A 144,179-nucleotide genomic window follows, 5' to 3' on the forward strand; every position below is an offset into this window, starting at 1 on the left:
TGTTATTTCCAGTTTCTGGCTAATATAAATAAGACTGCTTGGGCTGGAGAGATGGCTCAGGCTCACAACCAAATATATAAGTAAGGCTGCTAAGAACATAGTGGAGCATGTATCTTTGCTATATGTTGGGGCACCTTTTGGGTATATGCCCAAGAGAGGTATAGCTGGGTCCTCAGATAGTGCAATGTCCAATTTTCTGAGGAACCTCCAGATTGATTTGCAGAATGGTTGTACTAGTCTGCAATCCCACCAACAATGGAGGAGTGTTCCTCTTTCTCCACATCCTTGCCAGCATCTACTGTCACCTGAGTTTTTGATCTTAGCCATTCTCACTGGTGTGAGGTAGAATCACAGGATTGTTTTGATTTCTATTTCCCTTATGACTAAAGACGATGAACATTTCTTTACTTGCTTCTCAGCCATTCGGCATTCCTCAGCTGTGAATTTTTTGTTTAGCTCTGAACCCCATCTTTAACAGGGTTATTTGTCTCCCTGCAGTCTAACTTCGTGAGTGCTTTGTATATTTTGGATATAAGCCCTCTATCCAAATAGGATTGGTAAAGATCTTTTCCCAATTTGTTGGTTGCCGTTTTGTCCTAACAACAGTGTTCTTTGCCTTACAAAAGCTTTGTAGTTTTATGAGATCCCGTTTTTTAATTCTTGATCTTAGAGCATAAGCCATTGGTGTTTTGTTCAGGAAATTTTCTCCAATGCCCATGTGTTCGAGATGCTTCCCCACCTTTTCTTCTATTAGTTTGAGTGTATCTGGTTTGATGTGGAGGTCCTTGATCCACTTGTACTGAAGCTTTGTACCAGGTGATAAGAATGGATCAATTTGCATTTTTCAACATGCTGACCTCCAGTTGAACCAGCACCATTTACTGAAAGTGCTATCTTTTCCCCATTGAATGGTTTTGGCTCCTTTGTCAAAAATCAAGTGGACCATAGGTGTGTGGGTTCATTTCTGGGTCTTCTATTCCACTGAGATCTCTGCCTGTCTCTGTACCAATACCATACAGTTTTTAATCACTATTGTTCTGTAATACTGTTTGAGTTCAGGGATAGTGATTCCCCCAGAAGTCCTTTTATTGTTGAGGATAGTTTTAGCTATCCTGGGTTTTTTGTTATTCCAGATGAATTTGCAAATTGTTCTGTCTAACTCTACTAAGAATTGGTTTGGAATTTTGATGGGGATTGCATTGAATCTGTAGACAGCTTTTGGTAAAATGGCCATTTTTATTCTATTAATCCTGCCAATCCATGAGCATGGAAGATCTTTCCATCTTCTGAGATCTTCAATTTCTTTCTTCAGAGGCTTGAAGTTTTTATCATACAGGTCTTTCACTTTCTTGGCTACAATCACACCAAGATATTTTATATGATTTGGGACTATTATGAAGGGTGTCTTTTCCCTAATTTCTTTCTCGGCTTCTCTTTTGTGGAGAGGAAGACTACTGATTTATTTGAGTTAATGTTATACCTAGCCACTTTGCTGAAGGTGTTTATCAGGATTAGAAGTTCTCTAGTGGATCCTTTAGTATCACTTAAATATACTATCATATCATATGCAAATCGTGACATTTAGACTTCTTCCTTTCCAATCTGTATCCCTTTGATCTCCTTTTGTTGTCTGATTGCTCTGGCTAGGACTTCAAGAACTATATTGAATAAGTAGGCAGAGTGTAGGCAGGCTTGTCTAGTCCCTGATTTTAGTGGGATTGCTTCAAGTTTCTCTCCATTTAATTTAATGTTAGCTACTGGTATGCTGTATATGGCTTTTACTATGTTTAGGTATGGGCCTTGAATTCCTATTCTTTCCAGGACTTTTATCTTGAAGGGGTGTTGAATTTTGTCAAATGCTTCCTCAACATCTAATGACATGATCATGTGGTTTTTATCTTTCAGTTTGTTTACATAGTGGATTACGTTGATGGTTTTCCATATATTAAACCATTCCTGCATCCCTGGGATGAAGCCTACTTTATCATGATGGATGGTTGTTTTGATGTGCTCTTGGATTCAGTTTATTGAGTATTTTTGCATCAATATTCTTAAGGGAAATTGGTCTGAAGTTCTCTGTCTTTTTTGGGTTTTTGTGTGGTTTAGGTATAAGAGTAATTGTGGCTTCATAGAAGGAATTCAGTAGCGTTCTATCTCTTTCAATTGTGTGTAATAGTTTGGATAGTACTGGTATGAGGTCTTCTATGAAAGTCTGATAGAATTCTGCACTGAACCCATCTGGACCTGGGCTCTTTTTGGTTGGGAGATTTTAATGACTGCTTCTATTTTTTTAGGAGTTATGGTGTTGTTTAAATCATTTATCTGTTCCTGATTTAACTTTGGTACCTTGTATTTATCTAGGAAATTGTCCATGTCCTGCAGATTTTCAAGTTTTGCTGAATACAGGCTTTTGTAGGAGGGTCTGATGATTTTTTGAATTTCCTCTGATTCTGTTGTTATGTCTCCCTTTTCCTTTCTGATTTTCTTAATTTGGACACACTCTCTGTGTCCTCCATGTAGTCTGGCTAAGCGTTTATCTATCTTGTTGATTTTCTCAAAGAACCAGCTTTTGTTTCTGTTGATTCTTTGTATAGTCCTTTTGTTTCTACTTGGTTGATGTCAGCTCTGAGTTTGACTATTTCCTGCCTTTTACTCCTCCTGTGTATATTTGCTTCTTTTTTTTCTAGAGTTTTAGCTGTGCTGTGAAGCTGCTGATATATGCTCTCTCCTGTTTCTTTCTGCAGGCACTCAGAGTTATGAATTACCCTCTTAGCACAGCTTTCATTGTGTCCCATAAGTTTGGGTATGTTGTACCTTCATTTTCATTAAATTATAAGAAGTCTTTAATTTCTTTCTTTTTTTCTTCCTTGACCAGGTTATCATTGAGTAGAGCATTGTTCAACTTCCACGTATATGAGGGCGTTCTTCCCTTATTTTAATTGAAGACCAGCTTTAGTCTGTGGTGGTCTGATAGGTCGTATGGGACTATTTCTATCTTTCTGCATCTGTTGAGGACTGTTTTATGACCAATTATATGGTCAGTTTTGGAGAAAGTACCATGAGGTGATGAGAAGAAGGTATATTCTTTTGTTTTAGGATAGAATATTCTATAAATATCTGTTAAGTCCATTTGGATCATGACTTTTCTTAGTTTGTCTATGTCTCTGTTTAATTTCTGTTTCCATGATCTGTCCATTGATAAGAGTGGTATGTTGAAATCTCCTACTATTATTGCGTGAGGTTTGATGTGTGCTTTGAGCTTCAATAAGGTTTCCTTTACATATGTAGGTGCCCTGGTATTTGGAGCATAGATGTTTAAGATTGAGATTTCATCTTGGTGGATTTTTGATGTATATAAAGTGTCCTTCCTTATCTTTTTTGATGACTTTTGGTTGAAAATCGATTTTATTCGATATTAGAATGTCTACTCCAGCTTGCTTCTTCAGACCATTTGTTTGGAAAGTTGTTTTCCAGCCTTTTACTCTGTGGTAGTGTCTGTCTGTCTTTGAGGTGTGTTTACTGTAGGCAGCAAAATGCTGTGTCCTCATTGCGTCTCCAGTTTGTTAATCTGTGTCTTTTTATGGGGGAATTGAGTCCACTGATGTTGAGAGATATTAATGAATAGTGATTGTTGCTTCCAGTTATCCTCATATTTGGAGGTGAGATTATGTTTTTGTGCTTTTCTTCTCTTTGTTTTGTTGCAAAACGATTAGTTTCTTGGTTTTTCTAGGGTGTAGTTTGCCTCCTTGGTTGGCCTTTATAATTTACTATTCTTTGTAGCACTGGATTTGTAGAAAGATATTGTGTAAATTTGGTTTTGTCATGGAATGTTTTGGTTTCTCCATCTATGTTAATTGAGAGTTTTGCTGGATATAGTAACCTGGGCTGGCATTTGTGTTCTCTTATGGTCCATATGACATCTGTCTCAGATCTTCTGGCTTTCATAGTTTCTGGTGAGAAGTCTGGTGTAATTCTGATATGTCTGCCTTTATATGTTATTTGACCTTTTTCCCTTACTGCTTTTAATACTCTTTCTTTGTTTTGTGCATTTGGTGTTTATGGGCATCTCTTTCTTTAGGTTAGGGAAGTTTTCTTCTATGATTTTGTTGAGGTTATTTACTGGTCCTTTGAGCTGGGAGTCTTTACTCTCTTCAATTCCTATTATCCTTAGGTTTGATCTTCTCATTGAGTCCTGGATTTCCTGTATGTTTTGGGTCAGTAGATTTTTCCGTTTTACATTATCTTTGACAGTTGTACTAATGATTTCTATGGAATCTTCTGCTCCTGAAATTCTCTATTCTCTCTCTTGTATTCTGTTGGTGATGCTTGTATCTACAGCTCCTTGTCTCTTCCATTGGTTTTCTATATCCAGGGTTGTCTCCCTTTGTACTTTCTTTATTGCTTCCATTTCCATTTTTAATTCTTTCACCTGTTTGATTGTGTTTTCTTGGAAACCTTTCTGGGATTTTTGTGATTCCTCTCTATAGGCTTCTACTTGGTTATTTATGTTTTCCTGCGTTTCTCTAAGGGAGTTCTTTATGTCTTTCTCAAAGTCCTCCATCATCATGATCAAATGTGATTTTAAATCTATATCTTGCTTTTCTGGTGTCTTTGGATATTCAGTGTTTGCTTTGGTGGTAGAATTGGGCTCTGATGATGCCATATAGTCTTGGTTTCTGTTGCTTTGGTTCCTGCCCTTGCCTCTTGCCATCAGGTTGTCTCTGGTGTCACCTTGTTCTGCTATTTCTGACAGTGGCTAGACCGTCCTATAGGCCTGTGTGTCAGGAGTGCTGTAGACCTGTTTTCCTGTTTTCTTTCAGCCAGTTAAGGTAGCAGAGTGTTCTGCTTTCAGGTATGTAGTCTTTCCTGTCTACTGGTTTTCAGCTGTTCCTGTGGGCGTGTGTCCTGAGTCCATGGGGCAGGTCACTGGGAGCAGAAAAGTTGGTCTTACCTGTAGTCCCCCAGCTCAAGTTGCTCGTGGGGGGGATGCTTTTGAGCTCTCCGTGAGGGCAGTAACCAGGAGGGCCTGCGCTGCCTTCTCAGGGTTGCCTGTGCACAGGGGACCCAGATGGCACTTGGCGTTTTCTTCTAGAGTCAGAAATGTGGACAGAGAGTAATCTCCTCTGGTTTCCAAGGCATTTCTGCCCCTCTGAAGGTCTAGCTCTCCGTCCCATGGGATTTGGGTGAAGCGAGCTGTTTGACTGGGTCTCTTCAGATCTGGGCACAGTCTAGACTGCAGGACTCCTGCAACTTGACTGCCCCTATCTTCCTGTTCCCAGAGGCAGTATACAGTTTCCTCTTCGGCCAGGGATGTGGGCAAAGGTGGGCAGTACTGGCGATCTCTCCTGCCCTACAGTCTCAGGAGTGCCCACATGTCTGGACAATGAGCTCTCTCTCCCATGGGGTTTGGGAGCAGGAAGCTGTAGGCTGGGATCAGTGAGGTTCTGGCCTCAGCTAGAAACTGGAAGTGTCCAGTTCCAGAGGAATTTTGCCTCTGCGTGTCCTGAGTCCACCATGCAGGTCACTTGGAGCAAAAAAGTTGGTCTTACCTATGGTCTCTGGCCTGAAATCGCTCCTCAGGGCTCGGTTTCAGCTTTCCATGAGAGCAGCAACCAGAAGGCCCTGCTCCACCTTTTACCTGGTCCTGTGCACAAGATGGCGCTAGGCATTTTCCTCTAGAGTAAAAAATGTGGGCAGAAATGGCTTATGCTCTAACATCAAGAATCGACAAATGGGATCTCATAAAACTGCAAAGCTTCTGTAAGGCAAAGGACATGGTGGTTAGGACAAAACGGCAACCAACAGATTGGGAAAAGATCTTTACCAATCCTACAACAGGTAGAGATCTTATATCCAAAATATACAAAGAACTCAAGAAGTTAGATCGCAGGGAGACAATTAACCCTATTAAAAAATGGGGTTCAGAGCTAAACAAAGAATTCACAGCTGAGGAATGCCGAATGGCTGAGAAACACCTAAAGAAATGTTCAACATCTTTAGTCATAAGGGAAATGCAAATCAAAACAACCCTGAGATTTCACCTCACACCAGTGAGAATGGCTAAGATCAAAAACTCAGGTGACAGCAAATGCTGGCAAGGATGCGGAGAAAGAGGAACACTCCTCCATTGTTGGTGGGATTGCAGACTGGTACAACCACTCTGGAAATCAGTCTGGAGGTTCCTCAGAAAATTGGACATTGAACTGCCTGAGGATCCAGCTATACCTCTCTTGGGCATATACCCAAAAGATGCCCCAACATATAAAAAAGACACGTGCTCCACTATGTTCATCGCAGCCTTATTTATAATAGCCAGAAGCTGGAAAGAACCCAGATGCCCTTCAACAGAGGAATGGATATAGAAAATGTGGTACATCTACACAATGGAATATTACTTAGCTATCAAAAAAATGACTTTATGAAATTCGTAGGCAAATGGTTGGAACTGAAAAATATCATCCTGAGTGAGGTAACCCAATCACAGAAAAACACACATGGTATGCACTCATTGATAAGTGGCTATTAGCCCAAATGCTTGAATTACCCTAGATGCCTAGAACAAATGAAACTCAAGACGGATGATCAAAATGTGAATGCTTCACTCCTTCTTTAAAAGGGGAACAAGAATACCTTTGGCAGGGAATAGAGAGGCAAAGATTAAAACAGACACAGAAGGAACACCCATTCAGAGCCTGCCCCACATGTGGCCCATACATATACAGCCACCCAATTAGACAAGATGGATGAAGCAAAGAAGTGCAGGCCGACAGGAGCTGGATGTAGATCGCTCCTGAGAGACACAGCCAGAATACAGCAAATACAGAGGCGAATGCCAGCAGCAAACCACTGAACTGAGAACGGGACCCCCGTTGAATGAATCAGAGAAAGAACTGGAAGAGCTTGAAGGGGCTCGAGACCCCTTATGAACAACAATGCCAATCAACCAGACCTTCCAGGGACTAAGCCACTACCTAAGGACTATACATGGACTGACCCTGGACTCTGACCTCATAGGTAGCAATGAATATTCTAGTAAGATCACCAGTGGAAGGGGAAGCCCTTGGTCCTGCTAAGACTGAACCCCCAGTGAACGTGGTTGTTGGGGGGAGGGCGGCAATGGGGGGAGGATGAGGAGGGGAACACCCATAAAGAAGGGGAGGGGGAGGGATTTGGGGGATGTTTGACCGGAAACCGGGAAAGGGAATAACACTCGAAATGTAAATAAGAAGCACTCAAGTTAATAAAAAAATAAAAAAATGTGGGCAGAGTGTATTCTCCTTTGGCTTCCCAGGCGTGTCCACCCCTCCAAAGGTCTAGCTTTCCCACCTCCGGGATTTGGGTACAGAGAGCTCTTTGACCAGGTCCTTTCAGATCTGGGAGCAGTCTAGACCACCCAATCCCTCTTCTTAATCACTCACCCCCACCCACCCACACACACATACTCGTCCGTTTTTCTAAAGAGTAAGGCAGGTCTCCCATGGATATCAACCAGCTGAGGCATATCAAGTTTCAGTAAGACTACCTCTCCTATTAATGCTAGATGAAGCTACTCAATAGGAGGAAAAGGTCCCAAATGTAGGCCACACAGAGACTTTTAGAAGCACCCACTTTTAGAATCACATAATAAGTTACACAAGTGTAGCATATATATGAATATAGCAGAATATCCTGCAGATTCATTTCATTGACTTTTTTTCTTTTTCTTTTACCATTAGTGTCTGGCTCTATCCTAAGTCTGTGGGCTATAAAGCCTGTGGTTCCTGGCCCTCCAAGCAATGTGAGGGATGGTGTCTCTATCATGACATAGGTCTCAAGTTGGACAAGTTAATAGTTGGCCACTCCCATAATTTATGTGACATCTTTACCCCAACATATCCTGTAGGCAGGACAAATTGTAGGTCAAAGGTTTTGTGGCTGATTTTTGTACCTTGCCGTCCACAGGAAGTCTTGCCTGGTTACAGGAAATGGCTAGTTCAGGGTTCCATATTCCTCATTGTTAAGAGTCTTAGCTTGGGTCACCCTCATAGATTCCTAGGAGTTTCCATTGCACTGTGTTTCTTGCCTCATTATCCCAGGATTCCAGTTATCTCTCTCAGTACACTCTCATTTCATCTTCTCTGCATGAGATCCCTCTTGTTCCATCTATCCCACCCCCAGCCTCCAATCACTGGGCATGTCTATTCCATTTTTCCTTTGCAGTGAGATACATATGTCTCTCTATGTGTCTGTGGATTGTAGCATGGTTATCTTGTACTTTATGGCTAATATCCACTTGTAAGTGTCTTTCTGGCTCTGAATTTTCTCAGGATGATTCCTTTGCTAGCAAATTTCTTGATGTCTTTTCTTTTAACAACTGAGTTGTACTTCCTTGTGTAAAGGTACCACCTTTTCTTTATCCATTCTTCAGTTTAGGAATATCTAGGTTGTTTCTAGTTTATGTTATTACAAATAAAGCTGCTCTGAAAATAGTTGAGCAAGTGTCCTTATGGAATGGTGCAGTGTCCTTTAACCCCTCACATTTCTTGACATTAAAATTCTTTAGAAATTGTACACATTGATATAAAACACAGGCCCTGCTTCAAAGAGAATAAAGATAGTTTATTCTAAGCCACATACAAGTTGTCATGGACATAGAACAATTTGGGTTATTTTAATGACATCCTATAGATGTGATTATAAACTTAGAATTACGTAGCATACAGCAGTCATAAGTCAATGTGTCTACCAGACACTTGGGTGAAGGCTACCCAAACATGGGTGGTTACAACAGTGTAGGAAAAATCTCTATTGTAGTTCTCAGATTCTTCTGATAACTTTTAGCTTTCAGGATTGTGGAAACTAGTGGTCAGCTAACATATTAATGCAGCCAAAAAGCTTGCAAATAAAAGGGGTGTTAGGTTAGAAGCAGAGTCTGATGATAAGTGGCTATTAAGTGTGCTAAAGAAAACATAAAATAAAACATTGCCACTTTCCACAATCAGGAACTTCTGGTCAGTTTGTGGAATTTTCTAGGTAGCTGCTACATTTTTTTCAGGAGACTTCAGGTCAGACTTACTCTTTATAGAATTGTACTAAATAATTTTCCTTACAGTAAAAAATAATAAACCTATGTTTAATTTAGAAGTAAATTAGCTTTAATATGCTTTCTGACTATTAAACATTTTAGACCTTGTTGCCATTCTTCAAACATGAATATATTTAAATGTCATTGAAAAGGAAATTTACTGGTTTGTTATAAAAGAAATTTCTCAGTATCTAAAAACTATTAGGCTTTTGTAATAAAATAAAGAAACTCTTTTTGACATTTTTATTTTAGAAATCTACTTATGAGTTAATCAGAATTAATTGGATTAAAAGGTCTGTATTTGCTGTAAAGAAAACAAAAGAGACAAGACAATGTTAGCTTACATGTATGCGATTTGAATGACACAGAGCTGAACAAACACAATTCCTTACATTACCACGAGTTTGACCTTCTTCACTTTGTCTAAAAACAAACCAAGTATTTTAAATAACTTGGTTTTAAATCTGTGTAATTGCTGTTGAGCATTTTTTTTGTGTGTGAAAAAATTCAGCAATGGGGAACTTGTACATAAAGACCCCATAAATACATAAAGTTGATATTATAAGGGATAATATAGCTCAATAAATATAGAATTAAGGGCTATAGGAAGGAAAGATCGCATCTCATTTGTCCATCAAAAGGGCATCAGGAAAGAGAGCAGTTGGAATTTCAGCATGTTAAAGATTAGCCTCTGTGGAAGGTCACCTCAGGCAGTTGGCACAAGGGTCTGTGGTTCAGGCACAAAAGGGTTATGTGGAAAAGCAAGTCAGTCAACAAGTCATTCTCCTTAGCTGGATAATCACAAGATACCTGAAGGAAAACACAGGGAGATAAGTAGGAACACCAGAATAACAAAAATCAGAGTATTTCTCATTGCTATCAGATGTCATACTTAAGATACAGAAGGTCTCATAGCCAAATGGGCTCTGTTTCCATAATGTCCTTGAACTGGTTAAGCTGTTTTGCTGAGGCAGGAAATTGCTTGTCCTGACCACAGTCCAAGGCATTCTTCACATGGGAATAAACGAAGTTCTATGGGAACAGACTTCGCAGAGCACAATTGTGTGTGTTATATGTAGCTTATACCTTATTTTGACCCTGACCAGAAGAGCCTGAGCTCAATATTTTACAAAGTTTAGGTTCTACGTACTGAGTCTTAGTTGCCTCTTCAGCTAGATGGCCGTAATGGTAGGATTTTTACAGGTCTGTTGTGAGAATAAAATGCAAATATCAATGGAAGGTGTTTCACATAGACTTTGATAGTTGAGTGTCCTGATTAAATTTTATTATCTTCTTTATTTTTTGCCTATCTTGACACACGCTAAATTTATTTTCACTTTGAATAATAATAATTATTATCATGTGAAATTTTCCTTATGTTGAAATTTAGAAGTTTCAGAATATATGGCGAGCAGAAGATAAAAAATTCAATATTCAGCATTTTCTACTTGTTTGCTGACTTGAAATGAAACTGATGAATCCTGGAAAACAAGGAGTCCACTCCTGTTGGAGTTGGTGAGGTTCTTATCCATTTGTGTTGGACTGGGGACCCAGGACTCCTCATCCCTCTCAGTGTCTTAACTGCTTTTGTTACTTCTTCTGAGCCCCAAAATGAGGGATAGGTGTTTACACTGCAAAGATCTTCCAAATTCCCAAATCAGAAAGAAATAAGAATATTTAATCTGACTCCAGAAAAGTTGTGGGCTATAGGTATTTTTTTCTTAAAAATGTCAGAGGCATACAAGGATTGTCCTTAAAATTTGGTGTTTTATTAAATTTTTATCCTAAGTGGAGTGCTTGTAATTTGTTTATTAAATTGTTACCCTTTAAAACACTTGTTAAAAGAGTAGCAATGTGAAAAAGAAACAGGATAGAATTTAAATCATCTAGTGGGGAATAGTTTTCAAACAGGCTTGAGAGGGCAACAAAATATATAAGATGAGATATGTTATATAAAGGTCATTTAAGAATCCTTTTCTGAAGAGTAGATTAGACAAAAATTTAAAATAACCAAATACAGACAAATTAACAGTATTATTAAAATAGACTTTGTGTACCTCTCAAGCAGTACCTGGAATGGGCATAACACTTATTTTTTTTTTTCATTCTTTTTTTTTTTTGATTTTTTTTTTATTAACTTGAGTATTTCTTATATACATTTCTAGTGTTATTCCCTTTCCCGGTTTCCGGGCAAACATCCCCCTCCCCCCTCCCCTTCCTTATGGGTGTTCCCCTCCCAACCCTCCCCCCATTGCCGCCCTCCCCCCATAGACTAGTTCACTGGGGGTTCAGTCTTAGCAGGACCCAGGGCTTCCCCTTCCACTGGTGCTCTTACTAGGATATTCATTGCTACCTATGGGGTCAGAGTCCAGGGTCAGTCCATGTATAGTCTTTAGGTAGTGGCTTAGTCCCTGGAAGCTCTGGTTGCTTGGCATTGTTGTACTTTTGGGGTCTCGAGCCCCTTCAAGCTCTTCCAGTTCTTTCTCTGATTCCTTCAATAGGGGACCTATTCTCAGTTCAGTGGTTTGCTGCTGGCATTCGCCTCTATATTTGCTGTATTCTGGCTGTGTATCTCAGGAGCGATCTACATCCGGCTCCTGTCGGTCTGCACTTCTTTGCTTCATCCATCTTGTCTAATTGGGTGGCTGTATATGTATGGGCCACATGTGGGGCAGGCTCTGAATGGGTGTTCCTTCAGTCTCTGTTTTAATCTTTGCCTCTCCCTTCCCTGCCAAGGGTATTCTTTTTCCTCATTTAAAGAAGGAGTGAAGCATTCACATTTTGATCATCCGTCTTGAGTTTCGTTTGTTCTAGGGATCTAGGGTAATTCAAGCATTTGGGCTAATAGCCACTTATCAATGAGTGCATACCATGTATGTCTTTCTGTGATTGGGTTAGCTCACTCAGGATGATATTTTCCAGTTCCAACCATTTGCCTACGAATTTCATAAACTCGTTGTTTTTGATAGCTGAGTAATATTCCATTGTGTAGATGTACCACATTTTCTGTATCCATTCCTCTGTTGAAGGGCATCTGGGTTCTTTCCATTTTCTGGCTATTATAAATAAGGCTGCGATGAACATAGTGGAGCACGTGTCTCTTTTATATGTTGAGGCATCTTTTGGGTATATGCCCAAGAGAGGTATAGCTGGATCCTCAGGCAGTTCAATGTCCAATTTTCTGAGGAACCTCCACACTGATTTCCAGAATGGTTTTACCAGTCTGCAATCCCACCAACAATGGAGGAGTGTTCCTCTTTCTCCACATCCTCGCCAGCATCTGCTGTCACCTGAGTTTTTGATCTTAGCCATTCTCACTGGTGTGAGGTGAAATCTCAGGGTTTTTTTGATTTGCATTTCCCTTATGACTAAAGATGTTGAACATTTCTTTAGGTGTTTCTCCGCCATTCGGCATTCCTCAGCTGTGAATTCTTTGTTTAGCTCTGAACCCCATTTTTTAATAGGGTTATTTGTTTCCCTGCGGTCTAACTTCTTGAGTTCTTTGTATATTTTGGAAATAAGGCCTCTATCTGTTGTAGGATTGGTAAAGATCTTTTCCCAATCTGTTGGTTGCCGTTTTGTCCTAACCACAGTGTCCTTTGCCTTACAGAAGCTTTGCAGTTTTATGAGATCCCATTTGTCGATTCTTGATCTTAGAGCATAAGCCATTGGTGTTTTGTTCAGGAAATTTTTTCCAGTGCCCATGTGTTCCAGATGCTTCCCTAGTTTTTCTTCTATTAGTTTGAGTGTGTCTGGTTTGATGTGGAGGTCCTTGATCCACTTGGACTTAAGCTTTGTACAGGGTGATAAGGATGGATCGATCTGCATTCTTCTACATGTGGGCATAACACTTATTAATAGAGCCACTGCTAGTATCAGTCCAAACTATTCTCAACTAGTGTTTCATAGAAGTAGCAGCAATAGGAAGAACTTTAAAGGACTTGAATTTAACCAGAGAAGAAATAAATGATGGAGAGCATCTTAGTTAAGGTTTTATTGCTGTGAACAGACACCATGACCAAGGCAACTCTTATTAGGACAACATTTAATAGGGCTGTTTTACAGGTTCAGAGGTTCAGTCCATTATCATTAAGGCAGGAACATGGCAGCATCCAGGCAGGCATGGTGCAGAAACTAAATTTTACATCTTCATCTGAATGCTGCTAGCAGAATACTGACTTCTAGCCAGCTAGGATGATGGTCTTAAAGCCCACAGCAACAATGAAACACCTACTCCAACAAGACTATACCTACTCCAACAGGGCCACAACTTCTAATAGTGCTACTCCCTGAACCGAGCATATACAAACCATCACAGAGCAGAACAGAAAGGAAATACATTAACATCTTTGAGAAACAGAACATTTTAATATAAGAACTTTTTATTAAAGAGATATTAGAAAAATGCCGAGATGATCTTGATGACATCAAGGAAACATCAAAATTTAAAAATGAAAATGAATAAAAGTGCCAAATCATGAAAACCCAAGTCTCGAATCTTCAGCATATTTAGTATTCTTAATAGAAATAGCATCCAGGAAGAAGGCTAGGCTAGTAAAAGTGCCAGCCTCACAACCTTACCAACTTGGGCCAGAGCACTAGAAACCCTGTAAAAACAAAACAAAACAAACAAACAAAAAACAGAACAAGATGTGAGGCAAAGACAGGAAAATCACATGCAGCCTACCCTGGAGTACTCAGTAAATAACTGAAATAAGAGAGATCCAACCTCAATAAGTTGAGGGCAAGAATCAATGCCCCAGTCTGACCTCCACATGAGCTTTCTGGTGTGCATGCACCAGTACTCAGAAACACATCATGTACTCTCACCATACACACACACACACCCAGAGTATTTAGGAGAAACTGCATCATAGTAATGAGTCTAACTCATTACCAATATTATTCTAACCCCATTGTTTTTCCATTTCTTTCCTGCAGTGACCTTAAAATTCAGGGAATACAGTATATGATGTTGCTGGAGGAGTAGGTTTGTAGGACTAGAAAACAACATCTCTCAGAGTCAGAGTGATGACAGAAAATAAATGACAGAAGCCTGTTCACTGACATCTGTTAAAATGGTGTGAGTCTAATGCTACAGGAGACAGCAGGCTCTGTCCTAGGAATGGCAGAGAATGGAAGAAGTTGGTTTTTCCTAGAAGTTTCAGAGACCAATGTAAGGGTATTTGGATTGAAATATATCTATTACTTGACACCAACTGACTTAGCTAATAAAAGGACACCTGAGAAGGAAACACAGAAGCCTTAAAATAGATGAAGCAAAGAAAAAAATGATATCAGGACACAGAATGGAGCTTAGAGCTAATAAAGATCAAGGAAACCCCTGAAACATCTACATGTCTGCCCTATGGCCCTGTTAACAACAGAGATCAGATATGTTACATTAACAACCACAAAACCTGCCCTCTAAATTTTTCCACCATTTCAGACTAAATGCAAAAGGCAACACTGCAAAACAAATCAGTAGTCTCATGACAACAACTCCATGTCTACTTTCCACATTAACAGGTTTGTATTGCTCCCAAATGGTAACATGGGCATGTTGACTGCATATTAATAAATACTTGTCAGCTCTTAATGGCCCTTTAATTTTCACACCATTATGTTATCCCAGTTAGCTTGTTTGGTGCCATTTTAAAAGAATACATTTTGCTATCGATGGCAGAAATGGAGAAAGCGGAAAGCTGATCAAAGTAGGAAAACTGTTAAGTCTATGTATTGGAGTAGGTTATCGACTCAAGGTTAGTTTAATTACTTGGTATTGCAAACCTGAATAATGCAAATGCTTTAGAAATGATACAGCATTTAGAAAGTGCATTTTTAAAATGGTAAACACTGGATCTAGGACCTGAGCTGGTAGTTATTACTTATTTAAAATGAACATGCAAATTCCATTGAGATATGGTCTCATTTTCAGGAATGGTCTATTAGCAGGCAGCAGTGAGCACAACAATTAACCATATCAGCACATTAAAGCCTAATGTGTAAACTCAACATAGCAGCAAACACACATCCTACCATGGCCGATTAAGTAATCAGAAATGATTGCAGATAATTAGCTTGTGAACAGCTGCATGAACTCAACGATTCCATTTGTTATCAGACATGGAGACTTCAAGTGGGAAGGAGAGTTATTAGCCATGGCTTGAACTTGGTGGGAGTGTCACTCCAAAACAATATTATGGACAGAGCCTAAGGTTTGATTTCACATTTCTGTTTAAGACTTCCATGAGATGATATATAACTATAGATTTTCGACTGAAATTATTGAAACAAACCTATTATCCATGACTAAAAAAATCATAAAATTGGAAATTAAAAACAGAAGGTTGAGCAGGCACGAAGAAGTAATGTTTTTTTCCTATGCTATGTGTGTCTCAGTCATACTTTTTATTTTAAATTCATACTTGGCTTGTACATTCTCTGGCAATCTCCTTTAATGTGCTTATTAATGCACCAATGGGGTGTGTGTGTGTGTGTGTGTGTGTGTGTGTGTGTGTGTGTGTGACAATATTTTTTACTTAAAACGTTTTCTCTTTTTCTACCTTATTTTTACTTATTCAAATGTTCTAAAAATTCATTGCAACTATATTAGAACAGTTGAAATACATATATAAAACAAGAAAGTATTGCATTTATTCAGAAAAACAGAACTGAAAGACACAAATTGGTTTTTTTTCTATTATTGTAGATTGAACTTAGATAAGGCCTCAAGCATGCTTAGCAAGTACTGTAACACTTAACTACCCTCCCTGTACCTTTCACTTTGAGACAACATATCATTTAGTTGTCCATGTGGGCCTTCAACTTGTGATCCTATTGCTTGGTCTTCTTAAGCTTGGGGAGCTGGGATGGTGCCACCAGGCCCAACTAAAAGTGAAATGCGTACACTGTCTTATCATCAACGGTTCCATATTAACCTTATGGATATGGTGGATATGGGTAGAAGGAACCTTGGTTTCTATCAAAGTTTCTTCCCATTTTATGATTCTATGAAATAAAACTCTCCTAAAGGAATGTAGATAAGATGGGGATAGATGACTATTTTATATATACATATAATAGATGATAGATATGATAGGATAATAAATCTATATCATAGTATGTAGATCATGTAGAAAAAATTGAGTCTTCAATTCTACTAATAGATATTAGTTCTATTAAAAGTACTTTGTGCTTGTTTTCTCTTCAGGTATCTTCATCTTATCTATGTATCATTTATCTGTCTGTCTTTCTGTCTGTCTATCTACCTACCTATCATCTATCTATCTATCCATCCACCCTCCTATCTATCTATCTATCTATCTATCTATCATCTATATATATATATATATATATATATATATATATATATATATATATATCAATCTATCTACTTTGTTTTTTTGAGACAGGTTTCTCTATGTAGTCCTTGCTGTCCTGGAACTCATTCTGCAGACCAGGGTGGCCTCAAACTCAGAGATCTATCTACTTCTGCCTAACAAATGATGTCATCAAAGGCATGTGCCACCATGACATAGGCCAGTTATCTTAATTTATGAAATCCAAAGAATACATTTTAATGTAACCGGAGCCATGTTAGGTCCTATGGCAGCTTAAGTATAGTGCCATAAGGATTCTAATGTTTTTTAAGTAAATGAGCATACGAAGCAGTGTTATAAGTCAGAATGGCAATTTGTACTTGCTGCATTCAATTGATCTCTCCCAATGTACCAGCTTATGATAACTCTTATTGGTTTTCTAGGGTCATGCTCATAAGAGTATTAATATAACAGCGTGAAACAACAGCATCAGCATTTAGAACATGCTAGACTCTCTATCGTTAGGGATGAAGGATATTTACTTCAATGAGCTCATCCTTGCAGAAGCTCAGGACTCTGTGCAAGCTGAGCACAACTCTTCTACAGAAAAATACTTGTGTTTACTTTGGAGAGCATTTTATTTTATTTTCCACATGGAGAGGTTTAATGAGAGAAGAAGAAGAGAGGAGAGGAAAGACTGGCCATGGGTACATGGAGGCAAGGGGAGGATCCGGAGAGAAAGTACAGGAGGAGGGGGCAAGAGCAGAGAAGCAAAGAACAAAGAGCAAGAAAGAATGAGGAGAATGCCCCTGGAGGGCATTTTAGGACATCACAGTACCTATGCAACACTTTCAGAAATAGTTAAATAATTAGATGAATTATTGCCCTAATACTTAGGCGGACATAGGAATTTGAGATTGACTAGAAACAGTGAGTGATTCCAATGAGGTCACCCAATGTTTGACTCCAGGTATTAGTAAGACTGGTAATAATTGCAAAACTAACTCTGTCAAACACTGAATTTCTCCAACTCAAGTCTTTAGCCCTGAACGAAGAAATTGGATTAGAAAACTTCTAATACTTCTTCCCAGATTGGTATATTGTATTCTCAGCAGATTTTTTTTAAATAATTACTTGCAGGAACCGGAAGATAGGGGCACTCAAGCGGCAGGTCCCCTGCAGTCCAGACACCACCCTGATCTGAAGGGACCCGATCAAAGGCTCCCTGCACCCAAATCCCATGGGAGGGAGAGCTAAACCTTCAGAGGGGCAGACACACCTGGGAAGCCAGAAGAGACTACACTCTGCCCACATTTCTGACTCCAGAGGAAAACACCTAACGCCATCTGGGACCCTGGTGCACTGGGGGGTGGGGGGAGGCGGCTCAGGCCCTCCTGGTTGCTGCCCTCACAGGGAACTCAAAAGCAGCACACAGGAGCCACATCAGCCACAGGACCAGAGGTAAGACCAACTTTTCTGCTCCAAGCGACCTGCTTGGTGGACTCAGGACACACAGAGGTAAAATTCCTCTGGGACTGGAAACTTCTGGTTTTTAGCAGTGCACAGGGACCACTGAGAAGGAGGGGCAGACCCTTCTGGTTACTGCCCTCACTGAGAGCGGGAACCCAGCCCTGAGGAGTGGCTTCACCCCAAGATCATAGGTAAGACCAACTTTTCTGCTCCTGGTGACCTGCCCCATGGACTCAGGACACACGCCCACAGGAACAGCTGAAAATCAGTAGACAGGAAAGACTACATGCTTGAAAGCAGAACACTCTGCTACCTTAAGTGGCTGAAAGAAAACAGGAAAACAGGTCTACAGCACTCCTGACACACAGGCCTATAGGACGGTCTAGCCACTGTCAGAAATAGCAGAACAAGGTGACACCAGAGACAACCTGATGGAAAGAGGCAAGCGCAGGAACCCAAGCAACAGAAACCAAGACTATATGGCATCATCAGAGCCCAATTCTACCACCAAAGCAAACACTGAATATCCAAAGACACCAGAAAAGCAAGATATAGATTTAAAATCACATTTGATCATGATGATGGAGGACTTTGAGAAAGACATAAAGAACTCCCTTAGAGAAACGCAGGAAAACATAAATAACCAAGTAGAAGCCTATAGAGAGGAATCACAAAAATCCCAGAAAGGTTTCAAAGAAAACACAATCAAACAGGTGAAAGAATTAAAAATGGAAATAGAAGCAATAAAGAAAGTGCAAAGGGAGACAACCCTGGATATAGAAAACCAATGGAAGAGACAAGGAGCCATAGATACAAGCATCAACAGAATACAAGAGAGAGAATAGAGAATCTCAGGAGCAGAAGATTCCATAGAAATCATTGGTACAACTGTCAAAGATAATGTAAAACGGAAAAATCTACTGACCCAAAACATACAGGAAATCCAGGACTCAATGAGAAGATCAAACCTAAGGATAATAGGAATTGAAGAGAGTAAAGACTCCCAGCTCAAAGGACCAGTAAATAACCTCAACAAAATCATAGAAGAAAACTTCCCTAACCTAAATAAAGAGATGCCCATAAACACCAAATGCACAAAACAAAGAAAGAATATTAAAAACAGTAAGGGAAAAAGGTCGAGTAACATAGAAAGGCAGACCTATCAGAATCACACCAGACTTCTCACCAGAGACTATGAAAGCCTGAAGATCCTGGACAGTTATCATACAGTCCCTAAGAGAACACAAAAGCCAGCCCAGGTTACTATATCCAGGAAAACTCTCAATTAACATAGATAGAGAAACCAAGATATTCCATGACAAAACCAAATTTACACAATATTTTTCTACAAATCCAGCACTACATAGGATAATAAATGGCAAAGCACAACATAAGGAGGCAAGCAAACCCTTGAAAAAGCAAGAAACTAATCGTCTTGGCAACAAAACAAAGAGAAGAAAAGCACACAAACATAATCTCACATCCAAATATGAATATAACAGGAAGCAACAATTATTATTCCTTAATATCTCTTAACGTCAATGGACTCAACACCCCAAGAAAAAGACATTGATTAACACACTGTATATGCAATGAGGACCCTGCATTCTGCTGCCTACAGAAAACACACCTCAGAGACAAAGACAGATACTACCTCAGAGTAAAAGGCTGGAAAACAAATTTCCAAGCAAATGGCCTGAAGAAACAAGCTGGAGTCGCCATTAAATATCAAATAAAATCCATTTCCAACTAAAAGTCATCAAAAAAGATAAGGAAGGACACTTCATATTCATCAAAGAAAAAAATTCACCAAGATGAACTCTCAATCCTAAATATCTATGCTCCAAATACAAGGGCACCTACATACATAACAGAAACCTTACTGAAGCTCAAAGCACACATTGCACCTCACATAATAGTAGTAGGAGATTTCAAAACCCCACTCTCATCAATGGACAGATCATGGAAACAGAAATTAAACACACACATAGACAGACTAAGAGAAGTCATGAACCAAATGGATTTAACAGATATTTATAGAACATTGTATCCTAAAACAAAAGGATATACCTTCTCACCACCTCATGGTACTTTCTGCAAAATTGACCATGTAATGGGTCATAAAACAGGCCTCAACAGATACAGAAAGATAGAAATAATCCCATGCGTCCTATCAGACCACCACAGGCTAAAGCTGGTCTTCAACAACGATAAGAAAATAATGCCCACATATACATGGAAGTTGAACAATGCTCTACTCAATGATAACCTGGTCAAGAAAGAAAAAAAGAAAGAGATTAAAGGCTTCTTATAATTTAATGAAAATGAAGGTACAACATACCCAAACTTATGGGACACAATGAAAGCTTTGCTAAGAGGAAAACTCATAGTTCTGAGTGCCTGCAGAAAGACAGGAGAGAGCATATATCAGCAGCTTGTCAGCACACCTAAATGCTGTAGAACAAATATTCATCAAAGAAAAAAATTCACCAAGATGAACTCTCAATCCTAAATATCTATGCTCCAAATACAAGGGCACCTACATACATAACAGAAACCTTACTAAAGCTCAAAGCACACATTGCACCTCACATAATAGTAGTAGGAGATTTCAAAACCCCACTCTCATCAATGGACAATTTGGGTATGTTGTACCTTCATTTTCATTAAATTATAAGAAGCCTTTAATCTCTTTCTTTTTTTCTTTCTTGACCAGGTTATCATTGAGTAGAGCATTGTTCAATTTCCATGTATATGTGGGCATTATTTTCTTATCGTTGTTGAAGACCAGCTTTAGCCTGTGGTGGTCTGATAGGACGCATGGGATTATTTCTATCTTTCTGTATATGTTGAGGCCTGTTTTATGACCCATTACATGGTCAATTTTGCAGAAAGTACCATGAGGTGGTGAGAAGGTATATCCTTTTGTTTTAGGATACAATGTTCTATAAATATCTGTTAAATCCATTTGGTTCATCAATTCTCCTTCTACCCAGGAGGAGTAGAAGGCAGAAAATAATCAAACTCAGAGCTGAAATCAACCAAGTAGAAACAAAAAAGGACCATAAAATGAATCAACAGAACCAAAAGTTGGCTCTTTGAGAAAATTAACAAGATAAATAAACCCTTATCCAGACTAATGAGAGGATACAGAGAGGGTGTCCAAATTAACAATATCAGAAAGGAAAAGGGAGACATAACTACAATATCAGAGCAAATTCAAAAAACCCTGAGATCCTACTACAAAAGCCTATATTAAACAAAACTTGAAAATCTGCAGGAAATGGACAATTTCCTAGACAGATACCAGGTACCAAAGTTAAATCAGAAAGAGATAAACCATTTAAACAACCTGATAACTCTTAAAGAAATAGAAGCAGTCATTAAAGGTCTCCCAACAAAAAAGATCCCAGGTCCACGTGAGTTCAGTGCAGAATTCTATCAGACCTTCATAGAAGACCTCATACCAATACTATCCAAACTATTACACACAATTGAAAGAGATGGAGTGCTACCGAATTCCTTTTATGAAGCCACAATTACTCTTATACCTAAACCACACAAAAACCCAACAAAGAAAGAGAACATCAGACCAGTTTCCCTTATGTATATTGACGCAAAAATACTCAATAAAATTCTGGCAAACCGAATCCAAGAGCACATCAAAACAATCATCCACCATGATCAAGTAGGCGTCATCCCAGGCATGCAGGGATTGTTTAATATATGGAAAACCATCAACGTAGTCCATTATGTAAACAAACTGAAAGATAAAAACCACATGATCATTTCATTAGATGTTGAGAAAGCATTTGACAAAATTCAACACCCCTTCATGATAAAAGTCCTGGAAGAATAGGAATTCAAGGCCCATACCTAAACATAGTAAACGCCATATACAGCAAACCAGTAGCTAACATTAAACTAAATGGAGAGAAACTTGAAGCAATCCCACTAAAATCAGGGACTAGACAAGTCTGCCTACTCTCCCTACTTATTCAACATAATTCTCAAAGTTCTAACCAGAGCTATCAGACAACAAAAGGAGATCAAAGGGATACAGATTTGAAAAAAAGAAGTCAAAATATCACTATTTGCAGACAATATAGTAGTATATTTAAGCGATCCCAAAAGTTCCACCAGAGAACTACTAAACCTGATAAACACCTTCAGCAAAGTGCCTGGGTATAAAATTAACTCAAATAAATCAGTAGCCTTCCTCTACACAAAAGAGAAACAAGCTGAGAAAGAAATTAGGGAAATGACAACCTTCATAATAGTCTTAAATAATATAAAATATTTCGGTGTGACTTTAACCAAGAAAGTGAAAGACCTGTATAATAAGAACTTCAAGACTCTGAAGAAAGAAACGGAAGAAGATCTCAGAAGATGGAAAGATCTCCCATGCTCATGGATTGGCAGGATTAATATAGTAAAAATGGCCATTTTACCAAAAGCGATCTACAGATTCAATGCAATCTCCATCAAAATACCAATCCAATTCTTCAGAGAGTTAGACAGATCAATTTCCAAATTCATCTGGAATAACAAAAAACCCAGGATAGCTAAAACTATATTGAATAATAAAAGACTTCCAAGGGAATCACTATCCCTGAACTCAAGCAATATAACAGAGCAATAGTCATAAAAACTGCATGGTATTTGTTCAGAGACAGACAGATAGACCAATGGAATAGAATTGAAGACCCTGAAATGAACCCACACACCTATGGTCACTTGATTTTTGAGAAAGGAGCCAAAACCTTCTGTTGGAAAAAAGATAGCATTTTCATTAAATGTTGCTGGTTAAACTGGAGGTCAGCATGTAGAAGAATGCAGATTGATCCATGCTTGTCACCCTGTACAAAGCTTAAGTCCAAGTGGATCAAGGACCTCCACATCAAACCAGATACACTCAAACTAATAGAAGAAAAAGTGAGGAAGCATCTCGAACACATGGGCACTGGAGAAAATTCCCTGAAAAAAACACCAATGGCTTATGCTCTAAGGTCAAGAATAGACAAATGGGATCTCATTAAACTGTAAAGCTTCTGTAAGGCAAATGACAGTGTTGTTAGGACAAAACGACAACCAACAGATTGGGAAAAGATCTTTACCAATCCTATAACTGATAGAGGGCTTATATCCAAAATATACAAAGAACTCAAGAAGTTAGACTGCAGGGAGACAAATAACCGTATTAAAAATGGGGCTCAGAGCTAAACAAAGAATTCACAGCTGAGGAATGCAGAATGGCTGAGAAACATCTAAAGAAATGTTCATTGTCTTTAGTCAAAGGGGAATGCAAATCAAAACAACCCTGAGATTTCACCTCACACCAATGAGAATGGCTAAGATCAAAAACTTAGGTGACAGCAAATGCTGTTGAGGATGTAGAGAAAGAGGAACATTCCTCCATTGTTGGTGGGATGGCAGACTGGTACAACCATTCTGGAAATCAGTCTGGAGGTTCCTAAGAAAATTGGACATTGCACTACCTGAGGAGCCAGCTATACCTCTCTTGGGCATATACTCAAAGATGCCCCAACATATAACAAAGACACATGCTCCACTATGTTCATAGAAGCTTTATTTATAATAGCTAGAAGCTGGAAAGAACCCATATACCCTTTAACAGAGGAATGGATACAGAAAATGTGGTACATCTACACAATGGAATATTACTCAGCTATCAAAAACAATGACTTTTTGATATTCATAGGCAAATGGATGGAACTGGAAAATATCAAAACATCATCCTGTGTGAGGTAACCAAATCACAGAAAAGCACACATGGTATGCACTCTTTGATAAGTGGATATTAGCCTAAGTGCTAGAATTACTATAGATGCACCGAACACATGAAACTCAAGACGGATGATCAAAATGTGAATGCTTCATTCCTTTAAAAGGGTAACAAGAATACCCTTGGGAGGGAATAGGGAGGCAAAGTTTAGAACAGAGGCAGAAAGAACACCCAGTCAGAGCCTGCCCCACATGTGGCCCATACATATACAGCCACCCAATTAGACAAGATGGATGAAGCAAAGAAGTGCGGGCAGACAGGAGCCGCATGTAGATCTCTCCTGAGAGATACAGCCAGAATACAGCAAATACATAGGCAAATGCCATCATTAAACCAGTGAACTGAGATCGGGACCCCCGTTGAATGAGTCAGAGAAAGGACTGAAAGAGCTTGAAAGTGCTTGAGTCACCATATGAACAACAATGCCAACCAACCAGAGCTTCCAGGGACTAAGCCACTACCTAAAGACTATACATGGACTGACCCTGGGCTCCAACTGCATAGGTAGCAATGAATAGCCTAGTAAGAACACCAGTGGAAGGGGAAGCCCTTGGTCCTGCTAAGACTGAATCCCCAGTGAACATGATTGTTATGGGGAGGGCAGTAATGGTTGGAGGATGGGGTGGGGAATACCCATAGAGAAGGGGAGGGGAAGGAGTTAGGGGGATGTTGGCCTGGAAACGGGGAAGTGGAATAACAATCGAAATGTAAATAAGAAATACTCAAGTTAATAGATATGAAAAAGAATTACTTGCAGAATTAAGAAATTTGTGGTTGGTAGTCTCAATCTGGATTACCTTTGACAGTCAGCCTTTTTTTATCTAACTCTTCAGAATGGTTTGTTCTACATATTGTGTTTCTTATCCATTGAAGTGAAAACAAATTTTCTTTCTTGTATCCCACTCTGGGATCAAATGTTCATAAGCACAGTTGCTTAGAATGAGATATTCTTTCTCTATGAATAGTAACTCCCATGAAGACCTCATGATTAAATCCTCCCCAGATATTTTCCCAAGAAAACAGAATTGGAATGACACTCATCTCAGCGTATGAAGCACCCTGTCTTGAATGCTGATTGAACAATTCACGGAGCTCAAGAAGTAATAAAAAGGGAAATGTTTCACTGAAGTGAGGCTGGGGAGGGAAGATTAGAGACACTGCTGATATAGAAAAAAATCTTTCTATTTGTACACAGGGCATTAAAGTTTTCTTTTCCTCTCTTCTCCTTTTCTTTTTTTACCATTTACTTTTGCAGTTTCTGTTGAATTGATGTCTTGCCTGACCTTGCATGTATAAAGTACAAACAAGACACAAATTATTCACCCCAATACATTTACCATAGTACACCAAACAGTTTCTCAATAAAAGCCTAAGAAATATATGTAGAGAAAAAAAGCATGGTATTGTATGAATCTCAGATATTGTCAATTAGTGGAAGCTCATTGCCAACACTGGAGCTATTTTTTGTACTTTTGCCAGGAGGTATGCTTTTGCAATGGACCTCTTGGCTGCTCCATTGGATCCTGCTCTTTGCTGTTAGGATCTGTGACTAGGGAGCTAACATATGCCTGCACTTTCCTTGTATCCTACACTGTTTGGTATTTTAGCACTCTATATTTTATGTCCTGGCATGCCAACTTCTAACATTCTTGGGCAATGCAGTTTCTGCCTGAGTGCCCTTGAGACCCACTTAGAGCATGTGCCTGGTTGCTCTAAAACTTTTCAATAACACTTCTCTCTGCCTTGGATAGGAAATTATAGGAGAATGCTCTATTTCAGCATCACTTTGTAGTCTTTGTCCCTTTATGCCTTACTATCTTGCATGCTCAAATTGGTGTTATGTGCTGTAGCTGATTGGCTAGTGCATTACAATGGAGTTTGGAACTGTAATGTATTTCCAGCATCCTCATTTTGAGAAGCACCCATAGATAATTTTGGTTCATGGTCAACTTCAAAGGTGTAAAATCTTCAAAGCTGTTATCCTAAAAGTATCAGAAGCAGTTCTTCTCTAAATAGCATATGTAAGAGATGTGGACCAACACATAAGTCTCTTTGTGCTATTCTTAAAGGAACATTAGCAACTGCATTTCTAAATAGTCTCTATGCAAATTATTGTGTTTGTCACAGATCATTTTGAGGAACTTATTATCACTTACTTAATTCACTGTATTAACCTAATTTTAGTTCCACTTAAATCTATTCCTGTTCTCAGTCTCTTTGTTTTAAATAAGGTGTAAGTAGGTCAACTAAAAGGATCTTTCCATAAGTCTGAGATCAGTTTAGGATCCCTGTGATTTTTTTTCAGTTCCCATATATTGTTCCTAGAAATAATCAGGGTAATAAAATAAAGTAATAGAGAGAACATTCCTCGAGAACTTATATAGATTTCATTTTCAATAGTGAGTCTCCAGCTCCTAGGCCAGTGGCTAAAGTATTACTGAAGCCATTGCATGAATGGTTGTTGGATGAATATGTCTATAATTCACTCACTACTTTTACTAACTACACTTTGGCTGTTTTGGTAATTCTGGGAATGCATTCTTTGGTGCTTGATGCTGCTAAGGACCTGCTGCTTTGTTGATAAGCTTTGAAACCCCAATCACTATGGAAACAGTCTTTGGTTCCACCTGTCTGTTTAAACAGTGTGGTGGCTGTACATCATACACTGGAGGGAGCTGGAGTCATAGACAAAGCCTGGATTCTTGGTGTCCCCACTTCCTTCCTGTAGTCATCCCCTTCGGATAAAATATGCTTCCTTCTGTTGAGTTACCCTGCAGTTGATTGCGATTAGAGCACTTAATCCATTCTCTATAAGTGATTAAGTTACTGCTTGATTGTGTTACTGCTTCATCCATTCACTGTAATTAGATTGTTGTTAGAAATATATGGATACAATCAAGCTTCTTCTATTGTCAGATTCCTCAGGGTCTTCCTAAATTTCTCCACATAATCCTTTTGGCTATTCTTCAGGGAAACGCATTTCTATAGATAACTGATCTCATCCATTACATTTGGATTTTTCTGACTTTGTTTTGGGAGGATGACTTTATCTCAACCTTCTGGGGTGACATTTCTTCCCTCCCCTATACTAATGAGGCCTGGCAAGTAACTAGTGAGTCTCCTAGGAAGAGCAAATTATATCCTCTCTTTTCCTTTCCTACTGTCTGTTCCTCATCTCAAGCGTAGTGGTAGAAAGTGATTCATGTGTAACTCCTAACAAAGGCAAGGAAGTTTGTCGTAAATTTTTCATCAGAGGAATGTAAGCTTATGTCAGTGTCTACAACGTATCAGAAAAGCAGAGTAGGCAGAAGCAGAGTCAAAAATAATGAAAAAAAATTGGCTGCTCAATATCACACATTAAAAGCAAACACAACTTGGTTTCTGAGCAGCTTTTTCCCAAGTGAATTGGAGTCAGTTGGTAGCATTACATCCCACTCCTTCTACCCTTCCTGAACCTAGCTCCAAAGCTGCAGAGAGAGAGAGCGAGAAACACTGAAGACTGCGATCGTTTGGACTCATTCCGTTTATTGTTTCCGGTCAGCAGAAAAGTGAGAAAGGCTGAGGGCACGTGTTTGTGTCAATTCACAGAGGCTCTGGATAAACAGTGAAAAGTTTCTTCTTGGTATTCATTGTAACTAACTATCAGAATTTTGTCTATCTTCTCCAGCTTACTACAACTAGCATCATTTAAAAGACTTATTTGGTTTTGTTTTCTCCAGAGACTCAATTGTGTACAGAAGATTCCACCTAATTGAAACACTCTGGAAATAATCAGCATGCCAGCATTACACCCCTGTACACTCTGAAATTATGCAAAGGCAGGAGAGTCCTCATTGTCCAGGATTTTCATCTTTCCCACTTCCAAAGGCCGGTTCATCCCTTGTTCTGTCTTTAGAATACATCTAATTGCTTTCAAGATGAAAAATACAAGATACGTGCCACTTTGCAAAGGTAAATATATACTAAACACATCTCCATTTTAATTATTCATCTCTAGGAAATATAACCTCTTGACATACAAAGTCAAACTTTCTACAATGAATAGAAAATGGTATCGTTTTTCTTTATCTCAAAGTTATTTTTTCTAAAAACTAACCATTCTTAAAAGGCTTCAAATCTTATCCACCGAAATGAATGGTCATGGTGCTTGTACCTCAGAGGTTGAATGAAATTTTCTTTTACCTTAAGATACTTTAGTAATAGATTCAATAACATCTGTGCTTTGACACTGTGGATACAACAGTGTGATATAAACAGAAGACCGTAACACAAACATACTATCATGAGATCATATACAGGTCTTATGTATTTCTATGGCTTATTTGCAGAGTGCCTATGACCCTAAAGACAAAGATCTGATTCAAAGCTGAGTTTTTGTAGCCTGTTTCAAAGACACTGGTGTTCTTGAACTTACCAGACTTCAGAAGTTAGAAAGTAGGAGGGGAGGCTGGGAAGATGGCTCAGCTGGTGAAGTGTTCGTTTTATAAGGATGGGGATTTGAGTTTATATCCATAGAACCGAAGTAAAAGCTCTTAGGTGTGGGGCACACATCTGTAATTCTAGGGATAGGGGAAGGGACAGGAGTGTTTTTGAGCTTGTTAGCCAGACAGCCTAGATGAATAAAATGTCTTAAAAAACAAAGGTAGACAGTGATAAAGACGCCCAGACTCAACCTCTGGCCTGCACACCCAAGCAAACATATACACACATAGCATGCCCTTGCACACAAAGAAAAAACAAAGAAGCAGAAAGTTTGCTCACTAGTACCCATAGTGATAGAAAAAAATTAAAAAAACAAAACAGGCATACAGTACATAAAATTAGTGAGATCAAGAGTCAAAATATATGTTTTTTTTAATCTCACACAGTTTCAAATGCATTCCTTTCTTATATCTCATAGTAGTTAAATTTAATAAACCAACAAACATAAGGGTAGGAACTTCAGTGCAGCCTAAAACTTTACGTTTAGCCTTAAACACACTTCTCTACATGTTCTGCAAGATCAGTTGGAATTCAGTTGGTATCTATTAGATGATATTTGTGATGATAATTTCACAAGAACACATTGGAAATTAAGTACTTCACTGTGATTTTCAAGATGAGATGATTTCAAGGTGTGGGAGTGAGGAGGCTTAAAGAGCACAAAAAGTAAACGAAGAGAGTGGTTACTGAGGAATTGAAAGGTATTATGGGGTGGTGGTAGTGATACAGCCATCAATCACCACAGAAAAGGCCAGGAATATAACCAAGCTTTGAAAACTAGACATATAACAGTAAGGTGTCACAATTCATGGTTTAGTGAAACTCCAAGTTTAAAGATTTAACTGCTGAGCCATCTCTCTAGCACCTTAAGTTAAAGATTTAAGAAGGCTCCAAACGAGAGGAAGGTCGGAAATGATAGTGAAATGGTTAAGATAGAAATAAGAATCTCTGTGTGGGTATGATTTAGGTAAGAGCATCTGTTAGAAAGGGTTGAGAGGGGGTTGCAGAGGAAAAGGATGAGAAGGAAATGGCAAACTCAAGTCAAGGATAATTGTTCGGGGCCTTGGGAATAACAGAAACGATTTTAAAAAGTGAAGGAGAAAAACTAAGCAGGCCACATTATTATATAGTATAATTGGAAAGTAGACAACTTCCTTCAGAGGATGCACAAAAGATGGAGAACAAATTTAAATAAAAAGATGGAAAAGGGCTACTTAGAATAGGTCCCATATCATTACAATTTTTAAATGTGCCAAGCCCACTTATACACCTTCTGTTTCAGGAATATTCTCAGGAATGTCAAGCCCATTTATACAGCCTCTGTGGGAAACCTAGCCAGTTATCTGTTCTTATCAGTACACCCATAATTTACAGGTTAGGATTGCAGGAACCGAAAGAACAATGGGAGGGTGGTGACGGTGAGGAATTGGGCCCTGTGTGGCCTTCCTTCTTGCTTGTCTTTATAAGCCACTGCCCTGAAATAAAGTTTGAGAGCTTGATCAGACTAGGACTTGCTCTCCTTCTTTGCGCCTCCTGTCCCCGATTCTTTCACCCCTTCCTCAGGTCTCCGCTGAACGCCCCCAGCCCCGCCCCCTGCAGGTTGGGGCATAAATGATAACCAGAATTATATTTGCATATTCAAAATCAGGGTAGGCTTCACTCATGAAAGAACCGAAGGATTGAATCTATGAAATATTTTAGAAATTATATAAGAAAAATGCATTCAGAGGGGCTGGAGAGATGACTCAGTGGTTAAGAGCACTGACTGCTTCCCAGAAGCCCTGAGTTCAATTCCCAGCATGGTGGTTCACAACCATTTGTAAGGGGATCTGATGCCCTCTTCTGGTGGGTCCAAAGACAGTGACAGCGTACTCATATACATAAAATAAATAAATCTTTTGAAACAATGCTTGCAGAAGTAAGCTTGTGCTTGGCAAAGTGGATATACAGTACGGCCTGAGAATCACTTTATTACTGCTGGCTCACCCAACCTTTTAAATGTCTATGACTTAGCCTTTAATCAGTATACTGTATCTGACTGTTCTAATTAAAGTATGTTCATAGGGACAGGAATTATATTTAAGAACTGAGATAAGGACTGGAGAGATGGCTCAATTGTTAAGAGCACTGACTGGTCTTCCAGAGGTCCTGAGTTCAAATCCCAACAACCACCTGGTGGCTCACAACCATCTGTAATGGGAACTGATGCTCTCTTCTGTTGTGTCTGAAGAGAGCAACAGTGTACTTATACATACTAGATAAATCTTAAAAAAAAGACCAAGATAAAAATTTAAGAATGTGTTGCCCACCCTTACTATACCAGCTAGAAATATTTTTCCAGATCTTTTCATTAATTATAAAACTGGAAATTATTGTACTTGCTGTCTTACGATAAATATTCAAGCAACTTGAGAATACTGACTTAGCAGTTTAAGTGATTGTATGATATTATGAAAATGAATTTCATGGAAACACAATGGAAATTAAGTACCTCTTTATTTGTTAAAACAACAAAGTGTTGCAGATATTCCTGAAAATGGGAAATATTTAATGGGAAATATTTAAGGAAAAATGGGTATCTATAGATTAAATAAAACCAGAGTACTTGAAATTGAAAAAGGCAAATTCTTATGTAAACACCCCTCCATATAAACAGTGAGTCAGGTTTAGAGAACCCATAATAACTTGTTTATGAATTGTTATGAAGCAGGGGTTGACTTTACATTGAAAAAGGCCACCACATACTTTCTGTCAGGCAGTCATGGTCTACAGTGACAGTGGATTATGTGGCTTCAGGCAGCAGGTGACTGTTGTGTTCCTCTTTCCCCAACACACAGAATTCCTTTTACTTATAAGAAAAACATTAGCGAGATCTCAGCTGAAGGACATTCATCATAAGCCCTGAGCAAGTGAATCTAAGAAATACTATGGTTATAAAAATTCTTAAGAAATGAGAGAATCTGTTGTCACATCCCAGAGGCACCTCGGGAGTTGTGACAACTCTGTGTTGGTGAACAGAAGGCATGCTGGACCACTTCCGATATCTGAGTTAAAACACCTGAGAAACCTTGACAAAATCTGCGTGTAACACGAGTGTTGATATTGGTTCATGGATGGTAACAAATATGCCACACAAACCCGGCAGATATTACTAGTTGGGGACATTGGGTACAGGGCATATGACAAGTCTTTATACTGTTTGTTCCCAGGTGTTATTTTTATGTATTTTCTTTGTTTAAAATTCAATTATCTATTGCAGTTGCAAGGATGGCTCAGTAGTTAAGAGTACCAGCTATTGTACCACAGAAACCCAGTTGAATTCCCAGCATCCCCATGACTGCTGACAAGCGTTTGTAACTCCAGTTATAGAGAATCTGACACCCTCTTCTGACCTCTATGGACCCAAGACACCCATGTACTACACAGACTTGCACACAGGCAAAATGCTTATACACTGAAAATTAAAAACAAATCTTCTGTAAAAGCTTGTTTATTTATTTCTTGCTTGCTTAAGAGAGGGAGAGAGAGAGAGAGAGAGAGAGAGAGAGAGAGAGAGAGAGAGAGAGAGAGAGAGACTGAGACTTTTGCAGGTCAGAGGACAGTTTGTAGGAATCAATTTTCTCCTTCCACAACATAGGTTCAGATCCCGCTGCCTTCCTCAAGCTTGGCAACAAGTGTTCTTACCCACTGAGCTATCTCACCACCACATGGCTTGTATTTGCTTAGACTATTCCAGTTTTGGCAACTAGGGACATTATTTACATATTAAGTTTTGGACAGGTCTCACTATGTAGTCCTGAAACTGGCCTGAAACTGGCCTGAAACTTGCTATGTAAGTCAGGTTGGCCTCAAACTCACAGAGATCTGTCTGCTCCTACTTCCTAATCCTAAGATTAGAGGTATGTGTCACTGTGCCCAGGAACTAGGGGCATTTTCAGTTGGTCACTTATCCTCCCTTTTGCAAATTGTCAGCTTGCATGTGTTCCCCCTCATGTGTGTGTGTGTGTGTTTGTGTGTGTGTGTGTATTTGATAGTGTTTTACTTTGCACTATAAGATGCTCTGAGTTTGTGCTTTATGCTTCCTGCTCAGTCCTAGAATTTTTATTTCTCCCAAGAACTCTGGCTCTGTCTACTGGACTGTGGTCTTAAAAATTAAGATGTTGAGTCTCAGCATTGATGGGTTATGACTGAACCTTATCTTTCTCAACAGATAGAGGATGAAAATATACATGCAAACACTAATGCACTCACACACCTATTTATAAATGTATGTTTATCTATCAATATTAAAGTAAACATGAATTCACACTGATGTCTAAATCTAGAATCTGTTAGTACATGAATACTTCTAGGCTTTTGAATAAATTTTTTTGTTAACTTTCAGAAATATGGTTATCGGCCTTTAGTGGAACTGATTGTTGAATTGAGTGTATATGTGTAGAAATATCAAAATCAGTATAAACTTTTACCCTCATAGAGGACAATTTAATAAACTTGAATTATACCACTGAGTTAAAGTTTATTTTGTTTTTAGACTTTCATGCTCCATGTATTGTCTAGGTGAATAATTTTCAAGATTGCATTCTGCAGCATGAATTTTTGTTGCATTCTAAGTGAGGTCCTTACTTACATTTTCATTGGGTTAATATGCAAATAAAATATGAACTTATAACTGCATGTATACCTGAATGAGAGTCTTTGGGGGACTGCAATAAACCACTTACAAGAGAAAGAAAAGATTTTAGCAGAACCTATCTAGTCTGCATACACTGCTCAGTGTAATTAAGCTAATAACTTATGAATATCTAGGATTCATCTGGCTGCAGAAGGATATTGTTCTTACAGTCCTTGAAATTATGTGAAATTATGTAGAAGCTGGGAGACTCCTGGCCCAAATGCTCTTCTTCACTGTGTTGTGTTGACTTCCACGGGCTATTTATACTCGCATCCATTTGAGTCAGATGCTATGGGGGCTGGGGATGCACCTCTGTAGCACAAAGTCTCCTTAAAAGCACGAGGCCTTGGACAAAATTCCAGGTGCCCAGGAAGGAGGGAGGGAAGGAAGGCTTTTTTATTGTTAGGGAACAAAAACTAACAGTTGAGTTCTGACTTGAATATAAGCTGATGTAAAGTATCGCTCTGGGAGATCTAGACAATATGTAAAGAGGATAAGAGGATGTTGTGATGGTTAGCTAGCCCTGAAGGGATCTGGAAAGTTTTGTGCGGGAATGGGAGGAAGTGTTAACCAATGTGGAAAACCTTCCCCAGAGCGGGCAGCATTTTCTGTTGGAAGCCTAGATATAAAAGTCCAAGGAAAAGCAGTGGGGCTTGCCTGGCCACTGCTGCTTCTTCCTAAGAAGTCAGTCTACTCAGTTGCTGTCCTGTACTGATGGAGAGCCTCGCCTTCTTTTCTTTATCATGTGGATGGAGGCCAGCAGCTTTCCGGGAATCTTCCTGGCCTGGAGCACCAGTCTTGGACTGTTGAGACTTCCGGCTTCGTTTGCCAAGGAGCTTCTTCCGGGTTTGCAGTCTCTCCAGCATGCTCAAAATAGTTTTTGAACTACCCAGACTGTGTTCTGTAAACCAACATAATAAGTATGCTTTCTAATGCATATTCTGCCGATTAGTTCACTTCTTCTTAAAAATAGTCACTAGTACAAACAGGTTATATGTTGAGAAAAAGACAATAAAGATACATCCTATATCTACAGTTCAGTTTGCAAATATTATTCCTAAGTACTTGTGAATAAAACTATGAACCAAAAATTAAAGAAACGTGGTTACAAGACATGGAAACACCAACTTTTTACAAAGAGAATCTCCAAAGTATAAATGTGTCAGTTTCTTTTCAATAAACATAGTGCAAAATTCTTATTCATACAAAAATCATAAAAACAATTCTGGAGATTGAAAACGTTAAATAACCTATCTAAATGAATGTAATATCATCATACAAGACATCTTTGAATTGAAAAGAGGAAACTTGAGAAATTATTTATTTATATAAAAGAAGTACAGCACCCATTCTTCACCCCCCTCATACTAAGATAACTTTCAGATGGATTTAAGTTTTGAAATATTAGAAAATAAATATATTAAATAGATGTGTCGAATCACTTTATACATTTAGAATAAAAAATCTTTCTTGTCACAATGAATATTCAATGAAAGGAAGGGATTGGTTGACACAGTGTATATCAATTCTTCTACTCCCTATGATTTGAATATGAAATGTCTTTTGCAGGTTCAGATACTCAACCTTTGGTCTTTTGTTGGTCATGCTATTTTAAGAGAGGTAAAAACTTCAGATGGGGTGGGAGAAGGGAAGAGGGGAGGGGGACTAACTAGATAAATAGGTCATTGGGCCATAAACTTGAGCTTGTTTCTGGTCCATACTCAGCTCCTCTTTCTTTGCTCCCTGTCCATCATGAGATAGCAGAATCTACCACACACACCAGGCTTCACAATATTCTGCCTGTGAACAGGCCAAAGGCTAATAGAATAGGGGTTGACGACTGAAACCAACATCCCCCCCTCTCCAAGCTGTATGTGGCAGGTACTTTACTGACTTTCCCACATTCATTTTCACAGTATATCTTAAGAAAGGCTAAGGTCCAATGGCATGGTGAGAAAAATTTGATTTTCTCATCTATCTAGATTTCTCTGATTCCTCAACCCTGACAAGATTTCTAATCGACTGAGGCCTAAACTAATCTAGTTTACTAATTTTTCCTCTCCTGCTAATCTACTCATTATTAGCTTCCCATGCTGATCTTTCTTATTCGTCATTCTTTCTTAACCACATCACAAAACGGTTAAAATCAATCTGCCGAGAATCTAAATTGATCAGATCAAAACCCCGAGTCTAACAGTAGGTATCAATCTGAACTTTGATAATTGGCAATCAAGTAGGTTCCTAAATGTCATGTAATAATGACAAACTCTTTCTCTAGCCTGAAATAAAAAATATTTTTATTTCAAAAGATATTTTTATTTTATAAGTGTGGCTGTTTTGTCTGAACGCATGCCCGTGAATCACATGCATGCAGTACCTGAACACGCCAGAAGAGGGCGAAAGGGCTGGAATTGGAGTTACAGATGTGAGCTGCCATTGGGTGATGAAACTGCTCACACAGGGACTTCCTGAAGAGTGGCAAGTGCTCAATAACTGCTGACTCTTCCCTTCAGGCTCCCCTTTACATTTTAATTTTCAAGAAATACAAAGTAGCAGGTTTCCTTCTGGCATCTCCCTCTAGCCTTTGTTTTAGTGAATTCTCCTTGCTCCTGCTCCTTCTGTTTACCTTTCCCACCTCCCCTCTCACCCTTCTTCTTCATGGATCTTTTTCTTTTCATGTTCATGTCAAATATATTCTAATAAACTATAAAATCTATATTTTATTTACGTTTTTCTATTAAAACTTATTCAACTTAAAACAAATATTTACTTTATTTTACACGCATGGTTGTTTTGCCTACCTATATGTGTGACGGTGACAGATACCCTAGAATTGGAGTTACAGACTGCAATCTCTTACAGTTACAGCTGTAATCTGCTATGGGAACGGATTATTATATTGACTTTGGGTGTGAGGTCCAGCAAAAGTTTCAGTCTCTCAGAATATGAGATATTTTTCAGAATATTGAATCACCACATTATATTGATATATTTATATTGTATTAAAATATTAATAAGGTAAAGATCATGTCATATTCAGAGTTAAGGTTTTAGGGGCTTCTAGGCTTATACTGGACTTTAGCAATACCTTTCTTAGAAAAGTATGTAATGACTACAGGACTTAATTGATCCTGATTTATTTCCAACATAACATTAGGGCTGCAGATATTTAAAGGATGCTTTAAAACCTTTTTCTTAGAAGGGGGAACAAAATAAACACGGGAGGAAATACAGGGACAAATTGTGGAAGCAGACACTGAAGGAAAACCCATCCAAAGACTGCTCCACCTGGGGATCCATCCCATAAGCAGCCACCAAACTTGGTCACTATTGCTGATGCTAAGAAGTGCTTGCTGACAGGAGCCTGATATGGGTGTCTCCTGAGAGGCTCTGCCAGAACCTTATTGATACAGATGAGGATGCTTGCAGCTAACCACTGGACTGAGCTCAGGGACCCCAATGGAGGAGTTAGAGAAAGGACTGAAGGAGCTGAAGGGGTTTGCAACCCCATAGGAAGAACAACAATACCAACCAACCAGACTCCCAAGAACTCCCAGGGACTAAAACACCAACCAATGAGTACACATGGAGGGACACATGGCTCCAGCCGCATATGAAGCAGAGGATGGCATTGTCCGGCATCAATAGGAGGAGAAACCCTTGGTCCTGTGAAGGCTCATTTCCCCAATGTAGGGGAATGCCAGGGTGTTAAAGTGGGAGTGGGTAGGAGTAGGAGCATCTTCATAGAAGTAAAAGGAGAGAGGGTGGGAGAGGGGCAGAAAGGAGATAACATTTGAAATGTAAATACATAAAATATCTAATAAAAAGGAAAGAAATTAAAATGTTTTTCTCTCAAGCATTGCTTTGAATTAATCTTATATTAAAAACCCAGAATCAAAGTAAATTTCTTAAAAAACTGACTTTTTACATTTACCCACTCATGAATATATTCCTTTTCCCTAGATCTGTAAGTGAAAAATCTGTGTATATTCAATGACCTGTGACTGTACATATGATGGAGAAATGGGATGGACAAAAGATTTGAAGTAAAGTTAAAGTGTGTAGTTAGGGAGTTAGGGGAATGCTGAGGGAGAGGCTAACACTCAACTTTGCAACAGTGCCTGACAATAGAAAACACTGTCATTGAATGAAGACGTGTTTAGTTACCGAAAGACACTTTTTTGTTTTCTCTTTTTTCATACTCTGCTTGGTCTAAAAGGGCTCTTTATTTTTCAAGTGTAGTATGTGATAACTTACTTTGGCATTCTCTCCACGAGAGCAAAGATTCAGGGGCAATATCAAGCTGGTAGCTTATTGCTCTTCTGTGAATAGCGTACCCTGACCAATCTATTTCAAAGGACAATACTCCAGGCATAAGATGTGATGTAAATGCAATGTGGCAATTTGATTTTCAAGTAGCACTTCATAGGAAGCGTGGCTAAGCAAGAGCAGCATGCCACAGTCAGCTCTTGTAAATGTATTTTATCAAACCTACTTAAGTATCGCAGACTAAAATAACAGTCCCAACTCTGAGAAAAAGATTGTATCCCAAAAGATTGAAAATTTCTTCTCCAGGCTGGCAAGATGGTTCAGTGGGTTGGACTTACTACCAAGCCTGGAGATCAGAGTTTGATCTCCACATGGGAGAAGAGAGCTGATTCTCTCAGGTTCTCTGATGTCCATGTGCATTTCCATGACTAGCGTGTCCACACACATGCATAGACACATACAGAAAAAGGTGCAACTAAAACCAAAATCTCTTTTCAATACTATTTAGCCTTTATCTTCAAATCTCCCATCTTTCTTGAGCTTGTTTTGATAGCCTTATAACACGGTGAGTAGAAATGCCCTATTCCAAGGTCTTAAGCTCCACTTTAGAGACTCATGGTCAACAGCTATTCTAGTTTCCTTTCCATTTCTGTGGCAAAAACAAAACAAAACAAAAACTTAGAAAAAAATCAACTTACTGAAAGACTGGATGTATTTCTGTTAGCAGGTTACATACAATACATCTTTGAAGGATGTTGGAGCAGGACCACAGAGAACATTTGACGGAGAATTCTACGTGCTGATTTAGGCTCTGGCTAGCTCTGTAGCTCATACTTAGTGAGCTCTTTTGTGTGCCAGGACCACCTGCTTTAGGAATGTTACAGTCCACGATCAGTATGACCCTCCTAAATCAGCTAACAATGCTGATGGTCTCTCACATGCTCACAGATCAACCTCATCTAAGCAGTTCTCCAACATAGGGTTTTCTCCTCAGATGAATCAAGGCCTTGTCCAATGGAGAATTAAGGCTAGTTAAGGACAGTATCTCAGGATATTTCTGCTGTTCTGACAAAACATGTCAGATGTCTTAAAGTAATTTATGAAAATTGGAAATACATACACTGATTGCAGGTCTGCATGTTGCAAAGACAGAGGGTGAGCAGAGTTTTAGATTTCGTATCTGGTAAGAGCCTGAACTAAGCATCCAAGGCAGCATGTGTTATCCATCTTAAAGCAGAAGAGTGGCATTGAGTCCTCTTCAGCTTCCTTTAAACTCCAGTGTTCATAGAGGGACCACTAAGATGTAATCGCTTCTGGATTCTTCTGGATTCTGACAATACATTGGAAACTTGTCAAGCCTGTCCTGCTGTTTTAGTTGTCAGTTATGGAAATCTATATTTTGGGATATATCCAAGGCCATAAGGATAAACAGAAGTCAAGCAGTTTATCAGAGACCCTCAGTCACTCTCTTAATTACTTCATTTACAATAATCAGCTAAACTACCAAGAGGAATTAGGGGGAAGGTAAACACTACATAGAACAAAGCAAGGTTCAATTTCCCCATCTCTGCTTACCATTTAGCATCCTCCAAAACTCTTTTAAACACTGTTTTATATGCATCAGAGGTAATCAGTCAAGGACAAAAATCTCAGAGCAAATTCTGACTCACCTTCAAAATCAGAATAATTTACAACAGCCAACATAGTTGCATCTTCTTTTCTTTTTTTTTTTTAATTAAAAATTGTATTTACTTAGAAACATTCATAATGTCAACAAAACAGCCACATTTGACAATTATAGAGTGGTATTCAGTTAACAGAACAACAATTATCTTTGTATAAGCTGAATCAGAGACAACTGAAGATGAAAAAAATAAAAAATAAAACCAAAATAAAAAAAAACCAACCAAACTACTGTCCCCATATATAACTAATTTGTGCTGTGCACCAATAAGAACCTGCTTTAAATTTCCATGCTAATTTAAAACCCCAGATTGTACCAGGCAAGATTAGTGGCTATTGAAAATACCAGCAGACCATCAGTGGGAAAAAGATAAAGTTCAAGTCAAAGTGGATCAAGGACCACCACATAAAACCAGATACACTCAAACTAATAGAAGAAAAGGTGGGGAAGAGCCTCAAACACAGGGGCATGGGAAAATTTCCTGAACAGGACACCAATGGCTTATGTGCTAAGATTAAGAATTGACAAATGGAACCTGATAAAATTGCAAAGCTTCTATAAGGTTAGGACAAAAGGGCAACCAACAGATTGGGAAAAGATCTTTACTAATCCTACATCCTATCGAGGGCTAATATCCAATATATACAATGAACTCAAGAAGATAAACTCCAGAGATTCAAATAACCCTATTAAAAATGGGGTACAAACATAAACAAAGAATTCTCAGCTGAAGAATATCCAATAAGAAGCACCTAAAGCATTGTTCAACATCCTTAGCCATCAGGGAAATGCAAATCAAAACAACCCTGAGATTCCACCTCATACTAGTCAGAAGGGCTAAGATCAAAATTCAGGCAATAACAGATGTTGGCAAGGATGTGGAGAAAGAGGAATACTCCTCCATTGTTGGTCTGAATGTAAGTGATCCAACCACTCTGGAAATCAGTCTGAAGGTTCCTCAGAAAATTGTACATAGTACTACCTGAGGACCCAGCTATACCACTCCTGGGCGTATACCCAAATGATGCTGCAACACATAACAAGGACACATGATCCACTATGTTCATAGCAGCTTTATTTATAATAGCCAGAAGCTTGAAAGAACCCAGATGTCCCTCAACAGAGGAATGGATACAGAAAATGGAGTACATCTACACAATGGAGTACTACTCAGCTATTAAAAACAATGACTTCATGAAATTCATAGGCAAATGGATGGAACTAGAAAATATCATCCTGAGTGAGGTAACCCAATCATAAAACACACACACATGATATGTACTCACTGATAAGTGGATATTAGCCCAAAAGCTAGGATTACGAAGATACAGTCAACAAACTGTAGATGCTTCAGTCCTTCTTAGAAGGGGGAACAAAAAAATATTCATAGGAGGAAATACAGAGACAACGTTTGGAGCAGAGACTGAAGGAAAGACCATCCAGAGACTGCCCCACTTGGGGATCCAGCCTATATACATACAGCCACCAAACGTAGACAATATTGCTGATGCCAAGAAGTACATGCTGACAGGAGCCTGATAGAGCAGTCTCCTGAGTGGCTCTGCCAGAGCATGACAAATACAGAGAGGGATGCTCATAGCCAACCACTGAACTGAGAATGGGGTCCCCATTGGAGGAGTTAGAGAAAGGACTGAAGGAGTTGAAGGGGTTTGCAGCCCTCTAAGAACAACAATGCCAACAAACCAGTTCCCAGGGACTAAACCACTACTCAAAGAGTACATATGGATAGACCCATAGCTCCAGTTGCATATGTAGCAGAGAATGGCCTTGTTGGGAATCAATGGGAGAAGCCCTTGGTTCTGTCAAGGTTGGACCACTCAGTGTAGGGGAATGTTAGGCGGGTATTTGGGAAAGGGGGGTGCTTGTGGAGGGGGATCACTTTTAAAGAAGAAGGGGAGAGGGATGGGATAGGGAGCTTATGGATGGGAAACTAGGAAAGGGAATAGCATTTGAAATGTAAATAAAAAATATAATAAAATAAGAGACTACACAGGGATGGACCTATGTCTCCAGCTGCATATATAGCAGGGGATGGCCTTGTTGGGCATTAATGGGAGTAGAAGCCCTTTGTCCTGTAAAGGCTTGATGCCCTACGGTAGGGGAATGTCAGGTCAGGGATGTGGGAGGACCCTCATAGAAGTAGGGGGAGATAGTGGGTTTCTGGAGGGGAACCCAAGAAAGGTGATGACATTTGAAATGTAAAATAAAAAAATAGCCAATAAAAGGGAAAAAAAGTAAAAAAAAAAATACCACCAGGACAGGGCTATTTAAAGACACATTTGGTAGTGTGTTAACTATACAGAAAAGAGACTGTATAGTTTAAAACGAATCTTAAATGGCCTTACATTTCAATTTTTTTCTTTAAAAGGAGTGAGTTGTGTACAGGGCTGTTAAATGATTTATAGACAAGAAAAAAAAAACTTCACTAGAACCAACTTATTCATCATCATCATCTGTGTCTTCCTCCTCTTCCTCCTCTTGTTCATCCTCATCATCGCCTTCTTTTTCCTTCTTTTTCTTGCTCTTTTCAGCTTTGACCACCCCCCTTTTCACTGCATCAGGTTCTCCTTTAGCTCTGTGGGCATCAATATCCTTCTCCTACTTCTTCAGCTTGGCATCCTTCTTCTCATACGACTGCTTGTCATCCATGGCAAGTGTTGTTCCACATCTCTCCTAGTTTCTTTGTGACATCACCAGTGGATAAGCCAGTATGCTCACCTTTGATTTTGGGGCAGTACTCAGAACATAAAAGAAGAAGGCAGAAGGAGGCTTCTTGGGTACATAGGGATCCTTGAACTTCCTTTTGGTCCCCACTTTGGCGGGGGTGGGTGGACGGTGTGTGTAGATTTTCATTTCCCTTTCAGAGGGAGCCTTGCCAGCCTTTGCCATATCTTCCAGTTTCCCCTTTCTTTAGCAGACAACGTCTTCCACTTCTCTGAGCACTTCTTGGAGAACTCTGAGAAGTTGATAGAAGCATCCAGGTACTTCTTGTGCTCCTCCAGGCAGGTTTGAACAAAGAATGCATATGAGAATATTTTGCCTCTCAGCTTCTTAGAATCTCCTTTGCCCATGTTAATTGATTTTCCTCTGGGAGGCACAGAGTCGCCCAGTGCCCTTTCGGCTCTCAATTGCCCTGGTGCTGTCTCTATGGAGCTCAATGTATTGCAAGGTCTGTGAGAGCAGGAGCCAGACGCTTGTATCTTCTTTTCAACAGAGGAGTCTCAAACCTCTGGTTAGACCACTGTAGTTTCAGGCCTGGGCCATTACCGTTCTCTCTACTATGCAGACAGTTTTTATTCTCAGTTCTTTTTGACTTTGCCCTGTAACCACAAGGATCTAAGTTCAATTCCCACTCACACACAAAGTGGTGGTACATGTCTGTAACCCCAGAGCTGAAAAGTCAGAGGTAGGAGAACATCTGGAGCTCACTGGCTAGTAATTCTAACATAATTGATAAGTTTTAGGCCAATGAGGGGCCTAGTCTTAAATGGGTGAAAAAGTATTCTCAAGAGTAATATCTGAGATTGTTCTGTAGGTTACACCCACCCACACACACACCCACCCACACACACACACACACACACACACACACACACACACACACACACACACAGAGAGAGAGAGAGAGAGAGAGAGAGAGAGAGAGAGAGAATGCCCACACACACAAGCAACACATATAAAGAAAAAGTGACAATTATTTGGTACCATTATAAAATCATACTTATTATAAATAATGATCTCATAACGAAAGCCTTTGACTAACAGGAAACTGGTAAATCTCACAGTTATAGATGTCAAGTTTTCAAAAAATTTAATTATCACATGAAAATTCAGATCATACTATTTAGAACACAGCTGACATCTTCCTTGAAGTATCAGGTTTACTTTCAATAATTTTCAATAAAAAATATCTGCCAAACACACAAATCTACAAAACTGCAGTTTATACTGTTTCAAATTAGATTGCTACTTTGTGAAAACACAGGCTAATTTTAGCTTGCAACTGCCACAAATGTTTTTCCTCAAGACATTATACTTTGGTAGACAGCAGATGTACTTCTTGTATAATTCCAGTTTTTTTCATTGAATATTAAGAAGATAGATAGTCAAGAGTTGATATTTAACAAAGTTAATCATGCTTATCGCTTTCCACATTGACTTTTCTAAAGAAGCATACTTTCTTTTTGTTTTAACCTCAAGCTACGTTACTATGAAATGTATGTGATAGAGATTCCCGTTTGGTGCCAACATCTTGATTTCTGTTAAGGCATGGTTTGTCCGTTTTTTGTTTTTCTACCATTATTGCCAATATCAACACAGGGAAGAATCAAACGTGAACCTCACTTTCACTGTTGACTGAATTTTGAATTCATGAACAATATGACAGTGTTTCCAGATTCCCCCAACCCCACCCAGGGTCCAGTAAATCACACTTGACATGCTGGCCTGGTACTGGGGATTCCTAACTGTGTTAAAATTAAACAGTATCAAGAACATTTGTAAATGATAACTATGTTCAAGTTTAAAGCCAAGTCAATGAAATCAGACACATTAAAAGTAAGACACATTAATTTTAATGATGGCAGTTACTGTTTAAGACACTGTTTTCCTGTATGGGGCACACTGGCCTCCAACTTCCTATCCTCCATCCTGAGAGGTAGGATTACAGATGTGGCCCACCACAGCCCACCCTAGGCATCAGTGTTTTGTAAAAAGCTCTCTTGGCATTTCTAGCATCATTAGAAAAGTTGACATGTATTGCTCTGCTTTCTATATATTAAGTCTGTTAGGCTTGTGTCCTCTTCCTTTTTGTTTTATCCTAACTTTTCTGAGGTTCTTGGTTATGGGAAGAGCACTTACTTACTGGTGATTCTTTCAGAAGTTACAATATTTTTCTCCTTTAAATGAAGAGGGAGTGGAAATAAAAGGTCAATGAACTTTAGCTAGATTGTGCAATTTAATTGGGGAGTGCAAAAATGGAATTTCATTGTTTTCTATGAAAAAGCCAATACAAAAATACAAATCTTTCCAACCAAAATTAGTCATGATGACACATGACTGTGTTTCTTGTACTCAAAGCATTTGCAAGGTGAATCTGGAAGACCAGAAAATTAAAGGTGTTCTATACATAAGGAGTTCAAGGACAACCTGGGCTCCCTAATACTCTGTTTTCATGTGCCTCACCAAAAGAAAGAAGGAAGGAAGGAAAGGAGGGAGGAAAGGAAGGAAGGAAGGATGGAAGGAAGGAAGGAAGGGAAAAGGGTATGAGAAAAGAAAAACAATCAATACTACTTTACATAGTTTTCTCGTACTAACAATGGATGCATTTAAAAATGTTTCTTATCAGCACTTTTCCTTAAATCCATATGGTTTATTGAGGATTTATTCTATTTGGTCTTTAAAATTATGATTGATTAGTACAAAAATGTGCTACACAGGAAGGAAAACACTTGTTTGCTAATGAGCATGAAGAAAAGATGAAAGATCGTAATTTATTAAATTTCATCTAAATGCATGGCACATTGCTAAGCTCGGGATTTATGAAGTGGGATACCCTAGCATCATCTGAACAAAGTTACACTTGCTAATTCATGGTACATAACTGTTCTCTGTAAATAACAAGTTGCCTGTAAAAAATGGGTCATAAACAAAGGTTAACACTATTATAAAAATAAAGCCTCTGTTTATGATTTCTTAGACTGTGAAAAATCATTAAACACCTTTAAGGATAACCTACTTTTTATGGTAACATTTTCACATGTGAGCATTTGTTTTTCTCCAAAATAAAATAAAGCTAAGAATATCAGAGGAGTGATAGCATTAGGAGAGTGGATGTGAAAAAGCCATGTATCCAATTATGGGTCACAAGGCATTAGTCCCTAGCTTGTTTGATAAAACTAGTTTCAGTGATAAAACTATACAGAAAACATCAGTTGAAAGGTGGAACTCAAGATGGGAGTCAGGGGTATTACTCTTCTTTCATATACATTGTCTTTCCAAGCTACTGTCAAGTCTGATATAACATCAAAGAGTGGCTGCTGCTTCAGGTCTGAAAGAGGAGAGAATTCCTCCAGGTGAGAAGAGGATAATGATTTTCTAAGAGTATATCAAGAGATTGATGACATGAGGAGGAGTTTCAGGCAGGCAAAAGAAATGCCTGGAAATAAATGTCTCAAGCTTTACTGGTCTGCCATCCATTGCTGTCTTTCAAGTTGCCATAGGGAACATCTTTGTGGCCTTATTGACCATGAAGCATTGAGAGTTTCCCTTTTAAGGTGAGCTAAATTAACTCTCATGATGCTTTTGGACACAGAATGAAAGGTCAGGCCTGCTATGTAGTTGACTTGACAATATCTGGGGTTTTTTGTTTTTGTTTTTGTTTTTTTTTGTTGTTGTTGTTGTTTAAATATCACTATGTACTTGTTTTTCATTGTTGCTGTTAGTTATTAGTAAGTCAAACACTTCTTTTTCAGTTATCAGTATGTGATATTTTTTATCCCTATGGTGTGAAGGACCACATGGGGTTTTATATATACTTGAATTTTATATATCTTTGAAATATATACATCTTTGAAATATATATATATATATCTTTGAAATATATATTCTAGATAATTCAGTATGTTTCTCTCTCAGAGAGAGGAGAAAGAGAGAGAGAGAGAGAGAGAGAGAGAGAGAGAGAGAGAGAGAGAGACTAAATTATCTAGAGTATTAATTTGCAAATAGAAAGACTATGGTCAACACCAGGCTCAGAGCTCTGTTGAGCTTTGTCTCAGTTTATGATCCTTATATATTTTTTTGTTAGGTTTGGTTGCTTTTTGATCATTTGTTCTTAAACCCATGCACAGCCTCTATAACTCATTTACACTTCTCTTAAAGAGCCTTGACTACAACCATCACTTGTACAAAAAGAATATTTAAGATAAAATGGTTTTGACCTTTTCTTGAGTTGTCACTTTGTATCACACCATGTGCTTTAATATTAGTGATTGTCTGTGCCCTCTTTTTCTTAAATTTTCTACTATCAGTTTTTCCAGATGCAAATCCTCAAATCTCCAGGACTTATCATGAACATTTATTTTGCCCTAATATTTCTATTACTTCCCTTCTCCAGCTTCTCTTCCCTTGCAGTTCTTGTTTATTTCAAAGTAATAGGGATGTCTCATTTGTAACATTTTTTCAAGTACCATGGTTCAAAACAGTTGTATACAAAAATCTTTCTCAGTTTCACATCCCAGATACGCGTTATCATGTCTCCCATTTCAGAGACACAAACTTTGGACTTAGAAATAATATGTGCATTGGGCAAGCTAATAAGTGGTAGATTCATAGAATCAAGTGACATCTTTCCACTTGGAGTGATATTCCTAATAAGTCTATGATTCATTTTCTATAAACCTTTCTCTGAGTCTACTTTCACAAAAGGAGGAATGACTGTGCTCAACATATTACTCTCAAAAGAATTATGGTGTGTTTGTAATACTAGAGAACTATCCCACATAGTATTATACAAGAATATTATCTACGAGTACATCCATGTCCAGCTTGAAGTAATTTAGTTTTTACACTTACCAGTTCACAGAGTGGGGTTTTCTAGTTTTATATCCACCCCATTAAACTGCTGCTCTTTTTAGACCTTTAAAAATTTCCCATGAATCACCCTTTCAAGCTCATACTATTTTCCTCACTTGTTTCTTTTCCTTCCTTCATTACTGGCTCTGCTCTGTCTCCTCTTAGCTTATTGTTTTCCAGAGTCCTATTTCCAGTATTAGACAGACTCTTAATACTCCTTCCTCTTGATTCTTCTACTTGTCCTCCCTTTGAAACCCTTCCCATCTGACACACGGTATGGGAACAATGGGCAATGGAGATCTCACAATTGTTTTAGATTAGAAAGCTCTGCTAGGGAAAATTATCTCAGACATTCTGAAAGGATGATTTCAAAACGAAAGACGGAATTGGAAGCAGCAGAAGTCTGGTAAAATGTGGATGAAAGGCAGTGAGAGTTGCTCGTCAGAAAAGTAGGCTAGGAAGAAAGAAATGCAGACAAATGTGGGCTAGGACCCAATTATTAGCTCTTGCTAGCTCTAAGAGATTTAGAGATTTAAGATTTTTTCCCCATGGTGAAAGTTATTCTTAAGTGAAATGGACACTTCTCTCTATCTCTTCTATAGTGCCCTGATACACTTGTACCAAGTGTGGAAGTCATAACATTCTGATTTCTGTTATTATAGGTCCAAACATTTGTTAAGTCTGCCATTCATCCCATTATATATAGCTGCATTTCACAACTCTTTTGTTATTAATGTGGATTTGCTAGCTGCAAGTTCAGGTATATTAAAAATATCTATCTTCCTCCTTATCAGGAGCCTTTATTATCTTCTACCTGAAACCTAGGGTTAATATTTTATTCTTTCAGTCAAATATTCTAAAAAAGCAGGTCATGTCATTATGAGATAAATGTACAAAATTCTAGAATCAGAAATTGGTCATATGTTTCTTAGTTTGAGATCATTGACCATAACATATATAAAAGTTACCTTTAAAACAATGGACTATAGTAACCTCTGTCACAGTAAAGGTGCCTTCAATGAACACTCATGGCTGTTGAAAATGAGGACGAGAGAGGGGAAGTTGTAGTTGAAGATGTCTAGGACACCAGACCTATATCTACAAAGTGTTGCCTGCAGACATGGGGTGAAGCACAAAGAGGCAGAAGCAGTTTTAGTTTATTTCCCCTCTGCTCTCAGGCCACTACTGTGATCTGTTTGGATAACTTGATGGACAGCATCTAGAGTGGTTTCAAATGTGTATTGAAATGCATTACCTATCTGGACTAAACAACTTTTTCACTTTGTCTAAATACAACATTGGAGGGGTTATGAAATTTTTTCAATATAGACTCTTTTAATGAAATTTCACTAAAGCAAGGAAAGTTATCAAATACATATTACCAGATATATTATAGAGATTCATAAAAAGAAGGCATTGGGATGTGCTAGAGTCATCTGAATAATTTTCATACAATACTTAGGATATTAGTCAGACCTTAAGGTACTGTAAGTTATGGAGTAGCAATGACCTTGCTTTAGTAAGAATAGCACAGAAACCAATGAAAAGAGAAGGGGTTTCCCTGGGCATATATGCAGAAGACTGGAAATAAGTCTGCTGAGTAGATGGAAGTTATAAGTTAAGGTCAGCAAGACACCCAGTAGTACAATGAAAGCTTAATGGATAATGGATCATGACTATGAAACCAAGGGCTGGAGTTCTAATCACAGGTTATAAGATCCAAGAAACATAGAAATACTTCAGGAACCCTGTTATAAGAAAACTGTGGAGGAACACAAACATAGAACAAGACAATCTAAACATAAGGGGCCATGAATCAGAAGAAGAGAAGGTGCAAGGTCTTTTAATTGTTTGCTAATTGTAGTACTTCTGTTTGTTCACTACCAGTCCATCTGTCTGTACATTCATTACTTTTCTTACTGCAGTAATAAAATACTTAGTAAAAGCAACTTAAGAAAAGAACAACTTAGTTTGACTCATAGTTCAAAAATACAGTCTATCATGTTGAGGACAACAGGAATACAGAAGCTTAAGGAAGCAGGTCACATTGCTTCCAAACTTCCAAAGCAGAAAGATAAGTATGCTGGTGTTTAGAAGGCTTTTTCCATTTTAGTCCAGTCTATTTATCCAGCATGTGTGAATGGTGCTGCTAACACTTGGGATGGAGTTCCTACCTCAGTTAACCCAACTTTGAAAATCCCTTGTAGTTGTTCCTGTAGATTTATTTCCTAACTGATTCTAGATCCTTTCAAGTTGACTGTAGGATGATGTCACAGGTGAGGCAGGTACAGGATAGAAGGAGGCCTGTCATTGAAGGAGAAGGAAGGATGGGCGAGAGAGAAGTTTGAAGGAAGAGGAGGAGACTAGAACAGAAAGGAGGAGACAGAAGAGAGGAGAGGGTGAGAAGCCATGGCAGGTGATGTTAAGATTCTGCTCTGTGTATTTACAGGTTATTATTAATGTTCCTAAGGGATGGACGGTACCGGGCTTTGTATGTTTAAGTGGGCAATTATATCTTATCAATTGGGTCAAAGGTTATTGTGTTATATGTTCTTTTATGTGACGATTAGAGTGTAGGAAAGTGCGGCTGGGATGTGTTTCCGCCAAGATATCTAGCAGATATCTTGGGGCACTGAGGTGCCAGACCTAGCAGGGTAAAAGACACCGTTACTCTTTATTATTGTTATATTTTTACGACAAGAGTTGACAGTTGGTATTGACTATACAATACCCTCTCTATCTTTCTTTCTGTCTGTGACCCACTTATTTTTTTTTCCTGAAATACTTTCAACAATGATGGAAGCCATTAATTCAATTAGAATATTTATCCACCCAAGTGAATGCAGGTATATTGCTTCACAGATAATTTCCATCCAAAATATTTAATGTAGAGTATTTAATATTCTGTTTATGTGGGTTTCATACTTTGAGTTTTGGTAGAGCTGAGACATGAAGCACATTTTTACCGTATAACTTGTTGATACAGATTTTAATTCTTTTTGTTCCTTTTTGGCGGTTTCAAATCTTGGCCAACCAAATAGTGAGGCCTTTGCAACTCCTTATGTAGGTGAGAAAGCAGGCAAAGTTAGTTGTCAACCAATCCTTCTGGATGTTGCTTTCAAGTCCTGGGCACTTTGAAAGATCAATGCCACAGCAGAAGGAAGAGACAAGTGTCTGCCCAGTGTCTGAGAACATGATGCCCTAGAAGGATAGGTTGCACAGGGACTGACAGAGACAGGACTCTACTGATGGAGTTGTCTGTACTGTTAGAAGCTTTGAGAGGCACAGAAGAAACAGCATTAAATACCAGGAAATAAAGCAAATCTGGGACCAAAATACCTTTGGGGAATATAGGTGGACTGGTGATGGTGGTGGCTGTTCCCTCATGTTCAGCTCTGGAAGGTTTTTTTCAAGCACATGGAATTTTGAGGACTATGAAATGTTAGACCCTCAATAGATGAAGAAGAAATTTCCCACTGAAGAGTTAGAGTGGATCTTGGAATATAGCAAAATTTATTTTTAAGTAAAGAGGATTCCTTAGTACATCAGAGTTGTGGGCTCTGACTTAACACAAGAGCAATATAAAATGTATTTTCTCATCACCTGCTTGTAAATGATTACGTAGTGACAGCCACCACAAAGTAAAGTAAAACCGGAAAGTAATCCTCTAAGGGGTAGCATAAATTAGTCTAACATCATTGGCCCCATGGCAAATATATCTTCATATTATTCAAAACTACACTTTAAGATAATTCAAGTTTATTTTAAAACTGAAAGTATGTTATGTTGACATTATGAAAACAACAAAATCTCTCCTGAGGGCTATGTCTGTCACATCCATTTCTTTATGTGTTATCTTTCACTTGTGGACTTTTCACACAATCATAACCATACTTGAGGATGAACTGATTTCTTTCTCAGAACCTCAGTGTAGCAAATGGCATGAAGAGAAAGAGAACTGAGAAGAGACATCTATTCATTAAGCAGATTGACAGAAAGCAAGGGAAAGAGTAAAGGAAGCTCTGACTGTGTTGTGTTATATTGTAAGTGCTACTGAGACAGTAAGAGCATACTGTGGTCAGTTTATGTGCCCCCTCAATCCAGGTGCTTTCTTGTTCAAGAACACCTTTGATTATTCGAATTAACTGGATTTTAAGAGATCAGACCTATTCCAGCCAAATAATCGAACCTAATGCTTGTTTGTATTGTTTTATTGGTCTTTCCTTGGTTTGAACATGAGATGACCATTGTATGATTAAGGCCTGATTGTAGTCTCCCTTTTGCCTACTTTGTAGTGATGACATTCAGCCTTTTCAACCATCATTGCATTACCATAAAATACAAGTTACAAATGCTGAGTATGTACACCTCACAGAGTTGATGTGAGGATCAAAAGAAGCTAACTTAGGAAACACTCCAAAAATGTTTATTCAGAATACAAATGCAAACTATCATATAGAACCAAATTGTAGACCTTAAATTTAATTGCATTTATTCTTCCTTGCTCATTGTGTCTTAGTAGCCCAAATGAATTTAAGAGAAAATTGAGGGACCAGAGAGATTATGCACTGGCTAAGGGCATGTATTGCCTTCCAGAAGACCTAAATTTGGTTACCTGCACTTATGTCAGGCAGCCCACAACAACCTGTAACTCTAGCTCCAAGAGATCCAATGACCTCTTGTCTCTGTGGGCCCCTGAACTCTAGTACATATAGCCACACAGAGACAGACAGAAAGACAGTCAGACAGAAAGATACACACACACACACACACACACACACACACACACACACACACACACAATTAAGGAAATAGAATAATGAGATGGTTGATACATAAAATACCATACCATATATGCATGCCACTTGGCTTGCAGAACATAGGACATGTAGGACAACTAATACTGTAATTCACTCTGTAATACTTTTTCGGAGAGGAAACGTTTTAAATTCTGTTGCATCATGCTTTCGCTACTCACTTTGAGAGTTATTGAGATGCCAGAAAGACAAAGTTGATAGGTTTCTCACATAATTATCCTATTATTTTTGTGATTTACACAGGAAGCATATTCCCCTTACAGAAAGTATCAGGGTGATTCTCTTCAGCAAACAAAGGGATCATATCTTCACCTCTGTTTAGAATCATGCTTTTCCTCTGTTGTTGTGTCTTGTGAACAAGGCTGATACTAGGATGCCATTTCTTTAACGAAAATTGTTTTATTTGAAAAGAGAAGAAAATTAATTGTACTTCTTATCTCCAGATTACCTGATGGAGTCACGAAATATTTATTGCCTCTAGCGGAATCAAATGGTTTAGTGTTCTTTTGACTTTCATTACAAAAACTCAACTTGGGTTCAATATCAATACATGGTATTTTAGGTTGAAATGAAACAAAAAAGGACAAGTGTCCTTGGTGTGCAGTGTGCTTAAAAATGAAGAGGTACACTTATTTGACAATTGCAACATCACAATGAGCTTGGGGGTGATTTATCTGAATATAAAGAGAAACAATTTCTACAAACTAGACTATACCAGTGTGTGCCATCCTGAGACACTCTCTTTGAGGCAAGCTAGATTTTATTTAAATAGCTAAAAAATCCACAAAATGTAACATTTTACATTTACAAGTTTTAGAAGCTATATTTTTGTGCTTCCTAAATATTCAGGTAATATTTAATTAATTCTTGAATCTCTGATGGGGATGAAGACTAGTTATAGTCACATAATCAAACTTAAGCTGTTTAGTATTAAGAAAGATGATCTAGATGTGAAAGAATTTTTTCAGATGTTAATACAAGTTAAAATCAAAATAGAATTCAGTTATAGAATTATAAACTCTTTAAGTTAGGATAGATGTTAGAGTAATATACATAAATTGACAAAATTGATGGGCTGGATTTTATTAGTGTATATCATACCTTATAGTTCACATAACTGTTATAACTATGTTCATTGTATATCGGATAAAAAAAGGCCCTTTGAATGGATAAAGAGGGGGATGTTGTAGATTTGGTCTAATGCTTGTATTATGTTAATTGTGTCCCCAAAAGTGCACAAAAATCCATAGTAAGGTGCTGAGGGTCCCTGGCTCCAGTTGGTTTTGATTCGTAAATAAAGCCATTACCAGTGGCCAATGGCAGAGCAGGAAGGCAGAAGTGGGAGTTTAAGATTCCGGGGCAAGGAATTGAGGGAGGAGCAAGAAGATAGAGCCGGGAAAGGAATGAAATCTGGACTAGGCCTGAGAGGTGCAGAAGAGAAAGCAGAACAGTCATGTAAGAGTCGGGGACCATGGACTATAGGTTTTAGTAAATGATGAGTTGGGTTTATCACTGCCTGGAGGTTTGGAAGTGACTAGACCATTGAGCTGTTCAAGCCATGTTAAAATATAAGGCTGTGTGTGTGTGTGTATGTGTGTGTGTGTGTGTGTGTGTGTGTATCTGTCTGTCTCTCTCTCTCTGTCTCTCTGTCTCTGTCTCTCTCTCTCTTTCCCTCTCTCTCTCTCTCTCTCTCTCTCTCTCTCTCTCTCTGTGTGTGTGTGTGTGTGTCTTTAATTTAGGAACCCAAAACACTGGGACAGGTAACAAGGAAAGTGTACCGCAGTCTCCAGGTAGATTTGTGTAGAGATTAATTGTCTACAACAATAAGGGAGCTACAGAGTGGAGCTTAGCTGAGCTCTGAGACACCAGCCCAGCTGACCCTTCAAACCAGCACAAGCTCTTTCAATATCTGGATCCAATGGCATAACAGACCTCAGGGAGACCTAGCCATGGCCACCCAATACTCTTGATTGAGGAAGTCATAAAGCAAATAAGGCTGAGATCTTTTTTTTTTTTGGAGCTGGGGACCGAACCCAGGGCCTTGCGCTTGTTAGGCAAGCGCTCTACCACTGAGCTAAATCCCCAACCCCAAGGTTGAGATCTTTTAAGTTTAGGGTTCATTTTCATACAGTACTTTTAATGAGAACAGTGACCCAAATTTTCTTTAGATGAATACTGATAAGGCTAACGTATGATTCCCAAATAATCAAAGTTCTGTGACTTTAATCATTCATAACATTTGAGCTAACTAGAGCACAATTCTAACATCATGAATTCTCTTCCCAAGTATAAATATTTATTACCTGAAATTGTTATAAAGTTAAAAGGAGAATATACATAAGGAGTTCATTTCAAATCAGCCCAGGTGGAGATTGTCATTGTTCCAGATCTAAATAACTATTTTAGCACTAATATCTAATGACTATAGCATAATAACAAAGGTCATACATTGCTTTATTTTTAAAAAAAATCAAGTTTTCAAGTAAATGCTTCAGGTATTTTTCATTTTCCATAATAATATTTATTGTTACATTGATGGATCGATTAGAAAGAAAATAAAAATTCTTGTCAAAGTACATAAAAGCATGTGCCTATTTAGAGGTTCAGTTTTTTTCTCATTCTTATTGTGATATTACTCCACATGATGTATTGTGAGTTTTACAGGTGATATGTATTCATAATAAAAATTTCCTTCAATAGTATTAGAGGCAATTGTGGATGCTCAGCACTGTGTACAAGACATTCATCACTCTGGATTTATGATGAGACTACTAGGAGCAGCTTCCACACAGTCAATCATATTTATATGTTTGGAGAGGAACACAGTGAAAGGAGATCAGGAATTGACCCTGGTGCTTTCATGTTGGGCTACTGTGGTAAATATCACTAATGCCAGAACATTTTAACATCAATCCTATCAAGTTTCAACTGCTAAGGTATCTTAAAAGCTACCCTCGTACATTTTATTTCAGACAGTTTTCTTCAGGTTGTAAATGAGCTGTTGCTAGAAAGTATGGTCCTTGATGTGGCATTGAAGTGTGCTTTTAAATCATTGATATTTACTAAGGCTTCTTTTTGAGACATAAAAGTACATGCTTCAGAATGGATTTCTGAGGAACTATATGCACATTTACCTGGATTGCTTTTTCTGAGTGAGGAGGAAGATTGAGAGCCCCTTGAATATGATTCAGTCATCTGAAAAGCTACTCAAGAAAGGAAGTTGTCCCTCTCTGATCAGAAAGCTATTTACCCTTTTCTGGAGCCACAGATTGCATAGGACCAAGATCAGATACCCTGAAATCTCATGGTCCTCACGTTACCTCTAGCTCATATTCCCATTGTAATAAACAGTTCCTCATGCACAGCAAACTGACCTATCTCCCAATCCCTACTTTCCATTTTTTTTAGTAGATTGCATAGTATATGAGTGCAGAACTTGTATATTTGTGCCAAATGTACTTTATATAATTTGTATTTTGATAAAGCCCAGAAACAAGGCAACAAGAAATCTTAAAAACTATTTTCAAATTCAAGACCAGCATGTTCTACAGAGTGAGGACAGCCCCAGCTACACAGAGAAACCCTGTCTCAAAAAAGAAACCAATAAAAACAAGAATAAAAAAACTAATGGATATATTGGTCTGGTACACATCATCTATATATATCATCTTTTGTATTAATAAATATACAAGAAATAATGAAGAATATTTCACTTTTTAAAATTTTTGTTTTTCAATGTATATGTTTAAGTGTTTTGCCTGTATGTTATATTATGTGTGCTTAGTGCCATAGAGGCCACAAAAGGATATTGGATGTGGAACTGGAGTTACAGATAGTTCTGAATCACCATTTGATACTGGAATTAGAAACTAGAACCTCCATAAGTGACGTATGTCTCTCCAAACCACCGAGCCATCTTTCCAGCTCTATGAGTCTCACTTTTACTAAGAAAATATAAACTTTACAAGGACAATTTCAGAAAGTCAACAACTTCTATTTGATGATTGCATTGGGTTCTTCTATTTGATGATTGCATTGGGTTCTTCTATTTGATGATTGCATTGGGTTCTATAAAAGTTGAGTCACATGGAGTGTTAAATTACTTAGATCAAATATTGTTTGAGATTTATTTGCCTATTTCGATATCTTTTTTCTATTTAAAAACATGTGTTCATGTGTTTGTGTGAGCACATATGCACATTTGTGTGGATGTACCTGTTGAGGCCAGAGACAGCATCAGATTCTTTGGAGCAGGAGTTCTAGGTGCTTGTGTGCCTCATGATATAGGTGCTGGTACCCAAACCTTTCCCCAGGATTGTATTGCAAGTACTATTAACTGCTGAGTCACGTCTGCAGCCTATAGTCTGTCCTTGTGAACCACCACACAATTCGCATCAAAATTTCTGTGGAGATTCAATGCATGGGTCACTGTATCTGCTGCTCCACAATATGCATTTTAAAAAAATATTTCCAAAGAGACTGTACTTCCATTTGCCTTCCTCCCTTGTCTATTTCTAATCTGGCTCAGGTCACACTTGGATTTTTGGCAAGAAAACTGAGGAAATGCCAAGTACTATCAGTACAGGACTTGACTCTGGGAAGGAACCCTGCATTTAAAAGTTTGAGGTGTCATTCATCTCCCAGGAGATAACTTTTTGTATCTCTGCTTCTCTAATGTTCTCTTTTTTTAAAATTTATTTTATTTTATTTTTTTACTTGAGTATTTCTTCTTTACATTTCGAGTGTTATTCCCTTTCCCGGTTTACAGGCCAACATCCCCCTAATCCCTCCCCCTCCCCTTGTGTATGGGTGTTCCCCTCCCCATCCTCCCCCGATTGCCGCCCTACCCCCAACAATCATGTTCAGTCTTAGCAGGACCCAGGGCTTCCCCTTACACTGGTGCTCTTACTAGGATATTCATTGCTACCTATGGGGTCAGAGTCCAGGGTCAGTCCATGTTTAGTCTTTAGGTAGTGGCTTAGTCCCTGGAAGCTCTGGTTGCTTGGCATTGTTGTTCATATGGGGTCTCAAGCCCCTTCAAGCTCTTCCAGTTCTTTCTCTGATTCCTTCAACTGGGGTCCTGTTCTCAGTTCAGTGGTTTGCTGCTGGCATTCGCCTCTGTATTTGTTGTATTCTTGCTGTGTCTCTCAGGAGAGATCTACATGTGGTTCCTGTCTGCCTGCACTTCTTTGCTTCATCCGTCTTGTCTAATTGGATGGCTGTATATGCATGGGCCACATGTGGGGCAGGCTCTGAATGGGTGTTCCTTCAGTCTCTGTTTTAATCTTTGCCTCTCTCTTCCCTGCCAAGGGTATTCTTGTTCCCCTTTTAAAGAAGGAGTGAAGCATTCACATTTTGATCATCCGTTTTGAGTTTCATTTGTTCTAGGCATCTAGGGTAATTCAAGCATTTGGGCTAATAGCCACTTATCAATGAGGGCATATCATGTGTGTTTCTCTGTGATTGGGTTACCTCACTCAGGATGATATTTTCCAGTTCCAACAATTTGCCTACGAATTTCATAAAGTCATTGTTTTTGATAGCTGAGTAATATTCCATTGTGTAGATGTACCACATTTTCTGAATCCATTCCTCTGTTGAAGGGCATCTGGGTTCTTTCCAGCTTCTGGCTATTATAAATAAGCCTGCGATGAACATAGTGGAGCACGTGTCTTTTTTATATGTTGGGGCATCTTGTGGGTATATGCCCAAGAGAGGTATAGCTGGATCCTCAGGCAGTTCAATGTCCAATTTTCTGAGGAACCTACAGACTGATTTCCAGAATGGTTGTACCAGTCTGCAATCCCACCAACAATGGAGGAGTGTTCCTCTTTCTCCACATCCTCGCCAGCATTTGCTGTCCCCTGATTTTTTTGATCTTAGTCATTCACTGGTGTGAGGTGAAATCTCATGGTTGTTTTGATTTGCATTTCCCTTATGACTAAAGATGTTGAACATCTAATGTTCTCTTAATTGATCTTGCAAATCAAACTTGGTTATTTAAGTATGCCAAGGTGTGAAGGACATAGAAGTGTGTATTTCTCGGCAATGCCTATGACACCCATAGAAACCCTTTTTGTTGCAACTCTTAATTTTTCTGCAAGTGTTCTTTCTTTTTTCTTTTAATCCATATTATGTCCTCTCATTTCTTTTTCTAAAATTAAAGGAAGTCTGGCTGTCTTTTTCTCTTTTCCTGTTTCCAATCATTTGACATGGTCTCCTTTTTTCTCTTTTCACTAAGCCTAGAGCAATAAAATTACTATGTAGCCTCAGTATGGCCACTAAATGTTTTGTTGATTGCTCATTAGGCTGAGGAGATTGGGTGGCGAATGGGAAGACATCTTGAGAATGATTAGAGTTGCTTTCTTATTCTGGCAATGCTCAATTACTAAGTTGGAGGAAATTGAGAACCAAAGGAGCTGATTCATCTCTATTTAATTGTTATAGACCAAATAAATACCAAGAGGAAGGCAAGGCAGGAACTCTTACTGAGAATGTGGCATTTACACTGAAATGATGGTCATCAGCACAAGGATACTTAGCATCAAGCATTATTTAAATTTACAAGACTTCTTCTGCCAAGTAAAGGGATAAAAAATAACTAGCATACTGCTTAAAATTTTTATTTTTGACTGCATTTGTTAACAAGTAGTCTTCCGTCTTCCTGGTATAGTTGTGATCCCTGTGAGACTTCTGAGATAATGACTTTTGTTTCCCTTGTGGCAAAATTAAGAGGGCACAACCTCCAGCAACAGAACTTTTGAAGTAGTTTTATTTTCCCATTATACTGCAACACCCTACAAAGACATGGTGATGTAATTTTCAAGACAGAGAACTCAACCCTAACTTCTAGCTGCCACTTTCTATCTGTTTATATAGAATCTTCAAATCTTTCTAATTCCACCTGTTTAAGTAGTTCCTTGGCCAATTCTCAAAGTTCGAGGGATGTGCCATTCCTCAAAAACAAGGATAACTATCATTACCTAATGCATTTATGAAAATTTCAAACAGTACCTTAAAGAAGAATATCATTTTAAGTATCTTAACTTGCTTAATATGTTAATAAAACCTATATAGAAGATTCAGAGTTGGACACACAAAAATCGTGAATGATTATTAAACAAAAATAAAATTTAAGAAAACAAAACTTAACTTTGTAAGTTAGCCAGGAATCTCAGGTAGTTGTGTTTAATTAAAAGGCAGTAGCTGGGTACACTAAAGACATTTGAATACCTGGAATACAAGATCCAATATTTACCAGACATTATCTTAGCATTGCTTTACTACCCTTTCTCCTACAGCTATGAAGACCTTAGATTCACAAGACAAGAGTTACTGTCTGAAAAACTGAAACCAGAAATACACAAAAAAGACTTACCAAGCTACGCAGAACACCTTCCAGAAAAACTCTCAAACACAGAACGAAGTCCAGTCAAACACCCTTCTTCATCAATTGACATCTTTTCTAAAAACAAAAGTTGGCATTTGCATGGTAATCTTTCAGTAAATTTGGCAGGAAAAAAATAAGACCTATCCAGTTAAAATATTTCAAAAGAATTCTACTTGTCTTTTTAGAAAAGTTCTTGGAGAATTACCAGTGACAAGAAATACCTTTCACACCTTCCCTCAAACACTGTCACATTTGCCAGATGACATTTTCTTCTTCTTCACATAACTTACCTGACACAGGAGCATATCAGCAATAGACTACAGGAAAGATAATTGGAATCAGGAAAGTTAATCCACCTTTCTGCTTCAACTGTCAGAGGGGAGAAAAATGAAGTCACAGCAAATACTTTTAAAAGCACAACAGTAGAATGTCAATTTCCTGAGTCAGCAACCCAAACAAGAACGTGGCGAATCTATTCACAAAGCTGTAAGAACCTGCCATATCTGTTATTCAGCAGCGTAAAGTTCTCTCAGAGCTAACTGGAATGGAAGTTCTCAGATTTCCATTAAAATATCAGAAGCTGATTGTCCTCAAAATATAAGCAAAGAGAATACAGAAGAGATAAAGTAAAAAAAAAACTAGCATTTTTCAAGCAGTTTTAGGAAAGTCATTCTTGGTGCGAGTAAAGACAGATTTCCATGTAACAATTGGAAAAGAGAGGATTACTTACTCACAAAGCTAATCAGAAAGCAAATGGACCCAGGTAACTCAACCCAATCATAATGATGTTAATAATAACCTCATTTTACTTGTACTTTAAATCAGTGACTCTATCATATTAGGAAAACAGCTATGCTGACTCTGGGCAGATTATCCTGGTTCACAATGATGTTAATAATAACCTCATTTTACTTGTACTTTAAGTCAGTGACTCTATCATATTAGGAAAACAGCCATGCTGACTATGGGCCGATTATCCTAGTTGGAAGAGGAAAAAAAGGAAATCTAATGTGATAAGTGCCTTGGTTCTGCCTATGAAATATCAGTAAGTAGTCTTTGGAAAACATCTTAACTTACAAAGGATAATTCCCACAGAGGCAAGCCTCCCTTGCCCTCCCTTTCTCCTTCTCATCTCCCTTACATTCTCCCTTCCCTTTTCTTGTTGACTTTATCTCCCCTGACCCTTCATCTCTTTGTCCATCGCTGTCTTATTAGGTTGTATCTGTCTAAGGAATACTGAAGCATGGACTGAAGTGCTCTGAGAAAGCCACGTCTTACTGAATGACTAGAACTTCTTTATTATAGAAATGTGGACTGTTGTAGGCTGATAATTAAAATTACCTGGGCTTTTGTTAGTCTCCTTAGTAGTCATTTCCTACCAACTAGTATCACACTATCTTTGTGACTATTTTGTCAGTGAACTGTAACGTACTGTGTAGCCGAACCCGTGGTATCACAAAGCCCAAAGTCAAGAGGCTATGTCATCATTTAAACCCTACCAAGACTTCCCTATTATTCTGACCATTCCCCACCATGTCACTCAATTGTCCCTATCCGTGTGCTTCCCCAATGCATTATTTATGAGTTTCTTTTTTTCCCAGTGACTATGAAAATTCATGTAACCTCTTCCAGAGTAGAACCTGTCATATCCAGAATAAGTCAAATCCACATTCTTCTGCCACTGTCATCTTAATTTATTTTAGAATAAACTATCTTTTATTCTCTCTGCAGCAAACATTTTATATTAAATTAACACAATTACCTAGTATATTGTCATACTAGTCCAAAAGAAGCACAATCATCTTTCATGGGAGGAAAAATTACTACATAACTACTGGATTGGAGGCTTTTTTCTTTTATAGAGAAATTTCTTCCTGAAAGGTATTAGGTGGAAGATCTCCAGTAATACGGTAAAAGTGACTAATGCCCTGCTGCTAGGCAGTAGGAATGGCCCTTAATTTTGGCTTAATTACATTATGCAACTCTGTATACAAGCTAATGAAGGGGGAGAATAGAATTAAAGTTGATTCATAAATGTTGATAAATAAACATAAAAGTAAATAAAAAGAATGTTAAATTTCCCCTTTTACTTTCTACTTTTGTACTAAAATGTTATTTAATCAGAGGGAAATTCTAGACAGAGACTTCTATATGGATATGTAAAATTTCTCATTTCATAGGCTGAGGCCTGCCAACTTTCAAGGTGACATCCTACTACCAAGCTTATGGAAAAGAGACAAGGCATGAATTGTTGCTTAATTCACAGCTTGTCACATCTTGCCACTGAACCATTTACTTAGTTATATGTCCATTTTGTCATTAACAACTGAATTTTTACCATGCAAAGTATATGCCTACCACAGATTGTGTTCGGGGATTGTTTCATTATTGTCTGTGGTAGCTTAAATAAGTATGGCCTTCACAGACTCGTGTATGAATGCTTGGCCCCATACACAGTGGCACTATTAGGAGGTATGGCATTTTTGAAGAAAATGTGTCACTATGGTATGGGCTATGAGGTCTCCTATGCTCAGTGTGGTACACAGCTCCTTTCTGCTGTTCACAGGTCAAGATGTAGAACTCTCAGCTCCATCTCCAGCACCATATCTACCTTCACTCTGCCAAGCTTCCCATCATGGAGATAATGGACTAAAATGGTCATGGTGTCTCTTCACAGCAATGCAACCCAAACTAATACATGGTCTATCTTCCCCCATTGACTACCAACTAAAAAAGTCATAGCATCTTTAATTGTCTTGATTTAGCAAAGTTACCTGATACAGTGCAGGGGCTATAGTAGAGGTTCATCATCTGAAATAACATTTTGCTATTGAATGCATTAAACTAGAGAAAAAAATCACGAAGTTCAGAGATAAATTTCTTCAGTTGCTAGCTTCATCTAGAATCTTCACCATAAGAATCCACTACCATACTGAATGTGCTCTTACATATTCCATTTGCTAAGTTAGAATTGTCTTTCGACTTTATTTATTGCTATGTGTCTCTTGTATAATAACCTAAAACTGTGTCTTAAAACAGAAGCTGACAATTTCTGGAAAACTTATACACAAATGTAGCGGGTCTTTATTGCAGCTACTTCATTCTGCCTTTGTCAAACTAAAGCAGCCATCCGCATATACATAAAGCAAGCAGTTGATGTTCTAAGCCAGTTGATCAATTGATACTAAACTATGGATTTCTGATAATTCTCTTGTGAAATAAATATTGCTCTTTTTTCTTTTTATATTATCAAGCATTTTATTTTGAAGGATGTATTCCTAACTTGAAGCCTTTATAAAATCAGGGGCAGGGTGCTAGATTGACCCATGGTTCAATGTATGCTAGCTATAATATTTGGATTTACTTTATTTGGAAGTGTACTAATTAAGGCAGAGTATATCAGTGTGAGTCTCCCATTCTTCTTGACTTTGACCTAGGTCACTTGCTAGCATTTGGCTTTGGGTGCACTTAGCCGGAGGCTCTAAGACACCTTTATCCATGTTGCTGACACCTTAGTGAGAATGACTACAGAGCTGAAGTCAGATGAGGTTGTGACTCCAATTGCTGAACTGGCTTTCAGAGCCACTTAAGGTTACCTGTATAAATTTTGACAAAGGGTAAGGTATTTTTCACATGTAAGGTGAGTCTGGTTTTGAGAGGAGAGAGTGACGCTCCTCAGCGCTAACCAAGGATAATAGTTCAGTGGTGGAAGTTTCTCAGTTACTTCCTGAGCAAATGTTTATGCTAATACACACTGTCAGGTTCTGTAAAAGTGTTCACTTTTCATCTCGTCATTCCCTTCTTTCTTCTTCATCCTTCAATTGCCTTTTCTTTTCAGTTCAAAACAAGCCTGCAGAGCGAATGCTGAAGCATAATCCTGTATTAATTTATGGGCCGTGGTGTGGCTTACTACAAATGAAATGCTCTGGTCCCCGGAAATCCTAATCACTTTCACAGCCAGCAGGTGCCAGAGCTAAAGCATTTCCAGTGAAGTGAACAAGAACATTAAATAAAACCAGTGTTGGAGACTGGATGCATTAAGTCAGGAAGAGGAACATATCATACTAGTGATCAAAGCTTGGCACAGGGAGGCAACTCTATTTGGCTTTAAGTCAGTGGGAAAGGCAGTAGCTTCAAATCCATGGTCAGTTCAATTCAATTTGTGAGACTTACCCAGTTATTTCAGTATTGCATACCAAGCAGAGAGGTCCTGAGCTGGCTTATGAAAAACCTCCAGGTAAGAGAGATGTGTGAAAATTGTCCCCCATGAAAGGTCTTTCAACTCTCCTGGACCATTGAAGCAGTGTTCCTAAAAAAAAAAAAAAAAGAAAAGAAAAGAAATTCTCAAAGGATGAGGAAGGGACCAGATGGCTTTCGTCTTAGCACCCTGTGAAACTGTCTCATGAAGCAGTGGCAAACTAATCCCCCATATTAATGACTACCCAGGACTTGTCTGAATGCAAGTAGGTTTGGGGGAATTTACATTCACACATATGCACTGGAATTACAGTATCTCAATGAACAAATAACTGAAAATGGCCTAAGAAAACAGAGATAAAATACTTTAAATATGTTCAAGATCCAAAATATGATGGCCTGATGTATCATTTAGAGGTAACCTGATTCATTTGGTTCTCGTGATCAAATATGTCAATCTAAAAACAATTCTTAAGTCTGGCAAAGTTTTACATATAGCCTAAACACCAAAGGCCTGTAGCATCTACTGAAATGGGGAAGGAAAAAGAAGGCTAAGTCAAAAACAAAGATGGTTTTTAAAAAAGTTGCCTACTGTGAGAGGTTTATAATACCTAGTGCGAACATTTTGGGAGAGAATAGATTTTTTTTATTTTATTATTATTATTTTTGCACATCAGTTTATTAAGATGGAAGACTGCTAATTACACAGAAGAGAAGCTACTTGCCAAAATCAACGAAATTCTGACTCCCAGTGACAAGGCTGAGGCACATTTACTTCAAGCTTTTGAGGAGTTTGTGGGCCACACAGTGGTCCCGTGCATGCACGAGGTCAAAGAGCTCCTCTGTACAATTCTCTTCTGTCTGTGACCTGGAAGACACATGCTTTCACACAACACTAGTTGTTCCCGGGCCTTTACACACTTCTCCAACTGCTCACAGTGCTCTTTCACTGTTGTTAGGAGGTCCACTAATTCTTCCTCTTCTTCTTCCTTTTTGGGGTCTCCAGCTCCAGTGAGCATCCTATATTTGTCCTTTAGTCCCAGGGTGGGAGCTTGTTTGGAATTCAACACCAAGAGCAACCAAGAATAGATCTTAGTAATATTCAACTCATAGTAATATTGGAATCACCTTGCCTTCTCTGGCCTCATTGTAATATTGCTTAGAATATTGCTGAAGCTTCACTTTTGAGTGCTCCATTGATTTGGAAATTTAGTGTTGCTTCAACATGATTTTTATAAGCCCGAGAATGGCTAAATATAAGATCAGTAAAGTGTAAGTTTTAGACCCAAGGAAATGAACATTGCCAATAGCACCAATTCTAAGCTTCATGAAAGTTTTAAAATGTCTTCTAATAACAATGGAGAAACAGTGATGTTGGCCAGTGTGTCTACCTGAGGATGTATATGATAAAGTCTAAAGAAATATTCATGTTGTGCTATCAATATTGAGAAAGGACTGAAAATTTATTCATGAGTATAGGATAAAAACAGAAGGAAGAAGGCAAAAGGAAATTTTAAATGAGGACAAAGCAAACTCAGAGCATGAATTTTCTGATTTCAACAATGATCTTGGGACAAGGGTCCGTGCGACAACTGTGTGAATGTTTATTCTTTCATATTAAAAGATAAAATTGTTTAGACTTGCAGGATGACAGAAAAAAACCCTCAGGTGTCTCATGGGTTGATCCCTTCTGATATTCTCTGTTTTGGAAGAATGGCTACAAGAGTATTCTATTAGCAGAGATTGTCAAGCTCCTTTTTCTTTCAAGCTGTTTCATCATCCTAACACAACTAACTTAAGTTTTGTAAAATAAATTTCTTCTAAAACATGGCTTCTCATGGAAACTCCACCTTGCTTTGACCATTCAAGTTCAGATAGTGATTACTGGCTGAGAAAAGGGGTTGTTTTTATCAGCATTTGGACACCTTATCCTTGGAAACGTTTTGCATTGTAAGTTTTTATAGGAAACACTGTCTAGAGTTTTGACAGTGTTCTCTGCTGATAATCCTGAACCAATTAAGGAGGGCCCATGAGGGACCTTGCTCATAAAAGATTTGAAAAAAAGTCACAGTCTAGTGAATTCAAAATGAAAAATGTAATGATAGGTGAGCCATGTTGGAATAATAACATTCCATCAGAGAAGAGCACATCATCTCAAAATACAATGGGGCAACATTTAAAAAGATATTGTCAGAGATTCTTTTCTCCCACAAGAATGCTTTAGGGTTACTTTGCAATACTTAGTAGGTAATTGAGTCAATAATTGCCCTGTCACTCCAAAGACGCTCAAATCAAATCTTGCCTTCAACCAATAGAATCATTTTGATAATTAAACAAACAAAACAATACACACACATACACACACACACACACACATACACACACACACAGAGAGAGAGAGAGAGAGAGAGAGAGAGAGAGAGAGAGAGAGAGAGAGAGAAAGAGAGAAGGGGGGAGGGAGAGAGATATGTGGGCCAGTGTCTTAGTTGGGTTTTGTTTTTTTTTTTGCCATGAAGAGACACCATGACCAAGGCAACTCCTATAAAGGAAAACATTTCATTGGGACTGGCTTACAGTTTCGAGGTTTAGGCTGTTATCATCATGGTGGGAAACATGGCGATGCACACATCTCCAGACATGGTGCTGGAGAAGGAACTGAGAGTTCTACAGGCAGCAGAAAGTGAATTGGCTTGAGCTTGGGAGAACTCAAAGCCCATCACTTAGTGACATATGTCCTGCAACAAACCCATATCCCCTAATAGTGCCACTCCCTATATGTCCGTGAGGGTCATTTTCTCTCAAACAACAACATCCAGTAAGATGGTATTCTACTTGTTGCCCTGCCTGGGAACCTCAGTTCCTTCCTTGGAACTCATAGTGTGGAAGAATCAACTCCCACAATGGTTCTAGGACTTACACACACACACACACACACACACACACACACACACACACACACACACACATACATGCACTCATGCACTCATGTGTACACATGTCCTTACATGCAATACATACATAAATAAATAAGTAAATTCTGGATTAGTTCTATGTATTGCTACTCAATAAATATTAATTTAAAAATCTAAAATTACTTTTGTTAAGATTTAGTACTTTGTGAATTTTTTTCTTAAGTGAGGGGCACCAGAAATAGGAAGTAAATCTGTAGCAGGGTTTGAAATCCATGAAATTATAGACCATTGTTCTCATAGAAGAGAGCAAGTAAAGAATAGCAACAACATCTTTTCAGTCATACTGTAGTTCAGACACTGTATGGGGTGATTTATTATTTATAAGTACTGTATATTTTATAAAGCATGTATTAAGATTCCTAATATGACAGATATGAAAACCAGGGAAATGTAATTTTTCCAATGATTCCTAAACAGCATAGTAACAGAAAACATATTCCAGATTATGTTCATAAAATTCCAGTACTGTGTTCTTTCGAATTCACAAGCTGACTTACCAGGAAAAGAAATTGGAATCACCTAGGTCAGTGCTACTCAAGTTCTTGAGTACTTAGGAGTTATCTGGGGAACTTGGGAAAATGCAGGTTCTGATCCAGGTCGGGTAGGGTCACTTTCTGGGTGACACTGGTATGTGAGTTTCGGGACTTCAAAGACATACAATTGTAGCTTGAGACTCTGGGTCTTCTTTTCAATAAACTTAGCATCTCTATCTTCCATTTGGAATCTCCACTTTCATCCACTATGAGCCCTGCATTCTAACTTCCAATCACTGCTCTGTATATTGTAATTCAAGTATTCAATCTGAACGTCAAATGCACAAATGAGTAAGGAAATGAAACCATTACAGTTCCAGCACAGCAGGGCATCACAAACTCAAGTAACCAGGGCCAGACACAGAATGGAAAGGTATAAAGCAGACTTGACAGGGTGCTGATAAATGTAGCTTGTCTGTATCCCAAGAGGGCAGTTTATACACAACTCCCGAGAATCCCTACCATAGGAAGTGTAGTTGCAGTGATCTTTCTTGTTTTCAAAGAAGTTAGAAATATGGTTTTTTAAGTCAGTCTTTTCAAAAGGTTGTATTTAAGAAAAGTTTTCATCACAACAAAACTGGATAGAATAAACAAGGAGTTCCCATATACCTATCTAGCTCTGATCTTAGCCTTCTCAACCACAATGGAACATGGGCTATAATCTCACATTAAAATGGTCTATTTGCTACAATTTAGGCACCTTGTTGTACCCAAAGCCCATAGTTTATATTAGGATTCACTCTTGGTGTTTGTCCTTTAGGTTTTGACAAATGAATAATGAGAAATGGCCAATGCTTACCATTGAATCAGTGTCTCTACAGGAAAATTCTTCAGTATTGTGATAGCCTACCCCCTTCCATTACCTCTGGGAACTACTGATCTTCTAATTGTCTCCATCTTTGTTCTTAAGCTATCATACAATTGAAATCATACACTATGCACACACTATGCAATCTGTTCATTGTTTTCTTTTACTTGGTCACATCTATTTAAGATTCATGTATTCCTATGTCTTTTTTACAGTTGAATAGCATTACATGCCATAAGCAGCATAGTTTCTTTCTCTACTCATCCAATAAAGAATATCTTAGCTCTTTCCAAGTTGGGAAATTATTCATAAAATATCCATGTTTAAAAAGAAACGTGTATATATGTCAAACGTGTGGGAAAGAATGCAGCTGCTAGGTCACGTTGTAACCATGTTTAGTTTTACAGTGGAAAGCCGTGTTTAGTTTAGGAAGGCCCCTCAAAGTTGTTTTGCATTCTTCCTAACAAAGAATGAGTTCTTTCTTGCTCTGCAACCTCAGGAGTATTTGATATTCTTGATGAATAGCAGTGCCTCATTGTTGCTTTAGTTCAAATTCCCTTGCTGCTGTGTAATGTGAAACATCTTTCTATGGGCTACCTTGTCACTTGCTGTCTTTGTTAGGGTTTTATTCCTGTGAAGAGACACCATGACCAGGGCAACTCTTATCAAAAAACAAAACAAAACAAAACAAAAATGAAGAAACACATTTAATTGGGACTGGCTTACAGTTACAAAGGTTTAGTTTGTTATCCTCCTGATGGGGTGTATGACAGCACGCAGGCAGACTTAGGGCTGAAGATGAGCTGGGAATTCGGCAGGCAGCAGAAGGAGATTGTGTACCACACTGGACAGAGCTTGAGTTTATATGAAACCTCAAAGCCCACCTCCTCAGTGACATATTCCTCCAACAACGTCACACCTACTCCAAAAGGTCGCATCTCCTAATAGTACAACATCCTCTGATCCAAGCATTCAAACCCATGAGTATATGGAAGCCATCCCTATTCAAACCACCATACCTGTAGGTTTTAATTAGTAACCAATTTAAAAACTTTATTGTTCTTTGCTTTAAGATTTTTTCGTGTACTGAAAAAAAGTTCATTATAAGAAATGCAAAATTTCTACTTTCCTGCTAGTATCTTTCATAGACAATTATTTCATGGGTCTTGCTCTCAGTTTTACATACAAAATTAATTGCCAAGCCCAAATTCCTCTAGATTTTCTACATGTTCTGTTCTTTATAGTTTTTAAATTTACATTTAAACATGTGATAAATTTTTAGTGACTTTTGTGATATTTTGTGATGCTTGGAAGTTCTCTGTCTTGGTTTTGTTTCCTGGAAAAATATATATACACATATATCAGTATTATTTGATAAGGGGGCAATGATTGGTTGTTTTATTAAGTAGATCTGTTTCTATTCGTGTAAACAGTTTCAGTGACCCACTTGTCTATTTTCACTAGTGCTACATTATGCTGCTTACTCTGGCTTTAAGTCCCGTTTTCTTTGTTTTTCTTAGCATTTACTTACTCGTTTTAAGTCCTTTACTTTTCAGTAAAAATTATAGAATTAACTTCTTAATATGTATTCTAGAAATTTGAATAGGATTGTTTTGAATCTGCAGATTAAGTTTAGAGAAGATATACTGTTGACATAATTGGGACTTCCTATGATCACAGATAATCTACCACTTATTTATGTCTACTTTTCTCCTCCATGAGTTTTGCAATTTTCCTCATACTTAACTTGTTTGTATTTCTGTTACATTTGTGCCTAATTATATCATTGTTCTGAATGCCATTCTGAGCATTTGTGATTAGTAGTGATTTTTCACTGGCAACTTGACTTGATTGGGAAGTGCCTAAGAGATTGGCAAATTACATCTGTGGATCAGGAAGTGCCTTAAAGATTGGCAAAGCACATCTGTGAATGTGTCTGTGGTCAAAAGCATTTCAGAGAGTTTGTGCGTAAGTGTGGCCATAACTTTCAGGAACACACTCCTAAATCAACACACCTTCATGGTTGTAGGCTCTTGTGTTCCTAATCTACAACTTCACAGCACAAGCAGAGTATACCCCAAAGTGTTTTTTCCTGTTGACCAACTGAACCTTGTGAACACGTGTTACAAGAGCTTGAAGTCAGCATGCCCCAAATTGCATCCACCATCTTTGCTTCTTGCTTTATCTCAAATTAAGTATGGTTAAGAATGAACTCATTAATGGAGCATATTCTGAAACATGTTAAGATATATTCCTGTATGTGTCTGGTCTTCTCAAATAAAATCACCTTACTTATGCTCAAGAGCACATTGCTTAAGAAATCTTGCTCATGTTCTCATAATCCGTAATATTTCTTGGCTCTTTTGTTATTTATTGTCCATGCTTGCTTTGGCCTTATAACCCTCAACATGAGAACAAATCCCATTTCCTTATGAGAGGATTGACTAAGTGGGTAAGACCTACTTTGGATGTGGGCAGTCTGATCCCACAGACAGGGGATCTGACTGGAGGAAAATAGAAAAATATGGAGAAAGTGAGCTGGTGCAGGCATTTTCTTGTATCTTCTTAGCCATCATCATGAGAGCTCATCTCTGTCACCATACCCTCTTGTTATGATGGACAAAACCCCTCAAATTGGGAGGCAAGTAAGTCAATCCTTCCTCTATTATTTATTTCACATTGTGATGGTTAATTATGATTGCCAAGTTGTTTGGATTTGTAAATAATTGGGTAATTAGGAGAGCTCATTTGAAGATGTTTGTGAAAGCATTTCTAAAGACAACTGGATGAGGAGAAACTAACTTACTGACTGCAATGAGACCTTTATTCGTAGTAAGAAAGGAGAGTAGGAATTGAATCTCAGCTGGAGGAGTGAGTTAAGTTTTGTCTGTTTGGGAGTTGTGTGCCCCTGATTTAGTCCTGTATTCCCTGTGTGATTCTGGTCTACAACAATGTAAGCTTCTTCACTATGCTGACCTTTCCATGACAGAATCACCCTCTGACACTATAAACCACAATGAATAATTCCTCTTAAGTTGTTTCTCAGGTATTTCGGTTACAGTGACACAAGAAGTAATTCATACAGAAAACTGGAGACTTTTTCAGAAGTGGGGTCACTGTTGTAATTAAAACTGTGGCTCTCAGGTCTTGGAGGTCTTGCAGGAAGCATTTAGAAGAGTGTGAAGAGCATGCAAGAGAAAGCCTAGAACACTACAAGGGCAGCTAAATGGGTGATTCTCTTCAGGATGCAGAAGAGCAGGATGCTGAAAGGGATGTGGACATAAAGGCTATGGTCATAAAGTTTCAATGGAAATGAGGACTCTTGAGAATCCATGTTACCATGCTGTCAAAGAACTTTCCAATTTGCCAAAGCTCTGAGTTTTTGAGTGAAGCTGAATAGAAAAATAATGTCCTGATTGTTCTGGTGGAGTGTTGTGTGACACTCTCTCAGGGAGATATAAAGCAATGCACCCAAGAGAGGAAACTGAAGAAAGGCCAAACTATGGACACTGACACAGTCCAATTTAAACCACAAGTTTTATTGGAATTGCAGGAATATCAGGGAGGGGGGTAGTTCTTACAGTAAAGGTGACTCAGTACAGTAAACAAAGCCAGCCCCAGTGTGTGAACACGTGGGATACAAAGGCAAGACTATAGTGCTGAAGTAAGGCCTCTAAGGCTTGCAGGATATCAGAGTTACTTAGAAGTTTCTATGGAGTCACAGGACCTTAAGATCTTTCCTACCGAGTTTCAGTCTGCTCTGCTCCGATCCTTCATGGCTACTCTCCTGTGCCCCTCCTTGGATTGGGAATATATGCCTGTACTTTAATTAATTAATCAATTTGTTGAGGTTTGGTGTTGCTACATATTGTAATGCTAAACTCTGTACCTGAAGAAGGTCTAGTTGCCTATGAGTGAATTCTCAAATTTACAAGCTTTTGTTGTATAAACCTGTTCTGTAACTTAAAACTATTGGTTAAATGACATTGGAACAGCCATTTAATGGAAGGATAAGAGGTGGACAGGTTCTGAGTTATCTGGTAGGGGTAGGAGAGAGAGAGAGAGAGAGAGAGAGAGAGAGAGAGAGAGAGAGGAAAGAGGAGAGGGGAGAGAATGGAAGGACTAGAGAGAAAATGGTGTGGGAGAGAGGAGGAAGCCACCATGAGAGGTGGACACTGAGCACATAGCCAGGAGAAACAGCAAGTACTTGGGGGTGTGTCACTAGTGAAGTAGCCAGGTCAGCAGTTACAAAAGTAGATTAGGGGTTACCCCATAGTAATTGTGAAAGCCAAATAAAATACCATAGTCCGAGTTTCATTCGTTTGTAAGCAAGAAATACATTTAATTTAGCTCAAGCAAATAAATTAATTTTGTGTTGGAGATAGTGCTCATGTGTACTGCACTATGTGGGGGACTCCTGAGGACTTGTGGGACTGTGTTCTTTACTTCTACGATGGAGGCTCTGGAGACTGAATTCAGGCCAGCAGGCTTGGTAGGGTTTTATCAGCTGAACACATCTAAGTAGCCCTGTGACGAATTTTATAGGGGATTTCAGTCAAGAGTTAGCCTTAAATTCCAGAGGAAACTTTGGACTTGAATTTTTGATGCTATGAGAACTGTGAGGACTCAGAAGAAAATGAGTTTTGCAGTGAGATGGAAAACTTTTGGTGCCAGCAGTAGTTTAGGTGTGGTTGGATACCAGCTTGGTGAAGTGTGAAAACTATGGTGCTTAAAAGATTAACTAAGGTAGAAGACCCACTTTGTATCTGAGTGATAAATATAGGCCAGCAGCCTGGATGGAGTCAAAGGAAAGAAAATGTGCACAGAGCATCCTTGAATGCTACCATTGTGCGATGACATTGTGCTATGTTGTGGTTCTGGGAGATGTTGTATTGATTCTTTCAGATTTTCTACATAATTTACATGGCATTTGAAAGCAAGCCAGTTTCCCACTTCCATCACACCTCTGTAATGTCTACTCATGTATTTTAAAAATTGGACTGCTAGGCCATCTGTTCTGTGTCTAAGGAAGGTTTTCAATACTTCAGAGATTGTGCATTCTATATGTCCTTGCTTTGCTGAATAAAGGGAGGGAATCTTGTCTAAGTCTCTTTTATAAGGGCACTAATCATATCCCTTGAGTGCCAAGCTCCATAAATGAATTTGGGATATAGGAACACTAATATTAGCTGTATTATCTTTATTCCCATGGTATAGAAAACGGAGACATACTCAAATAAAGCTAATTGTCAACTTCATATAGTTAATCACTGATACAGAACAGGGTTTGAATTCAAGCAATTAAGTTTTGGAGTTCCTTGAAGACAGTGTGTGAGCCTGTTCATGTGTATAATATGCAGCATTACCTGAAACCTGTCTCTCTAAAGGGGAAAATAAGCCCCAATTTAGCATTTGCCAATATATAAATGTATATATGGCCACAATGTACTAAAATGATTCAGTCTCATTGAGTGAAATTAAGTTATCTTGGGTTGTCTGATATTTGTTTTACTAGAACTTTGGTTTTATTTTCAATCATCCTTAATTACAATGAATAGAACAAGTAAAGATGAATAATACTGGTTTTATTTAGGAATGGAAAGAAGTATTATGACATTTATGGTGCTCAAGGGTTTTGCACAAGTCAGAAAGAAATGAGATGGATTACAAGCAATTAGAAGGGATTTTGTTCTCCTAGATTTGTTCTAAGATCTGATTTTCTTAAAAAATATTATATGTCACCATTCACATTATAGAAATAAGATTTTAATTAGAGAAAACAAATGGACAAAAACATCTACTGTGCCACTCAGAAAGGTCACAAGTTTAAATCAAATGACCAATTCTTAATGCGGTATCCATGCATTGAAACCATAAATAACATCCTTCCCTTTAACTCAGAGGCAAATAGGTTGAACATAATAGCTCCCACTTCCATTATATCCATCCTGAATGTGGATTTTTTATCCTTTAAGTAGATGTGATTTTCTCAGGACTAAAATATGACTTTTACAAAACCTGGCTGACCCTTGGCTATATGAGAAAATATGTATCACACAGCATTTATTCATCACAGTTTATAGTTTTGGTGATTTTGTCACCTCATCTTTTAATTGTGTAAAATAGTTGAAAACCTACTGCATGATATGTGACATTTAATACTCAAGAAAACAAGTCACTTAAGAGTTTCTACAAAACCTGGGAATCCTAACCAAAACTTCCCCAGCAAAATGACATGAATGCATTGACTTACTTTCAGAATGGCAATCCAATTAAGATATATGTCACCCTAAACCACCAACCAAAGGGTACACATGGACAGACCTATGGCTTCAGCTGCCTATGCAGCAGAGAATGGGCCTTGTCAGGCATCAATGGGAGGAGAGGCCCTTGCTTCTGCTAAGGTTAGATCCTCCAGTGTAGTAGAATGCAAGGGAGGGAGTTAGGGGGTGGGTAGGTAGGTGTATGGGGGAGCACCCTCATGGAGTCAGGGGGTGGAGGAATGGGACAGGGGGTTTCTGGAGGGAAAACCAGGAAAGGATAACATTTGAAATGTAAATAAAGAAAAATTCCCACCATGCAACAAGGGCATGTGCTCCACTGTGTTCATAGCGGCCTCATTTGTGATAGCCAGAAGCTAGAAACAACCAGATTTCCCATGACAGAAGAATGGATACAGAAAATGTAGTTCATTTACCCAGTGGAATACTCCTCAGCAATTAAGAATGAGGACATCCTGAATTTTGCAGGCAAATTGATGGAACTAGAAAATGTCATCTTGAGTGAGGTAACTCAGACCCAAAAGGACATGCATGGTATGTTCTCACTAACAAGTAAGAACATTAGCCAAAACAAAAAAACAAAAAGAACAGAATACCCAGGATATAGTTCACAGAACTCAAAAAGGTCAACAAGCTGAAGGGCCCAAGTGAGGACCCCTCAATTCCACTTGGGAGGGAGAAGAAAGTAACCACAAGGAGGAGGAAGGGAAGGACAGGGGAAGGAAAGGAGATGGGGGTTGGGGGAGAGGGGAACATGATTTGGTATTGGGTGGGGGAAAAGGACTGAAGCCTTGAGGGTCAGCAGAAAGAATGGGAACAGGTGACATTGGGAGGAAGGAGGTTGGGAGGATCCTCTAGAATGTACCAGAAACCTGGGAAGTGAAAGACTCTCAGGACTCAAAGGGTGGGGGGGACCCTTGATGAAAGGCCCTATAGTGGGGAGAGGGAACTTATTGAATCTTCCTCAAGCTGTGAGGGATGGGGTTGCTATCCCACAGCCAAAGCTCTGACCCATAATTCTTCCTGTCTGAAAGAAATGCAGGGATAGAGATGGAGAAGAGCCTGAGGAAAAGAAGGTCCAGTGACAGGACAAAAGTGGGAGGCCCCAATACCTGACACCATTACTGAAGCTATGTGGCATTCACAAAAAGGAACCTACTATGACTGCCCTCCAAAAGACCCAACAAACAGCTGAGAGTCAGATGCAGATATGTGCACTCAACCAATGATCAGAAGCTGCTGACTCCTCTGGTTGAATTAGGGAAAAGATGGAGGAAGCTAAGGAGGAGGGCAACCCTGTAGGAGGACCAGCAGTCTCAATTAACCTGGACCCCTTGAGATCTCTCAGACACTGGATCACCAACCAGGCAGCATACACCAGCTGAGATGAGGCCTCCAACACATATACAGCAGAGGACTCTTGGGTCTGGGTTCAGTCAGGAAAATGTCATCTGCAAGTGTCCCAACACTTTTTAAATCAATTTTCTATCAGCATCTTCTAGGTACCTTTGTCTATCAGGAAAACCCTTTCATTTTGAGGATTTAAATACTCTTACTATTTTAGTAATATCCACAGAGCTCCTTCACTGATGGATGTATTTTATGCATTAGTCAGGATAGTCTATACTGGATCATAATTTTTGTTCACTGGGTACCGTCGCAGATGTCTGCTCATTATAGATATTCAGGGTATAGGCAGTGGAGAGCAGTAAGTGGTGTGTTGTCATGCTTGAAAAAATATAAAAGAACTATTCCAATGAATCAAAATAAAGGTCTTGAAATTATCAAAATTGTTATGAGTTTGCTGTTGACAGTGCAAAACAAACAAAGCACTTGAGTATAGAGTTCACCTAAATCTTCTGGGAAAATAATCTAGGTATTTCTTTCTGCTGACACTGATCAGTTCCTTTATAAAAGTATTGTTATTAATGTGGGCTAAAATTACTTAGTATTTCAGGGAATTTAAGCATTGTTATTAAACTGGGTTCAAATTTAAGTCCAGCAAACTCTGGGCTGGTAGAGAATATTTAAAAATGGCTGCCCAAAAATTTTGATAGGCAGGATGGCCTGAGAACATATACATGAGTTATTTTCAACAGGTAACCAACAGTAAGTATCAAGTTGTATATATTATAAAACAAAACAGTCTTAGCTCAATACCACATTCTGCCTCTCTGCAAGGAATGCCTGGGAGGAAGAACAAAGTGTGACTCAAGGGTCCACAGTCTGTCTTCTCCATTGCTGGATCAGAAAGGAAAAAATAGTGGGGTCTGGGAGAAATACTGTGCCACCTATGTACCGGTGAGAGTCATGAACACGGGTGGGGTTGGGGTGTGTTCAACTGGTCTACCTTTCCCTCAGAGCACCTAGACACCAGGTAGAGAGAGCAGGCAGAGCCTAAACAAGCAAAATCCACAGAACATGGTCTGAATGGGAGCTAGAGTATACCAGAGGGACAAGGGGAGAGAAGGCCTTCCTCAGGTTTAGGCGCAGCTCTTTAGGAGGAAGGCCTTCTCCAAATCAGTCCTTAATCAAGGAACTCTGTGACGATCTTTGCTTGTTCATACTGGTTTATTTGATGGTGGGTGTAAATGCATACACGTTATTTCAGGTGAATCAGGGATAAAATACCTTTTGTGGGAACAAATGCCCAGGAAGGGACACTTATTGGCTGAAAGTATGGCTATCTAGATACCTCAGTAGAATGGAGAAGAATTCCAGGTGTTATGTTAAATGACCCAGTGTTCACAGCCTTTAATGTGGTGTCCTGGGTATGTGTTTCAGAGCAGGTAGAAGCAGGTAGAGAATGGCTTCACTTCTGCTATTCCCAACTCTGAGCTTCTCTTACCACTTCTTATGCCTATCTAGTTGCACATGCCCTACATATTAAGGTTTGACAACAATATAATGCATTCAATTTATCAATAATTGCAGATTAATGCAGTGATGATTTTGAATTAAGTGATAATGTTGAGACTTTAGACATACAGTGTATTTGTACTTATTAGGCATGGGTTGGTGATATGGGAATTTGGAAAGTAATGCCAACCTAGACAGCACACTTACTGATATTTTCTAACTGCAGTCCTAAATGATTTTCAAAATAATCAATACTGAGTATTGGCTGCCCACAGATCAGAGACTTCTGTGTATCAATAATAATCACCTACTCAGTGCTCCATCAAAGAGCAATCCAAAGAAAACCAATTAAACATTTGTCAGCTTTTCATAATGTATAGAATAAAACTATATATTTTAATGGCATCTGTCCTGCTTTGAGGTCTTAGAGAACATCCGGTAAAAGCTAATGATCAGTTTTAGGAGACAACACTGTAACTTCTGAAATTCAATTACGTCTTCTCTGCTGAGATACTGTTACTGCTTCTCTGGGGCCTGGCCGGCTTGTGTCTTCTTAGGACTCAGATACAGATGTTTTATTTCCTATGGCATTATGAAAATAAAACCCCAGAGAAGTAGTTTCTCATCGCATTGATCGGAAATTCAAATAGCACTTAAAAAATATACATCATATATGTATGCATATTCATTCTCAGGAGGTAAACAGGCCTTAAATAAAAATAAATGAAGAAGGATGTAGATACAGAAACAACACTACAGCATATTTATTTTTGCACTTAATTTACACAAGAACTTGAAATAATTGAGGATCACTCCATGTCAGTGAGCAACCTTCCCGCCGTCACGTCTTTCCTCTTTAAATACATATGTTGACAGACAAGAGAGATTACATGCAGTCTACTTTTTCTTCAATCGCCTGATTGTGTAGAGAGTTATAAACCATGAAACTAAATTGAGTAAATGTTGGAAGTCTGTTGCAAGCAGCACCTTGAGCCAAAAGAGACAGGTCAGGGTTATAAGGGGCATTTATTCAGAAACAATAAACATAACATTTACTAGGCATTGCTGAGGCATGTTGTGCTGCATGTGTGTGTGTGTGTGCGTGTGTGTGTGCGTGCGTGAGTGTGTGTGCGTGTGTGCGTGTGTGTGTGTGTGTGTGTGTGCGTGTGTGTGTGTGTGTGTGTGTGTGTGTGTATCCCTTCATGCCTTAGTAATAATTAAGGAAAAAGAGGAAGAAAAGGTAATTACAGCTGTTTAAGAATGATTTTATATGACTAAATGCTTGCTTGCATGTATGTATGTTCATTGACTGTATCCCTGGTGTCAAGGACGTCAGGAGGCAGACGTTCTGGAGCTGCAGTACAGATGCTTGTGTGCCACCGTATGGGTAGTGGGAACCTAATATGCATGTGTAAGCTCTGTATAAGAACAAGTGCTCCTCATGAGAGGAACAGACCTAGTCCCCCCACAACATATGTGTAATAAACGTGTAGCTTGATCTTCATATGGGACCCATAACAGCAGGAGCAGGGGCTGTCTAGAACTCTGTTGCCTGTCTCTGTTACCCGAACTGGTCTGTTTCTCTATCCTCAATAGAAGAAGATGCAGCTAGTCCTACTGCTGCTTGACATGCCAAGGCAGGACGATAACCATGGGAGAAAGCAAGGCAGGACGATAACCATGGGAGAAAGCAAGGCAGGACGATAACCATGGGAGAAAGCAAGGCAGGACGATAACCATGGGAGAAAGCAAGGCAGGACGATAACCATGGGAGAAAGCAAGGCAGGACGATAACCATGGGAGAAAGCAAGGCAGGACGATAACCATGGGAGAAAGCAAGGGAGGGTGGAGGGGGAAGAGGTGAGAGGGAGGCACTGGGAGGAGAGGAAGGAGGGTAGCTTCGATCAGGATGTAGTGTTAATAAATTAACCAATTAATGGAAAAAAATGGAGCGAGTGCTCTTAACTTCTGAACCATTTCTCCAACCCTTAATCAATTCCCTTGAACATCAAAGAGCTGATGCCTGCCCCCATACACTTGCTATCACTGCTAGTATTTTATCCTTTCAATCCCATTCTTAGAAAAAAAATCACAATTTTTTTCTCCTAGCTACTAGAACATTCTGTTCTCTTACTCTAAACCCTTCCCATATCATTGCTTCCTTTCCCCTTGCAAGTTCACTCTTATGAAAAGCAAGAAGAGTTATTAGTCAATATGCTTTCTCTCTGAGTTTAGTTTCTGTTCATACCTGCAGGGGGAGAGGTCCTTCTGTCATGACTTTATTAGAAGTAGTCAACTTTTAATTCATATAGTTAGATAATTAGTATCTTCCCACCCTGCTAAATGTAAATTTGAGCCTTCTGTGGCTTATCTGTTAAGAGGGAATCATTAAACTGCCTTATTTGATACATAAAGCACCCCCCTAATAACTTTGCTTGACTTTTATGTCTTAGAACTTAAAAAGAATTAGGCATTCTTCAAACAGGCTCTTCAATACAAAAGTGTGGGAAGTAAAAGATCAAAGAACAGCAGCGAGCAGTCTAGCCTAATAAGCTCTATTGATCAGTAAGCTGTGTGTATCCTCCCTCCGAAGGTTCAGGGATGGGAATCCGCAGAGGTTGACCTTCTACACTTTGCGGCTGGAATTGGCTCAAAAGGAAGAAACAGAACAGAAGACATGGCACAAGCAGTGTCAGAATAATTCAGCTGCCATCCAGTTTACTCACTAGCAAGTGTCTGTTCTTCAGAGCACCAAGAAGACTCAAATGACCGAGATGTTTAATGCATGACAAAGAAGTAACAGGGATTAACTTATCCCCACTATCTCTAACCAGTAAAAGCATGTGACTATATCTGCCTAGCAACATGTCCTCCGGCCCACACTAAACTTTTAGAATGAATGCAAGCCATAAGGGTTGCAGCAGAATTCGACTCCCAGCAGCCAAACAGAATAGCATTTTAGGTCTATATTTCAAAGCTGTAGTGGAATTGACAGATCATCACCTGACATGCACTCAGAACCTACCTAACTTTTATAGACTCCCTTTTCATACAGAATATAGTGTAGAACGTGCTTGGATAGAAGTATCTTTTAGGGTCACTTGTAAATTCACTCAAATAAAAACACATCTAACTTACCATAACTTCCTGTCACATTGGCACATATAACAGCTCCAAAGAATTTTGGATAATATTTCTGAATTCTTGAAATCACTTTTTGGCAAGCTCTGGCTGGATCATCTCCTCCTCTCATATATTCTACAGCTTGGTAGCTAACATAAACAGAGGAGACAGCTTAATATCAGAGAACAGAATAAACAGTAACTCCACATTAAGCCTACTGTTGAAATCAGAAAATCAGAAACAACTGTATTTCCACATCTAGCCTAGTACCTATAAATGGATACAAGTCAGTAATTCCCATCCTGCCTCAGTACTTAGGCAAGCAAACCCTGCTACAAGGTTGTCTACTCAAGTCATCCACCAGTATTTTCAGATGGAGACTACTTTAGCTTCGGCCAAGTACCTGTTACGTTGGTAATAACTGCCAAAAGTCACAAACAGAGGTTATATTTGCATAAAGAAAAGCTATAATCCCAGGGGAAATTGTACTTGTGTAGTTATTAATTGCACTGTGGCTGACTCCAGTCTCTACTCTTCAGTCATCTCACTGTGACCTTGTATCCACTCCATAAACAGAACATAAGCATTCTCTTCTGTAAACAGGGTAAGACACGTTTCACATCACAGGATAAAGATGACTCAAGTGAAGGATCACATGCTAACTGGCAAAACCAAACCAAACCAAACAGCAACAAAAATCAAAAATAAACAGATAAAAATCAACAAAAACAACAACAAAGAAAGAGAGACTTCATGAAACTCTCTCTTGCACATGAATTTGGACAACATACTATAAATATCCTATCTGTCCTGGCATTACTTGTGTTTTCCAAGGACCTCAAAAATATACAAGGTAAGAAGAAATCCCACCTTGGCAGAAATCTCAGGAGTGTGTCACCATCTCCAGTGGCCGCAGCTGCTCCAGCCATGTCATCAGCATAGGCTCCAGCTCCAGGGATTGGTGAGTCTCCTACACGACTTTGTGAATAGACAACATAAAAATTTAGGATAGGAAACCAAATGTAAACTAAATTATGCTGTTAACTTCCAAAGTTGGGGGCTGTTCCTGCACAGCCACTGGCTACTGTTTTAAGTCAATTTTTCACCAGAATGCATTTTTTTGTTTTTCAATTAAGGTTTACAAAGAACAATGTAACCTTTGACTTTGTTTTCATATAGATTTTCACTGTCACAAAACTGAACTCTTGGAAACAGATTAAAACACTGCTTTCCTGACAGCGGAGAGAGGGTGGATGAGAGAAAAAGAAACTACTTAAAACTGAAGGATAAGATCTAGAGATCTAGAGATCTGCTGTACACATGAGATTACATTTAATGATACATATTGGATGTAAAATCTGTTAAGAGGAGAGAGCATGTCAGACAATATGTAAGCTAAATAGCTTGGCTGAACTATTTCTCATGTTTTTCTATATATGAAAATATCATGCTGTATTCCATAAATACATATACTTTTACTTAGCAATTAAAATTTTTAGTAAAAACTTTGTCATCAGTTCATCATGTCAGCTCACATAGATTTAGACTTCTCTGTTCACACATTTCTCAATCTCTGGTGATCCTAAACAGTTTTAAGGATTTCTTTACACGGCTTCTTACACAACGTGCTAAATTTATCCTAGTTTCCTCTTTTAATAAACCTATTTAATGCTTTTCTTACAAGGCAACAACAACAAAAACAACAAAAGAAACCTACAGTTTCTCAATCCTGGGTTCCTCTTAACATCCACTATTGCCACAAGCTATTGCTATTCTATAAACACTGAGAGTATACACTCATGCGCGCACACACACGCACGCGCACATACACACATGCGCGCGCGCACACACACACACACACACACACACACACACACACACGCTCCAGCTTCTCTTCCAGCCACCAGAAGCCATTGGCTTGGAGCGTGGATTACTTGTATACACTAGGACCACTGGCTGCATGCTGCATGTCCCCTTCAGTCCTGTGTAGTCAGGTCCCAGCCTCAATTCCCACTTTGCAGGCATCATTTACTACTCAGGTTACACAGATTAACTCAACACTCCTAAACTCTGGAGCACCCAGCAGCAATGCTTGCTCTGGCCATTAACATATGCTATGATGTTTTCTTCCACATTTATCAGCCAGGTTAGGATTTGACTTTATTACATCCTGCACAAGTCTTGGGATACATTGTCTTACATTTAATACACATTTTAGAAAGCTGTTCTTGGAGAAACACTAACCCAGGTATTTTGAATTTTAAACCATTTGTAGATGTGCCAGCAGCAGTATGTCCCGTCTTATGGATTACAACCATGCCTAGAGATTAAAAAAACAAAACGATGTGAGTACCCAATGTATCCCTTAAATATATCCACACAATGGATCAGCTGATGACTGCTATGCTGTGAGGGTTTGGGTTCCCTCAGTTATATCTTCATAAGGTGATGGATTTACGAGGGGACTGTGGGCAGGTGGGATGGTTATTAGGGGCAGTACCCTAATTAGTGGAATTGATACAAGAAACCCCAGAGATGAGGTTGGGGATTTAGCTCAGCAGTAGAGCGCTTGCCCAGCGAGCGCAAGGCCCTGGGTTCGGTCCCCAGCTCCAAAAAAAAAAAAAAGAAAAAAAAAAAGAAACCCCAGAGAACTACATATACCACCTATGAGTCAGAAAATGGGACTGCAGCAGACAATGAATCCTCCACTGTCTGCATCTTGGAACTTTCCACATTTAAACCTGTGAGAAATAAATTCTGTTGCTTATAAATCATCTAGTCTATGGTAGTGTGTTTTTATATGGTGACTCCATTAAGAAAATAAAGTATATTCTGTTATTAATTATATGTACAAGAACAGGAAAAATTAAGAATACTTAAAACTGTCTCAGTGATATTATACTATAAATGTTAATGACCTGATTTCATAGTATTATTAGACAAAAGATCAAAAACAAAAAAAAAAAACACCCCTCATATTCTTAATAGTCAAATCTACCAGTTACTTTCAGTAAGTTTTCAAGGGCAATTTTCAATAAAATCATTTATTTTGATTAAGAAACTAGGCATTATTGCTTAGAAAAATGACTGCAGGTCATTTTATATAGCAAATTACATAAAATAACCAAAGTATTCAATATTAATGATTTGATAACATTTTTTTTTTCCTTTTTCCGGAGCTGGCAACTGAACCCAGGGCCTTGCGCTCGCTAGGCAAGCGCTCTACCGCTGAGCTAAATCCCCAACCCCGATTTGATAACATTTTAATAGTCACTTGATTTGGTGTTTTATGTAAGTAATTACAAAACTGTATATAGATGCTAAGATAAAATGACTAATATATGTATATTTACATTTATATATATGTGTCGTATGTATATATACACATAGATGAATTTGTTTTTAAGGTTTATTATATATGTATTTATGTGTATGTACATATAATGAGAGCGACATATACGTAGCAATGTGGTATCTACTTGGCAGTTAAAATAATGAGAGCAGGCTAACTCCTGGCATATGAGTAAAAATGAATATGAGCTATGGAAGGTCATTAAGTAAAATAATCAATAAAACTGCATAAAAAGTGAATTACCAATAGTATCATGACTGTGGATATCCACTTCTTTGTGGGCACGGTTATTCTGCTCTAAGAAATCAGGTGGTTTGTAGGGTCCACAGTATTTTGAAGGATCTGGTATAACGTTCTGTAAACAAGATTCCAGATTTTTGGTTAAAAAGGTTGTTTGAGAAATGGGCAAAATACTTGTGTATGATTGCTAGTCACTAGAAGAAACCTGAATGACATCAGTAACTCAAAAGTTAGCTTAATGTTATGTGAAAATGGATGGTCCTAAACATTATATTTTGTGGAGAAAGAGCATGTGCAAGGACTACATTGTTGGAGGCCATTTTTACGTACATAAATCCTCAGAACAATGGTAGGTATAGTTTTTAGAAATCATATGTTCATCTCGAAGAAGTACCTAACCTGACCTGTACATGTCAGAATATGGTTCCCAGATGAAAAATTGTGAGATTTCAAGTAAAGTCTGTTTTAAAAGCAAGCTGATTTTTAATCTTGATTTATAAAGCATCAACCTTTGACACAGAGACATGGCATTGTCAGCTGCCACCTTTATACTTGAGAAATACTCACTCAAGTTATAACGAAACAAAACAATACTGTGTGCAGAATGTCAGGTTTTAAGTAAGTTGTTAAGTTTGTGTTGGGTACCACCCAATTAGCTTCACGGAACCTGTGCGCCATAAGCTGGACCCCTCTGGCTGCAGCCATTCTGAATGGTAATATAAGATCCTGTTAAACGCTAAAAATACAGGAATATACCAATAAACGTAGGCTGCTTGAACAGACTGGTATTAAGACAAAAATTCGTTTCTTTTTAAAGACGAGGTGAGGTTTCTCTGTGTAGGCCTGGCTGTTCCGGAACTAGCTCTGAAGACCAGTCTGGCCTGAAACTCAAGAGATCTGCCTGCCTCTGCCTCCCAGCTGCTGAGATTAAAGGCATGCACCACCAGACCCCTAGGCCAAGAAAAGAACTTTACACAGGCTGAGCACCCTTGTCTGAATACCTTGGCTTACTACCAATTTTTATAGGTGCATGATGAGATAGTTCACAGATGGACCCAAGTCTAAGCACACAATCACCTATGTTCATATCTCTATGATATGTACACAACTGTACAGGCTTTCAGTTGCATCTGTGCTTTGACTGTAATGCATGAAGTAGCATGGTCTTTCACACTTGTGCCTGTGACACCAAGTTGGTGCTGAAAGCATTTTGGAACTTCAGACTTTTCCTTTAGGGCTGCTCATCCTACTCACACACCCCGTAAGATCCGGTACAAGGTTTGCGGTTAGCTGTTTTGTGAAGAATGAGCTATACCTTGGTAATTAGGATTAAAGGAAGAAAGCGATTAGAGACTAAGGTAGTCCATGGAAGTCTGGCACAACCAAACTCATTTATGCTAAAATCCCTACTCAAGAAAAATGACCCCACCAATGACAAACTAGATACTGAACTGTCTTCTAGTCAAGATATGGGCAATATATTGGATATATTTCACATGGATAACAGCTAAGAAATATTCTACACTGTTGATTTCATTCCAAGAAAATGTAAGTAAAACAATGTTGAAGGAGTCAGTTCAATTCTTCATAGCAAACCTTAAATTTACATATTACTGCCAGAGAACAGGAGTTGTTAACCTCAGAGCCCAAGAGGGGTGCATGAAAAATGGGCACACCCAGAGTCACGTACAACACTGGTTCTAATAAGTGGCAGGGACGCTAATCAACACAGGAAACAGATAGCCAAAGGGATCACAGAGCATTTTCAAGAAACTGTCTTTTTAAAGTTGAATTTATACATACTCTCCAATAATTTGGCTGGCAGTTTCGAGAAAGCCAATCTGAATGAAGAGCTCTTGAGGTATTGGTAGATAAGTCCTCACTGGTAAACCCCATACTTACAGCAAACTTGGTGGCTGGAGAAGAAAGGGGAAAGTGTAAGTCCATGCATTGTTTTCTAAGCAGGATACATGTACTAGAGGTACTCTGGGTCAGCTGCCACTCACATGGGGCAGGAAAACATCTGAGGACGGAAGTACATAGGCTTCCAAAGGAATTTTTGGACATAAACAGTATTAAGGGGGTAGTTTCTAGATTTTTAGCTTCCTGTGTCTCTCCCATGACTGATCCATTGGAGACCTTTGAATTGTGTATCTCTATGTCTTGCCCATGACTGATCCCCCGGAAACCTTTGAGTTGTGTATACATTTCCTTTATTGCCTCACTTTCACATCTTTTTCTTCTACTTTAAAGAATTGTATCCTTTCAGAGCAGACATCTCTCATCCACACAGAATTCTATTGCTTTAATTAGAGTGAAAAGAAGCAGACACACAAATGCATTCCAAACACCATGAGCCATCCTTTTCAGGTAGTCTGCAATTCTGTACCAAGCTTATTAAGGTTGCTTCATAAATATATTATAAATATCATAAGGTATATATATTCATTTTGCATATATAATTTCTTTTGCAATGGAACCTGGAAAGGACTTAAGTGACCATCACTGAAATCTCCTTTTGGTACTACTGTCGCCTATAAACAGTGTCCCCTGGGTCTTGTATGTGTAGAAATGCAACACAGGAAGGGAACCGATGAGAACCATACTTCAGTAGCAGCAATCACTCAGTGACAGATAATCATGTACTGCTTACAATGTGGTCTTAAAGACAAAGCAAGATTTAAAAGTAACCTATACAGTTACTGTTTTACTATGAAATAAAACAGCAGCGATTTGAACTTAGGTCTCCTTTGTTCTCTATATCACAGTGAGTTCCTTCCTTCTCTTTCTTTCTTTCTTTCTTTCTTTCTTTCTTTCTTTCTTTCTTTCTTTCTTCCTTTCTTCCTTCCTTCCTTTCTTTCTTTCTTTCTTCCTTTCTTTCTTTCTTTCTCTCTCTCTCTCTCAGTAACAATAGACAAAAAGACTGGGACAGCATTTCGGTGTGGTTTGTAAATACCTGAGTCCCCCACTAAAAGCGTGTGCGTGGTATGCTCCAAGACTTTCCGAGCCACTCCAATAGCATTTTTAATTCTTCTAAGGCCTCCCACTGCTCCCACATCCATAGCAGTGCTGGAAGGCAAGAATGTGGAAGAGTTACCAAGGCATTTTCTGTTGGTACTTGAACAGAAAAATTGCATTTCTCCAAGCAGCAATATGTAAGGCTAAACTGCATTTCAACATGGAAGTGAAAACCACCCGTAAAGTTCATGGATTCCCACAGCCCAAACTGAAGAATGAAAAGTCAATTTAGTATATATCCCTACACATTATTTTACACATAGCTTTTACAGAGGCCTTAAGGGTGAGGTCACCGAAACCACAGCACTTGCAGATGGCAATAAATACCTGGGTCAGAGGAACAGTTCTGTTATCTCAGGGTTCTCGTCAGCCAAAGCTATGTAAGCACTGACTTTTCTGTCATCCTGAGTATCTGGATGACCTTTCAGCCTTATTTGCTTTTCCTGTTAACTCTTTGTGTTGGAAGGGAGAAGTCCCCTAAGTCAGGGGTTCTGAGCCATGCTCACATTCATGCATCCTTCCTTCCTGCTCCGATCATGAGCTAACCTGACAGGAAAACACAAATGGAAGTCCTGAAGAGCATCCTTACCCATCCATGATCATGGCATCCAGGGTGGTTTCCCCAACTTCATCAGGACTTCCTCCAAAGCCTACAGTACCACCACATTGCTCCTTTTCACACATAGCACAGCCCTTCTCCACCGCATCCAGGGCAGAACCTCCAGACACTAATGTCCACCACGCTGTTAAATCCCAACAGTGCTGATTTATAGTCATGTATTTCTCATTGTCAAATGCAACAAGCCAAGAACAGTTTGAGATTTCTATTTACGTTACTCTTCCCTAAGATTTAAACTACTAAGTTGAAGTTTTAACAAGTTATTTTACCAAATGGGACAAAAGCACAGCAAGGAAATTAGAATGAGAGAGACAAAATTATATGACTAGTTACTATAAAGAATTCAAAGACATTGATTGTTAATGGAAAGTGAATATTAAAAAAAAAAACTTACCAGTAACTGTTTTTCTCTGTGTGGCAAATATGTCGCCTCTAAGAGAGATAACTGAAACTATTGGGAGACAGTTGCACTTTAAAGTATTTTCAATTACAGCCTAACATTTCTTCATTACTGTTTTTCTCATTTTGTGAGACAGGGTCTTGCTACCTAGCCTGGGCCCAAATGAAAATCCATGTACAGCCTAGGCATGTCTACAAGTCTGGGTTTTCCTACCATGGCTACTTGAGAGATGAAATTACAGGCAAATGTCTGTCACTCATTAGACTACTAAAAGATGCACAATTCACACTCTCATTGAGAACAAGTATCACTGCAAGTCTCAGCAGATTATTACAATAGCAAATGACTTCATGTGGGTGAATTAATCTCATCTTCATGCAGCTTTTGACATATTTTATAATTATAATTCTCACTTTCAAAAGAAATGAATAGACACGAAATAAGTAATCATTTTAAGACCACACAGTGGTCCAGCAGTTGCCCAGTTTTGAAAAGTCATTTCTCTAAGATGTCCACATTTCTTGTTCGTGTTTTGTGGTGTTCTTTGGGTATTGAGAGGGTAGGTCTTGAAAGGATAGTTGTTTTACTTGTAATTCCTTAAAGGTTTGATTTAAGAAGTGCCCCCCCCCCCCTTACTGATACAGATGGGGATGCTTGCAGCTAACCATCAGACTGAGCATGGGGACCCCAATGGAGGAGTTAGAGAAAGCCCCAAAGGAGGATAGGAAGGGAAACATCAACCAACCAGACCTACCAGAGCTCCCAGGGACTAAACTACCAACCAATGAGTACACATGGAGGGACCCGTGGCTCCAGCATCAATAGGAAGAGAAGTCCTTGGTCCTATGAAGGCTTGTTTTCCCAGGAATGCCAGGGTGGTGAGGTAGGAGTAGGTGGGTGGGAAGGGTAGCATCCTCATACAAGCAGAGGGAAAGGGCATGGGGTGGGGCGGGAAAGGGCATAACTTTTGAAATGTAAATACACAAGATATCCAATAAAAAAAACTGTCTCTCCCCACTTCAATACTGGCAACATAACAGAACTGTACTGTCCACATAATGGTGGACTTTCTTTGTTTTGTTCTTGTTGGGGTCTCTTTCTCTGATTTCTCACTTTCTCTGACTCCTATGCATCTCCTATAACATACAGATTTTCCTGCTCTGGATTCTGGATCCAACTGTGTCCACAAACATTTAATGTGATAGAAGCCTCAAATGTGACGAGGTTGGGGGCTATAAGGTACAATCCTAAGACACTCTAATGATAATTTTAATGCATATGTGACAAGGAAAGCGTGACACACGTTAATCAAATATATGTATCGATAGGAAATTATTGTTTCCTAAACTGGAATTCAGAAGATACTGGAGAAACAGGAAGGAATCTTTCACAAGAAGCGTAGTATGGGAGAAAACAGAAAAGTTCATGGCAAAAGACAAAAAGTAAGGCAGGTGACCCTGTAGAAGTAAAGCAGAGACCCAAGTGTTAGATCAGTCAACATGGTGCTGGAAGCAACAAAATGACCAGATCCTAAATGCACCAGTGGTAGGGAGGATGGAGAGGGTCAGGTAAGGGCAGAGATGCAGGAAGAAGGCTGAAAGGAGGACCAGCTTCTGCAGCTGGATCCCTTTGCAGCTCTAGTAAAGCCAAAGGCTGAGTGCAGCTTCCTGCACAGAGGAGCTCTCACAGCGCAGCAACCCACCCCGGGCTGCCGCTCCGCACCTGCTTCGGTGGCATTCTTAAAAGGCCAAGTGTTGACGACCAGGGGTAGAGGGTTGGAGCCCCGCACCAGGGGTATACCCAGAACGAGCGGCAGGAGAAGAAAAGGGAGATTCCACTTCCGCGCCATAGCAGAGAGCCCGCCGAGCAGCGTGAGAAAAGTCCCGCCCGACCGCGCACCCAGCAGACCAGCGCGAGAAAGGTCTCGGCCAGCTCAGACTCCGGAAAACTCGTGATTCCCTGTGGTCTGGTCCTCAACTTCATCAACTCTCGCGAGATGAGACCCTTTGTAGGCCTCTGAGAGTTTTTATTTGTTTTTTATTTTTTTGTTATTGTTTTTTTTTTTTTTTTTTTAACTGATACTGTGATTCTTTAATGCTCTGGTCTGTCGGTCTGGTCTGTCGAGCTCTTTTCAGTTCTTTTTGAAAAATACATATTTACTATTATTTCTTTTAGTGTTTAGCCCGTTTTTAAAGGGAGATTCACCTTACTGGAAATGAATATGAAATTATACTACCCTAGTTGCTTGACGCTTGAAACCTCAAATAACTGAGAAGATAGTATTTGAGTTTTATATATTTGCCATCTTAACTGTAAATTAAAGGTAGACAGTCAGCCAGATCTAAAATCTACCCTGGACTTCCTTAAAATTATAAAATGACTATGGAGTATAGGTGAAGAGCTCTTACTTAGGACCAAGTTCTTTTGAGACATTTTCAATACATACTTTACGTCATTTTTTCACCACGGGGTTTTGTAGGACGTCCTTTAGTTACAAATCCCTGAGCTGGAAGGAAAGGACACGCTGGGCAAACAGAAACATACCCTGTACACTGCCCACTGAAGTGCAGATTCCTTGCCTCCAGCCAAGAAGGCTAATTCCATTCTTTTCTGAAGGTATTTTATTTTATCTCTATGCCTGGCACCATTAAGTACTAAATAAATGTTTGAATAAAAGGAGAAATGGGAGCTTTACATGCTTGGTACCGGCTGCTCGTTTTGATAATTCAGTTGCTGCGCAGATGTGTGAGCATGGACCAGTAATCCCATTGGGACTCTGGGATGCTTGTCCACGTAGCAGAAGGAAGACATAATTTTAAAGAGCATCTATAAATCTATCTAGACTAGTAAAATATGAACTAGGTGGGAGTTGTGAGGCTTAGAAACTCTTCAAAGTTCTTATTGCATGGAAACTGAATCTGCAATTTAAACAGCATAAGATATCCTAGAATTATCCCCAGGTAGGGAAGTGCCATTAAAAAGTTAGGTGTAATTAAAAAGAAATGACACATGATCCTTCTATGGGGTTTTGGAGGAGGACCAAACTATTTGTGCTGTACTAATGAGCACAAAGCTCGTGTTAGGTGAGATGGGAAAGATGGATGAAACGGAATAAGAAAGCAAGGAAAACACTTATTGTCTTCAGAATTAATTTTCCATAGCACCTGAGTTGTTATTTATAAGTTCAAAGAACCGAGACATGCCTTTAAGAATTATAAAATATACTACATGGAAAACTGGTCGCCGTTCCTGCAGCTCAGTTTTGGGTGATATAATTTCTTCAGTTGAAAGAACCTAGACTGGTACAGAGGAGGATAGCAAGGCAGGCAAATTTAAGGGAACAAGGTAAGGGGGAAACCCTCCCTCTTGGGATCTAATTTTCATTTCCTTGCTGAGAATCATGAAACTTCAACAAAACTGATACAGCTTTTAGTCTGTAGCAATTATGTATTTTCCTAAGGACAGCTCAAACAAGGATATTAAAAACAACACATGATCAATGTTTACTTCAAGAAGACTGGGTGCTGCTGTCTTGGATTTTGCAATATTAACATCCCTGTCTCATCCCCAAATATAAATAGGCCTTACAAATCTCTAAGCTTGAGGAAAATGGGATTTAAATGTCAAGTTTTTCTAAATCTTAAAACCTTGCTTGTAAATTGTATCCATTAGGGATTGTAAATTAGCCAATATTCTCTGTCTCTCTTTGTGTCTTTGTCTCTGTATGTGTCTTTGGCCTCCCCTCCCCTCCCTCTCTCCCTCTCTCTCATGCGTCACACACACACACACACACACACACACACACACACACACACACCACATGTGCAAAAGAGAATAAAAAGCTAAAATATATTGTAATAGGAATATTTGAAAGTCTCAATGTGCCTACTTTCTATGGGCATTTGTACTCAAAACATACACCATCTTTGGTGGCCTTTGTGTAGTCAGCCACTGTGGTACCCAGTGATCTCACTTTGTGTACTCTTAGAAAAATTGCTGCAGCTACATCCTAAAGACATTAAATTACTTTGGATAGTTGGATTCCCTTTGTATGACTATTACTTCTTTTTAGCTATTATTTGGTGAATACGCCTGATTTTTCTTTGCTTCTCAATGTAACTGGACCCTTTTGCTTGATTTTGATGTACTTCTAAATTAAAGTGGACCTTTGTTAACAATAAATGTAGACTTGTAAAAATGGCTTGCCATTTTCTTAGTATCTATCTCATTTTTCATTTCAATAATTAATTATATGTAACAGATATACAGTGCTATTGATTTCAAATGATATAAAAACTATATGATTATTTTTACACAAGCTTAGAATGCAGCACTTAGTTCTTTTTGGTAAAATTGCCCGTGTTACTAAGGAAAACATTCTTCTAGCAATATCTTAGGCCTCAAGGCATGAGTAACTTTGGATAACTACATGGCAGCTCTAGCTAGATTATTTAATCTCCCAGAGACACACTTTTCTCATCTATGAAATGGAGATAATATTCTTTCTTGCTTTAATGAATGAGGTAAGAGTTAAAAGAACATTCATATAATAATTAATATGCTTTTGTCTTAATTAGCTTTACCAAACATCTATTGATTAGTGTCTGTATAGAATACAGACATACCCGTGAGCTTCTTCGTTACCCAGAATGAATTTTAAAATAATTACACAGAATGTGTCTACACTAAATGTGAGTTGAAAATAGCTTCTGTTCACCTTGAGTTGTCTGAAAGTTATTATTGATGTTCATGAGGCTGGTGAACACCACAGTTGGGAGATTTCTGGATTCAGAAAAGAAGCATGTTAATGTCTTTCCAAGAATAAAAAACTCTATTGCAATCTTAAAGCTGCTGTCAATATTGCCATCTTTCTCTCTCCCTTTGTCTCTGTTAGTCTGTCTCTGTCTCTTTCTCTCTCTCCTCGCTCTTGCTCTGTCCGTGTGTGTGTGTGTGTGTGTGTGTGTGTGTGTGTGTGTGTGTGTGTGTGAATGTGTGTACGTGTGTGTGTTCAAGGTTGAGGGTAGTAATTGTGGGAAGCTGCAATCTCCTCTCCTTTCTTCCTGAACTTCATGGCTTTCAATTTATCAGTCTCTAAAGGATGGAGAGTTGAGTCTTTCCTGATAGCATTTGAAGCTGTGATTCTACAGAGGATTTAACATTGTAGTTTGCAGGGAGTCCAGGTATTTCAAATCTGAAGCTTAAAACACTAAGCCATCCCCTCCGGCTTTTGAGCCGATGCTGGGAAATCCATTTTAGAAACATGCCCATGTTTTGCTACTTGTTCAAAGCTGTAAGCGTGACTTGGCATTGAAATAATAATTTCTTTTCCAAAACCTCCCCACTGAACTATTACCTGGGTTATCTAAACACAGGCTATTTATTTGATTGGCATTTGCTCTTGTCAGTTTCAGAAGCTGTAAGTAATGGTTTTTGCTGGTGTCAAAGCATAGTGGTGACTGTGTTTCTAATTTAAATCTATTCTTTTTGATAATTCAGGAATACCTAATGACACCTGATTGTACATTCTGGATGTAATTAGAGTCATTATCCAGAAATGTCATCTTATTATTCTCTGGAGTTTCCTTCCTTTCTGAGTTAATATTTCTGGGTTATGTGTCCCCAACCCTGATTTGTCAAATCAGTAGCATATTCAAATTAGGCACTTCCTTTTGACTTTTTAACCTTTAAAGTCATCTTAATGATCTATAAAGACTGAGACAGTGCAATATTATGTTAGTCTTTAAATAATTACTTTCCCATCAAACTACGTTGTGCACAACATATTTTCAATTTGTAATTTTAAACATAGACCATTTGTATGATAAAGTTGCTATGACAAGGATATAATAAGTCATTTTTCATAGTAGATCCTGTTTAATTCACAGCAGTTGTTTCTAATGTTATGATATTTTCAAAAGGTGACGCATTACTCTAGCAGAGGCCTAGACAACACAACAGATTTTCTTTCAGCTTCATACCACATTAAAAATCACTCTGAAATGTTAATGTCACATGTGATTTTTTTAAAAAAAGAGAAATTCAACAATAAGTGTAAACCTCCAAGGTAGCCATATCTTGCAGTGCATCCTTATTTACTAAATTGGATTCATTGGCTGATCACAATTTAAGTGAGAAAATAATCTTAGCTATGAATGCATAGATCTTACATGCAAATTATGCAGATAATTTGTTCTTAGCCAGTGACTCATACAGTGATTTAAATGCAAGATTATTTTACATGTGAATCACTATATTTCTTTTCAAAAAATACTACTTGCCATTTTCAATTTCTGCATTTTTGGAATCTTCAGTCTGCTTTAATGTTTCATTAGCAAATGCAAGTAGTCTTGAAGGTGGCCTCGAACAATAGGTTTTACCTGCTCTCTGCCCTGATACCCCTTAAGTAATAGGTGTGGAAAGCTGCTCTGACATATCAGAACTTATTTATTGTTTTCTGGTCTTATAAACAAGTGTAAACTGATGATCCAGGCCCACAACCACATTCCAGCCAGACAATGGCTTACGGTCACACTTCTCTATTTTTGGCAACTCAGTTCAAGAATTTCCAGAATATTATTTTATTGTCACTGGTCAGAGAGATATCATTTGACCTTTTCAGAAAAATAAAACAACAAAAAAGCCTCCAACTCTACAATACATGCTTTTCCTTTCCCTTTTTAAAAAAAAATTAGGAATTTATAGGACTTTCATCTTCCTTTTGAGTCAGTGTAGATACTGTAGGAGCACACACATAGAAAGAGAAGCTTAAATACATAGGCAACTATGAGAATCTATGCACTGAAGTTTCTAGAAACTTTTAAAATGACTTGGACTTCATCTGAGTGTAAATTTGGACTATGAATCAATCGTATTTAGATCCTAAGAATCAAAGAAAACCTCCTTCAACTTCAGAGTTATGACTGTGGTGCTCAGTGGGCGATTGAAAGGAAAATGGCAGTTCTCCCTTGGAGATAAGATGGTTATTTTTGAGAAGAAGAGATTAAAAGTAAATGAAGGAATTAATATCCCGATAGTCTTGATCTTCTCTCTGAGCAGTGAAAATCACCTGCCGTCATTGCGGTAGGCTTTTGAATGGAATTGGTAACTAGAAATTGGTGAGGGATTTTAGAAGATTTATTATGGAAAGTCTCATAAGAAAACAGGGCAGGAAGTAACAAAATAAACAGTGGAGCATGAATGAAAAATCACTGAAAGCAAGTAGGCTGCTAGTGAGGAATGCTAATCAAGCATGTACTTCAACCTCTTCTCTCTGCAGTATCATTTTAAAACATCTAAATTATAACATAAAAGCTGAAAGCTGCAGAGGGAATCTCCTTGTTTGATGTGAAATATATTTGTGTTGCTGTTAATGGCCAAGTATAGACAAGAGAGTTGGGGGAATAAGGAGACACTAATATATGGTGGCGGTTCTTTTCATACACGACTGACTGTCTTTATGGCTTCCTAGGTCCCAAAGCAGGCTCAGACCACAAATGTGAACAATGATTTTACCATCTAAGTAGTCCTACCTTCTGAAACTCTGAGAAATATTGCCTTTCCTTTTTTATCCACACCTCTTTTTCTTCTTTCCCTCAGCCTCTCTCCTCCTGTTTCTATTTCTCTGTGTCTCCCTCTTTGCTTCTCCCCAACCCTTCCTTTTTTCTCGCCTGACTTCCTGTCCTTTATTTCTCTTTCACCCAGCTCTACTTCCTTATTTTCAAAGTAGACATTAGGTACATAATTTTAGTTATTTATGTTATAGATACAGTAGTGAACAGAACACATAGAACTTGCCCCAGGGAGAAGGGTGAATGCCCAACTGCAGGACTTCTCTCCACAAAAGCATGGACTTCTGTCTTCAGACCAGAAGGATAGATATGATCCCAGGAAGGAAGGAACCAGAACCTTGAGGAGGAATCTCTGTAGCAGAAACTAACTCCCACGAAGGGACCAACTTCTGTTTTTTGTTTTGTTTTGTTTTTGTTCCAACTTCTGTTTTAAGACTGGGTAGCAGGAGCAGTTTGCTCTGAGTACTGTGAGGGATTGGATAGCCAAGCATCTGGAACACATGGGCACTGGAAAAAATTTCCTGAACAAAACACCAATGGCTTATGCTCTAAGATCAAGAATCGACAAATGGGATCTCATAAAACTGCAAAGCTTCTGTAAGGCAAAGGACACTGTGGTTAGGACAAAACGGCAACCAACAGATTGGGAAAAGATCTTTACCAATCCTACAACAGATAGAGGCCTTATATCCAAAATATACAAAGAACTCAAGAAGTTAGACCGCAGGGAAACAAATAACCCTATTAAAAAATGGGGTTCAGAGCTAAACAAAGAATTCACAGCTGAGGAATGCCGAATGGCTGAGAAACACCTAAAGAAATGTTCAACATCTTTAGTCATAAGGGAAATGCAAATCAAAACAACCCTGAGATTTCACCTCACACCAGTGCGATTGGCTAAGTTCAAAAACTCAGGTGACAGCAGATGCTGGCGAGGATGTGGAGAAAGAGGAACACTCCTCCATTGTTGGTGGGATTGCAGACTGGTAAAACCATTCTGGAAATCAGTCTGGAGGTTCCTCAGAAAATTGGACATTGAACTGCCTGAGGATCCAGCTATACCTCTCTTGGGCATATACCCAAAAGATGCCTCAACATATAAAAGAGACACGTGCCCCACTATGTTCATCGCAGCCTTATTTATAATAGCCAGAAAATGGAAAGAACCCAGATGCCCTTCAACAGAGGAATGGATACAGAAAATGTGGTACATCTACACAATGGAATATTACTCAGCTATCAAAAACAACGAGTTTATGAAATTCGTAGGCAAATGGTTGGAACTGGAAAATATCATCCTGAGTGAGCTAACCCAATCACAGAAAGACATTCATGGTATGCACTCATTGATAAGTGGCTATTAGCCCAAATGCTTGAATTACCCTAGATCCCTAGAACAAACGAAACTCAAGACGGATGATCAAAATGTGAATGCTTCACTCCTTTAAATGAGGAAAAAGAATACCCTTGGCAGGGAAGGGAGAGGCAAAGATTAAAACAGAGACTGAAGGAACACCCATTCAGAGCCTGCCCCACATGTGGCCCATACATATACAGCCAGCCAATTAGACAAGATGGATGAAGCAAAGAAGTGCAGACCGACAGGAGCCGGATGTAGATCGCTCCTGAGAGACACAGCCAGAATACAGCAAATATAGAGGCGAATGCCAGCAGCAAACCACTGAACTGAGAATAGGTCCCCTATTGAAGGAATCAGAGAAAGAACTGGAAGAGCTTGAAGGGGCTCGAGACCCCAAAAGTACAACAATGCCAAGCAACCAGAGCTTCCAGGGACTAAGCCACTACCTAAAGACTATACATGGACTGACCCTGGACTCTGACCCCATAGGTAGCAATGAATATCCTAGTAAGAGCACCAGTGGAAGGGGAAGCCCTGGGTCCTGCTAAGACTGAACCCCCAGTGAACTAGTCTATGGGGGGAGGGCGGCAATGGGGGGAGGGTTGGGAGGGGAACACCCATAAGGAAGGGGAGGGGGGAGGGGGATGTTTGCCCGGAAACCGGGAAAGGGAATAACACTCGAAATGTATATAAGAAATACTCAAGTTAATAAAAAAAAAAAAAAAAGAAAGAAAGAAAGAAGGGCAGACCTTACATTTGAAATGCTTGTAAATCAGACCTTCTCCATCAGCCACCTAAAATGACACCTCAAAAAAGTGATGTCATATTCTTCTATTTTTTGGCAAAGAAACTGACAAAATGCAGAGACTAATAAAAGGAATTAAGAAAATGAATGCAAAGGAAGAGAAGCATCCCATTGCAGATGGTACAGAACATGTCGCTTAGTACCAGTTACTTAGGGTCAAGAAACCTAAGGTCAATATTTCACTGTCCACTCCAGTGGTAGTTGAGCCCTTACTAATAGAGGGCAGACCCCTCAGAGGTCTCCGAGTTCTTATGCAAAATAGTTAAAGACACTGACTCCAATAGAAGGGAAGGTAAACAGTTGGCCAGCAACTTGGCAAGAAGGTGGAGAGAAACAAGTCATTCAGAGAGAACTTAGAGGCAGCTGATAAGGGGTTGCTCAAATGCCTTGAAAACTAAGACTGCCCATTAGGTTAAGGTTACTCCAGCCATACTCATGTGACCACAGAAGAATCCAGACCATTTACAAGGACTGAACTGCAGCAAATAAGACAAGATTTTGCACAGGGAAGGGATGAGGATCTAACTGCTTATGAAAAAATGTCAAAGGGATTCTAGAACATCACCACTTATTTGAAAAGCTGGGACCATTTTAGATACAGCCAGAGGGCAAACCCACACTTTTTGGACTGCGTAACAGCTTGTGGAGGCAGCTTCCCCCACACTTGATCTGACTCAGTGGAGGCAGAGGGACAATGGAAGTATATGAAAGGAAAAATTGAACTGTCTAGAAAGTTGGCTATACTTTACTTTATTTACCATAACAGCCCAACACTACAGTTGTTGACACTGCTACCCGGCATTAGGAAAATTCTAAGTAAGGGCACCCTTCCACCTTTGAGAATGACATTGATATCAATCCGGAAAACTGCCAAACTGTTAGAGAAGCTATTAACTTCTTCAAGCAGACTAGAAAACTGGAGACAGATAAGATACTATCCTTCCAGTCTAATATATAGAAACAAACTAGCACCATGGATAAACTCACCTAAAAGGTGACCATTTTTTAGGTAAAGGCAGGGCAAGACCAGACAGAGCCCTCTGTTTATTTTTGTTTTTGTTTTTGTATGTTTTTTCAATCCTGAAAATCAAGGATACAAGACCATTTGGAAGATGAGATCAGATACCAAAAGACATGTCAAAGGAGGAAGATTCAGAAACATATTCCTAGACTGATCAAAGAATGCACAGAACCAACAACTCTAAAATGAAAGAAGGATTCCAGACCACTTCATGTAGATCCTCACAAAGACCAGGAGAATGCTTCCATGGATAAATTAGCTTATATACGTGGGGGTGAGGTGACAATTTGAAACCTCTTTCCACCCTAACAAATACAGAAAATTATGTAAGTATTGAAGGAGTAGATGGAAAATCATTTAGAGTAAGAATAGAAAATATAGAATTATTAGTCAATAATTCATCTTTAAATATTTCCACAATACTTACACTAGCACCTAATTATGTACTTGAGATGGATATCATACCCAAATTATTTCCCTAATGACATTGCATTAAAACATTTAAACCTTTAGGCTCTAATATTACCTAAGTACAAATTCTTCCTTTAGAACTCCTTAAGATTTAAGTGATCATTGGCCAAGCAATACCCTATCAAGGGAGGTAAGGAAACCATTATGGACACATAAGTAATTATTAAAGGAAGAAGTTATTGAAAACAAACAATCCTTCAACCTCAGTAGTCCTATTTGGCCAGTATAAAAGCCAAATTGTCAATGGATACTCACATTAGATCGTAGGAACATTTATCAGTTTTCTCCACATATGCCAAGAAATTTACCCGATATAGAAGATATATTCTTAAAGATTAGTAATTACAACCTAAAAGTTTTGACAACATAGACTTATCAGACATGTTAATTAGGTTATCATAGCACTCCATGTGGAATTCAGAGACATTACTACTTTTACCTGGAATAATAAACAATACAGATTTAAAAGCTTGCTTCAAGGCTCTACGAATGGCCCGATTATTGCCTATGTGACACCAAGATGCTCACTGGAAAAGCTACCTAAATTAAATCACATTGCCTCCTTTTAAGCTATGTAGATGATATTTTGATTGCAAGATAAGATAAGGCTATTGTTCAAAATTATATGGAGACAGTGGTTGATATTCTGGTACATGATGGCTGAACCATTCATTAATAAAGACAATATGAAAGGGTCAGAAACATCAAAAAATTTCTACGTGTATTATGGATATCTGAAAAACCCATGGCCCCACATGGTATATTGCTCAAGATTTTGAATATCCCCCAACCCAGGGACAAAACTCAGATGCAACATCTAATTAGTATGTTTACATTCTGGAGGAATCACATACCATATTTACAAACCTCTATGCAATATTTCTTAGACAGGCAGCTGATTTCCAATGGGAACAGGAAAAGGGGAAGCTTTTATAACAGCCTGTACAGCCATCTCTGTGCATGCAATCCTGACCAGTATTGAACCAGGTGATAACTTAATTCTAGATATCATATTTAAAGATGAATATAGCAACTGGAGACTTCATAAAGTGCAAGAGTCTACCAACCAACATTTGTCTCTCGGCTTCTATTCCAAGAACTTTACACAGGCAGAGAATAAATACACTGTCTTTGGGAAACAAATCTGAACAGTTTATGAGGTATGTAGAACCCTACACTCAGTCATTGCCAAACACCCTATGGTCAGATGGGCACCCATTTCAATGATGTATTGAATCTACTCAAAGTCAATGTCCTTCACAGGCTTAGTCATAGAAGGAAAGGTGTTACAGTAGAAATGGTACCTATCTATGAAAATGAACATGTCACTTTTATTTCCTCAGATGAAATGATGAGATGAGAGCTGTACCCAAGCTGTGTATAAACGTGGCTTGGGCTGAACCCAGATCATTTCTATCTAACTATCCCTAGGCCTAAGTCTAGAAGCTTCTAGCCTCCATACAATCTAATATTGTGCAAGCCTGGACTTTGAAAGCTTCAGCTTCCAACCTTTGTCTTTTAACTTAGGCCTAGAATGTTTCACCTCTGAGACTTGCTGCTGAACAAACTCATTCTTTCTAGCTCTTTCTGAACTCTGGCTGGCTAGTTCAGCTCTGCTATTCTGGCTAATCTCCTCTCCAAACTGATTCAAATTGGCTTCTTTTAGCTTCTACTTGAATTGCTCTGATTGGAAAGACTGCCTCTGAACTCCATGAACTGATTTGCTCTGAACTAAAGTCTACTGAACTGAATTGTTTGGGAATAAAGGTGTGTACTAAAAGCATGCCTGCATTCCAGCCAGAGGGATCAAAGGTGTGCATTCCAGCCAGAGGGATTAAAGATGTGTGGTGTGCCTTTATGTCAGCCAGATCGCATATTTGGATGTGATCCTTTGCCAGAGCAGCCATGTTACTGAGTTAAAATCTCTTTCCATATCTGAATTCCTTTATGACAAGGATTGATAGCAAAGGGGTCTGTGCTGCAAGGGAGAAATAACTAAGCTGCTTATAATCGTCATCCCTAAACTGCTCACCATTTCCCCAAAAGAGGCACTTGTGGGACTGTGAGGACTAATGGAATGGTCACAGCATTTGGCTAATGCATGTTTTATTAATGGCTCATTAACCACTGATGGAACCAAAACTAAATGGGAAGCTGTAGCCTATAGAGAGGGTGAGGAAATGCCTATCACTGAAGAAGGAACCACCAAATCAGCACAATCCTGTGAAGTAATAGAAGCACCTACTGACTACAACACAAACAGCTAAGGAAGGCAAAAGGAAAAGGAAAATCTATATCTTTGATTCGTGGTGCTTGTACAGTGGTATAGCTATCTGGTTATCAAAGTGAAAAACCACTAATACCAAAGATATTTGATCAAGGGTGTTATGGATAGAAATGGCAAGATGTAGCAAGACATCGAAATTTATCTAACCCACGAAGATGCTCATACAGGCAAGACAAATGACATGGAAAAATAATGAAATAGTGGACAAAGTAGCATTATGGTCACTTAAGATTAGAATGTTAAAACTTGCTAGGGAACAAATTAGAAATAAATCAGCAAGGATGATAGATTACTGAGTTGGTAAACTTGAAAGTTTAGCCTTTGTACTAAAAAACATGAGAGAAACAGAGAACCAAATTTAATCAGAACAACCCCATGAGAATAATTATTAAAAAGATCCCAGACTGGAAGATTAAGAAACCTGAGAATGTTAGCAAAATTAGTAAGGAAAAGATCCTATGATTACATAAAACATTAGGACACATAGAGGCATACGCTTTGTTCCAAAGATTTGATAAAAGAACTTTAAGATATCTTGGCAGGCCTGTAAACAGGCCTTTAGAGACTGCGACTTTTGTCCTGCAGTTAAAACTAGATTTAGACATTGAATAGCACTTGTAACATGGTCTCCTAAACAATTTAATTAAAAACTACATAGAGATTTCATTGGATTCTTGAATACTCACCAGGGCCTATACGCCTGCACCCTTGTATTGTACATGTAAGCACGGGACTTGGATTAGCTAAAGAAGGTCATAGACCAGTTGGCAATAATATACACACTCTTTTGTTAGACAACCAGATATGGCTGTCCAGTAATAATTGAGTAAGATCAAGGAATACACTTTACAGGATCTAAAGTCCATAGGTTCCCAGACTCTAGACATACAATGGGACTTCCTTCCATATAATCAATTATAGCTGACAATATAGAAAGATGGCGTTGACTACTCATAACCAAGTTATTATAATTCAAAGATAACCTTTTGAAAAAGGCTATTGAACTTGTATGCAATGAATAAAAAAATGAGACCAAGATTGAATAAAGTTCCTCCTTTAGAAGTAGTAAATCAGTCTTAGAACAATCACCATAAAGAATAATTTCCCTATAAATAATTTCCAGACCATGAAGAATAATTCCCTATAAATATGTTTACAGGGACAGAAATACTCAAACCTGAAGGGAGACAGAAGTCATGGCATCCAGAACAGGCAATACAATCTGTACCACAGACAAGAAGAGCAATAAGAACCTTAGAAAATTAGATGATCTATACCATAATGTGCCTAGGACCTAACCCAATATATTAGATTTGGACTTTCCTGATGATAGTTATAATCTTAGGATTAATTTATTCAGCATTGATGTTAACTGGGCATTATACTTCTGTGCAGAGAAGAAACTAGCACATAGCATGGCCATAACAAATTATACCCCATGCTTCATAGAAACTTTAACAAGAACATAATAGAGAACACAAGACAGAACAACACCATGACACTGATCTGCTGGACCAAGGCCCCCAGGACTGTTCCCTGGAGTCCTTCTGTCGAATTATCTATGTTTAGCATTACCCAATGAGTCAAGCTCAGGTTCTTTGATACAATTGTTTGGGTCCCCATTGCCAATACCTACAGCTACCAGCTTGTCACAATTGGAGATATCAGTCATCAACTTTATCAAAAACTGTATCTACAGAAGCAGGAGTGATGAATAAAGTAACCATCATACCAACAGCTACAATAACAAATAAACCAAGAGTAACGTATATTGGTGACTTACTCTACCACACTTTGGATAGATTCTTCCAAAGTACTGGAGTCATGAACACTTTATCCTAAACCTCACACCCACCAGGAATGCCTTTGATCTCAATATGCTCATTGTGAAGGTATTGGTAATTCAGGTTTTGGTGCAGTTATTGTGATGATTGGAGAAAGGCCAATGCCCATTTTGCACCAATTTTGAGTACCACAGTCACCAAAGACCAAGAGAAAGTGAAAAGACAAATTTTAAGAAAACAAACCTACTGAAATGCCATTTAACAAGATTTGGAGAAATATCACAGCAGCACCAGCAGTCTACACCTTCTACTAGAGAGAGGTATGTCCTCAGTCATCCTTCTGCCTTACAATGAAGAAAAAAAGAGAGAATAAGATTTAAGATCCTAGGCATAGAAGACTCCAGGTATGGATTTGAAATAGTAAAGAACAAAAAGTTCCTCTCAGCATTGTTCTCACCCTACACATGGTTGATAAATAATATGTTTGGCTACCAGTACATTAAAACTACTGGGATCACAAAAAAGTACATTATTATCTAGATTGGGATGAGTACAAGGAGCCAGATTATTTGACTGGGGAGACACCAATATCAGCCACAATAAACCCATTCAATCCCACCAGTTTGCACAACTGTATTCCTGTCCAGAGATCACCATTTCTCTCTTAGAATGTGATCCCATGACCTTATGGATTTTAAATGCCCAAATTCACTATTTGTATTACCCACTATTTGGATTACCTGCAATTGAATAAGTCAAACATGACTACATTATGTGTAGATGAATTTCCCAACCTATCCTACTAGGATAAAATGGATGTATGAAATAACCACCTGATATGGAAAGTAAACGATTCATTTCCACTTATTAATTGACTGGCTGGAAAATGCAGCATTGGGGAATACAACATTGCAGGTTTCCATTGATCTTGACTGACCTGCTGACACAACCCTTTGCATCATATACATATACATATACATATACATATACATATACATATACATATACATATACATATACATATACATATACATATACATATACATATACACATACACATACACATACATATACATATACATATACATATACATATACATATACATATATATATATATATATATATATATATGAATGACACCATTTAATTGGGGGTGGCTTACAGGTTCACAGATTCAACTCATTATCATCATAGCAGGAAGCATGGCAGCCTGCAGGCAGACGTGGTTCTGGAGAAGTAGCTGAGAGTTCTACATCTTGATCTGAAAGCAACCAGGAAAAACTGACTTCCACAATGGGTGGAGGTTGAGCATAGGACTTCAAAGCCTAGTCAGACTTCAATGGACTTCCTCCACCAAGGTCACACCTACCCCATCAATGTCACACTCATTCCAGCAAGGCCACATTTCCTAATGATAGCACTTCCCATAGGCCAAGCACATTCAAATCACCACAGGAATCATTTTCTTTTGATACACGCACACTTAGGTTTAATGAATTGAAATTCACTGAGTTCTAGAGAAAGGAAACCATCACACATGGGCTGTGTGGTGTTTTGAATAAAAATGGCCCCTGTAGGCTAAAATATTTGAATGCTTGGTCATGAGGAAGTGTCATTACTTGAGAAGGATTAGAAGGTATGGCCTTCACTGTTGGTGGGAGTCACTGGGGTGGGCTTTGTTTTTCTTTTTCTTACATCAGATTATATATATATATATTTTTTCAAATGTAATCCCCGTTCCATGTTTCCCCTTGAGAACCAACTATCCCATTCTCCCTCCTCCTGCTTATATTAGGGTGCTCCCCCCCAACTCCCTCCAGCCTACCCAACCCTGGGATTCCCCAGAACTGGGGCATGAAGACTTGACAGGACCAAGGTCCTCTCCTCCCACTGATACCCAACAAGGCCCACCCTCTGCTGCATATGCTGCTGGAGCCATGGGTTACTCCATGTGTACTCTGGTTGGTGGTTTAGCCCTTGGGAGGTCTGGGGTGTCTGGTTGGTTGATATTGTTCTTCTTCTTATGGGATTGCAAACCACTTCAGTTCCTTCAGTCCTTTCTCTAATTCCTTCATTGAGGAATCCAATTTCAGTTCAATGGTTGACTGTGAGGATTCACCTCCGTATTTGTCATAACTGTCAGAACCTCTCAGTAGACAGCTGTATCAGCCTCCTGCCAGTATGCACTTCCTGGCATCCACAATAGTGTCATATGGGATGGATCCCCAGGTGGGGCAATCGCTGGATGGCCTTTCCTTCAGTCTCTGCTCCACACTTTGCTTCCATATTTCTTCCTGTGAATATTTTTGTTTGCCCTTCTAAGAAGGGCTGAAGCATCCAAGCTTTGGTCTTCCTTCTTCTTGAACTTAAAATGGACTGTGAATTGTATCTTGGGTATTCTGAGCTCATATTCTTTTGTTTTAGGATAAAATGTTCTATAAATATCTGTTAACTCCATTTTGTTCATAACTTCTGTAAGTTTCACTGTGTCTCTGTTTAGTTTCTGTTTCCATGATCTGTCTATTGATGATTGTGAGGTGCTGAAGTTTCCCACTGTTATTGTGTGAGGTTTAATGTGTGCTTTGAGCTTTAGAAAAGTTTCTTCTATGAATATGGCTCTTGCATTTGGAACATAGATATTCATGATTCAGAGTTCATCTTGGTGGATTTTTCTTTTGATGAGTATGACATGTCCTTCCTTATCTTTTTTGATAACTTATGGTTACAAGTTGATTTTATTCAATATTAGAATAGCTACTCTAGCCTGTTTCTTAGGACCATTTGTTCGGAAAATTGTTTTCCAGCCTTTTACTCTGAGATAGTGTCTGTCTTTGTCACTGAAGTGTGTTTCCTGTATGCAGCAAAATGCTGGGTCCTCTTTACATATCCAGTCCGTTAGTCTATGTCTTTTTATTGAGGACTTGCGTCCATTGATGTTGAGAGATTTTAGGGACCAGTGACTGTTGTTTCCTATTATTTTTGTTGTTAGAAGTAAAATTATGTTTGTGTGGCTATCTTCTTTTGGATTAGTCGAAAGAAATTACCTTCTTGCTTTTTCTAGGGTATAATTTCCCTCCTCGTGTGGAGTTATCCATCTATTCTCCTTTGTAGGACTGGATTTGTAGAAAGATATTGTGTGAATTTGGTTTTGTTATGGAATATATTGGTTTCTCCATCTATGTTAGATGAGAATTTGGCTGGATATAGTAGCCTGTGCTGGCATTTGTGTTCTCTTAGGGTCTGTATGACATCTGTCCAGGGTCTTCTGACTTTCATAGTCTCTGTTGAGAAGACTGGCGTAATCCTGGTTGGTCTGCCTTTATCTGTTACTTGATCTTTTTCTCTTACTGCTTTTAATATTCTTTCTTTGTTATGTGCATTTGGTGTTTTTACTATTATGTTGAGGAATTTCTTTTCTGGTTCAATCTATTTGGAGTACTGTAGGCTTCTTTTATATTTATGGGCATCTCTTTCTTTAGGTTAGGGAAGTTTTCTTCTATAATTTTGTTGAAGATATTTACTGGCCCTATAATTGTGAACCTTCGCTATCTTCTATGTCTATTATTTTTAGGTTTGATCTTCTCATTGTGTCCTGGATTTCCTTGATGTTTTGGTTAGGAGACTTTCCTGTTTTCCATTTTCTTTGACTGTTTTTGTCATTTTTTTTATGGTATCTTCTGCCCCTGAGATTTTCTCTTCTATGTCTTGTAGTCTGTTGGTGATGTTTGCGTCACCTGTTCGCTTTCCTAGGTTTTCTATCTCTCCTTTGTGATTCTTTATTGTTTCTATTTCCATTTTTAGATCCTGGATGGTTTTGTTCAATTCCTTCACCTGTTTGGTTGTGTTTTCCTGTAATTCTTTAAGGGATTTTTGTGTTTCCTCTTTAAGGGCTTCTACCTGTTTACTTCTACTGTCCTGTATTTCTTTGTATTTCTTTAAGGGAGTTATTTATGTCCTTCTTAAAGTTCTCTATCATTGTCATTTGATGTGATTTTACTTCTGAGTCTTGCTTTTTCCAGTCTGTTGGGGTATCCAGGACCTGCTGTGGTGGGATAACTGGGTTCTGATTATGCCAAATGGCCTGGTTTCTGTTGCTTAGGTTCTTGTACTTGTCTCTTGACATCTGGTTATCACTGGCATTAGCTGGTCTTGTTTCTGACAGTGGCTTGACACTCCTTTAAGCCTGTTTGTCAGCACTCCTGGGAGATCAGCTCTGTCCTGGCAGTATTTGGGTACAGAGAGATGTGGCACAGGGTCAGCTCTGGGTGCAGAGAGAAACAGGCAGTATTCTATCACAGACTGCTTCTCAGGTCCTTTGTCCGGAGGGCTCCAGGTGGGTCCCTCAGAGCAGAAGTTTTGCTCTTACCTGTACAAGTAAGTGTCAGCAGTCCTGGGAGGACAGCTCTCTCCCAGTGGGATTTGGCTATAGAGAACAGTGGCACAAGATCGTCTCTGGGCACAGACTAACCCTTGTGTCTTATGATACTGAAGCCCTACCATCTGAGGAGAACCTCTGCAGACACTTGGGGACACTGTGCTTGCATGGTGTTCTACGGAACTCAGATTATACCATAGCATAGCCAGTCATATTTTTTAAAGACATGGCCTGTATACCAGCACAATTTTTCATACAAAAAGGCTTCAACTCCTGTCTCATGAATTAGTATATAGATACACATAGCTAGTCCAACAAAAATCTATATTTTGTTATGCTGAAGATCATTGCACAGTGTTCACACTTTAAATTTCTAACTTCAGTTATAAGCGTATCTCCCCAAGGCTGCTCACCTCTATGGCATATCTTAGCTGAAGGTGAGGTCCAATATCTAACAGAAGTCTCTGATTCGAGGGTGAAGATCCTAGAGGAGACTAAGGAAGCATCTCTCCAGATGTGCAGAAAAACATATTGCTTTTAGTCTCTACTTATATACGGTCCAGTGGCAATCATGGTATTGTAGAACCATGTTAGATTATCCTGAGTGAGGTGAATGATGTTACTGGTTTCTGGTTATCAGGTGCAGCCTGGATGTAATGGGGATCCTGACTGAGCTATTTTTAACATGTCTAGAAGACAGTTTTTACTATGCTCATTACAGGTGTCTCAGTTTTTCTTCTTTGTTTCAGCCATGTATTCACAAAGGGCTTCCAAGCAGGATATAACAAGAAAGCAGGAACCAGAAACTGTCTCCTGACATTTCTGGCTTTGGTCAGGACATTTCTGGAACTGCTGCCTTGGGGTTTCTTGCTCCACCTGACCAGTTTCTATCTCCTGTTCTCTTCACTTTCATGTTGGGTTTTCTACTTCTTGACTATGAGTGGCTTCATTGACAAACAATTTGGAAATACTACACTAGGTACGACAGACTTACCTATATTTATGTATCTTTTGAAGCTTTAGCTGCTCAGGTGGTATGACTTCTTTGTTTCTGTTTTGACTTTCCTAAATCGTTACATTTATCAAATTCTAGAATTGGACGTGGAAGTCCATTTGAATTTCAAAGGGAAGGATAGACCTTGCCTTAGTCATTTTAAGTTATTAATTGTGAAAAGATAATCAGACTTCTGCATGTCAAACCCTGATTCATAAGTTCATATATTCAAGACACTGACGAAGATGTTGAGTATTCTTTTGAATTCCCATGGCAGGGGGGAAAACATCAATGATGCTCACAGTGCCTTCTTCTGTCTCAAAGATGTTTACAGAAAGCATTCCACATACAGTCACATTTAAGGTTGCCATTTCACATGTAAAGGAACTGAGTTTTCTTTCTCTTTTTCTTTTTTCTTTTTTTTTACCACATCTACTAACTTGTACCTGCTAGTTATTAAGAGTAGCAGTGAGATACTCTATCATTTATGGGAAGGTCTTACTATAAAATACAATTTTCCCTTCACATATATACCTACTTTGAATACATAGCGGGATAAGCTTTCATTGTTTCAGGAGGGGAGTGCACACATTCATCAAAGTTTGAGCAGCTGCATCAGGAGCCTCTGTCAAATTGCAAAATAGGAGACTTGCCACTCCATATTTCATTAAGACCTTGTACATATAGTCATCCATCTTAAATTTGAAATGTGTCAAATTTTCATGTGTCTGAAATATATTCAAATATATTTTCTTGGAGAGTTACACTTCATGAAGGTTTTTCAAGTGCTGAATTTTAGTATTAGTTATGTTTGTTGATCTGATGACATCAACAACAATTTAGCTTCGAAATGAACAGTAACATCACAACACTGGAAGGGTATTTCTACAGCAGCTGCTTTCTACCAAGCACATTTTATTTCCTCCATTCTGGCACGAGGCATTATCTATTAATTATCACAGAATTTTAAGAGTCTGATGCCTTAGAACGGAAACTGTTGTGCTGGTTTTTATGTGAAGGAAGATGCTCACGTGGTGAGTACCCAGGAGAATCATTACCAACAAAGTAGTACAATATGAATGGCACTGGAATTTTTCCATGTGGCTGTAAACTCTTATCTCCAGCCAAGACCCAGCAACACAAATAAAAGGCATGTGAATTACTGTGGAGGCTATGCATTCACTATTGAGAGAAACTGTTCAAGACCAGTGCTACCCAAACACATTTTTCTGTATTACATAATGTTATCATTTAAATATTGTCATTTGAATGTGAAGACCAGCTGTGCATATCAGGACACAGCTGTTGGGTTGAGGTGAAGATAAGCCATCTGGTGCTTGGTTCTGGGTGGTTAAATACCAACCAGGGGCTTTAACTTCAAATCCAGCTGTGATAAACTAAATCGAAGGCTGCATATTATTCCTCAAAAATCACTCATTTGGGATAGTCCTCTGGCATAAATTTTAACCAGAGGTGTCATTGATTGGTTTTACACTTTCAATTAGAGCAGTTGCCAAAACCAAACCAAACAGGAAAAACTGTGCAGGCATTTCATTGTCTTTCTATGAAATTTAAAAAAAAATCAGAAAGTCAGATTTTCTATTACCCTCAAATTATGTGTGTACAGGAAGTAATAAATTTGCCTGGCTTTTCCCATTGCTCAGAATGACGACCAAAAACTCAGATGACCCATAAAGGCCAGTGAGAAAGCAAAGGTGGTGGTTAGCTTGGCTTATGCAGTTTGTTATGTCTGTTGGTATTTGAAACACAAGTCAGCAGAATTTTTACCACAGTTGTCTCTGTCCGGCCTCTCTCAGTTCTGTTGGTACTGAGAACTCAAGGGGCAAGTTCTGAAACCCTGTCTCAGCTTCTTGTGTATGACATGCTGAGAAGGGTATAGGAAGCTATTTGTTTGGGCCCATGTTCTCAGGCATTTTTATTACTATTCTACTGATATTCATTTTCAATATTTCCAAGGAAGCAAACTTTTACTGTAATGGATTGTCATATTATAGCTAGTTAATGACCCTTAAATATTTTTTTTCCTGAAAGAAATGACACTAGACTACATCAGCTGATAGAGTATGTCTTAGATATACTAACTTGAGTACTCAGAAATGAACATGATTGCTATCTTTGATTTGTCAAGTTGTATTTACCTTGGATCTGGATGCATAGCTATATGCAATAGAAACCATTCGTGTACATATAGGTATACTCATTCAACTGCGTCCTTTTTGGAATTGGTATATATAAAACTCACTCAGGTATTCACTCCTTTTATGGGAGTCTGCAGAACTTCCAACAGCTTTCCTTGGTCAGTTTCTACTCCTTGCCAAAGAGCTCGAAACTTTATCAGTTCAGACTAATTTGCCTGTGCTTGCACTTCATATAAATATAACCACAGTTTGCATTCCGTTGTAAATATGCTAGACTTGTCCATATGATTGCATGTGGCTGCCATTCTCCCTATTCCCTTGCCTTATAACATACTATTCCACTGCTTATTTTTGAATCATCCTATTGATTGATTGATTGCAATTTGAGAACATAATTGCATATGTTTTCGATAGAATTTAGCACTCTTTCCCGTAGTGTGGACACTGCCAGTTCCTTGCTCTTTATCAAACCATGACAGATTAAGGAACATTTGTTCATATCATGGATCTATATAGTTGAAAGGAGATTCACAAACAATAGAAACTGTGTGTGTGACTGAGAAGACGGTTTAGCTGGTGAAAGTGCTTGCTGTGCAAGCATGAGATGCCGGATTTGAATTCTCAACATCCACATAAAAGCCATGCATATCTGTGTGTGCCTATCATCTCCATTAGGAGGGCAGAGACAGGTGGATCATGGGATCTCACTTGTTAGCCACACAGTCAAATTAGATTTGATTCAGTGAGGGACTTGGTCTCAAGGGAATAAGGTAGAGAAATGAGCAGAAAGCCTGATGTACCTCCATGTGCACACTTATGTATATTCTGGCACACAGACACACACATGCAGAGAGAGAGAGAGAGAGAGAGAGAGAGAGAGAGAGAGAGAGAGAGAGAGAGAGAGAAACACACACAGAGAGAGAGACAGATAGAAAAGGCGTTAGTAATGATTCTTTATTGAAGTGCTTCACTGCCCATTTTGTTGTTACTCTGACTCAAAAATTAAAGAAAACCTCCTGGCCAAGAAAGTAAAATAAAGTGGAAGTGATAATATTTAATGATGAAGGTCTAACAATATTTTACCATAGGCAGAAATCACATAAAGTAACAATTTTAGCATATGATCTATCTCTCAAATTTTTTGTGCTACAGAAATCCTAATACAAGGATTTAGAAATATTTCTGTCATTACCTGCAGCAATATCTGGTGTATGACAAACACACACACACACACACACACACACACACACACACACACACACACAGACCCTAAAACCAACCAACCAACCAACTAACCAACCAACCAACCAGCCAAAGGAAAATCCCTACCCTCCCAGGAGCACGCAAAATTCTGTCATAGAATGATCTCTGAGAGGGATTATCTTTTCTAAATTTCCTAACATCTTGAATCAGAAAAATTACTATTAGCTATGTTTCCTTGTGTGTAGAAAGGAATTTGAAGAGACATAATGAGTTAACAACCATTTGAGTTTTGGTTGCCATTTCAAAACTATGTTAGTTTCAAATTGAAGGAAAAAATTGAACCTCAACTCAAAGTGGCAGCATATTCCACCAAAATGATCACAGAGAAAGTCTTCAAGTCATCCTTAGTTTTTTCTCCTCTAACCAATATTTATTTTACCAGCAAGTCCTGATAGATTAGTAAATCCCCTAAGTATAGACACTTCTCACAGTCCTGCTTGCCCATAGCCTCACAATCTCTTTCCTACTGGTTACAGTAGACCATTATAAATACGTTTGTTTCCACTTTTGATTCTTATCATAGATTGCCATCCCCTATTGTGACTATAACTTTATTTTGTGAAGTGTATTAGACCTTGTTACTTTACCGTAATAAAAGGAAATGAAAATAGAGAAAGTCTCATGGCCTTTTATTATATTTAAATGAAAATTCTTGGTGGAGAAAAGGTTTCTGGATTGCCAATCTTGAGTTCATAGTGAGATTTTTTTTGGGAAATGTTATTGTCTTAACTGGGCATATAAAAATTTAAAACTCACCCAAAGTCTATCATGTGTCACTAGGATTGTTGAGAAGTTTTTCTACTTCTGTTTTATTTTCAGTTTCATTCAATCAGCCTTCTGCTGATTTTTTTGTCTTGTTTTTCATTTAACATATGGATCTCATTTCTAAGCACAAATTATTTATCTGTCATATCTTTTTATGAAGTATTGCTCTATACATTTCCATCTCTGACTAAATATTTCATTTTCAAGTATATTTTCCCTAATTAACCCATAGAGTTATTCTGTTCTAAATATATGTATTAAATAAATTATAATATATAGTAAATAACACACAATATAAAATATAAATATATAATATAAAATACAAAATATATAGTATATAATACATAGTAATAATACATAACACATAATACATAATAAAATACATAATGTATAAAACTTAACATAATATATAACATGTAACACGCAACATGTAACACATAACATGTAACATAAAACATGTTACATAATATGTAACATAATACACAGTACATAATGTATAATGTATAAAAGATAATGTGACACAAGGTATGTATTATGTTTGATATCTGGCGTGTAACATATAACAACATATATAACATTATATAATGCATAATGTATAACATATAATGTATAATATATGACATATAACACATTTTTAATAAATACATAATATAATATGATAGGATATATGATATATAATATCTAATATGTAGTACATAACATATAACATATATAATACTTAAATATAACGTGTTATAAAATATGACATGATATATAATATATAATATGCAGCTTATAGAATATAACAATATAAAACATATAACATTACTTATATAATATGTATCAATGTTAGAGTTTCTATAAATAAAGGCAATATATAATTGTGTGTGTGTGTGTGAATTACCAGCTTAGGCTTGAAAGATGGTACTGAGGAAGGGATGTTTAGAAGAAGTGAAAGAAACTAATCGAAGTCAGTGATGGGTGCGATCTAGCAGCTCTGTCTTCTGTTCGAGACACCTTTCTAGACAGCTCTGTAGATAGTTCATGAGTTTTCCAACCAAAGTCAGAAAACCTGTGAGAACAATTCTAATAGAGCTGTAATAGCTCTATAGATAGCTTTTTGATTTTATGACTGAAGTAAGAAAGCCTGTATGTTAGCTCTCCATGTAGTTTTTTGGTTTTCTGACCAAAGACAGAAATAGTGCTAGAAAAAAATTCTAAAAGAGGTATGTTAGCTCTCTAAGCAGCTCTCCTAGCTGCCCAAAGCCCAGTCTTTTATTTACATATTGCATATGAATTTAGTCATGTACCCCAGGTTTACTTTTGATTATCACATGAGTCACCATTTTAGGACCTTTGATTCTTAGACAAGGACAGCAATTACCTTGTTTTTTGTTTTTGTTTTTGTTTTTCTTACAGGGGACATATATTTTAGCAAAAAAAATTTTTTTAAAAAGGTAGGGTCTTTAAAAAGGTATAGTTAAGGCTGGTCTCTATTTTGTCATATAGTCAAGGATGACTTTGAATTCCTGATCCTCCTGCATCTATATCCCAAGGGATGGGACCACAAGCAAACATGAGCACAGTGGTTGGCAAATGCTGTTTTTGCAACAGGATCTGGTAAAGTAAAGTCACCTAGTGAGAACTTGTCAACATGCAGAATTCCATTTTATAAATTGGGTTATTTTGCTTGTTGGTGTCTACTTTCTTGAGTTCTTTATACATTTTCGATATTGGAGTATGCTCAGTTGTAGGGTTGGATAAGATCTTTTCCCAATCTCTAGGTCTTTTTTCCTTTTGAAGGAATCCTTCACCTTATAGAAGCTCCTCAGTTTCATGAGGTCTCATTTATTGTTGATTTTTGTGTCTGAGCTGTCGGTGTTCTGTTCAGAAGTTGTCTCTTGTTCCAATGAGTTGAAGGTTATTCCCCACTTACACTTCTATCAGATTCAGTGTCTGGTGTCTTTGATCTAGTTGGATTTAAGTTTTGTGCAAGATGATATATATGCATTCTTCTATAGGCAGACATCGGGTTAGACCAGAAACATCTGTTGAAATTGCTTTCTGTCTTCCACTGTATAGTCTTGGCTTCTTTGTCAAAAATCAAGTGTCCATAGGTGTGTGGGTTAAGTTCTGTCTCTTCAATTTTATTCCATTGATCAATCTGCTTGTTTTTATGCCAATACCATGTGGTTTTTATTACTCTTGCTTTATAGTACAGGTTGTAATAAAGGACTGTGGTACCTCTAGAAGTTCTTTTATTCTACAGGATTAAGATATCTTGTTTTTTCCCTATATGAAGTTAAGTATTGTACTTTCAAAATCTGTAAAGAGTTGTGTTGGAATTTTTATGAGAATTGAGTTGAATTTGTAGATTGCTTTTGGTGCACTGGCCATTTTTATTATGTTAATCCTACCAATCCATGACCACGGGAGATCTTTTCATCTTCTAATATTGTTTTCAATTTCTTTTTTCAAAGACTTGAATTCTAGACTAGAATTTAAACAAATAAAGGACCCTTGGAATTAAAGTCTTGACTGCCCTCTAGCATTGACATTGCAGCCATACCATTTTCAGGTGAGTCTGAGTGCTTCAACTTCCTGGGTAAAATGGAAAATATGATTCAGATTTAAGACAGAGGATTTGCCATTTGCTAAGCTACTAATATTATTATAATTTCATGGATTCATTATTGATAAACAGAGCTGTGAGAGATTTACTATGCTAGAGGCACAGGGCTTGAGGCAGGGGAACTAATGAACTTATGAGTTGAGTTCAAGAATAGTTTATTTCATGTTAGAACATGAACAATAGTCTGAGAAAGTGAAAAACCTGGGAGAACTTGGAGAAACACTGGGTGTTACTGCAATGTAGATCAAAGAAATGACAGCAGGAGACATTTGTTTATTCTTGGTGAACAGAAACCATTCTTTCTTAAATAGAAAGGAACTTACAATTATTTTAGAAAGCACATGTATATGGTTATAATGACATTAGTATTTAAATAATACCTTTTTAGAAGAATAAATAGGAAATGCTGAGAAGAACAAAAGATGTGATAAATGTTCATAAAATGATTTGGAAACAGAAAACACAAATTCAGAAAACTTTGAGTTACAGGAATTGGAAAGTAACTGATGCTGAAAAACAGGAGCCCTTATTTACTGAGGGCATGAGGCTCAGTGTTTGATAAGTGAATTTCAGATACATCTGAGAAGTGTTAAGGTGAATGCTCCTCACCACGGCATGGTCTCACTTCTGGTTTTCTTACATTAAATGATTTTCAAAATTTAAAAAGTATAAAAACTTTTATGTAACAAAGAAACTGGTCAGATAAGTGTGAATTAAAAAATGTGCTCACCCAGTTTTCTTAATCCAGTTAACAAATCTCAATGGCTCTATGATAATGAAATCTAAATTCAGATAACATCTGTTTATTTGGGAAAGATTGCAAACTAGAAGTTTGGTGTAGAATAGCATGTTTTACAAATATTATTTTAAGAGGTTTATCGGTATAAGTACAAAGACCACAACCATAAATACTTTATGGAAAACTGAATAAAGGGATTTGGATTATCAAAGTAACTTTTTTGGGTACTTTTAGTTGATTCTAATAACGTTATCATTGGTATTATTTTGAAGACAAAAAGAATAAATGTTTACTTAGCAAAACTGTGAACTCCATAGAGATTGATACAATCATGAAACCTAACTAAAAGCCTCATATGATGGACAGTTTTTAGCTACTTATTAAATTAGAAGAAAAAAATATCATTTCAGTTCTCAGAAATGCCAGGCTTCCTTTGTATTTGATTAACAGAGGTTCATTTTACTTATTATATATGTATGTATATATATATAGTTTTCTTTCTACATAATTATTAACATGAGATATAAATACATTCCTAGAGCTTATTAATTTAGCCCAAGTTTTATTTAATCATGACTCTTACAAATTCATAGGAAGTAGGTATTCAGAAATTAAATTTATTTTCTCTGAAACATTTTAATGACTACAGCATTACAACTTATGCTAACTCTTTAACAGTCCATTTTTATTTTACTTAGCTAAAATATTTATTTGATGGTAGGCACCACTTGTATGGATGTTTCTGTGAGAAAAATCAACTCTAAAGACCAAATAAAATAGCGCTTAAAATTCTAAACATGTTTATAATTTAGGGACTTGGTATAATATTTTCTTTGGGTCTTTAGATCCACAGTATCAGACATGTGATATATATGGAATATATGTTATATGTATCATATGTGTTATATGTATCATATTAACGCACAAAAAGGAAGGAAGACATCTGTTTTAAGGAACTTCTGAAACGTGTTGGCACAATCCTGCACAGATGGCTACCTGTTTTCCTCTGAGTATCCCCAGGGAAAGCTTTGCACAATAGGTATGTCTATCTGGCTTTAATCCAAACTAATCTAGCCCAAGCTGTGCTTAGCAAATCTGCATTACAGCCGGGTTTCTCCTTGTTCTCTCCTCTCCCTTCTGTGAGAAGTTTTTCTCCTTGTTAATCAGCTAATTGGTGATGCTATTCATCAAGAAATAAAGCCCCGAATGGGGTGCTAGGTTGTAGTTACTGAACTATATCTCCATCTTGCTCAACTGAAGCGTGTGATTTAGTTGAAATAATGACCAAGTCCACAGCACAACCAATGCATTTTTAATGACACTCTTCCATATTTTTATTTTATTTCGCGAAAGGAATGTTATCATTGGGCCTCATTAACTCAAGGAGGAGAAAATGGGATCTGAGAATATTGAAAAGTATAAGGTTAATTGAAATTGAGGGTCTACATTCAAGGAGTTCAAAGCCAATTTGGTCGCTGGTTCCTATTTTGTAGATATGCAATAGTTGCGGTTATAATAGCTGTTTGGCTTGGTTTTAATCTTCCTAAAGATATTAATAATTAAAATTTTATTTCTGCTTGGATCAATTTTCATTAATGTAAATCAAGTTTAAAAAAACAACAACACAGGTCTGAGATTGAGTCTTTCTTTTTTTCTGAGAGAGTAATTTAGGGCCAGTACATCTCAGCTTAAGTTTGTTAGTTTGTTTGTTTGTTGATTTACATTTCAAATGTTGTTCCCCCTCCATGAAACCCCTACCCTCTCTCCCCTCTCCTTTGCCTCTAAGATGGTGCTACCCTACCCACTTCCACCTCATACCTTTAGCATCCCCTTTCTCTGGGGCATCAAGCCTCCACAGGAACAAGTGCCTTCTCTCCCTCTGAGGCCAGACAAGACAGTTTTCTGGTATATGTAGCAGGAGCCATGAAAGAGATTTAGTTAATGGCTTAGTCCCATGGAGCTCTTAGGGGTCTGGTTAGTTGATACTGTTGTTTTTTCAATGGGGTTGTATTGTTGTAAAATTATAAAAATATTATTCTATCTTTACCCCATTTTAGGTCCAGCACCACCGTGCCCCAAGATATCTGCTAGATATCTTGCCAGAAGCACATATCCCAACTCCATGGTAGCCCAGACCAACTGCCCCACACTCCCTTAAACTTAGATCTGCACATGAAAGAACACACAACACAATAACCTTTGATCCAACTGAAAAGATATAACTGCCATTCTAAACATACAAAGCCCTGTACACATCCATCCCTTAAGAACATTCATAACAACCTGTGCAGGTACAATGTGGAATCTTAACCTCAGCTTCCATGTAGTTCTGAGGCTACTCTCTTTTCTTCCTCCTCTCTCCTCTTCCTTTAAACTTTTTCTCCCACCCATCCTTCTTTCTCGTCCAATGACAGGCCTCATTCTATCCTGTACCGGCCCACACCTGTATTTTACAACTTAAATGGGAAGAGGGTTCTGGTGAAGTCACCTGAGTCCTAACTAGGTAGCCGTCCTTGGGGCATTAGCTTCAGAATACAGATAACTCCAGGGCAAACCACAACAGGGTTGCAAACTTTAGCTTCTTCAGTCTGTCCTTTAACCCTTCCATTGGGGTTCCTGGGCTCAGGCCAGTGGTTGACTGTAAGTATCTGCATCTGTTTCACTCAGGTGCTGGCAGAGCCTCTCAGAAGCCAGCCATGCCAGGCTACTGTCTACAAGTACATCTTGGTCTCAGCAACAGTGTCAGGGTTTGGTGTCTGCACATGAGATGGATCCCAAGGTGGGGGTGGTTTCTGGGTGGGCATTTTGGCTAAGGTCATCTCCATTGGGTCCTGGGAATCTCCCATCTACCTTGTGCTTAGGCCTTTCTAGTGGTTCTCACGTTCCCCAACTCACACTGCTGCTAATTTCTATTCATTCTCCCATTCCTATGGGTTTCTCTCCTGCACCCCACCCCCATACCTTATCCCATCCCCATTTTCCCTCCACCTCCCTTCTCTCACCAAGATCCTTTCTTCCCTCTGTCTTCCATGATTATTTTGCTCTCCCCTTCTTAGTGGAATTGAAGGCTCCACACTTTGGTCTTCCTTCTTGTTAAGCTTCGTATGGTCTATGAGTTGTATCATGGTTATTTTGATTTTCTTGGCTAATATACCCTTATCAATGAGTACATATTATGGGTCTAATTTACCTCATTTGGGATAATATCTTCCAGTTCCATCCATTTGACTGCAAAATTTGTGATGTCCTTGTTTTTAATAGCTGAGTACTATTCCACTGTGTAAATGTACCACATTTTCTATGTCTATTCTTCCCTTGTGGGACATCTGAGATGTTTCCATCTTTTAGCTATTATAACTAGTGGAACATGTGTCCTTGTTATATGTTGGAGCACCTTTTGGTGAAGAGGAGTGGTGTAGCAGGATCCTCAGGTAGAACTATTTTCCATTTTCTGAGGAACCAACAGGTTGATTTCCAAAGTGGTTGTACCAGTTTGTAATCTGACCACAATGGACACAATGGAGGAGTGTTCCTCTTTTTCCACATTCTCCCCAGCATCTTCTTTCACCTGAGGTTTTGTTTTTTGTTTTTTGTTTTTGTTTTTGTTTTTTTTTTTTTTTGCCATTCTGACTGGTGTGAAGTGGAATCTCATTATTGTTTTGATTGACATTTCCCTGATGACTGAGGATGTTGAGCAGTTGAGCATTTCTTTTGGTGCTTTTCAGTTATTTGAGATTTTACAAGAAGAATCCAAGTTCATGAGCCTTCTCGCAAATGGAATGAATTCAAAGTAAACCTGGGCATCTTAGGGAGACTCTGTCTCAAAATAAAAAGGAAGGATGGCCTGAAATATGGTTTTGTGGTAGAGAACTTAAGTAGATAAATAAATTTTCAATAAAATAACATTGATTTTTTTCTTTGAAATAAAATAAAAGCCATGTTTAATATGTCTTAATATTAAACATGAAACAGTGAAAGCTTGTAAGTAACATTGTTATATTGGTATTACTTTATTCTGTGTATATTAAATGTAAACTGGTGGATGAATTTTTGTGGACTGTTGTCTTAGTTAGGGTCTTATTGCTGTGAACAGACACCATGACCAGTGTAAGTTTTATAAAGGACAACATTTAAATGGGGCTGGCTTACAGTTTAGAGGCTCAATCCATTACAATCAGGGCGGGAGCATGGCAGCATCAAAGTATCCAGGCAGGCATGGTGCAGGAGGAGCTGAGTTCTACATCTTCACCCGAAGAAAGCCAGGAACAGTCTGCTGTATAGCATCCCCAGATAGAAGGAGGGTCTCCAAGCCCACCCCTACAGTGACACAGTTTCTCCAACAAGACCACATCTTCTAATAGTGCCACTCCCTGGGCCAAGCATATGCAAACCATCACATTCCACTCCCTTGCCTCCATAGGCTTGTTTAAACACATGAGTCTATGGAAGTCATACCTTAAACTTAGCATAATAAAAAAGTACATTTAACTAAATTTCCAAAGTCCCTGTCATCTATACCAGTCACTTCCAAGATCCATCTAATCACTTAACTGTAATTGTAACCAGCTGGGCAAACTTCAAACTCTGCCATCTCCTTGTCTGATGTCAAGGTAATCTTCAGATCTTCAACTCCTTTTTCACCTTTGTTGACTGTGACAAATTACTTTCTCCTGAGTTGGTTCCACTTTCTGTTGGCACCTTTCCTCAGCAGATAGCCAGTGACTCTGGCATCTTTAACATCTTTGGATCTCCAAGGCAGCTTCAATGTTACAGTTTGTTTCCATGTTTGGGATACAAACATGATCTTCCAAAGACTTCACTTCACCAGCTCTGTGCTCTGTAGTATTTTAACTTCAGGTTGATCCACACTACACTATTGCTGTTGTTCTTGGTGATCATCCCATGGTACTGGTGCCTCCAATACACTGGGGTCTTCTGTTGTATCTAGGCTTCACCAATAGCCTCTCCTAGGCTCTCTTTGTGTTGCCAAGCCTCAACACCTTTGCCTGTCCCCTTCAGTCCTGGGCTATCAATTGCGACTGAGGGTGTATCTTCACCAATGTCCTTCCACAGTCTCTCACAGTGCCCAGCCTCAGCTGCTCTTCATGACCCCTTCATGCCTTCAAAAACAGTACCACCTGGGTGATTCTTAAACATTACCAAGTCCAGCCACAGCACGAGGTACAACCTCGGCATTTATGGAACACAGCTCTCAAAAAAAACACTTCCCAGAAGTTTTCACCTCAGTGATGTTGAATTCTTTCCTAGCTCCAGCTAACCAACATCAACTGTCCCAGTAGTCTCCTTCTCCTCTTGAATATAAAGCCAGAGACACATGGCTGAAGCTGCTGAGTTCTGCTTGCAGGAGCTGGAACATGCCCCCTTGTTCTATTACATCATCACTAGCTTCCTCTCTTCTAACTCCTTCACTGCCTAAACTTGGCTGTCCCGTATCTTGCTCTGTAGATTGACCTTGAATTTAGAATCTGTTTGCCTGTCTTCTGGGATTAAAGGTTTGTACTAGGTTGCCTGGATTTAACTTAGCTGGGTGGGATCTTGCACCAAGGTCATTACTTCCTTAATTTAATTTAATATCCTTGAACATATGATTCAGCTCCATTTCATTTCCAGGTGTCCCTTTAACACTCGCATCATATATTTTGCATTTTTCATTTTTCAACTTCTCTTTTTTCATTAAAGTGCTCTTCATGAGACTTAACCAGAGAACAAAATCTATGATGGGTGTTACTAAGACTTCCTTTGTCAATTTAATTAATCTGAGTCTTTTCACTTTAGCCTCAGGCTGACTATTCAGACAAGGGGAAAAAGCAGCCACAATATTCACCAAAATACTACAAAAGCAGTCTTTACAGAACTCACCAAAATATCACAAAAGCAGTCTTTCCAGCACATACCGAAATTCTTCTTCTCTGAAACATTTTGGGACAGGCCTAAACAATTCAAATCACTCTCAGTAACAAAGACTTCCACATTCCTACTTAGATAGCCCAGTAAATCCCATTTAAAGTATTCCACTGCTTTTCAAATCCAAACCCCTAAAATCAATATTCTTCCAAACAAAAGTATGGTCAGGTCTATCATAGCAATACCCCAATGCCTGGTACCATCTTCTGTCTTAGGGTCTTATTGCTATGAACAGACACCATGACCAATGTATGTTTTATAAAGGACAACATTTAATTGGGGCTGGCTTACAGGTTTAGAGATTCATTCCACTACCATCAGGGTGGGAGTATGGCAGCATCTAAACATCCAGGCAGGCATGGTGCAGGAGGAGCTGAGTTCTACATCTTCAACTGAGGGAAGCCAGGAACAGTCTGCTGTATAGCATCCTCAGGCAGCTAGAAGGAGGTTCTCCAAGCCTACCCCTACAGTGACAAAGTTCCTCCAACAAGGCCACACCTTCTATTAGTGCCATTTCCTGGGCTAAGCATATGCAAACCATCAATGCTGTCAATGTATTATAAAACACATTATTGACATAAATTGAATTATATGTTTATAATTCAATTGATTTACTTTGAAAAAATACTTTGTTAACAAATTCATATTTGCTCTATGACATTGCATATTATTATTATGTAGATTAGCAAAAGAAACAGTACTGTTGGTTAGTATGTGTAAAAAGTAGCAGTTGAATAGTTTATTCATAGTGTAATTAGTCCTAAATGGTGATAGTACTTGAATCAAATTCTTAGGTTCCCAGAAATTTACTGTGTGACCTTTGAAATTCTGGCTTAATTTCTTCTATTTATGCCTCTATTTACACATATGTCAAGTGGCAGGTGAGGGTTTTCTGAAAATCAAACATCATCTATTTATTTATTTATTTATTTATTTATTTATTTATTTATGTATTTATTTATTTATTTTCTTTTACTGAAATAGACTTATTTTTTTCATATCATAAACTCTGAGTATGGTCTTTATCTTCCTCCACAACTCCCAGTTTCATCTCATCCCCACTCCCATACAGATCCACATACTTTCTGTCTCTTCCTAGAAAACAAACAGGTTAGACAGAATCCTCTGGTCTCCATCTGTGCTGCAGAATTAATCCTGTGGCACAGCTCTCAGAACCCAAATCCAGCTCCCATAGAGCTGGTCTTCTAGCAGTACTGTTACTATTATACACATGTGATATGAACATTTTTGCTCCAATAACTGGTCAAAGAGGGACTTGCCATGATACCACAGGGCTCAGAAACTTCAGAGAAACTGGGGACAGGATCTTTTGGGTCTCCATTTGCAATCTGGAATTAACCCTGAGGCACAGCTCTCTGGACCCAAATTCCACCAGGATAGAACTGGTCTCCTAGGACTGCTGACACACCTAAGATCACAGGCTTACAGGCTGACAGGAGGGACAAGTTCAAGGTGGAGACAGCAAGACCAACTAACACCAGAGAAACAGATGTCACAAGGCAAGCACAATAATTTAAGTAACAGAAACCAGGCTACTTAGCATCCGCAGACCCAGTTCTTCCATTAGAGCAAGTCCTGGATACACCAACACACAGGAAAAACAATAGTGAGGTTTAAAATCACATTTCATAAGGATAATGGAGGACTTTAAGAATCTCATAAATAATTTCCTTAGTGAAATACAGGAGAACACAGGTAAACATGTAGAAGTCCTTAAGGGGGAAACACAAAAAAATTCTTAAAATCACAGGAAAACACAACCAAACATGTGAAGAAATTGAACAAAACCATCAAGAATCTAAAAATGAAAATAGAAACAATAAAGAAATCACAAAGGGAGACAACCTTGGAGATAGAAAACCTAGGAAAGAGATCAGGAGTCATAGATGCAAGCATCACCAACAGAATAGAAGACATAGACGAGAGCATCTCAAGTGTAGAAGATACCATAGAAAACATTGACACAACAGTCAAAGAAAGTGCAAAATGCAAAATATTCCTAACCCCAAACATCTAGGAAATCCAGGACCAAATGAGAAGACCAAACCTAGGGATAGGTTTGAGGATTAATTTGAGAATCTTCGCTCTCTTCTATACCTAGGAAGAGAGCGAAGATTCTCAAATTAATGGGCCAGGAAATATCTTCAACAACGTAATAGAAAAAACATCGCTAACCTAAAGAAAGAGGTACCCATGAACATACAAGTAGCCTATAGAACTCCAAATATACTGGACAAGAAAAGAAAATTCTTCCAACACATAATAATCAAAACTCAAAATATACAAAACAAAAAAATATTAAAACAGGAAGGGAAAAAGTTCAAGTCATAATGACAGACACATCAGAATTACAACAGGCTTCTGAAAAGAGACTCAAAAAGCCAGAAGATACTGGGTAGATGTCATACAGATCCTCAGAAAAGACAAATGCCAGCCCAGTCTACTATAGGCAGCAAAAATCTGAATTGACATTGATGGAGAAACCACGATATTCCATGACAAATCCAAATTTACACATTATTTTCACACAAATCCAGCACTACAATGGATAATAGATGGAAAAAAAACCCTCCAATACAAGGGGGGAGGAACTATATCCTAGAAAAAGCAAGAAAGTGTCAAAAACAGACACTACCTCAGAGCAAAAGGATAAAAATTTTTTCCAAGCAAATGGTCCCAAGAAACAAGCTAGCCATTCAAATATTGAATAAAATTTTCTTTTAACCAAAAGTTGTCAAAAAAAGATAAGGAAGGACACTTCATACGCATCAATGGAAGAATATTCCAAGAGGAACTCTCAATTCTGAAAATCTGTGCTTCAAATGCAAGGGCACCCACATTCATAAAAGAAACTTTACTAAAGTTTTAAGCACACATGCATCTCACATAATAATAACAGGAGATTTCAACACCCAGTTCTCATCAATGGACAGATCATGGATACAGAAACTAAACAGAGACACAGTGAAACTAACAGAAATTATGAGCCAAATGGATTTAACAGATATTTATACAATATTTCACCCTAAAACAAAAGAATATACCTTCTTCTCAGCACCTCATGGTACCTCTCCAAAACTAACCATATAATCAGTCACAAAAAAGGACTCAGCAGATACACGAAGATTGAAATGATCTCCTGCATTCTATCAGATCACTATGGACTAAGGCTGATCTTCAATAACAACAAAGACAACAGAAAGCCTACATACACATAAAAGCTGAACAACACTCTACACAATGATAATTTGGTCAAGGAAGAAATACAGAAAAATTATTAAAGACTTTTTAGAATTTAATGAAATGAAGGCTTAATATTCTCAAACTTTTGGGACTCAATGAAAGCAGTGCTCAGAGGAAAACTCATTGCTATTAGTGCCTCCAAAAAAGAAACTGAAGAGAGCATACACTAGAAAGTTGACATGGCATCTGAAAGATGTAGAACAAAAAGAAGTAAATACCTCCAAGAGGAATGAATGGCAGGAAGTAACCAAACTCATGGCTGGAACCAACTTAAGAGAAACAAAAAAGAACTATATAAAGAATCAACAAAACCAGGAGCTGGTTCCTTGAGAAAATCAATAAGATAGATAAACCCTTAGCCAGAGTTAGCAGAGGGCACAGAGATATTATCCAAATTAACAAAATCAGAAATAAAAAGTGAGATATAACAACAGAAGCAGAGGAAAGCCAAAAAATTATCAGATCCCACTACAAAAGCATATACTCCACAAAACTGAAAAATCTGGATGAAATGGACAATTTTTTAGAAAGGTACCTGGTACCAAAGGTAAATAAGGATTAGATATCTTTTTTCCATTGTGTGGTTTTAGCTTTTTTGTCAAAGATCAAGTGACCATAGGTGTGTGGGCTCATTGATGGGTCTTCAATTGTATTCCATTGAGCTACCTGCCTGTCTCTATACCATTACTATATAGTTTTTTATCACTATTGTTCTGTAATAGAGCTTGAAGCCAGGGATGGTGATTCCCCTGGAAGTTCTTTTATTGTTGAGGATAGTTTTTGATACCCTGGGTTTGTTGTTGTTGTTGTTGTTGTTGTTGTTGTTGTTGTTATTCTACATGAATTTGCAAATTGCCCTTTCTAACTCTATGAAGAGCTGACTTGAAATTTTGATGGGATTTGCATTGAATCTGTAGATTGCTTTTGACAAGAAGTCCATTTTTACTATATTAATCCTGTCAAATCATGAGCATGAGAGATCTTTTCATTTTCTGAGACCTTCAAATTCTACATCCTTCAGATGTCATGTCAACTTTCTAGTGTATGCTCTCTTCAGTTTCTTTTTGGAGGCACTAATAGCAATGAATTTTCCTTTTAGCACTGCTTTCATTGAGTTCCAAAAGTTTGGGAATGTTGTGCCTTCATTTTCATTAAATTCTAAAAAGTCTTTAATTCTTTTTCTATATTTCTTCCTTGATCAAGTTATCATTGAGTAGAGTGTTGTTCAGCTTTTATGTGTATGTAGGCTTTCTGTTGTCTTTGATGTTATTGAAGGCCAGCCTTAGTCCATAGTGATCTGATAGGACGCAAGAGATCATCTACACAGTCCCATAGCCCCTAAAGAAATAGAAGCACTCATTGAAAGTCTCCCAACCAAAAAAAAAGCCCAGAACCAGATAGGTTTATTGTAAATTCTATCACAGCTTCAAAGAACACTTAATGCCAATACTCTTCAAATTATTCCACAAAATGGAAACAGAGGGAACACTACCCAATTCTTTCTATGAAGCCATAATTATACTTACAATTAAACCACACAAAGATCCAAAAAAGAAAGAGAACTTCAGACCTATTTCCCTTAATGAATATCAACAGAAAAATACTCAATAAAATATTTGTAAATCAAATCCATGATTTTTCATGATCAAGTAGGCTTCATTCCAGGAATGCAGGGATGGTTCAGTATATGGAAATAGATTAATGTAATCCATTATATAAACAAATTCAAAGGAAAAAAATGATCATTTCATAAGATGCTCAGAAATCATTTGACTAAATTGAACACTTCTTCAGGTTAAAAGTCTTGGAAAGATCAGGAATTCAAGGCCCATAAGTAAACACAGTAAAAGCAATATACAGCAAACAAGAAGCCAATATCAAACTAAATGGAAGCAATCCCACTATAATCAGGAGCTAGACAATTCTCCCCACTCTCTCTCTACCTATTCAATATAGTACTCAAAGTCCTATCTAGAACAATTAGATGACAAAAGGAGGTCAAAGATATAAAAACTGGAAAGGAAAAAGTTAAAATATCACTATTTGCAGATGATATGATAGTATACTTAAATGACTCCAAAAATTCCACCAGAGAACTGCTACAGCTGATAAATAACTTCAGCAAAGTGGCTGGGTATAAAATTATCTCCAACAAATTAGTAGTCTTTCTCTACTCAAAGGATAGACAGAGTGAGAAAGAAATTAGGGAAGTGGCACCCTTCACAGTAGTCACAAATAACATAAAATACCTCGGTGTGTCCCTAACAAAGCATGACAAGGACTTCAATTCTCTGAAAACAGAATTTGAAGATCTCAGAAAATGAAAAGATCTCTCATGCTCATGATTTGACAGGATTAATATAGTAAAAATGGACTTCTTGTCAAAAGCAATCTACAGATTCAATGCAAATCCCATCAAAATTTCAAGTCAGCTCTTCATAGAGTTAGAAAGGGCAATTTGCAAATTCATGTAGAATAACAACAACAACAACAACAACAACAACAACAACAACAAACCCAGGGTATCAAAAACTATCCTCAACAATAAAAGAACTTCCAGGGGAATCACCATCCCTGGCTTCAAGCTCTATTACAGAACAATAGTGATAAAAAACTATATAGTAATGGTATAGAGACAGGCAGGTAGCTCAATGGAATACAATTGAAGACCCATCAATGAGCCAACACACCTATGGTCACTTGATCTTTGACAAAAAAGCTAAAACCACACAGTGGAAAAAAGACAGCATTTCAACATACGGTGCTGGTTCAACTGACTGTCAGCATGTAGAAGAATGAAAGTTGATACATTCTTATTTCCTTTTTAAAAGCTTAAGTCTAAGGATCAAATAAAATGAAATACACTGAAACTAATAGAAGAAAAAGTGAGAAAGAGCCTCAAATACATGGGCTTAGGAGAAAATTTCCTGAACAAATACCAATGGCTTATGCTCTAAGATCAAGAATCAACAAATGGGGCTTTACAAAATTGCAGAGCTTCTTTAAGGCAAAAGACACTGTCATTAGGACAAAATGACAACCAACAGATTGCAAAATTTTTTTTACCAATCCTATATCTGATAGAAGGCTAATATCCAATAACTCAAAAGTTAGACTCCAGAGAACCAAATAGCCTTATTAAGTGGTGTACAGATCTAAAGAAAGAATTCTCAACTGAGTAATAATAAATGGCTGTCCCCTCATAGCAGCAGGAGGAAGAAGGATAGGATAGGTGGTTTCCAGAAGGAAAACCCAGAAAGGAGATAACATTTGAAATTTAAATAAATAAAGTATCCAATAAAAAAAATAAAGAAAACAGTCATGTAAAGAATAATTTAGCTCACAGTTCTTTGTATCTAAATTCCATTGGGGAGTAAGCTGGAGTTTCAGAAGTGCAGAAAGTCCTGGAGCTCAGTAGAGACCAACCACTACTTCTATTTACATTCCTGTGCCAAGAGGAACCTGCCTAGTGCCCACTGTATGAAGGAACTTAGGAACAGTCATAGGCAGGATCCTTCCAGTTTCCACCAGCACATGGAGTTGAAACTGTCTCACAGCTCTCTGTACCCAAATCCTGTGGGGGAGAGTGCTAGATTCTCAGAAGTATGAACAATCCTGAGAGCTCAGAGTAGACAACTATGTCTGCTCACATTTCTGGCTAAAGAGGAACCTACCTAATGCTCTCTGTGCCCTTTGGGCACAGGGACCTGGGTACAGTCATGGGCGAGGCCCTTCCAGTTTCTGCCTGTACCCAGAGCTGAAAACCATTCTCCAGGAGTGCTGATACACCTGAGAGTAGAGGTAAGAACAAGTCTTCTGCTCCAAGAAACCTGCCTGGAGGCCTCAGGACACACAAACCCAGGAGCAGTCTGGGACAGGACCCTTATGATTTCTGCCTGCACCCTGAAGTGACCCGCTCCAACAGCTCTCTGTACCTAGATCTGGTTGAAAGAAAACACGTCTACTGGAGTGCTGACACACAGGCTTATAGGTAGGTTAAACCACTGTCAGAGACAGCAAGACCAGCTAACACCAGAGACAACCTGATGGCGAGAGGCAAGCACAGGACCATAAGCAATAGAAAACAAGACTACTTGGCATCATCACATCCTAGTTCTCTTGTCAAAGCAAATACTGGATATCCAAACACAACGGAAAAGCAACATTTGGGATTAAGATCACATCTCATGATGATGATAGAGGTCTTTATGAAGGACAAAAATAACTCCCTTAATTAAATGCAGGACAACACAAGTAAACAAATAGAAGCCCTGAAAGAGGAAACACAAAAATCCCTTAAAGAATTATAGGAAAACATAACCAAATAGGTAAAGGAATTTAACAAAACCATCCAGAATTCAAAATGGAAAGAGAAACAATAAAGAAATAACAAAGGGAGATAACACTGGCGATAGAAAACCTAGGAAACAGATCAGGAGTCATAGACACAACTATCACCAACAGAATACGAGAGATAGAATTGAGAATCTCAGGGGCAGAAGAAACCATAGAAAACAACATAACCATTAAAGCCAATGTAAAATGCAAAAAGTCCCTAACCAAGAACATCTAGGAAATCAAGAACTCAGTGAGAAAATTAAACCTAAGGATAATAGGTATAGAAGAGAGCAAAGATTTCCAACTTAAAGGGCCAGTAAATATCTTCAACAAAATTATAGAAGAAAACATCCCTAACCTAAAGAAACAGACACCCATAAAAATACAAGAAGCCTACAGAACTCCAAATAGATTGGACAAAAAGATAAATTACTACTGTCACATAATAGTCAAAACACCAAATGCACAAAACAAAGAAAGAATATTGAAAGCAGTAAGGGAAAAAGGTCAAGTAATATATAAAGGCAGACCTTAAAGCAAGAAAGTAATCTCCCTGCAACAATCCCAAAAGAAGATAGCCACACAAACATAATTCCACCTCTAACAACAAAAATAACAGGAAACAATCACTATTAATATCTCTTAGTATCAATTGACTCAATTCCCCCCAAAAAGACATAAACTAACAGACTGGATACGGAAAGAGGACCCAGCATTTTGCTGCATACAAGAAACACACCTCAGTGACAAAGACAGACACTACCTCAGAGTAAAAGGCTGGAAAACAATTTTCCAAGCAAATGGTCCCGAGAAACAAGCATTCTCTTATCAAATAAAAATCTACTTTCAACCAAAAGTTATCAAAAAAGATAAGGAAGGATATTTAATATTCATCAAAGTAAAAATCCACCAAGATAAACTCTTAATCCTGAATATTTATGGTCCAAGTGCAAGGGTACCTACATTCATAAAAGATACCTTACTAAAGCTAAAAACACAAATTTCACCTCACACAGTAATAGTAGGAGATTTCAACAACCTATTCTCATCAATGAAAAGATCATGGAAACAGAAACTAAATAGTGATATAGAGAAACTAACATAAGTTATGAAGCAGATGGATTTAACAGATATTTATAGAACATTTCATCCTAAAACAAAAGAATATACCTTCTCAGCACCTCATGGTATGTTCTCCAAAATTGACCATATAATTGGTCATACAACAGGCCTCAACAGATGAAAGAAGATTGAAATAATTCTATTCATCCTATCAGATCACCATGGACTAAGGCTGGTCTTCAATAATAACAAAAATGACAGAAAGCCCAACTACACATGGAATTTAAAAAACGCTCTACTCAGTGATAACTTGGTCAAGGAAGAAATAAAGGAAGAAATTAAAGACTTTCTAGAATTTAGTGAAAATGAAGGCACAACATACCCAAACTTATGGAACACAATGAAAACAGTGCTAAGAGGAAAACTCATAGTTCTGAGTGCCTCTAAAAAGAAACTGGAGAGAGAATACACTAGCAGTTTCACAGCACACCCAAAAGCTCTAGAACAAAAAGAAGCAAATACACACAAGAGGAATAGTCAGGAAATAATCAAAATCAGGGCTGAAATCAACCAAGTAGTAACAAAAAGAACCATACAAAGAATAAACAACAAAACAAAACAAAACAAACAAAGAAACAAAGAAACCAAGGAGCTGTTTCTTTGAGAAAATCAGCAAGATAGATAAACCCTTAGCCAGACTAATCAGAGGGCACACAGAGAGAGTATATCCAAATTAACAAAATCAGAATTGAAAAGGGAGATAAACAACAGAATCTGAGGAAATTGAAAACATTGTCAGATCCTACTACAAAAGCCTATATTCAACAAAACTGGAAAATCTCAATGAAGTGGACAACTTTGTGGACAGATACCAAGTACCAAAGTTAAATCAGGATCAGATAAACTATCTAAATAGTCCCATAACTCCTAAAGAAATAGAAGCAGTTATTAAAAGTCACCCAACCAAAAAGAGCTCAGGAGCAGATGGATGTGGTGCAGAATTCTATCAGACCTTCACTGAAGACCTAATACAAATTCTGTCCAAACGATTCACAAAATAGAAACAGAAGGAGCACTACCCAATTCCTTCTATGAAGCCATATTATTCTTATATCTAAACTACACAAAGACCCAACAAAGAGAATTTCAGACCAATTTCCCTTATGAATATTGACAGAAAATACTCAATAAAATTCTCCCAAACTGAATCCAAGAACACATCACAATGATCATCTCTCATGACCAAGTAGGATTCATCCCAGGGATGCAGGGATGGTTCAATATATGTAAATACATCAATGTAATTCATTATATAAACAAACTCAAAGGAATAAAACACATGATCATCTCATTAAATGCTGAGAAATCATTTGACATAATTCAACACCCCTTCATGTTAAAAGTCTTGGAAATATCAAAAATTCCAGGCCAATACATAAACAAAGTAAAAGCAATATAGAGCAAAAAGTAGTCAACATCAAACTAAATGGAGAGAAATTTGAAGCAATTTCACTACAGACAAGGATGCCCACTCTCTCCCTACCTATTCAATATAGTACTCGAAGTCCTAGCCAGAGAAATCAGAATATAAAAGGAGGTCAAAGGGATAAAAATTCAAAGGAAGAAGTCAAAGTATCACTATTTGCATAGGATATGAGAGTATAATAATGTGACCCCGAAAGTTCCACCAGAGAACTACTAAGCCTGATAAACAACGTCATCAAAGTGGATGGTTATAAAATTACTTCAAACAAGTAAATAGTCTTCCTCTACTCAAAGGATAAAGAGGTTCAGAAAGAATTTAGGGAAACAACACCCTTCAAATAATTCCAAATTACATAAAATACCTGGGTGTGACTCTAACCAAGCAAGTGAAAGTTCTGTATGACAAGAACTTCAAGTCTCTGAAGAAAGAATTTGAAGAAGATCTCAGAAGATAGAAAGACCTTCCATGTTCATAGATTGGCAGGATTAATATAATAAAAATGTCCATTTTGCCCAAAGCAGTCTATAGATTCAATGCAATCTCCATCATCATTCCAACTCAATCTTCATCGAGTTTGAAAGAGCAATTTGCAAATTCACTTGGAATGATAAAAATCCTAGGATAGCGAAAACTATCTTCAAGTATAAAAGAATTTCTGGAGGACTCACCACCCCTGACCTCAAGCTGTATTACAGAGCAATAGTGATAAAAACTGTATGGTATTGGAACATATACAGGCAGGGAGATCAATGGAATAGATTTGAAGACCTAGAAATGAACTCATACACCTTGAACTTGGACAAAGGAGCTAAAACCATCTAGTGGGGAAAAAAAAGCATTTTCAACAAATGGCACTGGTTCAACTCTTGGTCAGCATATAGAAGAATGTAAATTTCCCTGTACAAAGCTTAAGTCCAAGTTGATCAAGGACCTCCACGTAAAACCAGATACATTCAATCTAATAGAAGAAAAAGAGGGGAAGAGTCTCGATCACATGGGTACTGGGGAAAATTTCCTGAACAAAACACCAATGGTTTATGCTCTACGTTCAAGAATCGACAAACGGGACCTCATAAAAATGCAGAGCTTCTGGAAGGCAAAGGACACTGTCAATAGGACAAAATGGCAACCAACAGATTGGAAAAAGATCTTTAGCAATCCTACAGTCGATAGTGAGGTAATATCCAATACATACAAAGAACTCAAGAAGTTAGACTCCAGAGAACCAAATAACCCTATTAAAAATGGGGTACAGAGCTAAACGAAAATTCTCATCTGAGGAATATCAAATGACTAAGAAGTACCAAAAGAAATGTTCAACATTCTTAGTCATCAGGGAAATGCAAGTCAAGACAACCCTGAGATTCCACCTCACAGCAATCAGAATGTCTAAGATCAAAAACTCAGGTGACAACAGATGCTGGCAAGGATGTGGAGAAAGAGAAACACTCCTCCATGTTGGTGGGATTGCAAACTGTTACAAACACTCTGGAAATCAGTCTGGAGGTTCCTCAGAAAATTGTTCCTTGTACTACCTGAGGACTCAGATATAACACTTTTGGTCATATACCCAAATGATGCTCCAACATACAGCACAAATACATGCTCCACTATGTACATAGCAGCCTAATTTATAATAGCCAGAAGCTGGTAAAAACCCTGATGCCCTTCAACAGAGGAATGGATACAGAAAATGTGGTACATGTTCACAATAGAGCTATCAAATACAATGACTTCATGAAATTCATAGGCATATGGATGGAACTCGAAAATATCATCTTAAGTGAGGTAACCCAACTACAGAAATACACACATGGTATGCACTCACCTATAAGTAGATATTAGCCCAAAACCTCAAATTACCAAAGATACAATCCACAGAATACATAAAGCTCGTGTTGAAGGACGACCAAAGTGCAGATGTTTCAGTCCTTGTTAAAAGGGGAAACAAAAATATTCAAAGGAGGAGATATGGAGCCAATCTTTGGAGTAGAGACTGGATTAATGGATATTCAGAGCCTGCCCCACCCAGGGATCCAGCCCATACCTATTTAGCCACTAGACAGTATTGATGAAGCCAAGAAGTACATGCATACTGATATAGTTGTCTCCTGAGAGACTCAGTCAGAGTGTGACAAATACAGAGGAGAAGGACAGAAGCAAACCACTGGACTGAGAATGGGGTCCCTATAGGAGGAGTTAGAGAAAGAATTGAAGGCGCTGAAGGGTCTTGCAACCTCATAAGAACAAGAATAACAACCAACCAGTGCTCCTCGGGACTAAAGCACTAGCCAAAGAATACATATGGACAGACATATGGCTACAGCTGCATATGTAGTAGAGGACAGCCTTGTTGAGCACTAATAGGAGGAGAAGCCCTTGGTCCTGAAAAGGCTGGACCCCCCCCCCCAGTGCAGCAGAATGTCAAGGTGGGGGTGGGAATGCGGTGTGGTTGGGGAGGGGAGATATCTTATAGAAGAAAGGGCGGGGGATGGGAAAGGGGTTTATGGACAGAAACTGGGAAAGAGTTTAACATTTGAAATGTTAAAAAATATTCAATACAAAATAATTTAAATAAAAAAGAATAATTAAAAAATAAATGACAGTACAATAAGATTCTGTGTTTGCCATGTACTGCTGGGCACAGGGTCTACCCTTAAGAATAGTTTGATTCCCAGTGAACATGATTGTTCGGGGGCGGGCAGTGATGGGGGAAGGATGGGGAGGGGAACACCCATAAAGAAGGGGAGGGGGAGGCGTCAGGGGGATCTTGGCCCGGAAACCGGGAAAGGGAATAACAATTGAAATGTAAATAAGAAATACTCAAGTTAATAAAGAAAAAAAGAAAAAAAATGATCTCCAAGAAAAAAAAAGTTAAAAAAAAAAGGATAGTTTGGTTTGGAAATGTCACTCTCGGAGAAAACCAATATTTCATTTGAAAATGGTAATCAGTTGGAGACAGCTTCTGGTTTAGGGATGGCAGCCTGTGTCTATTTCTACTTTCAACTCTAGAATCTCAAATGTTTTAGACACCTTGGGGTCTTGCATTGCTGTCTCAGTATCTTTCAGTTCGTATGCACCAGCCTTGTTGTGATTAGAAGGCCATGATTTATTTTTGTCTTTCATGCCCTCTGGATCTTATACACTTTATGCCTCCTCTTCCACAGAGTTCTCAGATTCTTGAGGCTGAGATGTAGACATCCCCCTTTAGGACTGAATGTTTCAAGGCCTCCCACTCTCTGTATATTGTTTATGGGTCTCTGTATTTGTTCTCAACTGATGTAGGAGAAATCTCTGATGATGCTCGAGTAAGACTTTGATCTATGAGTATAGAAAAATATCCTTAGAATTAATTTTATTGCTATGTTCCTTCTGCAAAGCAGTAGTATCTGGTTACTCCCTAGATAGCTGAAAGTTGCCTGTGGGTTTTACCTCATGGAATGGTCCTTAGCTCCAATTGGATATCAGTTGGCTGCTCTCAGTAGCTTTGTATCACCACTTCTTGTAGGCAGGTCACCATTGTAGATGCAAGATTTTGTAGCTAGGTTGTGGTTGAGGTTCATGTATCTTCTTTGGAGGAAAACACAGTACTTTTCAGTACCAAGAATACTGTCCAGTAGGAGTGATTGCTCTAGGTATGTACCAGCTTGACTTCTCTGTGATCAGTGAATGATATATATGTGTTGTCCTCAGGTTTACCGCCTCACCATCAGATTATGGAAAACTACCAATAACCTTGGCAGTGGCCCACATTGTTTATGAGTTTCCATGGGACCTATTTGACCAACAACTCAATTAGATATAAGCATTACCAGTACTAGAATGTTCATTTGGTAATGAACTGTATCAAGGTGAGGTTCTGTCTTCCTTGTGATTTTTAGATATTTAGATTGCCTTCAGATATGTAGATATTATTGGATATTGTACTAAATTGATTCATATATCCCCTCAAATTGTCTTTAGTTTTACTTGTCTTCCATCCTTTCCTTCCTCCTTCCTCTGTTCGTTCTTCCTCTCTGTTTATCTCCTATTCTCCTGCCATATCCACACAGGCATATCTATTTTATTTTCTCAGCCTAGAGATATCCATCCCTTCCCTCCCCAGCAACTTCCTCTCTACCTAACCTTTGTGATTATATGGATTGTAGGTTGCTTACTAATGACTTAACAGCTAATATCTATATGAGTGAATATACTGTATTTGTCTTATAGGGTCTGAGTCACTTCACTCAGAATTATTTTTTCTAGTACCATCCATTTATCTAGCTATCCATTTCATGATTTGATTTTTTAAAATGTCTGAGTAATATTCCTAGTAAGTGTACCACATTTTCTTTATCCATTCATTATCTTAGGGACATAGATCTCCCCCCTCAGTTACTGGCTGTTAGGACAAAGCAACAGTGAATGTGTTTGAGCAAGTGTCTCTATTGTAGGATGAAGCATTCTTCAGGTTTATTTCCAAGAGTAGTGCACTGACTGGTTTTGTGTGCCTACTTGACACAAGCTGGTGTTATTACAGAGAAAGGAATCTCCGTTAAGGAAATGCCTCTATGAAACTCAGCTGAAAGGTATATTCTCAATTAGTGATCAAGGGGAGAGGTCCTAGCCCATTGTGGGTGATGCTATCACTGGACTGGCGGTCCTGGGTTCTATAAGAAAACAAGCTGAGCGAGGCAGTGCAAGCAAGCCAATAAGCTTCTGCAGCCACTCCTGCCTCCAAGTTCCTACCCTGTGTGATTTTCTGTCCTGACATCTTTTGGTGAGGATCAGCAATGTGGAAGTGTAAGCTTAATAAACCCTTGCCTTCCCAACTTGTTTCTTGGTCATGATGTTTTGTGCAGGAATAGAAACCCTGACTAAGACAAGTGCTATCGTTGGACTTTGAGGTAGATTGATTTCCATCTGTCTGCGGAAAGCCACATTGATTTTCATAGTAGCTGAACAGGTTTGAATTTACCACCAGCCCTTGTTTTACTGATCCTGACGATTCTGATTGATATAAAATAAAATCTTGAAGTACTTTTGATTTATATTTCCCTGATGGCTAACGATATTAAGCATTATTAAGTGATTCTCAGCTATTTGAATTTCTCCTCTACTTACATTTGTACTCCATTTTTAAATTGGTCTATTTGCTTCATTGATAACCAACTTTTCTTTAGTTCTTTATATATATTCCATACAGATTAGCTACATATCAGATGTGTACTTGGTAAAAGTCTTGAATTCTGTAGCCTACCACTTTGTCTGAATGATGGTATCCTTTGTCAGAAGCTTTTCAGTTATTGAAGTTTCACTTACTAGTGGTTCTTAGTGCGTGTATTATTGATGTTCTGTTTAGAAAGTATTTTCCTAGGACAGTAAGATCTAGTCCACTCCCTGCTTTATCTTCTATCAGATTCAGAGTATCTGGCCTTATGTTGAAGTCTTAGTTCCATTTATTTGGAAATTCATTTAGTGCATTATGATAGGTGTGGACCTATTTGTATTTTTCTACATGCAGCCATCCAATCTGACAGCAATGTTTTTTGAGTATGTTGCCCCTGACCACTATGGTGCTTTTAGGTATACCTAGTCATACTGTGTTTGTCTGGACTAGTGATTTGAAAGTTAACAGGTGAATTAATGGTGGGTAGAGATAAGTAAGAAACAATTCAAAGAGAAAATTTAGACAAGAAAAACATGGACAAGAGAAAGCCCATGAAAATAGAGAAGTTTGAGGTACTTTAGGAAAGGTTATATGGTTTAATATCTGTCATCTAGGTATACACAGGGTATAATCAGATCCTGATTACAGAAAGAGCAAGAACGCTGCCCATAGTATAGTTTCTTGTTGAAAATCAATTCTGCATGAACATAATACACTAAAATAAAATCTCTTAATAGGTATGAGATGAAAGGAGTATGCATCAGTTCTTAAGCAATAGTGGTGATCCGAATTTAACACCTGACCAATGAAATTTACTAGACTGAGGAAAAGGTACAGAAGCCAGACTAGCCTTCTTTCATCATCTTTGATTCTCTCTGCTTACAGAAAGGAAAATGGGGAGTTCAGACCATCTTCTGTGTATGGAAAGAAGACATTCATTATCATAAGGAGATTATATATATAATGTGTATATATATATATATATATAAACGTGTATATGTATATACACGTTTGTCATCAATTACACAACTTAGCAATTGATTATAGTGCCTGCTTCTTACTGTGTTGATAAAACCATGGGTATTTGGTTACAGGTACATAATGTGTAACCCATTCCATGTATTTAATTTGATGATTTTTGAAAAGTCCAGAAGTCACAAACCTTTTAATAGACTTTAAATAGCTTTTCTAATAGACTTCATATTGTTTCATTTAACATTATCAATTCCATGACTGCTATAAATTAATCATTGCTTTATGCCCAGAACTTTCCAAGTTGCAACCATGATGGATAGTTTATAATCCCATTAAATAGTGGCCCTTACTCTGATAGGATGAAAAATTATAAAACTTTTATTATATTAAGGATGATAAAGAAAAAACATAATACTTATAAAATAATTTATAATGAGTGGCTTGATAGAATTTATGATAGAAAGCTTGTATTAATAATGGATGTGTCTGTCTGTCTGTCTGTTTATCTTTATGGGAACTACAACTTTTCTGAACAGTAGGTCAAAACCCAAAATACTCTGTGACTTTATAGCACAAAGTGAAAACCATCTATTGTATTCAAACCATGTGTTCAGGCCTAAAAGTAACGTTAACTGGATTTTCTGAATCCAGCCTAGGAACTTTGATATCCTTCTCTGCCATGAGAAGACTTAGAAGCCTCCGTCTGGCATTAGCTACCTACGGAGGATCACACTGTCTTTTATCTGCTTGGCCTGCCCCTTATCCCGTTTTGTTCCAGTTAACTCCTGTTAACTTCTACCAAAAGGACAGAAGTTAGATATTCTTTCATTTTATTTCTTGCAGTAATGTGGCTCTATCAGTGCCCCAGTATTTCAGGAATAAATAGATATTATGAACCAAGAAAAGAATAAGAATAGAATTGTGAAGTTGACCCAGCTATTATAGAATATTGTTCACTATTCACTTGGAAGAACACCTGCTTCAATATCGCATGATATTAGAGTCCTGGCTTTGGAAGCCTCAGACATCCCGAAATATTATTCAGGTAATATGAAAAAGATGCATACTAAAAGCCTTTAAAGCTTCAGCCTGTAGATTTTCATCTCTTTCTGTTGTAAAACTAAAATAATAGCCATTCTGTTATCTGTGAAGAGAGTGTAAACATTAATTGATGGCTGCTCTTCCTGAATTACCTTTAGCCTTCTGGGGACTACTGATGCATAATCAGTTTAGCAATAGAGTTATAAAAGTATTGTCACAGATAGGCAGTGAGACTTTAATCCATGCTTTTATGATATCCAACTTGGATTTCTATAATTGTCTGTCTATAGGTCTCTCTCCTGTATCCTACTGTAAAACAGAAAAGCTAGCGCATACAAAGATGTATTCATTCCCTGAGGTTTTAAGCATGCAGAATCAAGTCAACATATTTCTACTTGAAGATTCTTCCTATGGCTGCCAGTTAGGTGCTGCATTGATTGCAAAGGTCCTAGTGATGTGTTTTTGAAACACTGCGTGAATCCAAATGAGTTTTAGGTTCCCTATTGTCCAAGCCCAATTTTATTCGACTGGAAAAATGTTGGGTTTTCATTTGTTCAGAACTACTGTTATAAATCACCATGCCTTATAGCTTTTTCAAGTAGGGTAGAATATACTTTATTCCAGATAGATTCAAAATACCATATCTCTCACTGAATTTAGGTCAAGTATAAAGTGGCTTATTTAATTGCTTCCTGTCAAAATTACAATATTCTTTCTATGTGTTTTGTGTAGATTTTCCAGGATTTAGAAAAGAAAGCCGTAGCATTCTTATATTGGAGAGCACCATTTAACATGGGCATTGTTGATAATACTAATGCACATGAATATCCTGCTTTGCAGTTTTCCCAGTAACGCAGACTCCCATAGAGTTCTTGTTCGTGTTAGAAAGAAGCAAGCATTCTGTATTCCTCTAATAATTTTACCTCTATTAGGTTATTTTGTATCAATGTTTTAAGATAATTTTCTTTTACTAAAAATTCCTATTCACTAAAAAGTCACCCCATCTCTGCTAATCTTCCTTAAAAATAAATAATCGAAAGATTATTTAAAGATAAAATTTATCTTTGTCTCTAGACCTTGAAATAGTAGTGAGGGATTTGATTTTTGAATGTAGTATAACTTACTATTTTTGCAATATATGGAATTTGTGCATATAAGTGGGTGTTTATGTGAATATGTGTTTTGTAGATGTGTATAGATACCTGTTGAGTTTAGGAGAGATCATTGAATATCCTCAGCCTGGAGTTACAGATGGTTGTGAGCTGTTGACATAGGCACTGGGTTCTGAGCTTAGGTCTTCTGCAAAAGCAAGGACCACTGAAAATATCAGGGCGATCTCTCCAGTTCCTAATGTAATTTCTTTTTTTTTTATTAACTTGAGTATTTCTTATATACATTTCGAGTGTTATTCCCTTTCCCGGTTTCCGGGCAAACATCCCCCTCCCCCCTCCCCTTCCTTATGGGGGTTCCCCTCCCAACCCTCCCCCCATTGCCGCCCTCCCCCCATAGACTAGTTCACTGGGGGTTCAGTCTTAGCAGGACCCAGGGCTTCCCCTTCCACTGGTGCTCTTACTAGGATATTCATTGCTACCTATGGGGTCAGAGTCCAGGGTCAGTCCATGTATAGTCTTTAGGTAGTGGCTTAGTCCCTGGAAGCTCTGGTTGCTTGGCATGGTTGTACTTTTGGGGTCTCGAGCCCCTTCAAGCTCTTCCAGTTCTTTCTCTGATTCCTTCAACAGGGGACCTATTCTCAGTTCAGTGGTTTGCTGCTGGCATTCGCCTCTCTATTTGCTGTATTCTGGCTGTGTCTCTCAGGAGCGATCTACATCCGGCTCCTGTCGGTCTGCACTTCTTTGCTTCATCCATCTTGTCTAATTGGGTGGCTGTATATGTATGGGCCACATGTGGGGCAGGCTCTGAATGGGTGTTCCTTCATTCTCTGTTTTAATCTTTGCCTCTCCCTTCCCTGCCAAGGGTATTCTTTTTCCTCATTTAAAGAAGGAGTGAAGCATTCACATTTTGATCATCCGTCTTGAGTTTCGTTTGTTCTAGGGATCTAGGGTAATTCAAGCCTTTGGGCTAATAGCCACTTATCAATGAGTGCATACCATGTATGTCTTTCTGTGATTGGGTTAGCTCACTCAGGATGATATTTTCCAGTTCCAACCATTTGCCTACGAATTTCATAAACTCGTTGTTTTTGATAGCTGAGTAATATTCCATTGTGTAGATGTACCACATTTTCTGTATCCATTCCTCTGTTGAAGGGCATCTGGGTTCTTTCCAGCTTCTTGCTATTATAAATAAGGCTGTGATGAACATAGTGGAGCACGTGTCTCTTTTATATGTTGAGGCATCTTTTGGGTATATGCCCAAGAGAGGTATAGCTGGATCCTCAGGCAGTTCAATGTCCAATTTTCTGAGGAACCTTCAGACTGATTTCCAGAATGGTTTTACCAGTCTGCAATCCCACCAACAATGGAGGAGTGTTCCTCTTTCTCCACATCCTTGCCAGCATCTGCGGTCACCTGAGTTTTTGATCTTAGCCATTCTCACTGGTGTGAGGTGAAATCTCAGGATTGTTTTGATTTGCATTTCCCTTATGACTAAAGATGTTGAACATTTCTTTAGGTGTTTCTCAGCCATTCGGCATTCCTCAGCTGTGAATTCTTTGTTTAGCTCTGAACCCCATTTTTTAATAGGGTTATTTGTTTCCCTGCGGTCTAACTTCTTGAGTTCTTTGTATATTTTGGATATAAGGCCTCTATCTGTTGTAGGATTGGTAAAGATCTTTTCCCAATCTGTTGGTTGCCGTTTTGTCCTAACCACAGTGTCCTTTGCCTTACAGAAGCTTTGCAGTTTTATGAGATCCCATTTGTCGATTCTTGATCTTAGAGCATAAGCCATTGGTGTTTTGTTCAGGAAATTTTTTCCAGTGCCTCTGTGTTCCAGATGCTTCCCTAGTTTTTCTTCTATTAGTTTGAGTGTGTCTGGTTTGATGTGGAGGTCCTTGATCCACTTGGACTTAAGCTTTGTACAGGGTGATAAGCATGGTTCGACCTGCATTCTTCTACATGTTGCCCTCCAGTTGAACCAGCACCATTTGCTGAAAATGCTATCTTTTTTCCATTGGATGGTTTTGTCTCCTTTGTCAAAAATCAAGTGACCATAGGTGTGTGGGTTCATTTCTGGGTCTTCAATTCTATTCCATTGGTCTATCTGTCTGTCTCTGTACCAATACCATGCAGTTTTTATCACTATTGCTCTGTAATACTGCTTGAGTTCAGGGATAGTGATTCCCCCTGAAGTCCTTTTATTGTTGAGGATAGCTTTAGCTATCCTGAGTTTTTTGTTATTCCAGATGAATTTGCAAATTGTTCTGTCTAACTCTTTGAAGAATTGGATTGGTATTTTGATGGGGATTGCATTGAATCTGTAGATTGCTTTTGGTAAAATGGCCATTTTTACTATATTAATCCTGCCAATCCATGAGCATGGGAGATCTTTCCATCTTCTGAGGTCTTCTTCAATTTCTTTCCTCAGTGTCTTGAAGTTCTTATTGTACAGATCTTTTACTTGCTTGGTTAAAGTCACACCGAGGCACTTTATATTATTTGGGTCTATTATGAAGGGTGTCGTTTCCCTAATTTCTTTCTCGGCTTGTTTCTCTTTTGTATAGAGGAAGGCAACTGATTTATTTGAGTTAATTTTATACCCAGCCACTTTGCTGAAGTTGTTTATCAGCTTTAGTAGTTCTCTGGTGGAACTTTTGGGATCACTTAAATATACTATCATGTCATCTGCAAATAGTGAAATTTGACCTCTTCTTTTCCGATCTGTATCCCCTTGATCTCCTTTTGTTGTCTGATTGCTCTGGCTAGAACTTCAAGAACTATATTGAATAAGTAGGGAGAGAGTGGGCAGCCTTGTCTAGTCCCTGATTTTAGTGGGATTGCTTCAAGTTTCTCTCCATTTAGTTTAATGTTAGCAACTGGTTTGCTGTATATGGCTTTTACTATGTTTAGGTATGGGCCTTGAATTCCTATTCTTTCCAGGACTTTTATCATGAAGGGGTGTTGAATTTTGTCAAATGCTTTCTCAGCATCTAATGAAATGATCATGTGGTTCTGTTCTTTCAGTTTGTTTATATAATGGATCACGTTGATGGTTTTCCGTATATTAAACCATCCCTGCATGCCTGGGATGAAGCCTACTTGATCATGGTGGATGATTGTTTTGATGTGCTCTTGAATTCGGTTTGCCAGAATTTTATTGAGTATTTTTGCGTCGATATTCATAAGGGAAATTGGTCTGAAGTTCTCTTTCTTTGTTGTGTCTTTGTGTGGTTTAGGTATAAGAGTAATTGTGGCTTCGTAGAAGGAATTCGGTAGTGCTCCATCTGTTTCAATTTTGTGGAATAGTTTGGATAATATTGGTATGAGGTCTTCTATGAAGGTTTGATAGAATTCTGCACTAAACCCGTCTGGACTTGGGCTCTTTTTGGTTGGGAGACCTTTAATGACTGCTTCTATTTCCTTAGGAGTTATGGGGTTGTTTAACTGGTTTATCTGTTCCTGATTTAACTTCGATACCTGGTATCTGTCTAGGAAATTGTCCATTTTCTGAAGATTTTCAAATTTTGTTGAATATAGGTTTTTATAGTAAGATCTGATGATTTTTTGAATTTCCTCTGAATCTGTAGTTATGTCTCCCTTTTCATTTCTGATTTTGTTAATTTGGACACACTATCTGTGTCCTCTCGTTAGTCTGGCTAAGGGTTTATCTATCTTGTTGATTTTCTCAAAGAACCAACTTTTGGTTCTGTTGATTCTTTCTATGTTCCTTTTTGTTTCTACTTGGTTGATTTCAGCTCTGAGTTTGATTATTTCCTGCCTTCTACTCCTCCTGGGTGTATTTGCTTCTTTTTGTTCTAGAGCTTTTAGGTGTGCTGTCAAGCTGCTGACATATGCTCTTTCCTGTTTCTTTCTGCAGGCACTCAGCGCTATGAGTTTTCCTCTTAGCACAGCTTTCATTGTGTCCCGTAAGTTTGGGTATGTTGTATCTTCATTTTCATTAAATTCTAAAAAGTTTTTAATTTCTTTCTTTATTTCTTCCTTGACCAGGTTATCATTGAGTAGAGCATTGTTCAATTTCCACGTATATGTGGGCATTCTTCCCTTATTGTTATTGAAGACCAGTTTTAGGCCGTGGTGGTCCGATAGCATGCATGGGATTATTTCTATCTTTCTGTACCTGTTGAGGCCCGTTTTTTGACCAATTATATGGTCAATTTTGGAGAAAGTACCATGAGGAGCTGAGAAGAAGGTATATCCTTTTGCTTTAGGATAGAATGTACTATAAATATCCGTTAAGTCCATTTGGCTCATGACTTCTCTTAGTCTGTCGACATCACTGTTTAATTTCTGTTTCCATGATCTGTCCATTGATGAGAGTGGGGTGTTGAAATCTCCCACTATTATTGTGTGAGGTGCAATGTGTGTTTTGAGCTTTAGTAAGGTTTCTTTTACGTATGTAGGTGCCCTTGTATTTGGGGCATAGATATTTAGGATTGAGAGTTCATCTTGGTGGATTTTTCCTTTGATGAATATGAAGTGTCCTTCCTTATCTTTTTTGATGACTTTTAGTTGGAAATTGATTTTATTTGATATTAGAATGGCTACTCCAGCTTGCTTCTTCTGACCATTTGCTTAGAAAGTTGTTTTTCAGCCTTTCACTCTGAGGTAGTGTCTGTCTTTGTC

The 144,179-nt window shown here is 38.3% G+C and overlaps 1 protein-coding gene, 1 non-coding gene and 2 pseudogenes across 7 annotated transcripts; all 4 read right to left on the minus strand.

Annotated features, from left to right (window-relative positions):
• Nucleotides 1-30,621: 30,621 nt before the first annotated feature.
• Aga (aspartylglucosaminidase) lies at nt 30,622-88,944 on the minus strand. Of its 6 annotated transcripts, XR_010058288.1 has the most exons (11): nt 88,697-88,944; nt 86,545-86,698; nt 85,894-86,006; nt 84,741-84,853; nt 82,941-83,052; nt 81,590-81,665; nt 80,216-80,323; nt 79,361-79,494; nt 62,746-62,881; nt 58,561-58,647; nt 30,622-33,720 (listed from the first exon to the last, which is right to left on the minus strand). XR_010058288.1 is itself a non-coding variant. In XM_006253111.5 (10 exons), exons 1-10 carry the CDS (start codon nt 88,821-88,823, stop codon nt 77,109-77,111), a joined length of 1,095 nt encoding a protein of 364 aa, XP_006253173.1. In that variant the 5' UTR covers nt 88,824-88,917; the 3' UTR covers nt 76,959-77,108. The 6 variants fall into 6 exon arrangements, 5 of the variants coding, with proteins under 5 accessions (XP_063131333.1, XP_006253173.1, XP_038950352.1 ...); XM_006253111.5 differs by lacking the exons at nt 30,622-33,720; nt 58,561-58,647; nt 62,746-62,881 and adding exons at nt 76,959-77,209; nt 86,969-87,025 and having other exon boundaries at nt 88,697-88,917; XM_063275263.1 differs by lacking the exons at nt 30,622-33,720; nt 58,561-58,647 and having other exon boundaries at nt 60,265-62,881.
• Nucleotides 39,828-41,864, minus strand: LOC134482374 (high mobility group protein B1-like; annotated as a pseudogene).
• On the minus strand, nt 62,893-63,887 carry LOC134482375 (cytochrome b-c1 complex subunit 6, mitochondrial-like; annotated as a pseudogene).
• Nucleotides 88,945-112,850: 23,906 nt separating the features above from the next.
• On the minus strand, nt 112,851-112,912 carry LOC120097669 (U7 small nuclear RNA). The gene has a single exon (XR_005495216.1). It is a non-coding gene; the product is annotated as a U7 small nuclear RNA (small nuclear RNA).
• Nucleotides 112,913-144,179: the final 31,267 nt, after the last annotated feature.

This window comes from Rattus norvegicus, chromosome 16 (genome assembly GCF_036323735.1).
Source record: "Rattus norvegicus strain BN/NHsdMcwi chromosome 16, GRCr8, whole genome shotgun sequence".
NCBI lineage: Eukaryota > Metazoa > Chordata > Mammalia > Rodentia > Muridae > Rattus > Rattus norvegicus.

Coding starts and splice junctions, on each gene's coding strand:
- Aga (XM_006253111.5), bottom strand. CDS start 88,823: ATGGCGCGGAAGTGGAATCTCCCTTTTCTTCTCCTGCCGCTCGTTCTG. Junction 87,026..88,696: donor TAAGAATGCCACCGAAGCAG/GTGCGGAGCGGC, acceptor GTCTCCCAATAG/TTTCAGTTATCTCTCTTAGA. Junction 81,666..82,940: donor CCACAGTCATGATACTATTG/GTAATTCACTTT, acceptor TTTAATCTCTAG/GCATGGTTGTAATCCATAAG.